The sequence below is a fragment of the Lepus europaeus genome, chromosome 7, assembly GCF_033115175.1.
Source record: "Lepus europaeus isolate LE1 chromosome 7, mLepTim1.pri, whole genome shotgun sequence".
NCBI classification, from domain to species: Eukaryota; Metazoa; Chordata; class Mammalia; order Lagomorpha; family Leporidae; genus Lepus; species Lepus europaeus.
The window spans coordinates 64,879,446-65,020,359 of NC_084833.1; the positions used below are offsets into that span (position 1 = coordinate 64,879,446).

At 53.3% G+C, this 140,914-nt stretch overlaps 3 protein-coding genes across 4 annotated transcripts in view; 2 read left to right on the forward strand and 1 right to left on the reverse strand.

Annotated features, from left to right (window-relative positions):
• The first annotated feature begins 14,878 nt into the window (after positions 1–14,878).
• SERPINH1 (serpin family H member 1) lies at positions 14,879–22,736 on the forward strand. Of its 2 annotated transcripts, XM_062196728.1 has the most exons (6): positions 14,900–14,933; positions 16,006–16,049; positions 18,442–19,109; positions 19,301–19,399; positions 19,491–19,723; positions 21,810–22,736. In XM_062196728.1, the coding sequence occupies exons 3-6, from the start codon at positions 18,491–18,493 to the stop codon at positions 22,110–22,112; spliced, it is 1,254 nt and encodes a 417-aa protein (XP_062052712.1). In that variant the 5' UTR covers positions 14,900–14,933; positions 16,006–16,049; positions 18,442–18,490; the 3' UTR covers positions 22,113–22,736. The 2 variants fall into 2 exon arrangements, with proteins under 2 accessions (XP_062052713.1, XP_062052712.1); XM_062196729.1 differs by lacking the exon at positions 16,006–16,049 and having other exon boundaries at positions 14,879–14,933.
• A 9,140-nt stretch (positions 22,737–31,876) lies between these two features.
• On the reverse strand, positions 31,877–99,753 carry MAP6 (microtubule associated protein 6). The gene is made up of 4 exons (XM_062196730.1): positions 98,261–99,753; positions 50,033–50,246; positions 48,028–48,224; positions 31,877–33,584 (listed from the first exon to the last, which is right to left on the reverse strand). Exons 1-4 carry the CDS (start codon positions 99,736–99,738, stop codon positions 32,018–32,020), a joined length of 3,456 nt encoding a protein of 1,151 aa, XP_062052714.1. The 5' UTR covers positions 99,739–99,753; the 3' UTR covers positions 31,877–32,017.
• Positions 99,754–133,905: 34,152 nt separating this feature from the next.
• The window catches only part of MOGAT2 (monoacylglycerol O-acyltransferase 2), a 13,539-nt gene continuing 6,530 nt past the window's right edge, over positions 133,906–140,914 (forward strand). Inside the window, exons 1-2 of the mRNA XM_062198263.1 lie at positions 133,906–133,996; positions 137,534–137,712. Coding sequence (XP_062054247.1) covers positions 133,906–133,996; positions 137,534–137,712 — 270 coding nt within the window. The remainder of the gene's footprint in view (positions 133,997–137,533; positions 137,713–140,914) is intronic.

Sequence of the window (140,914 nt, forward strand, 5' to 3'; positions counted from 1 at the left end):
GCTGCCTCTGTGCTCGGGTCCTGCAGGTGCCTGGCCGGGCTCTGGAAGGCTCCTTCCCAGGGCCAGCTACGTGGTTTTGTTTTTGTTTTTTGTTTTTTTTGACAGGCAGAGTGGACAGTGAGAGAGAAAGACAGAGAGAAAGATCTTCCTTTCCCGTTGGTTCACCCTCCAATGGCCGCCGCGGCCAGCGCACCACGCTGATCCGAAGGCAGGAGCCAGGTGCTTCTCCTGGTCTCCCATGGGGTGCAGGGCCCAAGGACCTGGGCCATCCTCCTCTGCACTCCTGGGCCACAGCAGAGAGCTGGCCTGGAAGAGGGGCAACCAGGACAGAATCTGGTGCCCCAACCGGGACTAGAACCCGGTGTGCCGGTGCCGCAGGCGGAGGGTTAGCCTATTGAGCCGCGGCGCTGGCCTGGCCAGCTACGTTTTTATGGGACTTAGTGCAAAATGAAAATTCAGGGCTCCTTGTTAAAAACGGTTATGGAGGGTTCGATGCTGTGACACAGGTAAAGCCTCGGCCTGTGGCGCCGGCATCCCATATGGACACCAGTTCATGTCCCAGCTGCTCCATTTCCAATCCAGCTTTCTGCTATGGCCTGGGAAAGCAGTAGAAGATGTCCCAAGTGCTTGGGCCCCTGCACCCACGTGGGAGACCCGGAAGAAGCTCCTGGCTCCTGACTGGCCTGGCCCAGCTCCGGCTGTTGCAGCCATCTGGGGAGTGAACCAGCAGATGGAAGTCCTCTCTCTCTGTCTCGCCCTCTCTCTCTGCAACTCTGCCTCTCAGATAAACAAATATTTTTTTTTAAAGGTTAAGGAGTCCCCAACAGTGACATCAGAGTGTTAGACCGAGAGCTGGGGACTTTGCTCAGCATTTCCAGATTTAGAAAGAAAAGCAGTGGACAGTTGCTGGAAGCTGAATTTCAGGTACACAACAAATTGCCTTGTTAGTTTGAGTGTCTTGGGCAATACGACTTTGTGGCTGCTTATCTGAAGTTCAGCCTTCGCGGCACATCCTGTCTGCTCTGTGGCGACCCTAAGGTGCGCTTGTCTCCTCCATCACTGGGGACCCCTGGGGCTGGCTCAGGCTCGAGGTCTTTGGGAGAATGGGTCTCAAACTACAGCCTGCGTCAGAATGTCCCAGAAGGCTTGTAAAAACTTGCTGGACGCAGTCCTAGAGCCCGAGAATGTTCATCTCCAGCAAGTTCCCAGGTGAAGCTGATGCCCTTGGCCATCTGAGATTCACTGTGGAAGGGTTCATAGTCCCCGTGAGCCCGTGAGATGCAGAAAAGCATCGTGACCCAGAATGGCCAGCAGAGGGCAGAAGCATCAGTACTTGGACCCCAGGACCGGTCCACTGTCTTGGTTAGCTCTGCGCCTGACCATGCCCCGGCCCTGCGAATGACAAAGACGTGAGTCACACTCAGTTCCTGGTCTGCAAGGGCTCAGACTATGGAGAGGGAGACAGAGGTGTTGCCGGTGATTGCAATCAGTGCTGGGACGAGGGAAGTCTGGGCCGTGGAAGCCAGAGGAGGCTGTCGGTAGTTTGGGTGGGCTTCCTGGAAGAACTGGCCACCTGAACCACTGCTAGGTGTCATCCCCATGGTGGGGAAGAGGAGGAAGGGCATTCTGAGTGTGGGAATACACAATTGCAAGGGCAAACAGGCTAGAAAATGCCAGGTGTGCACAAGGAGTGGTGGAGGGCTGGAGGAGGGCATGGGCCAGTCTCAGGGGGACAGCCTGGCAGGGTGCCGACCCCAGGCTGTGTGTGTGCCTGGCTGGGTCTCGGGCCTCAGGAGGATTTTAGCCCATGGCGTGTTAGAATGCCCCCCTGGCCGCAGCGTGGAGGAGGAGAGTCCAGAGGCCAGGAGGCTGCTGGGCAGACAGGACCATGGTTAAGGGCAAGGTGACCGAGTGAAGCAAGAGAGATGGCAGTGACTTCTTCATCCGATCAGTTACTCATCACACGCGTCCATGGACAGCTTCCCTGAGCCAGGCCCGGTGCTGGGTGATCAGGAGACACAGCCCCTGGCTTCCTCAAGACCACCATCCAACACCCACCAACAGCACAAGGAGCCAGCCAGCTACAGCGGTGGGCCCTGAGGGGTGGGGACAAGAGATGCCCACAGAGCTAGTGGCAGGGTCTACACAGAGCTGGAGGTAGAGGGAGGAGGTGGGAGGCGTCTCCCGGGAGAGCCTCTGACCTGGGTATCCTGACCTGGCGCACACAGACGGCTCATTCAGTAGCCCCTGGCGCCCTCCCCACCGCAGCTCAGAGCTAACAATATGGCCATTGAAGGCTCCTGCCAGGGCCCGAGGCCCAGCTTTCCTGCCACCCCCCTCCCTTGACCACACACCCCTGGCTGCAGGGGGGAAGAAAGGGCAGGATTATGCCCGGGGCCCCTGGCAGGGCCCTCTCCCCCTCCAGAGTCAGCCTCGGCCCAGGGCCTGGGGGCGCCCAAGCAGGCGCCTCGTTCAACTTCCAGGACTCTCGCTGTGAAAGGCCTGCAGCTGGAAGCAGGGGGAAGGAGAAGGTCTTCAAGGCCAAGGGCCTGCCCTGTAGGGGTTGGCCTGGGCTGCAGGTCCCTGGGGCACAGCACAGCCATCTGCAGAGGTGGAGTTGGTCACACCGAAGAAGTTGATTAAAAATGAAGTGAACTAGACCATGACTTTCTCTGAAAACTTATTTATTTATTTTCATCTTACTTGGAAAGTGGAGAGGCTTGGGGGGAGGAGAGAAAGAGAGCGAGAGTGAGAGCAAGAGAGAGAGAGAGAGAGAGGAAGATAGGGAGAAAAAAGAGGTCTTCCATGTGCTGGTTCACTCCCCAAATGCTTGCAACAGCCAGGGCTGGGCCAAGAAGCAGCCTTCGGCCTCCCAGAACAAGCCGGCAGGCGGGCTGCAGGGAGAAGCCATTGCTCTCACTGCACACACAGCCCCCGAGGCCCTGGGCACCGACTGGAGGGGAGTGTGCACCCAGCCGCCCTTCTGGCAAGGGTCAGAGGGCCCGGGCACTGCCTGATGTCCCTGCCTTGCCAAGCCCTCTCCTGTCACTTCTCCCTGCCGCTCAGGCCCTCCCTCGGGACACCTTCCTCTCCTTGCCTTCCCTCGGGGCTGGGACTAGGGAGGCATTCACTGCAGGGGCACCCAGAACCTCAGTAATCAAGCAAAGTAGTATTTTTACCCAGTATTTAAGAAAATCAGAGTTAATGCAAAAAAAACCATGATGTATAACATGCCAAAAAATTTTAAAAAATATTTATTCGGGGCTGGCGCTGTGGTATAGTGGATAAAGCCACCACCTGCAGTGCTGGCATCCCATATGGACGCCGGTTCAAGTCCTGGCTGCTCCACTTCTGATCCAGCTCTCTTCTGTGGCCTGGGAAAGCAGTAGAGGATGGCCCAAGTGCTTGGGCCCCTGTACCTCTGCGGGAGACTCGGAAGAAGATTCCGGCTCCTGGCTTCGCATCAGCTCAGCTCCAGCCATAACAGCCAATTGGGGAGCGAACCAGCAAATGGAAGACCTCTCTCTCTCTCTCTCTCTCTCTCTCTCTCTCTCTCTCTCTCTCTGCCTCTCCTTCTCTTTCTGTGTAACTCTGACTTTCAAATGAATAAATAAATCTCTTAAAAAAGATTTATTCATGGCCGGCGCCGTGGCTCAATAAGCTAATCCTCTGCCTTGTGGCACCGGCACACCGGGTTCTAGTCCCAGTCGGGGTGTCGGATTCTGTCCCGGTTGCCCCTCTTCCAGGCCAGCTCTCTGCTGTGGCCCGGGAGTACAGTGGAGGATGGCCCAAGTGCTTGGGCCCTGCACCCCATGGGAGACCAGGAGAAGCACCTGGCTCCTGGCTTCGGATCAGCGCGGTGCGCCGGCCGCAGCGCACCGGCCACGGCGGCCACTGGAGGGTGAACCAATGGCAAAGGAAGACCTTTCTCTCTGTCTCTCTCTCTCTCTCACTGTCCACTCTGCCTGTCAAAAAAAAAAAAAAAAAAGAGAGAGAGAGAGACAGAGATAGACCAGAGACAGAGACAGAGAGAACCATTCATTGGTTCATTCCCCCACATGGCCAAAACAACCAGGGCTGGGTCAGGCTAAAGACAAGAGCCACGAGCTCCATTCATGTCTCTCCATGGGTAGCAGGGGCCCAGGTCATCACCAGCTGCCTTCCCTGGCACAGTAGCTGGGAGATGCATCAGAAGCAGAGTAGCTGGGACTTGAACCAGAACTCCGATGTGGGATGCCACAGATGTTGTAAGCAGTGGCTTAACCCATGCCACCACAGTGCTGGCCCATAAATGTTTTTAAATTTCTAAAAGATTTCATTTATTTATTTGAGAGGCAGAGTTATAGACAGTGAGAGGGAGAGACAGAGAGAAAGGTCTTCCATCCGCTGGTTCACTCCCCAAATGGCTGCAACAGCCGGAGCTATGCTGATCTGAAGGCAGGAGCCTGGAGCTTCTTCCAGTCCTCCCATGCAGGTTCAGGGGCCCAAGTGCTTGGGCCATCTTCTACTGCTTTGCCAGGCCATAGCAGAGAGCTGGATTGGAAGAGGAGCAGCCGGGACTAGAACCGGCGCCCATATGGGATACCAGCGCCACAAGCAGAGATTAACTTACCTTGCCACAGCGCCAGCCCCCCATAAATATTTTTAAATATTTATTTATTTATTTGAAAGTCAGAGTTACATAGAGAGAGAAGGAGAGGCAGAGAGAGAGAGAGAGAGAGAGAGAGAGAGAGAGAGAGGTCTTCCATCCGCTGACTCCCCAGCTGGCCACAATGGCTGGAGCTGTGCTGATCTGAAGCCAGGAGGCAGGAGCCTCCTCCAGGTCTCCCATGCAGGTGCAGCGGCTCAAGGACTTGGGCCATCTTCTACTGCTTTCCCAGTCCATAGCAGAGAGCTGGATTGGAAGTGGAGCACCTGGGACTCGAACTGGTGCCCATATAGGATGCTGGTGCTGCAGGCGCTGGCCTTACCTGCTATGCCACAGCGCTGCCCCATCATAATTTTTTTAAAATTATGACTTTTTTCAAGAAGCAACGGTGACACAGGCTGTTCTCTGATTAATCCCGTCAGACCCCCCCCCCCCCCCCCCAGTCCTGGGGCTGCATCACACCTGCCACTGCTTGTCCGGCTCCCTCTCCTGTATGGCCCTAGTGGCTGGCCAGGCTAACAAAGTAACCAAATTGTAGGCAGTGACTCCCAGAGCCCTGGCAACACGGGTGCCAGCGTGAGCGCCTTTGACCTCTCTGGCGCAGCCCCCGACAGCAGCAGTGGACAGAACCCTGGAACCCAAGCAGCCCTGGAGTCAAGCCAACTCCATCGCTCCCAGGCTCTTTGGGGCTGTTTGCTCCTCTGCCCATGGGGGATTTAAACGCCCTGCTTACGCAGGGTGGGGACTTTGTGGAGAGGGTAAGCTCGGGACACAGTGGGCATCAGAAAACACCATCCCTTCTCCTCTGCTTGCTGTGAGGGAGGGGGTCAGCCTGGTCAGCTGGGTGACCCCCTTCCTGCTGTCGTCGCTGCTGACTTCCCATCTCAGCCAAAGCAATGGGGAAACTGAGGCTCAGCGGGGTCCGAGCTTCACCCAGAGGCATGTGCAGTCAGAGGCTGACACAGCCAGGCACCCAGGAGTGACTCCGCCAGAAGCCAGGCTTGGTGGGGTGGGGGGGTGGGGGGCTGGCCCTCCCCTCCCCTGTCTCCTAGCTGGTCCTGAGCATGCCGGGCCTGCCAGGCACAGCTGGACACACAGCCCTGGCCCCACAGCACAGACACGCAGACACACACAACTGAGGGCGCCGGGCGCTTCCATGAAAGGCGTGCTTCCCTCCTGAGTCACCGGAGATCTGGAGCAGAAGGCCTTCGGGCGGGGCTGGGCTGCAGTCCTGGCGCTCCAGGCTGCCCCCTCCCTGCTGGAACCACTGGGCAGCGGCCAGCACAGCTGCATCCCCTCAGCGCGGCCACGATAGGCCCACGTTGCATCAGCCCGGCCTGTCCCTGCACGGCTGGGCCCCGACAGCCAATGGCGCCCGGCCGAGTGTACAGACCCCAGCGCCGGCCCACCCCTTCTCGGCCAGCATCACACATACACTCCCAGCCAGGGGAGGGGAGGGAGTGGCCCTGCTCCGCGGCATCCAGCATGGCCTCCCTGTCTGCCCCGCCCCCACAAGCAGCCAGCCGTCTCCACCTGGTGTGGCCGGGGGCTTCCCCGCTGTCGGACACGGGGCTGCTTCTCCACAGCCTCTAATCTCCCCACCGTCTGTTCTCGCGCTGATCCGCGTCTTCCACCCGGGACGTCCATGGGTCTCCTGTTCTGTGGATCCCGAACCATCACCTCCAGCCAGGCTCATCCGCTGCGTGCCAGGCCCCCAGATGCCACAGCCTCCTGGACGTCCCTGGCCACAGACAAGGGAGTCCAGCATCTTCCCCGGAAGTTCCGTGCTGGGCCCAAGGGTCCACCTCAGGAAAGGGGCCACGTGCCACCTGTTCACCCAGGCCGGAGAGGCCTCCCCAGCCCGCCAGACCCCTGCCAGCCCCATAGTCCCTGCTTGGGGCCAGGCACCACCAGCCTCTCGCTCTGGGTGATCCTGACATTCTCTCTGGCCTCCCTCCTCTCTTCAGAACACCCATGTGACCTGTCCCCTGCTAAGTTGCTTTCGGGAGGAATCCCAAGCACCCTGGCCCCCAGGCTCCTGGGCAGCCTGCCCCTCACGCTGTCACCCCTGTGGCCACTCTGTCCTGCCCTGCCCTGGCTGTGTCCCATGACATACAGCTAGAACTGGCTCTGTTTGGCCTGGGCTCTAAAGCCAACAGGCCCGGGCTGGTGGGGAAGGCCTTGCCTGGCCAGAGGGACCCCCAGCGCCAGCCTCCCACCTTCCCTAGGGCTGCAGTGAGGGGGGCCCAGGCCCCAGTGCCTCAGCCACGGCCTCCTGCTGGCGGCTTCTTTTCTACTCACCCATTGGATGGTTTTTACCAATTATAATATAGTAATATACAGTATACATATTATTAAATATAGGCTATGCCACTGAAAAAATTCAGAGAAGCAGAGAAAATAGAGATGATAGGATTTCCAGTTCCAAAGATAAACAATGTTATCAAACCATGGAAGGATATTTCCTTCTAACCTTTATCTATGAATATTACACAAGTCTGTATATATTCTATCATTTATAATACTACAGCCTCATTAAAACAAAACACAGAAAAGCAAACTCCAAACCTTCAAGCAGCACAACTGTTTGTAAAACTTGGTGGGGAGAGGGGAGAGTGGGTATGGGGGAAAGAACAGGTGTATTCCTAAAGTTGTATCTATGAAAAAATGCATTCATTAAATAAAAAATTAAAAAAAAAAAAACTTAGTGGGATTCATCCCAAAGCCAGCAGTGACTTTTTGGTAAAATGTGAACCCACTGGGGCCGGCACTGTGGTGCAGTAGGTTAAAGCACTGGCCTGCAGCGCCGGCTTTCCATATGGGCACTGGTTCGAGTCCTGGCTGCTCCACTTCCAATCCAGCTCCCTGCTAATGCGCTTGGGAAAGCAACAGAGGATGGTCTAGGTTCCTGGGCCCCTGCACCCACATGGAAGACCCGGAAGAAGCTCCTGGCTCCTGGCTTTGGATTGGCTCAGCTCCTACCATTGCAGCCATTAAGAGAGTGAACCAGCAGATGGAAGATCTCTCTGTCTGTACCTCTCTCTGCAACTCTTTCAAATAAAAAAAAAAAAATTAAAAAAAATGTGAACATACTTGCAGATATCTGTAGCTCTGTGAATAGAAATCTGATAAACTTGCCATTTTATATATTTTTTCTTTTTTTAAATATATATTTTACAGAGATTTATTTATTTTATTTGAAAGGCAGAATTACAAAGACAGTGGGAGAGAGAGAGAGAGGAAGAGAGAGAGGGAGAGGGAGGGAGGGAGAGAGGGAGGGAGGGAGAGAGAGAGAGAGAGATCTTCCATTTGCTGGTCCACTCCCCAGATGGCCAGGGATGAGATAGGCCAAAGCCAGGAGTCTAGAACTATCTGGGTCTCCCATGTGGGTGCAGGAGCACAAGCACTTGGGCCATTCTCCACTGCTTTCCCAGGCCATAAGCAGGGAACTGGGTCAGAGTGAAGCACCTGGGACTCTAGCTGGCACTCACGAGGATGCCGGCATCACAGATGGCGGCTTAAACCGCTGCTCCACAGCGCTGGCCCCACACTTCTATTTTTCTCAACCCAGCAACCCATCAAGCTATCTTTCTCTGCCTGAGGATTACAACAGTAGTCCCACTCCATGTTTTTGGGAAAAATTTATTTATTTAGAAAGCAGAGCGGCTGGCGCCGTGGCTCAACAGGCTAATCCTCTGCCTAGCGGTGCCGGCACACCGGGTTCTAGTCCTGGTCGGGGCACCGGATTCCAGGCCAGCTCTCTGCTATGGCCCGGGAGTGCAGAGGAGGATGGCCCAAGTCCTTGGGCCCTGTACCCCATGGGAGACCAGGAGAAGCACCTGGCTCCTGCCTGCGGATCAGCGCAGTGCGCCAGCTGCGGCGGCCATTGGAGAGTGAACCAACGGAAAAGGAAGACCTTTCTCTCTGTCTCTCTCTCTCTCTCTCACTGTCCACTCTGCCTGTCAAAAATTAAAAAAAGAGAGAGAGAGAGAGAGAGAGAAAGCAGAGCAAGACCGAGAGAGAGAGAGAGAGAGAGAGAGAGAGAGAGAGAGAGAGAAAGGGGGACAGCTAGAGGCAGACAGAGAGAGAACCTTCCATCATATGGTTCCCTCCCCAGATGGCCACATTTGGGGCCAGGTTTGGGCCAGGCTGAAGCCAGGAGCCAGGAACACTGTTGGGGTCTCCCACATGCATGGCAGAGGCCCAAGTACATAGGACATCTTCCACTGCTTTCCCAGGCCATAGCAGGGAGCTGAATCGGTGTCCACATGGGATGCTGGCACTGCAGGTAACACCCACCACGCCACAGCATCAGCCCCTAAAAAATAATTTTCTTAAGCCAAACTCCCCCAAGTTGATTTTTTTCCTCAAAGACATGCGAATCATTTTTAATTTTAGAACTGTGTGGATGGGGCAGGCATTGTAGCACAGCGGGTTAAGCCACCACTGAAGATGCTGGCTGTTAAGAAAATGGCGTAGTAGTCTTATCTATGGCACGATCTAAGGATCTTACATCCTAGCCCCCACCGCCATTGCTGGAAGCCAGGTGGCCACATGGCCCAACCACCAGTGTCAAGCTCCACCCCCATCCTAATGGGATTCGCTGCTCTTGCTTCCCTGCCCGCCCTCCGGCAAAGTTTAAAAGGGCCTGTTCCTGAACACGTGGCTCTTTTGGCTCTTCTCTCCAGCTCTCTTGGCTCCTCTTGTCTGCTCTCCTCTCCTCCTCTTGTCTCTCTTCTCTCTGCTCTCCCTTCTCGCCTCACTAGCTCCTCTCTGTCTCTCTCTTATACTCTCCTCTCTCTTTTCCCTCTTCGCCCCTTCCCTCCAGCCTGTTAGTTTTCCCCAATAAACCCTTTCCCTTACTCCGGTGTTTGGCGTGCTTTGTGATGGCTAACACTGGCATCCCCTCTCAGAGTGCTGTCTCAGTCCTGGCTGCTCTGCTTCCAATGCAGCTTCCTGCTGGTGCGCCTGGAAGGCTAGGAAAGATGGCCTGAGTGCTCGGGCCCCTGTGCTCGGGTGGGAGACCTAGATGGAGATCTGGGCTCCTGACTTTGACCTGGCCCAGTCCCAGCTGTTGTGGGCATTTGGGGAGTGAACCAGTGAAGGGAGATCTCTCTCTGTCACTTTCTCTTTCCAAAAAATCTTACAACAACAACAAGTGATGTCTGGATAGGTAAGGGCATTCCTGCAGTCCAAACACTCGCAAGGGATGACAAACCAGTCTCCTGCTTCCCCTCTCTTCCTCCCAGTAACGTCAGTTTCTTACTCAACTTCTGGGGCCCTGTGCAAGGCACAGGCTGAGCAGTGACAGCCAAGGCTCACCTCTCTGCGAGCCACTGCAGATCAAATCAGCACCAGGAGGTCAAGCACTTCCTCACTTCCTGTTTTTCCTTCCAACAGGTTGTTTCCAATTTTTGCTGTTACCAAGGACCTGGGCCACCCTCCTCTGCACTCCCAGGCCATAGCAGAGAGCTGGCCTGGAAGAGGGGCAACCGGGACAGAATCCGGTGCCCCGACCGGGACTAGAACCTGGTGTGCCGGCGCCACAAGGCGGAGGATTAGCCTGTTAAGCCACGGCGCCAGCTCCTTTTTTAAAGCTTGCCCTGCAAAAGGTGTGTCTGCTTCCCCTCCTGCCAGGATCTGCATGAATCTGTCTTCCTGCTGAAAATGAAATCCCTCAGAGTCTCCCAGATGCTGCTCATATGTATCCCCATGTTACAGATAAGGAGACCCGGGTACAGAAGTACGGTGACCTCCCCAGGTCACTCAGTGAGAGCTGGCAGGGACAGAGCCCCATCCAGACCTCCTGACTCCCAGGCTGGGGTCATCTCCTTGGCCAGGCCGCTGTTCTCTGCTTGTGCCTCCCCTGGGAAAGTCCTCACTCCAGCCACAGCCCTTTGTTTGCGTGTGGACATGTGCAAGGCCAGGTGTGAGTGGCACCGACAAGACCGCACTCAGGGCAGAGCAGGAATGGCCAGGGTGGCTTCCTCGGGCGAGACAGAGTTTGAGCAGCTGACAAGAGCTGAGCAGTGGTGTGGAGTGGAGATCCTGATGTCTCGTCCACAGCGCTGCTGTTCTTGCTTCCATTTGTGCGTCTGACCAGCGGTGAAACCACCCTTCCTTCTTCATTCCTATAGATAAGACGTGCCAGAGCTGGGGCAGGCTCCCAGGCCTCTTGAGCCCCAAGGCAGAGCTTTCCGGATGGGGGAGGATGGGGGTGCCTAAAGCGGATTAGAACGGGGGGGATGAGGGGTGGGAGCTCAGGAGCCCCTTTTCTGAGGGTCAGAGATGCTAAGGCAGGGAGGACAGCCCCACGGGTGTCAACAGCTCAGGGGGACCGGGTGGACACGAAGGAGGGGAGAGACCCAGCTTTGCAGGCAGCTGGAGCCATTTTCATGGGGGGCCAGAGGAGACCTGGGGAAGCTGGGAGGAGCCAGGCAGCGTGTGCCTGTGTCCTTAGTAAGTTCAGACACACAGGAGTTCTGCTGCGTGGGGTGCACTGGGTATCAGAGGATCACAGAGCTGGTGTCCACGGATAGCCTGAAGGGGCTGTCCCTGAGTGCATGCGTGCATCGCAGCCCACGTGGACACGCGCGAGCATGCGTGTGCGTGTGCATGCAGCATGTGGGTGGACAGGCGTGTGATGAAGGCACTACAGTCCCCGGGTGGGTGGTTTCCCTCGGGCACAGGGGGATGCAGAGGGGCGGGTGGGGGCGGGCCTGCCGAGGGAGGAGGGCAGGAGGAGCGGCGGCCCCGCCCACTCCGCACAGGCCGGCCTCCCCCCCCCCTCCAACGTGGCAGCGCGCAGGACGGCCCTGTTGGGACGGAGGCCCTGGGCTCCCCGGGGCAGAGTCAGAGATGACAGCAATCGCATTTTCCTGACTCATCGCCTGGGCTGAGAGCCCGTGCGTGGCTTCTGGGCAGCATCTCCAAGAAGAGCTGCCTGCAGCAGCCCAGCTCGGGGGCCCGTTTTACCCCACATGGAAAGGAGACGGGGATTCAACTTCTATCCCACGAACGTCCTCTGATGAGAAGTGAGATGCAGGAGTGCGCCCAGCCCCAGCCCACATGCCCCGAATCGCCTTCTTGTCTCCCCCAGGCCCTCCCTCAGATGTGGCACAAACACTCCGGGTTCAAGCCCCTGTTCTGACCCCCATTGCTGTGTGCCCTGAACTGCAGCCTTTTCCCTGCTCCTGTTTCTTTACCTTTAAACTGGAAACATTCTAACTTAGCTAGGCTCAAACATGCTGGGGAGTGTGAGCTGGTTTTGATCCCGGGATTGTGCAAGCTGAGAGCTGCAGTGCCTGGTGGAGGGGGCCTGCCTCCTCCCTGGGTGGGTGCGGGGGAGGGGGGTCGCCTAGGGATGGATTCCAGCCTGGCTCCAACTCTGATTTGCTGTGTGACCATGGGCCAACCCTGCCCTTTTCTGGGCCTCCGGTTTTCCTCTGCAGTTGGACTTGATGCTCTGCTTCCTGCTGCCCACACTGCTTGGCAGCTAGAAGGTTCCCAACTGGGTGCCCCAGTGCTCCTGCAGGGAGAGAGGCTCTGGGGGAACCTGGACACAGGTTTGGGAGCTCCTCTGCACCTCAGCCGCTTCCCCTGCCTCTTTCAAATCCAGTGCTTTTTCCACAAAGTGCAGCCTGGAATGTGGGGGAAGGGCCACCGCCTGGGTTGGGCTCAGAGCTAAGAATAATGTGGCAAAGGCTCTTGACATTTTTTTGCTGATCCTGGGAATTTAAAGGAGCCCTTGCCTTTCTCTCCTTAGGCAGGCCTGCTTGGAGCGCAGTAGACTGAGGCAGCCACTCCCCACGAAGAGCCTCTGTGTGCAGGGCTGTGTGTCCTGGGGAGCAGCACAGGCACAGCAGGAGGAGGAGCTAGCCCTGCCCTTCCAAAGTCTGCAGGGGGCCTCCATGGACAATGAAGGGAGGAGGTCACATTAGGCCGACCAGCAGGCTTCAGGCTTCAGACTATCAGCTGCTTAAGGGTTTGGTGGGGCTGGCAGGGGGTCTGCAAACTCAGCCCCACCCACACCTTGGCCTCAGCTTCTCTGTAGACACTGCTCTGACCTGCTGGGATCCTGGGTTTCTCTGACATCACAAGCCCCTCTGCAAAACAGGACAGTCACAGCCTGCTCAGCTCCCCCTCAAGCCTGGGTGGGGCTAAGGGAGGAGGTGTGGCGTGTTGGTATCCGAACCTGCTGGAAGCCAAGGTGATGTTCTCCCCGACAGCTTTGACGGGCCCTAGTCACCCACAGACCAAGCCACAAGAAACGCCTAGGATGCGGGGAGCCGGGTCTGGCCTGGAACCAGGCAGTGTCTTTGGATCTCAAGGAATTAGTCTCAAAAGCAATACATCATTGAGGCAGGAGGAAGCACACAGCATCCCAAAGAGATGGACACGACCCCCAAGGCTAGCAGGTTTCCTGTCTTTAAAAAGGGAACTGGGCCACCTCCGGAGGAGGGCTCCCCTTTCTTGGTGGTGCCTGGTGCTTGCTGTTTTGGGGACACAAACAGGACTTCTGTTGGAGACACCTGTCCAGCAGCCTGGAGGCTTGTTCTAGGATCCTTTGATCCTTCCAGGCTGGGGCTGTAACATGCTAAAACTCCTCAGCGGGATCCAAAGACACCAGGGTGGCAAGCATAAGATGACCATACTCCACCAAGATCACCCAGGGCTCAAGTGGTCTCGGGTTCTTGGGCCCTGACTCAGGGTCCCAATCTGTAGTCCCTGAGTAGCAGGGTAAACCAAGACTGAGAAGTTAGTCACTGCCACCAGACCCGGTGGCCAGAGAGCCCCTTCCCAGCCTCCCCACTCACCGAGCCGGGGACTCAGATGGTTCACTGGCTGGGTGCTGGGGTTGACTCACTCCTCCGAGCAGGTGTGCACCTGGAAGAAAGAAGACAGCTCAGTTTGTTGATTGAATGAATGAGTGAGTAGTTGGGTCTCTCCACCCTTTCTGTCCTCTCCATCTGCCCCTCTGCTGTCTCTCACTGCACTACTGAAGAAGAGGGGGGATGTGAGGGTGTCCTGCGCAGCTTGCTGAGCTCCTTGGTAACACACACCCACCCCCGGAGTGCAAATCCTTGAGGGCAGGCGCTCTGTCCAGTTAGCACCTGGAACAGCAATGGACACCCGGCTTAATTCAGGGCTCACGGCATTGACAGTGGCGGGAGGGTGGGGTAGGAAGAGTTTATGGTGAGACCTGGAGTCTGTGGGAGGGGACCCAGACATGGAGGGGGCAGGGATGACCAAGGAGAGAGAGAGGGGACAGAAGGGAGGAATGACAGCATCGCACTCCTTTTTTATTTTTTAGAAGATTTATTAATTTATGTGAAAGAGAGAGAGAGAGAGAGAGAGAGAGAGAGATCTTCCATCTGCTGGTTCATTCCTCAAATGGGTACAATGGCCAGGGCTGGGCCAGGATGAAACCAGGAGCCAGGAGCTTCACCTGAGTGACAGGGGCCTAAATACTTGGGCCGGCTCCTGCTTCTTTTCCCAGGTCATTAGCAGGGGACCTGGATGGTAATTGGAGCAGCTGAGACACAAACCCATGCCCATATTAGTAATTCACTTTTCACAATCAGGGTAACTGAGGCCCAGAAAAGGCAGGCAACTTGCTTCGCGTCACACAGCACAGCACCAAAGGGCCAGGGTTGCCCTTTCTGTTCTGCTCTCCAAGCCCAGCCCCCGGCGTGTCATCTCCACCCCAACGGACCTGCACTTCCACGGGCAAGGTTGGGTACTGGACCCGCACGGAGAGAGCGCCCTCTCCCCTCGGGGCGGGCACTGAGGGTCCTCCGAGGTTGAGGGTTTTAGGGTGAACCCTGAATGGGGAAAGCATCCTGACAGCGGGGGCGCTTGAGGGCACGTAGGAAGGGGATGGGTCCTCTGGGGGGGGGGGCAGAGCAGCTGCAGGGGGCGGGGGCGGGGAGAAAGGTGCGGCCTAGGGGAGAGCGTGGGCTGGGTCCGAGGCCCGCTGTCTTGTCGGTCCGCAGGATCCCGGGGGTTCCGAGGCTCCGCCGGTAGCCCCGCAGCGCAGGATGAGGGGGGCAGTAGGACCCAGGGCTGGAGGGGCGGGAGCCGGGGCGGTTTGGGGGAGGTCTTTGCCATTTTTTTTGGCGGAGCGGGGCGCCCTCCGGAAGCGTTTCCAACTTTCCAGAAGTTTCTCGGGACGGGCCGGAGGGGGAGGGGAGCTCCATAAATAGGCCGGGCGCTGGGGGCGGGCGGAGAGCAGGCTCGGCCGCGGCGCGACAGCGGCTTCGTCCCGAGCAGCCCAGCCCGCCAGGTGAGCGGCGGCGCCGCCGGGGCGCGGGGCCCCCGGGGGCCCTGGCACCGTGGGGGCGGCAGGGAGTGCGGGCGAGCCGGTGATGGAGCGAGCTTTCGGGCCAGGGCAGCGGTGTGCCACCCCGCGAGGTGGGGGCGGAGGTGGTGGTGACCGGCGGGGCCGCGGCAGACGCGAGGGCGGAGCCGCTGGGTCTGGGGCTTCCGCTTCGATGGGGGCAGGCCAGCGGCGCGGCTGGAGAAGCCGGCAGCTTTGGGGTGAACCCCCTAAAGGGAAGGTGGCAGGCAAGGAGGGGATGTCAGGGCCTTGGCTTTTCCTGGGCTGGGGGGTGCTGCCTCTTGGGTCCGAGTCACCGAGGGTGTAGATGATGGCAACTAAAGGAGGCCCTTGGCGCCCACCCCTCAACCAAAGAGGGTGCGGAGGCTGGCAGGACAGGTTTCCGTGCCCACCCTCCACTGCACTGGCGCCGGGTCCCCGGAGGCCATGCAGGGTCCAGGCACTAGCGGGGCTCCCTGCCCCCAGCTTAGCATCCGAAGGCGTCTGGGGCAGCGGAGGAGGGGGTTGACGTCGCTTCCAGCCTGGCTGGCCGCCTGGCCCCTCCTCTTCCCCGGTTTCCTGTGGGTCCCTCTGAGCTGCAGGGCCCGGATGGAGGCCTGGGGGAAGTCAGGGGGCTTCGGCGTCCTGGAAGTCTGGCTGGGGCCACACCCAGCAGTCCTCAGTGGTCAGGGACCCTTCCCCCCTTCCTGTGCCCTCTTTGTCTCTGGTCACCGGGATTCCCAGAGCTGTCCCTGCTGCCCTGTAACCCGACACCACGGGATGGCCTGGGAGGGCGGAGGGCTCTGTGTGCTTCTGACAGGAAGGCTCCCTGAGCCACCCGACCCCCCTCACCCCTGGGGACCTGGGCCCCCTGGGCACGTGGGCAGCTCCCTGCCCTGGCCTCAGTGAGGTGGCAGGCCTGCAGGGTCCCTGTGGACCTGGGACCAGTGTGTCCCGCCGTGCCAGCGGCAGTGGCGTGCCCTCTGGGACAGTCCCCTCTGCCCGATCCCACCCTCTTCATTCTTCTGTTTTCTTTCAGAATGAAAAAGGCAGGCATTGACCTCCCTCTGGGGCAGTTTCCAGGTACTTTAGACCCTCTGGTGGTTCCCCAGTGGCTCCTCCCTTTCCCCCTTATGAAGTCCCTGAATCCGGTCCCAACCCGGTCCCACCAGCTGTGGACGGACTTGTGGGCCTCGTGAGCTCCCGTGCTTCTCCGTGGGTCTGTACGAGGTCTGCCCTGGGCCGCCGGGCCGGGCCGTGCCGGGCCGGGCCGGGCTGGCTGGCCTGCAGTAATTTGCCTTCCTCCATTCCTGCTGCCCAGTGGAACAGGGCAGTCCCTCGCCCAGCCAGCCACGCATTGCCTTAGGGAGATCCATATGCAGGTGCCAAACTGGGACGGAAACCCAGACCTCCTGCCTCCCTGGCTGGAAACCCCCCTCTGCCGGCCGCGGGAGATAATTCAGCCTCCTGCCTGCCACGTCACCATCACTGCTGTGGCCGCCTGAGGAATCCCAAACCACTCATTTGGAGCTTTTCTTGAGAAGCCCCTCCCAGCCTTTGAGGTTCTGGTTGGCTGGGGGTGGGGGCGGTCGAGATGCTGCCTGCCACGTGGCAGGGCTGGGAGCTGGGCTCCTGGCCGCCGCGGACGAGGGGGATGCTGGTGCTGTTTGGATGAGCCGTGGCCTTTGAGTAGGGTGACCACGTGCCTGTGATCCTGGCATAATAATCAGCAGTGCTCCCTGTTCTGCAGCTGAGTCCTCGCTTGTGCATTGAGCGATGGGGTCACTCTGCCTTGGAGGCTGCCGGCCTGGTGGGCAAGGCCAGGGCTGGCAGGGAGGAGGCCTGGGGCCTCTGTGGGCCCTGCCTGAGATCTCTGCTGGCTGCCACTTGTCCTTCTCTCGGGCCCCTGTGGGTCTCAGCAGCCCGCTCCTCTGCTCTCTTCTCTCCCCTGTGACCCTTCGCTTTTCCTCTCCTTTGCACACTCAAGGCCCCAAGGACAGTGGCAGCCAGGGAGGTGGGGGGACCTGCCTGGGTGTCAAGATGGGCAGCGATAGAATCTTCCAGAAATCTAGGACTGCAAAATGTCCCTGTTCCTTGAGGAGAACCCCAGGGTGGCATCTGCCAGGGCGGGTGCTGGGCTCCTTCTCACTGTTCTCGCTGCCTCTCCTCTTCCTGCCCCATGCAGCAGAGGGGCAGCGGCCTGCCAGGGGGAGGTGTGTGGAGACTGACTGGGGGCCCCAGAGGGCACTGTTTCTTGTCCTGGGGGCTCTGGGGAGGCTGGCCAAGGGCAGCCCTGGAGCCTCGGAGCGGATGGCCTGTGGTGGCACTGGCTGTCAGGTGGGCGGGTGGGCAGAGTGGGGCCTCCGGCTTCTCCGCTGAGCTGTGACTCACCCCCTCCCCAGGGTCCTGTCCTTGCTGCCTCATTTCCCTCTGGTCCAGGCACTGTGTGCAGACGGGGGTGGGCGGGCAAGTCTTTTTTTTTTTTTTTTTTTTTGACAGGCAGAGTGGATAGTGAGAGAGAGAGAGAGACAGAGAGAAAGGTCTTCCTTTTTGCCGTTGGTTCACCCTCCAATGGCCGCTGTGGCCGGCGCATCTCGCTGATCCGAAGCCAGGAGCCAGGTGCTTCTCCTTGTCTCCCATGCGGGTGCAGGGCCCAAGCACTTGGGCCATCCTCCACTGCCTTCCCAGGCCATAGCAGAGAGCTGGCCTGGAAGAGGGGCAACCGGGATAGAATCCGGCACCCGAACCGGGACTAGAACCTGGTGTGCCAGCACCACAAGGTGGAGGATTAGCCTGTTAAGCCACGGCGCCGGCCGCAAGTCTTTGTCAAGATAGAAGCCCTGGACCCTTGCAGCTTGGACAAGGGAGACAGAGGCTGGGTGAACAACCCCACCCCCACCCCCAAGGCCACCCTGGGGCAGCGGAGTAGGGCATCTGGGCTCCCACATTTAATGAGTGAACCAGCCAGTGACTCATTAACATCCCGGGGAGGAATGAAAGACCCGCACCTGGGCGGGGCCGCCCTTTGTCCAGACCCCTGGGTTTCCTGCAGACCCCCGCCTGGCTGCTGCTGCTTACTGGTTAGTCCCCTAGGACTGGGTGAGGGCAGAGCTGACCTGTAGCCAAACGGACGAGCACCCGCCGGTCTAGCCAAGTGGTCCTGTGTCACCTTCTTGTCGTGCGTGGGGGTGGTCCTGTGGGGCGCTGGGGATGGAGCCGGTTTTTACCCCCCACGGCGGGGGCACAACCCACTCAGGTGTCAGGCTTGAATGCTGAGTCCAGGCAGAGAATCGGTAGGGACCTCTGGTGGTGACTTTGGATAAGGAGGTCAAAGACAACCTCCCAGGTGCCGGCAGCCCTGAGTGAGGTCTGGGTGCACTCCCTTCCATCTCTAAGGGACTTGGTGGCAGGACCACGGCTGGGGGTGGTTGCTGGGGAGGAGAGCCCAGGGCCTCAGGGCGCCCTCTCTCTGCAGGTCCCCCGCAGCCCACGCAGCACACTCAGTGCACGCCCGCCTCCCAGCCATGCGCTCCATCCAACTCCTCAGCGCCTTCTGCCTCCTGGCGGTGGCCCTGGCGGCCGAGGTGAAGAAGCCCGCGGCGGCGGCACCCGGCACCGCGGAGAAGCTGAGCCCCAAGGCGACCACGCTGGCCGAGCGCAGCGCCAACCTGGCCTTCAGCCTGTACCAGGCCATGGCCAAGGACCAGGCGGTGGAGAACATCCTGCTGTCGCCCGTGGTGGTGGCCTCGTCGCTGGGGCTCGTGTCGCTGGGCGGCAAGGCGGCCACGGCGTCGCAGGCCAAGGCGGTGCTGAGCGCCGAGCAGCTGCGCGATGAGGAGGTGCATGCGGGCCTGGGCGAGCTGCTGCGCTCCCTGAGCAACTCCACGGCGCGCAACGTGACCTGGAAGCTGGGCAGCCGCCTGTACGGGCCCAGCTCGGTGAGCTTCGCCGACGACTTCGTGCGCAGCAGCAAGCAACACTACAACTGCGAGCACTCCAAGATCAACTTCCGCGACAAGCGCAGCGCCCTGCAGTCCATCAATGAGTGGGCGGCGCAGACCACCGACGGCAAGCTGCCCGAGGTCACCAAGGACGTGGAGCGCACGGACGGCGCGCTGCTCGTCAATGCCATGTTCTTCAAGCGTGAGTCGGGGGCGGGGCGGCAAGCTTCATCGCAGCCTGCGCCAAACCCACCCCCCAGTTAGATTCGGGGGGCGTGGCCTCGCCCTTAAAGGAATGGCGCAGGAACCACCCTCGGAGGGAGGCTGGAGGGGCGTGGGCTGCAGGGGCTGGGGGCTGTGGCCCTCTGACCCTGTGTTCTGCTCCCTGCACAGCGCACTGGGATGAGAAGTTCCACCACAAGATGGTGGACAACCGCGGCTTCATGGTGACCCGTTCCTACACCGTGGGTGTCACGATGATGCACCGGACAGGTGAGTGCCCTGTGGAGCAGGGCTCAGGGCGCTTGGCGGCCGGCTGTGCCCGCCCGCAGTGTGCCCAGGCTCCCCTCCACTCCCCTCCTAGGTCTCTACAACTACTACGACGACGAGAAGGAGAAGCTGCAGATGGTGGAGATGCCCTTGGCCCACAAGCTGTCCAGCCTCATCATCATCATGCCCCACCATGTGGAGCCGCTCGAGCGCCTGGAGAAGCTGCTGACCAAAGAGCAGCTGAAGACCTGGATGGGGAAGATGCAGAAGAAGGCAGTGGCCATCTCCCTGCCCAAGGGCGTGGTGGAGGTGACCCATGACCTGCAGGTGAGGGCTGGCCCGGCTCCCAGGCCTTCCAGGGCGCCCATTGCACAGCTGAGCAGGTGTCTCCTGAGTCCCTTGTCATGTCCAGGCAGCACTGCGCTGGGCTGTGGGGAAAGCTCTGCCCACCGCCCTCCCTAGGAAGGCGATGCTGGCTGCTAAGTGTGGCCAAACAGTGGCCGGACGTCAGGCACTCTGCTCAGCACTTTATGCGCGCATTGAACTCTCAGTCCTCAAGATGGCTTTACGGGCAGGAGCTTTATCTTACAGGCGAGGAAACAGGCTCAGAAAGGTTTAGTAACCCGTCCAAAGGCACACAGCCAGCAGTTGGCACGTCCTGCAGCAGGCCAGCCCTTAAGTTCCTGTGCTTCCTCTCTGGCTGTGAAAGGCTCCCAGGCCCAGACCAGCCGAGCTGGAGGCTTCTGCACGGTGCAGGGATGAGGCTGGTGACGTGGTCGCTCAGCAAGGCCCCAAGGGTGACACACGAGCTCGCAGGTGTGGGCAGGGGCTGCAGAGGTCCCCCGGCGCATGAGACCGCACTTAGACCACACGGTGAAGACCGAGGTGGCCTTTGTGCGTGGAGGGAGAGAGAAATTTCTGACCTACTCTAAAGAAGAAACGTCCTTCTTGCTCTGCCTCGGGTGCCAGAAACGGTTCCATGGTGGGCTTCTGTCTGCCGCTGATTTGGACTTGATTCAGATTTGCCGTTGAGAGAACTTGGAGAGATGAGACGAAGCGGGGGTAGCTCCAAGCCTGGAGCTGGCACTGGTGCTGGCTCAGGGCACACAGCTTGTGGGGAGAAGCCTTGTCTCCTACCCCGGCCTGGCCCCGGCTCCTCACCCCCACCTCTGCCCTTCCACCTGCCAATCTGGGGGGTGGACTGAGCTGGAAGCTCAAAGTGGGCTTGTCAGGTCGCCGGGTGGAACATTGGGGCCCACTTGGAACGCCTGTTGCAGGACTCCCAGGGTCTCAGCACCCCATGTCTAGCACCTGCCTGGCCGAGTCTCCTGCAGAGACCCTGGGGACTGCAGTCACCCAGGCGACTTTCCCTGATGTCCCTTCTGCACTGAGAGCCAGGGAGAGGCCTGGCTGTGGGCCCTGAGCTCGGAAAGTGCAGAGCCAGGCGAGTGGGGCACACTGGACAGAACCGAGTCCAGGGGCGCTGAGACCAGGGGAGGCAGCCTCGTGTGTGCGACCCTCAGCGGGGCGCCTCTGTTCTGCTGCTCTGGTCTAAAGAAAGGCACAAGTGACAGGCCTTGCTGTGTGGGCTTTTGCTTTTTATTTTTATTTTTTTTAACATAGCTATAAAGTTTATTTATTTGAAAGGCAAAGAGAGAAATCTCCCATTCACTGATTTAGTTTTCAAATGTCTGCAACAGCCGGGGCTGAGCCAGACTGAAGCCAGGAGCCTGGGTCTCCATTCCGGTCTCTGGGCAGGTTTTAAGCCCCGAGAGAGACGTGGACATAGCTGTCCTGGGACCAGTCCTTCTCCCACTGCAGTGTGCCAAGAATCACCTGGGGAGTGCTTTTTTCTCTCTCTCTCTCTTTTTTTTTTTTTTTAGCTTGATTTATTTATTTGAAAGTCAAAGTTACAGAGGGAGGGAGAGAGAGCTAGGCCAATCTGAAGCCAGGAGCCAGGAGCTTCTTCCAAGTCTCCCATGTGTGTGCAGGGGCCCGAGCACCTGGGCCATCTTCCGCTTTCCCAGGCGCATTAGCAGGGAGCTGAATTGGAAGTAGAGCCCCTGGGACTTGAACTGGCGCCCATATGGGACGCCGGCGCTGCAGGCAGTAGCTTAACCCACTGCGTCACAGCATCGGCCCCTGGGCAGTGTTTTAGGAAGGCTCTAGGCTCACCCCGGAGATTCTGACCCAGTGGGTCCCGGGCAGGTGTCAGGCAGCTGGCATTTCAGATAAGCCATGGGAGGCGCACGCTGGGGAATGCTCCGGTCAAGGCTGCCGGGCAGTGCCGGGGATAAATGCCAACTTTTTCTGAGTTTCCATCTCCTCTCTGTGTGGGCCGGGGAGCTCAGGGTGGTGAGGGAGTGGCAGTTGCCTGCAGCGTGGCCTCACCAACACTCGCTTGGTCCCCCAGAAACACCTGGCCGGGCTGGGCCTGACCGAGGCCATGGATAAGAACAAGGCGGACCTGTCGCGCATGTCGGGCAAGAAGGACCTGTACCTGGCCAGTGTGTTCCATGCCACCGCCTTCGAGTGGGACACGGACGGCAACCCCTTCGACCAGGACATCTACGGGCGTGAGGAGCTGCGCAGCCCCAAGCTCTTCTACGCCGACCACCCCTTCATCTTCCTGGTGCGCGACGCCCAGAGCGGCTCCCTGCTCTTCATCGGGCGCCTGGTCCGGCCCAAAGGCGACAAGATGCGAGACGAGTTGTAGGGCCCCAGGGTGGGCACGGGGTGGCAGGAGACGGCCACAGGCTCCTGAGACACATGGGTGCTACTGGGGGAGGGGTGGGGAGGGCCCAGCCTTGGGTGGTCCACGGGGTGGGGGTGGGAAGACAGAGACCTGAGTTCCTTGCGGGAATTCCCTCCGCTTGGCCATGGGCCTCCAGATGCCACGGTGCAGAGCCCTCACGCCCTGCCCCCTGAGTCGTGGCTAAACCTGCCTCCATCAGTGTTCATATTTATGGCAATGAACCTCCTCACCTGTGAGGGCACACAGAGCCACGGTCCAGCCGGGCCCTTGCCCCTGCCACCCCACCACCTCCAGCCCCTCCCTGGCTCCCCTCACTTCTCCCACTGTCCTCAACTCAACAGTAGGTGCTGCAGCTGCCAGCAGTAGCCCTGGCCCCAGGGAGGGGATGGGGACACAGCCCATAGGAGGGGCCCCGGGCAGGCTCTGGCTTCATGGGGAATGAACTTTTGGGGTCATTTTGTGTGTGTGTTTTTTTTTTTTTTTTTTAAGTGTTTCAAAGAGGGGGAGGGAAGGGGGGACACAAGCCTTTCTTGCTGTCAGACCAAGAACTTATTTGTACAATTGTTTTTCAATAAAACTTTTCCAAGGAGATTTTGTTGGTGCGTGGGAGACTGGGGCAGATGCATCAGTCGGCCCTGAGGCCAGGGTCTCCAGAGCTGGCAGAAACCGGCCCCGGGGCACGACTGGCTGGGACGCTGCTCTGGAGAGGTGGCTGCAGGCCCTGACCTGCAGTGCTGGCCCCGGGGGGCCCAGGGCCCGGGTGTCTGTGTCCTTGCTCACTGCAAGCTGGCTCACTGCAAGTCCGTATCCAGGGCCGGGGTGCTGGCCCAGGCACACACTGAGCAGCAGCCGGAGCGTGGGCTGGGCTCTAAGGAAGTCCTTGGGCCCCCATGGGCGTCCTTGCTCTTGTGTGGCCCACATGTTGGGTTTGGAGCAGGGGAAGAGGAGGCACCCGATGGAGCTCCTCATGACACAATTCTTGAGCCAGCTGCCTCTCACGGTGCCTAGGGCTCCTCAGGGCGGGAGAGGACAAGCAGGACAGGGCACCAGTGGCCAGGGAGGCAGAGGAAAGGGTCGAGCCCCGGCTCTCTTGCTGGCTGTGTGGCCTCAGGCAGGTCGCTCCCTCTCCCTGGGTGCCTCCCTAGCTCTCTGCCATGGGGGTTATTGGTCTGGGGGGGGGGGGGCAGGCAGGTTGGGAGGAGTCCACTTAGTTGTGAACAGGAAAGCAGAAGGGCCAGTGGATTCACTCCCATGGAGCATTAATTAAATTGTGCAGAGCCGCAGGCCTGGCCTTTATTGTGGGCTCAGTAAAGCAGCTCCATGCCCTCGGGCTTTATCTAGCGGTGGAGATGGTGAGGGAGGGTGTGCCCTGGGCTCGTGGGGTGCCAGTCACCTGGATCGTCCTAGTCCTAGCTGGCCGGGTTTGCTCCCTTGCCTTCGGGCCTTTGTACCAGCTGTGCGTTCTGTCCAGCAGGTGGTTCTGCTAGACCTGCAGCGCCGCTTTCGGTCAGCCAGAGCTCAGTGCAGCTGTTGCCTGCTCAGCGAGGCCTCCTTGACCAGTCCCTCTCACCCCAGCTTCTATCCCAGCTCGTCTTGTTCTCCTTAGTGCTACAAAGTCACCCGTGCACCGTACCCCACCTAGAATGGGAGCTGTGCGGGAAGGGGGGCCGTGTTTGTCAGCGCTCTAGGTCCTGCACCCAGATTCAGCCTCACACGTGTGGGAGCTGAGTCAGAGGAAGAGCTGAGGGCCCCCGGGGCTTTGGGACTGCAGAGGAGGAAGTCATGACTGCAGGCTTCCAGGAGGAGGCGGTGCGGGCTGCCTTGAAGGGAAAGCAGGCACTTCCTGATGAAGGCGATTGTTTTAGTGATACCATACGGCACTTCTGTGTTTTGCTTCTCCCATGTGCCAAATACATAAAATTTTATCCAAGCCATCTAACAGCTTGGCTAGTGTGGGGTTATCCCATTTTACAGGTGAAATGGCTGAGGCTGGGTTTTTTGTTTTTTAAAGATGTTTATTTATTCTCATCTACTTGAAAGCTGAGAGTGCATTTCCAACCACTGGTTCACTCCCCAGATGCTTTCAAGCCAGGAACCTGGAATTCCATCCAGGCAGGTCTCCCATGTGGATAACAGGGCCCGAAGCCCTTGGGCCCTCACCTGCTACCTCCCAGGATGCATCAGCAGGGAGCTGGATTAGAAGCAGAGAAGCTGGAACTCTAATGAGCACTCTGATAGGAGAAGCAGGCGTCCCAGGTGACGGCTTCACCTGTGCCACAATGCCCATGCCTGACACTGGGACTTGCTGCTCCTCCACACCCCACAGGAAGGCAGGCAGGAACTGAGCAGATTCCGGTAATAAAGGCTTGTAGCCTGCGTACACTCTACATTCATCCCATTCAGTCCCTACAACAGCCTGGTTGGTGGGAAGTCGTCCTACTCACAGGCGCAGCTAGGACACAGAGACTGGACTAGAACCCAGGCCTTCTGACCTTGAAGTTCTCTTGCAACAGCTCCCCCTACCAGTGGGAATGAGGAGTGAACTATGCCAGGTCAGAGTGGGGACAAGGGGCTCTGAGGCCACGCCTCTCCAGCCGGGCACAGGTGGTGAGAGAGGTGAGCGCCCTGAGCCCCCATCCCGCATCCCGGGCACCCTGCAGTGGGGTCTGGAGTTGCTGGTGTGAGGGTGGCGGAGGAGAGTAGACTAGAGGTGGTGTGGAGCCAGAGATTGGGCCAGCCACAGTCAACACCCCCAGGCACATCAGCACCCTGCTTGGATCTTTCCTGCCACCTAGTGGCCATTGCGGGGATCACCCTGTTATTCCCACACCGGTGCTTTTGAGGGTCTGAGAGAAAGGAGGAACCTGCTGAATTCTGAGGGCCCCAAGTTGCGGGTGCAGGTTGGGGCGCAGTGGTGCTCAGTAGCACAGGCGCTGGAGCCTGGTGCACCTGCTGGGAGTCCCGGATCAGTTACGGCCTGACTCTGTGGCCGTGGGCCAGGGACAGCCACTCTGAGCTTCAGCAGTGAGATGGAAATGACGCTGGTACTCCCCTCATAAGGTTGTGTGATGTTACGTGTGGTCACCTGTGGGAAAAGGCAAATAGGCAGCCTTAAATATTAGCAACTAATACGAGAAGGCCGTAACTCGAAACCGTACAGCAGGGCTGGGACTTGAGCCCATGGCTCTGTGATGCAAGGTCACAGGGCCTCAGTGGCAGGCTGGGCTGCAGTGGCCAGGAGACTCCTGGCAGCAGGGGGAAAGGGGAAAGATGGGTCCAGAGCACAGGGGCAGCTGGGCGGATGTGGCAGCTGGGATGGGCAGAGGGAGCTGGGGCGGCCTGCCCTAGGGAGGGGTGAACCGCTCTGAGGAGAGCAGGGCCTGATGGGGAGACCCCAGGATGGGACCCAGGGCAGGTGGTCATGGCCCCTCAGCCCCTCCAATGTCCCCAACCTGCTTTCCTGCCACTGCCCGCCCCTGCAACCCCCCTGGGAGTCCCCTCCTCCCTGCTTTGCTCTGCCCCGTGTCTCCCCTGCCTGTCTCACAGGTCATGACCTCCCCAGGGAGTCTCTGGGCCCCTGGGCCCAGCACTCTGCCAAGGGGGCTCTGAGTGCTGTGGGTGCGAAAGCCTCGTGCTGGGAGGACGCTCCGGCCTTCACCCCTCCTGCCGCCATCCTCCTTCCTTCTTGGCGAGGCCTGAGTGCGTCTGCCAGCTCCAGCGAACTTCAGCATTTGCTGAGCTGGTTGACTGGAACCTGGGTTTAATCCAGGCCTACGGTGATTGACGTCAAAATGCTGGGATTCTTGACTTTGCTTTGGAAGGAATCCAAAGGAGGGGCACAGGGGATGCCGCACAGATCCACTCCTGCACCCCCTCCCCTTCCTCCCCTCCTCCTCCGCTTCCACCTCTTCTTCAAGATATTTATTTGAAAGATAGAGTTAGTGAAAAGGGAGGGAGGGAGAGAAAGAGAGAAAGAGAGAGCGAGAGCGAGAGAGAGAGAGAGAGAGAGAGACTGATTTTCCATACATTAATTCATTCCCCAAACGGCCATAACAGCCAGGCCTGCGCCAGGCTGCAGCCAGGAGCCAAGAGCTTCCTCCAGGTCTCCCCTGTGGGTGCAGGGGTGCAAGCACTTGGGCCATCTTCTGCTTTCCCAGTGCATTGGCAGAGAGCTGGACTGGAAGTAGAGAAGCTGAGACTCAAACCGGCACCCATATAGGACACTGGCATTGCAGGTGGCGGCTTTATCCACTACGCCACAGCGACGGCCCTGTGGATAGCTCCCTCTTTTTTTTAAAATTAATTAATTAATTAATTAATTTGACAGACTTACAGACAGTGAGAGAGACAGAGAGAAATGTCATCCTTCCGTTAGTTCACTCCCCAAATGGCCCCAACGGCCAGAGCTACGCCGATCTGAAGCCAGGAGCCAGGTGCTTCTTCCTGGTCTTCCATGCGGGTGCAGGGCCCAAGCACTTGGGCCATCCTCCACTGCACTCCCTGGCCACAGCAGAGAGCTGGCCTGGAAGAGGAGCAACCAGACTAGAACCCGGTGCCCATATGGGATGCCGGCACCACAGGCAGAGGATTAACCTAGTGTGCCACCGCATAGCTCCCTCTTATAGAGCCTGCAAGACCTTCTGTTCACAGAGGCACCCAGAAGTAAGCGAGTACCAGAGGAGCAGAGCAAGTCAGGGCACTGGACTACCCTGGAGGCAGGCTTCAAGTGGGAGGCAGCGTGGCCTGGCCCATGGGGTCCTTAGCACAGGTTTGACTGAGTGGGGGCCAGCGGGAGCAGTGGACCCCAGCTCGGGCAGCTCCGTCTCTGCAACTGGCACAGCAAGGAAGAGCCGAACACAAAGCAAACCCTTAGGACTGGCAATGAGAGGCCTGACTTCAGCCACCGTGGGAGGGATGTCGATCTCTCACCCAAAGTCCCTGGAAGGACCAGGAGGCCAGGACCTGCACAGATACACACTCTGGTCTTCCACTGAGGTTTCCCCACCGACGGCCTGGGCCACACGCCCGAGTACCCTGGCCTGGGGCTGGGCACCCCATGAGTCCACCCCAGCCAGCTGCCAGGGACACAGGTGCCATGGGGTGGAGGCGTGGCTGGTCAGATGGTGATGGGACTTCTGTCCCAAGCCCAGGTGCCGGGAGCTCACTGGGACTCTGGTTCATCCTGTGACTAGGGTCTTAGTTTCCAAGTACCTGACCGGGATTTATGGGCAGAACCCCCACGTTAGCTCTGGGTCTTGCCTTTTGTACCAGAATAATAACCAACAGGAAAGCCGTGACTCTGAGCCGGTGGAGGTGTGCTGCCATCAAGGACTTGAAAGATGCAGGTGCGGCTTTTACCGGTGTGCCTGCGCATGGGAACAAAATCCCTAAGGAAACTGCTCCCTCAGCGCCCGCCTGGGTGTTCAGCGCCCCAAAGGACCCTAGAGTTCGCGACACTGTGCTGTGCTCTCTGTGCCTTGCTGGTGAGAAGACCAAGCACGACATTTGTTGGGCTTGGGAAGGTTTTGGGGGCCGCATACGTGGTATTTTGGGGTGCTGTTTGGGCACATCTGCAGACTGGCAGCTCTCAGCGGGGCCCAGAGCACAAAAAGCTTCCAGGCGGCCCAGGCTGAAGGCAAGCAGTTCTGCCTGTTGCCGGCCCTGAGGGCCCAATGAGCCCAAAGGCAACTCAGGTGTGCACAGCAGGTGGGAGGCTGGGCTTGGGCCCATGGCAACCCCTGACGGGAGGTGCAACGTGGACAGGTGCCTAGGATGTGCGAGCAAGGCAGGGCGCTCCCTGGCCAGCACTTTTCCTCCTTTTAAGGAAGGGCTGTTAGCTCTGGGCTGGGCCAAGCTGAGAACGGGCCCTGTGTGGGAGGCACCAGGGACCAAGAATGTAATTAGCGGAGCCACAGTTCATTCTCCATTCTCAGTGGACTTGCTCCAGGATTGCTGGTTGGGCCGGCGTGAGTCACTCCCAGGCTATGAAAACACGAATCTCTCCCCTTCCTAGGCCCCCTTTGCTGGAATCGGAGCTGGAGGTCACCCCTATCACTCTTGTTCTCTTTATGACTACTGCAATGAGGATTTTAAAACATTGACTTTAGAAATACAAAAAAAAAAAAAAAAAAATCTCCAGCCGACATGGACGCTGGGAAAGTGCTGTGGTGAACTTCCTCACAGCCCTCACTTGGCTTCAGCGGGCAGCCGCGTGCGTCCACTTGGCTCCAGGACAGCTCTAAACCATCTCATCGGAAAGCACTTCCGGCTGTTCTCCTCAGACTCCCCTGCTGCTTTGTGGTGGTTCCACTGGGACCTCCTTCCTCCGCCTGTCCCCCCAGGGTTGGGCTCTGCCCGGGTCCTCCGCCTGTCACTCTCCACACCCTCTCTGGGGAAGCTCACCCTTGCTCCTGGCCTCTCGCACCCTCTAGGCTGGTGAGGTCCAGATGCCTCGCCCAGGCTCAGCCCACCGCGTCCCACAGCCTGTCCCTGCTGCCACATGGCCGTGTCCTGCTCACCACGCACAAAACCGACCTCATCCTCCTGCCCAAACCAGTCGTTTCCTGCATGCCCATTCACCCTCAGCAGCTACGTTTTAGCCCCCTGTTGGGTGGGTGAGAAAAAAATTCTGTGCTGTAGAACAAGCAGAAGAAATGGCTGCTGTCATGACAAAGCCCATCACAAAGCCCATCCCCTGCGGGGATGTGCGTGCTGCAGCCCTGGCCACCCAAATCCAGGACCAAGCCAGGGCCAGTGCTGAACCGGACGGCCCCAAGGTGCAGGCCGAGGGGAGGGCAAGGGCCAGGAGCTGGGTTGTAGGGCTTCTGAGGGAATGGCCAGGTGAGGATGGCCGCGGGGGTGTCTGGGGAAAGCTGGCATAAATATGGCAACCTAAGCGGGCTCCTGGGCTCCCAGCCAAGCCTCTGGGGTACAGGGAGTGGTACCCAAGGCGCCACCCTGGTTGGGCCCGGGAGAACCACAGCGATGACCTGTGTGTGTCTTATGAGGATGGCCGAGGCCTCCTGGAGTTGTGACCCACTCGAAGCAGGGTGAGGCCCTGGGAACATGACTAACGCCAGATTTCCTGCCAACCTGGCAAGGAGAAGCCAAGGGCTTCTTTTTTTTTTTTTTGACAGGCAGAGTGGATAGTGAGAGAGAGAGAGAGACAGAGAGAAAGGTCTTCCTTTTTGCCGTTGGTTCACCCTCCAATGGCCGCTGTGGCTGGCGCATCTCACTGATCCGAAGCCAGGAGCCAGGTGCTTCTCCTGGTCTCCCATGCGGGTGCAGGGCCCAAGGACTTGGGCCATCCTCCACTGCCTTCCCAGGCCATAGCAGAGAGCTGGCCTGGAAGAGGGGCAACCGGGATAGAATCCGGCGCCCCAACCGGGACTAGAACCCGGTGTGCTGGCGCCGCAAGGTGGAGGATTAGCCTGTTAAGCCATGGCGCCAGCCTGCTAAGGGCTTCTTACCAGAGTAAAGAAACGTGCCATTCCTTACCTCCTGGGTGCTGCGGTTTGTGCACTGATTTACCAGTTGGGCCATGTGTGAGGCGGAGAGGCTGGGGCGAGGTGGAGAGAGAGAGAGAGAGAGAGAGAGAGAGAGAGAGAGAGAGAGAGAGAGAAAGTGGGCAGATTCACAGGTCTTGTGGGTGGAGGGCGCCCCCACCCATTGCTCTGCGACGGACCCCACTCTCCCCCACCCACAGGGGCCCAGGTGGCCAGGAGGGCCTCGCGGGATGAGGAAGGGAGTAACCCGGCGCCTTTGCCCAGCCCTCCCCGGGGTCTCCAGGGGCCCACCTTTCTGCGGGCAATGGACAGTGAGTGTCCCCGCCCGCCTCCGAGGAGATGGGGGAGCCCACAGGAAGTGTGGGGACGCCGGTGCCCCTGAGAGGCTGGGGAATGGCAGCACTGGGGAGAACCAGGCACCCAGGACAGAGGGCCAAGGGCCCTGCTCGCTGCCCGCCTTAATCTGCGCAGCACCTGGCAGCCCCTGGCCGCCCTGTGGGGCCTGTGTTCCCAGCAGCCGAGAGCCGAGCCGGGCCTGGCCGAGGCTGGAGGCTTCCCACCCTAGGATCTCCTCCAACCTGGGGACCATGGTGCGATGGAAGATGTGGAGGAGGCGGAGGCTGCCTGCTCTACCCGCACCCTCGGGCTGCGGCTCTCGGTAGCTCTTGCCGCTGCGGTGGGCAGCACTCCTGGCCCCACAGGCTTCCCTTGACAGTGCCTGGGCATTGAACGGGCCAGCTGTCACCAGAGGGCCTCCAGGCCGTCCATCTGCCCCATCAGGGAGGCTCGCTGGCATCTCAGAGAGGCCTGGCCCTGGGTGTGTGCATCCTGAGACCCCTGGGGGAGCAGAGGTTGAGCTGAAAGTAGGACAGGGCACCCCAACAGCACAGAGCCCCCCGGAGGCGGCCTCTGCTTGTCTCAGGTCCCTGACATTTTAGGGGTCCTTGACAGTAGGCTCTGATGGCTACTTCTGTGTTGGGCGGGAAGAAACCTTGTAGTGTGTGCGCTTGCTAGGTGGGTGGCTTCTGGCCACAGAAAACCCTAGAGCTATTGGGAATGGGGTAAGGAGGCAGCTCCAGTCCAGTTGCACGTGGGAGGTTTGCTCAGAAAAGTGGACAATGTGGGAGTCACCAATACTTCCTGTGATGATGAAACTGAGCTGAGTGCCTTTAAAAAAGACCACTGGGGCTGGCGCTGTGGTGTAGTGGGTTAAGCCACTGCCTATGATGCTGGCATCCCACGTGGGCACTGGTTTGAGCCCGGGCTGCTCCACTTCCAATCCAGCTGCTGGCCAATGTGCCTGAGAAAGCAGTGGAAGATGGCTCAAGTGCTTGGGCCCCTGCACCCACGTGGGAGACCTGGCTGGAGCTCCAGGCTCCTGGCTTTGGCCTGGCCCAGCCCCAGCTGTTGTGGCCATTTGGGGAGTAAACCAGTGGATGGGCGATCTCGCCCCCTCAAAAAACTCTTTCAAATAAATACAAGTAAATATTTTTTAAAAATTAAAAAGACCTTTGCAAGAAGCAGGAGTCTGTTTTGGGAGTTCCCACCCCCCAGCCCCCAATGGCAAGCCTTTACGTGTCCCAAGACCTCACTCTCACCACATTTTATGGTCACAAGACCAGGATTCTCGACCCAGTGCTCAGCACGGAGCCTGGCTTACAGCAGGTGCCCAGAAGTCTGCTGTGTGTGAATGAGACGTGTCTCACGTTCTGCCATGCTTGGTGTCCTGCCACCTGTGACCAGGCCTGCTTTCTTTCTTTTTCTTTTCTTTTTTTTTTTTTTTTTTTGACAGGCAGAGTGGATAGTGAGAGAGAGAGAGAGACAGAGAGAAAGGTCTTCCTTTTTGCCGTTGGTTCACCCTCCAATGGCCGCTGCGGCCGGCGCATCTCGCTGATCCGAAGCCAGGAGCCAGGTGCTTCTCCTGGTCTCCCATGCGGGTGCAGGGCCCAAGGACTTGGGTCATCCTCCACTGCCTTCCTGGGCCATAGCAGAGAGCTGGCCTGGAAGAGGGGCAACCGGGACAGAATCCGGCACCCCGACCGGGACTAGAACCCAGTGTGCTGGCGCCGCAAGGCGGAGGATTAGCCTGTTGAGCCACGGCGCCGGCCAAGAGGCCTAGCCTTCTCAAGAAGCCTGGCCCTTGGATGAGACTGAGCCCTTGGCAAACAAGCATCACGCCGAGCTGTACAGACACCCAGACAGACAGACGCAGGGACACCACTGAGCCAGGGGGCCAGTTTTATTAGCTTCCAGCAGGACAGTAGGGCACGTTTCATGCAGAGTAAATGTGTGTCTTCCCTGCCACCGGCAGGGGAGCACTTCCACTGCCAGCGCCTTCATGGGCACACCGAGGCGTGAGCATCAAGGGGAACCCTCGAGATATTCTGCGTGGGGGACAGTTGGGATCACGACTGGGGGTGGAGGTGAGACAGTGGGCAGCTGAGGGCCCCTGGGCCCTTGAGTCTTCAGAGGTTCAGGGACCACAGGACCTGGGTCCTTTGCAGGTGCTGGCACCAGAGGATCTTGATCCTGCAGAGGCACTGGGATGACAGGAGCTGGCATCTTCATGGGCTCAGGGACCAGGGGACCCGGGTCCTTGGCCGTGACAGTGGGGGCCTGCATCTTCACAGGCTCGGGGAGCAGGGGACCCGGGTCCTTGGCCGTGACAGTGGGGGCCGGCGTCTTCACGGGCTCTGGGACTAGGGGACCCAGGTCCTTGGCTGTGACAGTGGGGGCCTGCATCTTCACAGGCTCGGAGACCAGGGGACCTGGGTCTTTGGCTGTAAAAATGGGGGCCTGTGTCTTCACAGGCTCGGGGACCAGGGGACCTGGATCCTTGGCCGTGACAGTGGGGGCCTGTGTCTTCACAGGCTCGGGGACCAGGGGGCCCGGGTCCTTGGCCGTGACAGTGGGGGCCTGTGTCTTCACAGGCTCGGGGACCAGGGGGCCCGGGTCCTTGGCCGTGACAGTGGGGGCCTGTGTTTTCACAGGCTCGGGGACCAGGGGACCCAGGTCCTTGGCCATGACAGTGGGGGCCGGTGTCTTCATGGGCTCAGAGACCAGGGGGCCCGGGTCCTTGGCTGTGACAGTGGGGGCCGGTGTCTTCATGGGCTCAGGGACCATGGGACCTGGGTCCTTGGCCGTGACAGTGGGGGCCGGCGTCTTCGCAGGCTCGGGGACCAGGGGGCCCAGGTCCTTGGCCGTGACAGTGGGGGCCGGTGTCTTCATGGGCTCAGGGACCATGGGACCCGGGTCCTTGGCCATGACAGTGGGGACCTGTGTCTTCATGGGCTCAGGGACCATAGGACCCGGGTCCTTGGCCGTGACAGTGGGGGCTGGCGTCTTCCCAGGCTCGGGGACCAGGGGACCCTGCTTTTCCGCAGGTGCCGCCGCCACAGCATCGTGACCCTTCAGAAGCTCTGAGATGCCTACTCCCTGGTCCTTGGCTGGCTCGGGTGCCACTACACCTCGCTCCTTCACAGGCTCAGAGACCACGGGGTCTTCCTTCTTCACAGGTGCTGGGACCACGGCACCTGGAGCCTGCAGGTTCCCTGGGACCGGGGGCTCTTGGTCCTTGAGAGGTGCTGAGCCCCTGGGACCCTGATCTTTAGCAGGTGCTGGAACCACGGGGCCCTGATTCTTCACGGGCTCAGGGCCTGCAGGCCGGTGATCCTGGGACGTGCTGGAACCTTGCTCTGTAACTCCTGCCGCGGCCACTGGACTTTGATTCTTTGGAGGCACCGGGCCCGGGGAAGCTTGGTCCTTGACTGGTGTTGAGATCACAGGGCCCTCCTTCTTTAGGGGCCCAGGGACTGCACGACCTTGATCCTTGCCTGGTGCTGGGACCACAGGACCTTGATCCTTGCATGGCTCTGTGGCTCCAGGACCTTGATTCTTGCTTGAGTCACTGGCAGGTTGGCCCAGGCTCCTGCAAAGGAGAGAGAGGCGGTCACTGTGAGGGCAGAGCTCAGGCCAGGGACAGGGCAGAGCACAGATTGCCCGGTGGAGCCCAGGCAGCGCAGCTCTGGCCGCAGAGCCAGAAGGAGCATCTGATTTCTGTCTTCTTGGTACAGAACGTGGGATGGGGGTGGGGGCAGGCTCAGGGATGGGTCATTCAATGTGCTTGCCAATTGATTATAACCTGCACGGTGGCACAGGGTGTGTGGGTGACGCCCTGGTGAGGACGGCAGGACTGCAGCTGGCCTCAGAGGCGTCCAGGGGGCACTCCACCCCGGCCCCCACACCTTCCCGCAGGGTCGTTGGGCCCTCGTCTCAGCTGTTCGCTCAGGCTGCTCCTTCCTAGTCCGTCTGTAGTTCCAAGTCACCTTCCCCTCCTCCACCCCTTGTTAAGGGCGAGGGTCCACCACATCCTAGGACTCGAGGAAGGTCCCTCTGCTCCCTTTCCCCAGCAGAGGGGAAAAGTGCTTCATCGCTGATGTCGTATGGAAGAGCTGGCACACACTCAAAACCAGCCTGGCCTTCCCTTGTTTCCTGATTATAATAATGCACCCCGTTACTGCCAGCAGCACCCCTACTGCCCCTCCCCGCCAGTTGGCTGGGCTCGCCCTCAGGCAGTGGCAAGGCCCTGGCCCCTCACTCCCTCCCCACTTCCTGTTCCCTCTCCTCAGACCCTTGCCCCCACAAGCTCCTGGGCTCTTGGGCTGACTTTGCTGCAGTCACAAGTTCAAGCCTCTTACCAGCTCCTCCCCGTCTGTTCTACCTCCCCTGCTACAGCCACACAGCCTGGTCCTCGGCCCATCCACATTATGGAGAGCTTGTGACAGCCCTGACACCCACAGGCAAACACTGGTGCGCCCCCTGGCTGACGGCTACACCCTCACCGGCAGGCCACTGAAAGTCACCACTGAGGAATGGCCTGGCTCAGCCAGCGTCACGAGCCCTTGACACCCTTGGCACACCCCGCTTTCCACACCCTTCTCTTCGTAGCTCACGTCAGCCACACAGCGCCCCGCAAAGCATGCAGGGAGCACGCCACGACCCCTTGCCGCCAGATGAAGAACCGGAGGTGCAGTCCGGGGCCAGGGCTCTTCCCCGAGGAGCTGTGACTACTGCTCCCTTTACACCTGCTAGCAATGCAATCCACATGCCAAAAACCGCCTGAGCAGTCTTCCCGGTCCTGTCAGGCTTCTGAGTAGGAGCTGCTTGGTGACACTCTCTTAGCTCATCACGGTTTCATCCCCTGGGCCTCGAGTTTGCCATCTGTCCACTGGGTACAGGGATATCTGCTCAGAGGTTTAGGATGACTACAGGCTGTGCACATCAGGCACCTTGTCCCGAGAACTTGTTAGGGGTTATTATGGCTGTGTACTCAGAGTAAAACGACACAGATTTAGCTTTTTCTTTTCCTGCCCAAGAGCTTTTCCCTGTGGTCAGTGTCCTGAGCCAGCTGGGCCCAGTGGCACGGGCAGCCTGTGCTCTCGGCTTCCTCACAGGGACCACGACGCGGGAGCAAGGCTGGCTGCCATCACTAGGACTTCGTGTTGGAGGAGCAAGCCGGGCAGGGCCAGCAGGAGCACGCAGTCCAAGGATGGCATTAGCACCTCTCCAGGCCGGAGCAGCAAAGTGAAAACCGAATCAGAACAGAATCAAGCAGAAAATCGATGGGCTGTGTCCTCTGGGGTTGGCAGCTGAGCTGGCAGAGGTCATCCTGCCGGGCGAGGGAGCTGAGATGGGACAAGAGAAGGTGACCGGGGCTCAGCTCGGTCTCAGGGGCTTACGCTGCAGACCCCACCCCACCAGCAGGATTTGGGACCAGAGCCCCCTGCGGGCACGCAAAGCATGAAGAAGGCCAGCCCGTGGCCTGAGGCAGAATACACACATTTCCCTGAGTATGCGCAGCACCATCTCCCGTGCCAGGCCCTAAATTTCTACTGAATGAGCCAGCTGTGAGCACAGCCCGAACATGTGTGGAAACGTGATCCCACATTGCTGTGTTTAGTAAACTTTCTTCCTTGGCAGGTAAATGTCTTCAGTCATGGGAGGGCTTAGAATTAAGATAGAAATGGTGAATAAAAGCAAACCTCAAATACTACTTTTTTTGTATTAAGTTTAGGAACAATATGTATAGATGTAGTTCAGAAGTATTTAAAATGTTTAACATAACTGGGCATATTAGACTGTCTAACAGATTAGCTTTGTGATTCAATATAAAATGAGTAAGGGGGGGCAGCATTGTGGCAGAGTGGGTTAAGCTGTTGCCTAGATGCCAGCATCCCCTATGAGCACCAGTTCTCGTCCCGGTGGTTCCACTTCTGATCCAGCTCCCTGCAAATATGCCTGGGAAGGCAGCAGAACATGGCACAGATACTTGGGCCCCTGCCATCCACATGGGAGACCTTGTGGCAGTCACACAGACGCCAGCCTCTCAGGCTCTCAGGCTCTCAGGTGGGGAGGGGAGACTGGCAGAGCCCTGAGGGACCGAGGGAGGGACAGTCAGAGAGGTCTTTTCCTCGGGCACAGAGAAACTCGTGGGGGCTGCTTCAGTTTTAGAAGTGAATGGTTAATCTATAAAAGTTTCAAAACAAAAAAACACCTGGTAACATGTAAATCTCTTTTGAGGAGCATTGTATAATGTCCCCATTCCCCTAAATGCCTTCAATTATAAGTCACTGAAAATAAGCAGGGAAGTATAGTGACAGGGCCGCCCCTCAGAGGGGAAGCTGGCGCATGAGGCCAGCTGCTCTTGGGCTCGGCCCACCTGCACAGCCTGGGCCAGCTGTGAGTCCTCTCTGGCACAGGACACAGCCCCTTCCACTCCCAGCCTGAGTGCCTGAAAGCCCTAACCCCTCAGAAACTGGAAGGATCTATCAGGCCTGCCTGAGAGGCTTTGGGCAGCTGGTCAACCACAAGGACCTCTGTTTCCCCATCTGCAAAATGGGGATAACAAATTCTGGTTCTTGCTATCTGTGGAGCACCTGGGGGTGTTCTGGTGAGCAAACTACAGTCCTAGCTGCAGTACTGGTTTGCCTCAGGGTGCCTGGAGACAGGCAGGCTTCCTGCAGCCCCTCCTCCCATCATCCTCTCTTGATGTTTTGTGTTCTCCTGGGACTGCGGCTCTCTTTCTGTTTCCTGGACTGCCCCCTTTCACCGCTTTTCCCTGTGGAAGCCGGCTTTGTGCTGGGAGGCTCGGCTCAGGCCTCACTGCCGCCTCCCAGGGTCTCTCCACACCGTTTGGATCTCATTTCCCCGGCAGCACGATTTCACAGTCTCTCTCGCCACATCGGAGAGCTCCCCGATGCTTGATGAGCCGAGACGTGAGCTGCCCGAGGGCAGGCTGCCCTGCTCCCACGAGGCCCGATGCCATCCGCAGCACAGCGGGCCCAGAGGAAAGAAATGATTGCTGCTGAAACTTGACTCACAGTCCCTCCATGCCCCCTCGCCCTCAAAACCCTCAGTCTGTCCTTCAAGCCATGGCTATTTCTGCTCAGAACATTCGCTTCTTGACAATCCCTCGGCCCCTGCTTCCCTCCCTTCCTCCACAGCCCCACCTCTCTAGGCTACTGTCACAGCCTCCCAGCGGGGGTCCCCGCACCGGCTCTCTCCTGTCCACCCTCTCACAGAAATCAGAACAGCTGTCTAAGACGGCAAACCCGATCCTGTCCCATCCCTGCTGACACCGTGGCTGCTCCTTGCATTCGGAATAAAGAGTAAGGCCCCTTATACCACCTAACTCACTGCCACATGCGGCAAGCCCAGCCCTCAGCCCCTGGGCCTCAGCTCGCCCCGCTCCTTCCCATGCACGGCTTTCCCGCACGCTGTCCTCTGCCTGGAAGACTCCCTGGCTCCCTGTGCACCTGACCTGCTCACCCCGCAGGCCTCTTCCAAGAGCGCGGCCCCACAGTGCGGCCAAGGCCCCTGCTGCGAGCTCTCCCTTAGCCCAGCTACCTGCTTGGGTTCTTCTGGACTAAGGGTCCCCCGCTAGACTGAGCGGTTCAGAGCGCACAGACCTTGACTTGCACAGCATGGCACACTCTGGGCCCAACCCTCAGACACTTCACGTTCTGCCGGCTCCCTGTTTCCAAGGAGACAGTCCACGCCTGCTGAGCACGCGCTGACAGTCTGGAAGCAGATGACGGAGCCCTGCCCAGACCAGCGGGAGACAAGACTTCCTTCCCTCCCCCATCCTGCCCCGGCCCACAATTCTGGTCTTACAATCGCCCTACATGCTATTTCGCCTTCCCACATCGTCTCCCCTTGCACCATGGAACTTGGGCAGTGCGCCCCGCTTGGGGCCCCGTCCTTGCAGCCCTGCCTTCTGGAGCGGGAAGCCCGGATGGAGACAGCAAGCCGCATTCCGCAAGCAGCGACTCTGGGAAAGGCGGGGGTTCTCTAACCTACAAGATTTCACGCAGCGTGGAAACAGCCTGATAGGAAGCAAGTCCTGGCTGTCGCCCTGGCATGCTCCTGGTATACAGGTGACGTTTAGTCAGTGTCAGTTCCGGGCAGGTGATGTTCCCATAGCCACACCACGAACAGGCCCCGGTCCAGGACTGAACCCTGGGCCTCTTGACATCCCCGGGGCAGGTGGCAGGCACGGAGCCTGGGGGGCAGGAAGGGTGACAGCGAAGAGCGTGAGCTCATGGCTTTGTTTCTGCCCAGGTTTCTCAGAGTCCTAACCCCATGCCGGGAGGGCAGCCCCCCGGGGGATCGCCACAGAAACCACGTTGCAGAGGCTCAGTTCTGTAGGAACTGTAGGTGACAAGAAGTTCTCAAAACAAGGACTCGGGCTCTGCCTCTCCCCACCTTCCCCAGGACTCTGGCAGCCCCTGGATTGGCAGCGACCGTGTCATTTGATGATCGTCTGCGTCTCCCACTAGCCCCTGGGCAGTCCTGGTCATCTGTGTGGCACAATGTCTGGCACCCGGCAGGGACCGGTGGGAGTCCTGTAGGGCAGCTGTGTGGCTTTCTCTCCCTATCCTCTTTGCTCCTTTATTCTTCTTCAGACAAAACCAAAGGAGCCCCTGCTGTGTGCTGGGCTCATAGCCAAGGATGCCTGGGGGGCCCCGCACCTGTCCACACACTGCACAAACACAGTGCCACCAGCTGGGCCAGCACCTCCACCAACTCGGGCCCAGCGCCCTCAGCAGCCTGGGTCTCTCCTAAGAAGAAGGGGCTCCAGGCTCCCTTCAGAAAGGAGCAGAGACACCCCTTGGCTGGACAAGTCCTCCCTCCCTGTTTCACAAACCCACAGCTCCACAGAGCCCAACAGAACCTGACTTTGAGCCGGTGGCTCCTCTCCACTCCCCACAATGATGGGATTTGTGCTCTGGGGCTACCTTTTCGGGAAGTGTCACACACTGCCAGCTCCTCCCACCTCCTCCCCGTGGCCTTTCAGGTACCTGCAGGGGGCAGAGACGTGTGCCCTCACCTGGCTTCTCTGGGGGACACCCGCCCCCACCGCACTTGGTTTCCAGATTGCTCCGCTCAGCACACCTCCGTGGGCCCATCCCTCGGGAGGTGTCAGCCTCAGAAGAAAGCCGTGCTGCTGGCCTGCTCTCCACACTGGGCACACCTCCACCTGGCGTCTATACCTTCACTGAGCAGCCCTCGGCGGCCCTGGCTGTCACCCTGGTATGTCACCACGGCCACCCCAACACCATCCCTCCCTGACTGCCCAGGAGCCTGCTCCTCAGCCACTGCAGATTCCATTCTAGGGCCACTGCCTCCTCCTTCTACGTCCCTACAGCGCCCACCGCCGCACCCCTGCAGCAGCAGGTGAGTTTGTAGCTGTCTCTCTCTCACCCAGCCTTCACCTCTTTCCTCCCTCTCCCTCTTCCTCCCCCTCTCTCCCTTGCCCCTCTTGCTTGCTTCCTTCCACAATCACTTAATAAATGCTTACTCTGTGCCAGGCCACTAACTGTGCGGGAGAATCAGAGAGCTCTAGCGCGGCCGGCACACAGTAGGGTACGTACATCCCAGATAAGGCGCTTTAGAAAGCATCACGTGAAACCCAATTCTGGCCAGCGCATCGACACGCCGTGCAAAGCCTTTCCTATTTGTGACTGCCCTAGCACCTTTTCCAGTCTCCCCAGTTAACAACATCTCTTCAAGGTTTCCTGGAAGGACTTTCTAGAAGATGCCATTTGGTTCTCATGGCAACCAGACCCTGTAGGATAGGGGTCTTTCTCACTTTCATTTGCTGGAAGTAGAAATGGCTCAGGAAGGGAAAGTGAGTTGCCTGAGGTTACACAGCAAGCGAGTGGCACTGTCTGAGGCTCAGCGGAGGAGCGCTGACTTCTCTAAGATCGTCCCCATGGCTGTGGCTTCTGAGACATTCCAAGTTTGCCCACAGATGTCTGAATGAGGTCTGGCTTGAGCCAGCCCTGACTGGTTCTGGCTGGAGCCAGTGACTTCTGCAGATCCCAACTCAGAGTTCCACCCTGCATCTCCTGTCCAGGACCAGTTTGTTTTAGCCTTTCTTGCACCCATTACATACCGCACCCCTCACCCACCCCGACTCCAGCACAGACGACAGCCCCGCCCCCGGCCATGGCATCCTGGCCCAAGAGTGCTCTTCCACACTCACACCTGTCAGGCCTACCTGTGTGGCTGCCAATCTGCCTGCCAGCCCAGGGCACCCAGAGCCCCCCAGCTGGGGCTCGTCACCACGGCAAGTGCAGCCGGGACCACAGCGAGGAAGTATGTTGCCACCACAAGGCTCAGTTCTGGGCAGGGGAAGGCGGATCGTGCTGCTCCAGCTCAGCCCTGTGACCTGCACGTGACTCGCTTTCCAGATGCTTCCGAGCGAGTGAGGCTCGGCAGGAGGAGAGTGTGTCTTCAGGAAGACGCACATCTGCACAAGAGGAGTCCCAGAGATGGCCCCCAAACCTGGACCAGGAGCGGGTTCCACAGCCATGCGCCCCTGGGCTCATACCCGGCTCGCCACCTGCAAGCCGCGTGGCTTTGTTACTCAATCGCCACATTTTGAGTTCCTTATCTGTAGATGAGGTTGACAGCCACAGACTCTCTAAACTTATTTGAGACCAAGCCGTGAAGGCCAAATAAGAGCTCATTCCTTTCTCATGAGCTGTGGCCACTCTGCATGCAGAACCGGCCAATCCAGTGCTGGGGACAGAGTCCTCGTTCTGACCTTTCTCGCCGCTCTGGGGCCCTACAAGCTGGGGTGTTCTGAAGGAGAGGGAGACCCCTGCCCCAGGGGTCTGCGTGCAGTGGGGTGGGTATGTTTTATTTTTGCTGTTGTGACACACTTTTTCTGGATTTGACTTGCTAAGGAGAAGTAAAGAAATTCCCAGTTGTGTCAGAAATTTTGTAAGAAGAATCCTGGGTGGTTTTAACAACAAGAAGGCAAAGCCAAGGGCGTGCCTGATTGTCTCCCTGGGCTGCTGGCAATCTGGCAATCTGAGATTCCTGCTAACGACCCTTTTAAAAATGGAAAGTGCGGGGCCATGGCGCCAACAGAAAGGGCTCAGTTCTTGCCTAACCAAATCCTGGGAAACTGCTAATCAACGTTTGTCCTCCTCCAACCCCATCTGAAGCAGAGGATGGGGTCTCGGTCAGCTCATCAAAGCCAGTTTCGTGTGCCAGAGGGCATCGATTCGATGGGTGTGTACCTGCAGAGGTGTGCTCAGCCAGAAGGGGCCAGGGGCGGGGCTGGGGGGATGGGAGACAGGGCCTCAACAGCCAGCGCCAGGTGGCATCGATCTCGGCTGTGGTGACCCAGAGGGACTGGGTTTGTCTCACGTAACTCCAGCTACCAAACTGGGACCAAGGGTAAGAAACTGGGCAGCAATGGCCAGCAACATGGCCCATGAAGTGGACCGCTGACCGGGAGCTCCACTGCCCAGCACATCTGCATGTATCCCTGTGGGACCATCACAGCTGTCCCCTGCATCACAAACAGGCGTCACCTGCTGGCAGTACTCCCACTGCCCCAAACTCTGGAAACAAACAGATTGGCAGTCCCTCGCTGGCTACACTCTTACTCCTTTGACTTTGGGAACCAAATCCTTTTGGAGAGGGATGGGTATTTGTATTAGTGCTATCTAAAGACAGCAAGACTCAGGGGAGGTCACACAGCCAAGGTCACACACAGGCGAGCTTGGGCTTAGAAGCAGGCCTGGGAGGAGAGCTGACCAGGTACAGGCAGGTGGCATCTCTAAGAGGAAATGTATAGTTCTGCCTGCAATGTCACTGACCCTACTTGGCCTGCTGGCTCTAATTGCGAGCCCTTGCCTCTCTGCCATTCTGGTTAAGAGCTCTGTGCCAAGCAGGAGGGAGGATTAGTCAGTCTCTTAAGATCACCCTATAACCAAAAGTCCAAGGTTTTAGGAAGTCAAGACGGTTTAGAAACACTGGCTCCCCAAAGTACAGACGCCTGAGGTTCGCTGGCCCTCACAGAGGCTGCCATTGTAAAACCGGCCGCTGCCTGCTCCCGCTCTGCTCTCGCACTGACCTCCCCTGCTCTCCCGTGGGCAGGGACACTGGTTGGGCAGAACAAAGCCTTGTGGCAGCACCATATTGGATGAGGAGGCAGACGGTGAAGATGGATCGCCATTCATTCGCTCACTCGTTCACCCAACAAACACTTTGGAAGACATTCCGTGTGGTAGGCATGGGGTTGGGGGCTCGGGCTATGGAGGGGAGCACGGTGTAGCGGGGGCTGCACACATGAGCAGATGACACGAGACATGTGATAGGTTCCAGGACGGAGACACACACGGGGAGCGTCTTACCCAGCCTGGGCGGTGCGGGAAAGGCTTCCTGGCGCGGTCCCCTGAGCCGAGTCCTGGAGGATGAGTTAGCCGGGTGAGAAGCAGGACTGAAGGCATTCCGGGCGGGTGGGGAAAGGCATGGAGGTGAGAAGCAGCATGGCGCACTGGGGAACAAGCTTCTGCAGGCCACAGGGAGCCCGCGGATGGCTTAAAGCAGGGTGTGACATGGTCAGGTTTGCACAATGTAAAGATCCCTCCAGCAGCTGAACCCAGCGGCAGTGGCAGTGACTGGCGCGTGTCAGCGCGCGACGCTCCCGCGGCCCCAGCCGAGACGTCTGGGGCCATCTGTTGAGATAGTTACATATGATGCCACGTTAGCAAGGGACCGGGGGCCACGCGCATGAGAATGAGGCATGGAACTTAAGCTCAATTCCACTGTTCGAAATCCAAGGCCCAGGAGCCAGTGCTCCAGGCAACGGATACTACGAGTTTCCCTTTGGCAGCTCTGGTGCCCAGTGCGTTGCCTATGACTGAAGACCCTGCGGGACCACTGTCTGTAATAACCACACATTGCAGTCACCCACCCAGGGAGCAGCATTCGATGCAGCTCAGGCACACGTTTGAGCCAGGTGTGTGCCAGACCCGATCCAATTCTTCCTTTCCCTCGGTGTGTAAGTGGGTCCCAGGATGGAACGAGGATCCTAGGTGAGCCTGGGGTTGGGGGGAAGCCTGCAGTGGCCCACCCAGAGCGTGGCACTGTGGGGCAGGGCTTCCTGGCTGGCCCACTTCCTTCACATGACACAGAAAGACAGCCTCAGCCTTCCACGCACAACAAGCTGGCCAGGGTGCTCCCTGCCTGTGAGCCCCCTTTCTTATTTGCTGCCTGGGGCCAACAGCTGCCCCACAGCGTGAGAGGGGTTCAGTGGGGGCAACACGGACAGAAGGGCCTTGTAAGCAATGAGCAGGTGCACACAGAGCAGTCCTGGCAGGGTCTGTGGACTACAGGGACTTTGATGGTTGGAATTCTTGAAAAGCGATCTTTCTAGGATGTTTGCCTCAATCAAGTTCACGTTCTACTCCTAGTTAACTGTGTGCCCATCTGTCAGAAACAGGGTGAACACAACCCTTTCAAGTGGACAGAGGGAGGGGAGGGGGCTGCAAGGAGGGTTTCGGGCCCGCAGTGAGGTCCCTACGACCGCAATCATTCCCTCCCCACTCTGCGCCTCCAAGGTAGATAAAGGTCCCGGATCTCAGAAGAGGACTCCGAGGCTCAGAGTTTGTGAAGGGCTTGCCCAGGGCACTGGTAGCTGCTTGAAGCGCACTGGCACTGTTTGCCAGTGGTGGCACCACAGACATCAAAACCCACAGTGAGGGTCATCCCCCCCCCCCCCAAGGAATGGGCATCAGAGGGCAGAGAGTTGGGGGTTGGGCCTCACACGTGGTTCTGCAAGGGTGAAGTCTAAGGAGGGTGGGCTCGCTTCCTTTGAGACCGCGGCCTCTCCCCTTGGGCGCTTTACCTGCAGATGGGCCACAGGCTACCCCGTGATGGGAATGTTAAAGGCACTGCAGCAGTAAAAGGACCTTGAAACCCCAGGGCATGCCAAAGGCCGGGCACTCTCCAAATACGGGAGTAGCAGGGGACAAACTTTTAAACCCTAGTGAAAAAGGGAGAGGGAAGGATTTTTATTACAACAAACTCTAAGGAAGAATTAAGATGCATTTAATTTAGCAACGATTTGGAAAGCAGAAGGCTGGCTTTCGTTTGGTTTCTTACAGATGCACCGCCTGGGGTTCTGGGCATCCCTAGGGAGCAGGTGTGCGTGGCCGCAGGTGAGCCCGGAGCAGGAGGGGGCAGCGCGGGCCTGGCTGCCGAGGCTTCCCAGCGCGGCACCATGCGCGGCCCCGGTGCACTCTGGGCAGAGGGAGGGGGGATCCCGCGAGCGGCCGCCCACTCCCGCAGCGCCGCCGGGCCCTGGTTCTGCGAGCCCTGCCACTCCCCAGCCTTTGCCTAGAACCTCTTGGTGCCGTGTCCCCCACCCGGAACCTGGGCGCACCCGGGCGGGCGCTGACCCCTGCACACCTTTGCACTCGCAGCTCCCTCTCCCTGGTGTGCCATGGCCACCCCCAGTTCTGTCACCTGGTCACCACCTGTCCGCTGAGGTCCTTCCTGTTCCACGGAACCAGCTAGAAGGGACTCCTCCACTGGGATCAGAGACAGCCCTCAGTCATCCTGGCTTCCCCAGTGCCCAGCACGAGGCCTGGCACGTAACAGGTATTCAGTCAGGAGGTGTTGGAGAAATGCAGAGTCTGTTTCATCCCCAGTCCGCAGCCCCTGCCCCTGCGTGCCCTGCGCATCCACACCCCACCACGGTCCAGGGTGCCTGCCCTCTGCCATGCAGCCTTCCACGACTCCCCGCCCTGGGTAGGCAGAAACCTGCCCTTCTCCTGAGCGTGCTACTGCCAGAGCCACTGTTAGGCATCCGGGCCTGTCTAGCGGCTAGTCCAGCACCCTCATGGAGGCACACAGCTGACTGCCGCCCCGGTAACCCACGCTGAGAGCCAAGCTCCTGAGGGGGACCTTCCAGAGTAACCACAGGTTAAACGAGCAATCGAAGGCGTCAGGTCCTACCAGCAGACAGGAAGGGCGTGGGGAGCGAGAGCCTGCCTCCCCAGCGGCAGGGCGGCACCGGGCGCAGGTGCTCGCTCCTCGCGGCCGCGTGGGATCGCAACGTTACACTACCTTGTCGGCCAGTGCGTGTCCCGGTCCGTCTTCGCCTTTCCCAACACATAGCTCTGAGTGCTTGCACTTAGTATCTGAGAGGCGCTCTACAGGGGTCGAGCTGCATTACGGAGGAGCCCGGAAAACGGCGGGGCACAGCTCATCCTGGGGAGCGGGGCTCAAGTGGCAAAGGCGGCTTCCTTCGCCTACTCGGCGGGGCCTCGCCAAGGAAATAAGATCAAGAAAGGAGCGTTCGTCTTCAGCATTTATTGGTAATCGGAAAAACGGTTTGTTGGTTGGTTTGTTTTTCTGAGCAAGCACAGACCACAAGCACGTCACAATCAATTGGCTATACATGAATATTTTTGTGATTCTCTCACTAACAGCAGGAATGAAATAGCACCAAGAGAGGTGTGCGCTACACATTAACATAGACAATCTGTGGTATACAACAAAACCCAGGCCACAAAATCGTAATTAGACACTTCCTGTCTGCCTCCAGGAGGTGAAGCTGCGTGGTGTGGACTGGGTGTCAGCACAGGTAGGGACCCCAGAGCTGGGCCGGGGCGGGGGGTGTGCGTGCAGCCTTGGGGTGTTTGCCAGTAGGTGAGGCGGCCCAGGGGAGTATGGGAAAGGGAAAGGGATGGTCATGGGAGGTGTGGTCACCTGCAGAAAGGTGACACTGAAACACTGCCTGGGGAACCAAGATCCCCAGTGTGTCTGAGGGCCAGCAAGCTGGCTGAGTTTTCTTTGTGACCAGCAGAAGCTGGAGGAAGTCTCTGGCCTGTGCTGCGACACATTCCCAAGTCAAGTGAGCTACAAACAGGGTTTTTTTTTGCTGGGGGTGCTAAAAAGAAGGGGGCACGCACAGGTGGGAAAAGGCATCATGCAGCTCACTGAAAGCCTCAGGCTGGACAAGGCAGGACACTCAGGCCCTGGGGCTGCGGGTGGGAGCAAAGCCCGAAGGCCCTGGAGGCAAACCAGACTTTGGGCAACTCCAGCTCTACCTGGTGACAGGGCTCAAGTCCCGCACAGCCTCCGGGGCAGCAGCTGTGCCTCGGGTAAGTGAACGCCCAGTGAGCCATCTCCTACATACTGTCAATTCGGGTTGACCTGAAGTACAGAGCACACATAATTATCCTAGGGAGAAGTCCCAACTGTGCCAGCGTTGACCTATCTGTCTGACTGATGCCAAACCTTGTGAGAAGGAACCTACGCGGGCGAACACTCCAGGTCTGGCTGGGGTGGTCAGAGACTGCACCCAGGGTCACTCCTGTCCTTTCCGGGTGGGCGTGCGGAGCTTGGGATGCTGACATGCCTGCCTTCCTCAGCGCCTCCCCTGCCTCGCGGTGCTGTCCCCTGAGGTAGAAGGGAAGGTGGCAGTGGCCAGCCAAGCCCCTCGCTTCGAGGAGTCCCGTTCCACAGGCACATGCTGACTTGATTTGCCAAAGATTTTGCAACCAGCCCCAAGAGGACAAACCGAATGGTGGAAGCAGAGACTTTGCTGCTCACAGGAGGAATCAGAGGGAGCTGAGGGGGCAGGGTTCTGTTTCCCTTAAACACAGGGGCGGGGCAGAAAGGACTTCTGTGGCCAGGGGCTGAGGCCTCCGCTCCCCATCACTCTTATGACAAAAGCAAAGCAAGCCTGGCGAGAGGCTTGATGTCACACCATGGCCCGGCGTTTCAGAACGCTGGGGACCACGAGGACTTCGGGGACACGAGAGAGAACGTGAGCTGAGCAATATGTACACATCACGTTTGCACAGACAATTGTTCCAGTAGATATTCTGGGTTCTCCTCACAAGCACTGGGGTGCTAAAACTCTTCACAACAACTCCCTAAAATTCCTACAGCACAATTCTAGCACAGCTAAGGTGGCACCTGCCACTCCCAGGGCTGCGGCCGTGTGCGCGTGCACACACACACACACACGCACACATGCACCCACACTTGACACAGAATACACTGAGAACCGCTTTTCTATTCATTACTAAGATCCCCAGGGCTCCCCTAGGCTGCAGCCTGGTCACAGGGGACCCTCTGACCTGAGGCTCTGAGGAGCAGGCCAGGAGCTGCTGGGGAAGGGAGAGCAGACGTCACTACACCTGCTACTACGTTCACATCCCACCTGGGTTTTGAGGAGACAGAAGGCCACGCCCTAAGTACACAGCCCTACACCTGCAGCTCCGTCCCTCAGTCACCTGCGCTTTGCAGAGTGGGCCGCACCGGCGAGCCAGTGTGCAGGGCTGAGCAGAGGAAAACTGCTCTTCCTGCAACATCTGGAATGGACCCTGGCCTTGCTGTGGTCACCTGTGGCCAACTGATGGGACACTGAACACAGACACATGTTTCTAACAGAAGCGTCTAGGAGAAGGTTACTTCACACACACACACAACTCCATTTCACTGACATTAAGGCCAAGGTGGTTTTACCGCTTTTTCATCTTTCCATCATTTGTTCTTTCCCATTGCTGAAGCCCAAGCTGAGCTTCAGTGGCACAGGATGATTCTCTGAACCTCAGAGAGGAACACATGCACCCAGATTTCAGAATCGAGCAGGGACACAGACCGTGCGGAAGAGAGGACGAGAGCCTCAGCCACCTGCCCGCACTACCAGGAAATGTGCTGGGCAGCCAGCTCAGGGGCCTCCCGCCTGCCTTCCGCACGAGCATGCGGTCTCCGGGGCTGGGGGCCCGCAGGACACAGGCAGACAGCGCTGCTTCCTGGTGTTCCAGGGGCCTGGTGGCCTGGCCGCCTGGGCGGCCCTGGGAGGAGGCGTGGCCCTCAGTGTTAGAATCTGCGGCTGAAGAAAGCCACGCCCAGGAGCCCCTGCAACACTCAGGACCAAGGCAGATGAGAAGCCTCTAATTAATTTTGTGGCCTTTTTTTGTTTGTTGGTTAAGGAGAGAGGAGAGAGAGAGAGAGAGAGAGAGAGAGAGAGAAAGTGCAGTGAAATTTACTCTTTCGCCTCAGCCAGTTTATTGTTCATCTCTTTGCTTTGCTCCTTGTCGTCGGGTTTGGCGGCGCCGGGGCCCTCTGCGCTCTTTTTCTTGGCGGCCTGGCCCGACACCACCTGCTTGTCTTTGGCCTTCCTCGGAGGCTTATGGCTCGCTGAGGTCTTTTTTGGTTTGGAACTCTGAACACTAGGTTTCTCCACCTGCACGGAGAGATACAGACAGACGGCAAATACAGAAACAGAAGGGGAGGGAGCGGGAGAGAGAATTGAGAGAGAAGACATTCCAGTGTTAATTGCAGGATGACAGGAGAGATGGGGTTCGGCCCTGACGGAGCCCAGTGTCTGCTGCCGGTGACCTCCTACCCAAACTCCCCGGCCAGTCGGCTCAGCATCACCGCCACCGGCCTCCTGGGCTGCCTCGTCCTGCCAGCCCTCCCCCAGGGGCGAGGTCCTCATTCGGCAGTATCTCCTGCCCCTCCCGGTGGGAAAATCGTATGCCTTCACCTTGTTCAACTCGGGCCCGGGTGTGTGACTTGCTTTCGGCAGTGACATGTGAGGAGCGACGTGGGTCACCTCCGGCAGAGGCCTTGGGAGCCAGCCTGCACTTGCCGGCGTGCTCTTCCCTGCTGCACAGACAGACGGAGGAGGGCAAGGCCAGGGCTGCAGGGCGCACTGATGCCGTGTCCCAGGCAGGGCAGCCGGGAGCCCGTGATCCTGCAGCCTGTGCTAGCTCCCTGGTTCCGAGGGCAGAGGGGCAGTGTGCTCCCCGGGATGCGTTATTTAGGCTGGGCGTGTCCGGTGGCAGCCCAGCCACCAGCGCAGAGAGCGGAGAGTGGCCGGCCGTCCCAGGCCTGCTCCACTCCCCGGAGCTCCCTCCTCCAGCTGGGCCCTTGCTCTCAGCACGCAGCCTTGCCTTTTCTTTCTCAGAGCACTCCAGGGCCTCTGGCACGAGCCCTTAACATGGTATCCACCCCCCAACACACACCCCAATCCATCTCAGGATTTAATTTCCCCAGTGTTCCCCTTGAATCTTCTTTTGCCCCAAGCCAAGCCCATGTTCTGGGTGCCACCTCATCTGCGTGTGGACAGAGCTGCCCTTAGGCCCCATGGGCTGGGTCATTCTCTCGCTGAGGTCCAGTGGCTTTGTCAGCCCTGCCCTGTGACTGATGAGGTAAACCAGTTGTCCTTGCCTGCCTGGGCCTCAGAGCTTTCCATCTGCAACCTGGAAGAGTCCCAGGCAAATGGGGTTGGTGAGTGACCTCACCTAGGAAGTGGCCCCAGGCCAAACGTAGTTCCACTGACTGTGAGACTAAAGCAGAGGGAAGCCCATCTCTTTAGGGTCGCGGGCAAGAGGAGCAGCCACAGAGCGAGCCAAGCTGCTTGGCGAGCGGGCGTGACTCCCGTCCCTCTGGCTGCGTCTCAGCCCTGCTTCTCCAGCTCGGCTCGTGAGCCAAGTGACATGCCACTAAGGCAGGGAAGCGTCATGACAGAAAACGACGGAATCCACGCTCCCAACCTGCTCCTTTTGGTTAACAAGTTACTGGGAAAACGCCTTGCAGCTGGCGTGACAGGTGTGTTGAGAACGGCAGGCAGATGACGTTTGCAAGGGAGGAATGAGAGGGCAGGCGGTCTTCAGGGCCTGGGGAGGAAGGAGGGGCCAGTGGCTGAAGCCGGCCAGAGGAGGAGGCAGGGCCAGGGCGGGCGGGGAGGGGCCTCGACCCCGGGCCAGCCCCGCGGCGGGCAGAAGCACAGCTACTTCAAGCCACGGGGATTTGGAGCTCGGGGGATATGGTTTCTGCCAGGTTCTGTCTGGATTTCTCAGACTCAGAGGCTGGGTCTCGGGAACTCTGCCAGCCACTCAGCTGCTTGGGTTTTAGGCACTCTTCCTTATTAACCTTTGCTTTCGGAACAACAGTTCCTGGGGAAATGCCATGCGCCTCAGTGTGCTGAAGAGACAGCCCCTCGGGGCTCAGGCCCCCGCCCCCTGCAGTGAGCAAGCTGGGTCTCACCTTCGGGGGTTCCTTGAAGGGCTCGCTGTAGAGGCTGCGTATCCGCCTGCGCTCCGTGCCCTTGGCGTCGGCCGCAGTCGGCTTGTTCGCCTCCCCCTTGAACTGGGCACTGTAGCTGGTCTCGTGAGCCATCTTATCGTCCGGGGGCTTGTACTGAGACTTGGCTTTTATCGGCTTCACAGGCTTGATGTCCGTCCAGGCTCTGAATTCATTCCTGTCCGTAAAGAAAGTGACAGGAAACGTCATCTGCCTGGAAGCAGTGATCCCCACCCAGGGCTGCAAGCCCGCGGGCTCCCGGGCAATGCTCCCAGCACCCCGGGGAACACGGCCGGCTTGTTGGCCTCACGCTTTCATCACGAAAAGTGCAACCCTCCCTCCTGCAGAGTGGATCCACGCAGTGGCAACAGCAGGAGAGCCTGGACGAAGGCCAGCCCCTCTGACCCACGCCGCGTGAGGCCAGACAGGCAGTTCTAACTTTGGGGCCTCGGTCTCCCACCCTGTGACGTGAGACTGAGAAAACTCCAGCCATTCAGTCACTCCTGAGTTCATGACCCGAGTACCTGCTCCAGCCAGGGCTACAGAGCTGTAAGATTCAGTGAGACAGTGTGTGAGGCCTGCTGCCTGTCCACTGTGGTCCACCAGCAAATGGCAGTCCCCTCTCTGCCTGTCCTAGAAGGCAGATCCTTGGATGTCCACAGTCCTGAGGGCCAGTCTCCCCTGAGTAGCAGAAGGGTCCCTTCCTACAGTGCCAGCACTCCGACCATCTTAATCATCAGATGCCAGTCCTCAGGCAGGAGAGTCTTCCTGTTCTCCGTGGCGAGTGGCTAGAGGTGCTGGCCCTAGTGGCCCTTGGTCTTTGCTTTTTTGGGTCAACATCAATTTTCCTCTTCCCAGCAAACCGTCTCCTGGTTTCTCATCAGCTGTTTCTGGTCTGGGCTGAGCTGGAGGGAAGATGGCTGACAAGGTTCACAATAGGGAAAGATAAACGCCGCTGTTGATGGAGTCCACAAGGAGCCACTCTATGTGCTACACCCGTGGGGTTGGATGCAAAAGCTCTGTGGCTCCGGAGAATCTTCCCTGAGTCTGCTTTCTCCTGGGGCCAGGAGAAGGAGGGGTGGGGTGGGGTGGGGAGTGGTGTATGAATGGTGGTAGAGTTGGGTGCTGCCAAGACCTGCCTGCACCCTCACCCATCACTCCCTTCCAGGGGACTCAGAAATGAGTGCCTCGAACAAGGAGGCAGGAGGAAAGGCTTAGGGGTTCAAGCTCCAGCAGTCTCAGGAGCTGCACAACAGCCCCCCCTTCCTCACCCCTCAGCTATAAAATCGAAGAATTAGGTCCTTCCAATGTCCTTCTCACTGTGTGATCCACTTAGCTGATAACAGCAGTTTGGCAACGCTGAGCCACTTATGGGTCATTTGATCACTCTTTTATTCATAAAAAGATCTATCTATTTATTTGAAAGGCAGAGACAGGGAGAGACAGAGAGATAGAGAGAGAGAGATCTTCCATATTCTGCTTCACTCCCCAAATGGCAGCAATGGCCAGAGCTGGGTCAGGCTGAAGCCAGGAGCCAAGAGCTTCCTCCAGGTCTCCCATGTGGGGGCAGGGGCCCAAGGACTTGGGCCATCTTCCACTGCTTTCCCAGATGCATTAACAGGGAGCTGGACTGGAAGTAGGGCAGCCGGGACTCCAACCATTGCCCAATGTGATGCCAGCATTGCAGGTGGCAACTTAAACTTACGCCACAACACCGGCCCCCATTTGATCTCTAGCTCTCTGGATTTTCTCTGGGGGAACTGGCTTCCATGTGAAGACAGAGACCACTTTCTCTTAAGACATTGTCCCTTAAACTTCAAACTCACATCTGCAGTGAAGTCTAGGCATCCACGCAGATGCCTCACCAACAGCTCTGACTCAGTTTCCCCAGACCCAAATCTGTCTGCCCTTCCCTGTCAGTGGGTGTTCTGTCTGCCTCCTCGTTCATCTTCAGCCGTTCATTCATTCACAAAATATTCACAGACTTTCCTGAGGGCTCACAGGTTACTGAACACCTTGGGACTCAAACAAGTCAGCACTGGCCCTGAACCCAAGGAGTGGGAGGCGGGATATGAGGTTACTCCAGGGCAAGTCAGTGGGAGCTATGGAGGAGGAAGGACTGAACAGCACGGCCTGGGAGCCAGGGCAGGGTTTCTGGAGTGGAGTCAGAGATGGGAGCAGGTTTCAGGCTGACTGGGGCTCGAATACAGAGGCCCACGGGTAGCGTGGCCCCCAGGGGACCTGCAGGTAGTGTGGGTGGTGGGGAAGGGCACAAGGGGCTACGGACAGATCATGGAGGTCCTGCCAGCCAGCTCAGGACATGGGCTGCTCTGGCAGGAAGTGCCAGATGACCCTGGGCCAAGGATGCGTGTGGCCAGATTTGTTTTGGGAAGAGAAGTTTGGCAGCAGTGGGGATGGTGGACAGAGGGGAGGCTGGAGACCAAAGGCCAAGCAGGAGACCGCCAGGAGCCCTGCAGGAGCCCGAGGCAGGATGGTGGCAGTGGGTACAGAGGAGAGGGCATGGAGCCACGTGGGAGATGGAGCTTAGGGAGGTGAGGGCCAGGCAGGAGTCTGGGGAGATGCAAGGCCTTGGGCCTGTGGCTGGGGAGCCTGGGAGGGGAATGGGATGGGGCGCAGGGGCTGAGACCCTCCTGCCCCCGTAAGGCACCTCGCCCACCCCTGCATGGAGGCTGAGCTGGGTCATGTCCTCACCGCGCCTCCTCTCCTGTCTACCTTCCCCAGGTTCAAGCTGGCGTCAGGACTCGACTTCTGAACCACCGTGGCCCCACACAGGCCAGAGGCTGGCCAGCGTCCATGTGGGGCTCTGGCCACCATAACCTGCCAAACACACCAGGCTCTCCCTCCTGCTGTGGCCCTTTCGAGCCCAAGCCCTGCCTGTCAGGTGGACTCCTAGTACTGGGGCCTGGACCTCCCAGTGCCAGCCCAGTAGCAACCTGGCTCCTGAATTTACGAGCATAATGGTGGAAACCTCGGCTCTCTGCTCCCACCATGCCAACTTCCAGAATTAGGACTGAGACAGGTGCACACTGGTCCTGAGAACTGTGTGGGTCACCTCTTGCAAGCAGTGTCTACAGTGGGCTGGTGTGGGTCTCCCTTGTGAGCGCTGCTTTCCTTGTCATTGTGATGTGTGGAAGTCACAGGGGCAGGGTGGTCTGCACCTGCCAACGGCCCTCTCTCCCCTCCACCACGGGGCCATCGGTGGACGCTGTCATTCCAGGCTACAGTTTCTGTAGGGGCAGAGATCTGGGACTGTGGGTAGGCACAGTGCAGATAAGTGGGCTCAATCTCTATGCTGAGGTCTGGCTCCTTGGTTCATCATTTGTGCTGGGAAAATCAAGGGGAGAAGTGGGGCTGGCCCCCAGTCCTCTAAGGAAAGGCAGAGCCAGGTCCAGGCGGAGCCGTCTCGTGGAGACGTGGAGGGCACAGGTGTTGAACAGCTGTGACATCACATTCAGAGTGGCTGCTGAGCGGGACTTTGGGACCCTGCTGGAGCAGGCGAAGTTTTCAGAGAAGTCAGCTCCTCCTGTCTAACCCCTCTGCCCCTGCCTCTCTCAGGCCCCCACGCCTCGCGTCCTGGGACCATGGTGGGCATCTCCTTGCTTCTGGCTCACCTGGCATATGCTGCCTCCCTACAGGTTCCGGATGCCCACAGGATGACGCCCAGACTCTGGTCCCTGCTAGTGTCCCCTTAGGGTGACAGGCAGGGCCCTGTAACTTGGCCCCATGCTACCTTTGCAGCCTTGGCTTCTTTATCATCACCGCCGTTTAGTGAGCACTCCCTGCATGCCAGGCCCCTCTGAGCTGCCCCTCCCATGCACGGGCTGCACTTGTCACTTCCTGTGCAGCCTCCCACCTGCCATACTCTTTTCTCCTCACCTCCAGCCACTGGCATACCGCTGAAGCGGGGGCTAGTGCTCTCCCCTCCTGGCTGCTGCCCCAGCCCCACAGTGAGATAGAGCCTGTGGATGGTCTGTGGTGAGACAAAGCAGGGCAGAGAACAGAACAGCCTGGAGCCATCATGAGAAGGCTGCAGAACTGAGAATGTACCTGCCCTGTCTGGGTCGCAGGACACAGAAAGACATGGGCTATCAGAGGAGAAAATGAGGCCTTGGAGCACACGACCCACGGGAGGCTGGGGGGTGCCATGCAGGTGAGAAGAAGCCCAGCGCTCGGGCCAGATCAGAGATGGTGGGTCACAGGGCAGAGTACGGGCTCGGGGCTCGGGGTGGAAACCCAGGCTCCATCCCAGCTGGAAGCCCTGGGCCAGCCCCTCATCTGCTCCGAACACTTAAATGGGCTGAGCACCGGCCCAACCCCAGGACTGATGTGGAGGCTGAATGAGAAGGTGTTCAGGCAGACCTTTGGTTGAAGAGGAACTGGACATGTGTACCAGAATTCCAAGCCCATGGTGGGGAACCACATAATGCACACATTGGGTTTTCATCACAGAATTGCTTATTTGAGAGAAACTATTGTTATCGTGTACACTCAGGCGTGGAACCAGCGATGCTGTGCCCATGAGAAGATGCAGCTCCTGCCTGCGGTCATCATGCCGTGCTGTCGCATGGGGAGGCAATCAAAGACCTGTGCAGCTCCTGCTATGTTCTGACCATTGCGGTCAGCACTCTGGTGCCCAGAGTGGGCCAAATGTGGGCCGCATCTGCCAGCGCCAGGATTATTGCTGAGTGCATTTCAAGTTACATTCAAACAAGGCAGCATTCAGTGAGCGCCTGGATAATCGAATCTCCAAGCCCGAGGACCCACCGTAAACAGATGTTGGCCTTTGAAGGCCTTGTCCCACTTCAGCACATTTGCTGGCAGGGATTCAACGGAGAGACTGAATGGGCCAATTATAGAGGGGGAGACCGGAGCCAGCCCAGGGCGTGGGGCATTCATGAAGCCAGGTCCCAGGAGAAGGAGTGGGGGGCAGCGTGGGAGCGTGGGGAGAGGGTTTGGCCCTGGAAAGAAAGTGTGGGGGAAGAACAGAATGCAGGCTGCTCTTGCATTCCCGACACTGCGTGGAACAATGAAAGGAGACCCGTGCAAGGAGCAGGACTTTCCACTGTGAGGAGAACCTGCACATGGCGATGGGGACGGGTCGGTTCTCGACGCAAGTGGGGACTCACTGGGCTACTGCCGTGTGAAATTCCCATTTCACACCCCGTGAGCCCCGGGTTTATTTATCGTGTGTTGAAATCCTCGGGAAATACCATTCTTTCCTCGTCCTTCTCACAACAAAATCTTCACGATTCTCCCACCGTTTTATGCAGAAGGCGGCGCTTGTCAGGCTTAATGGTCTAAGATCTGCCCGTGGATTTCTACAGGTGATTTATGTCGCTTAGAAACGCACTAAGCATTGTCTACGCTTGTTATACCACAATGGTCTCCAAGAAGGGAAGCCGGCTCCCCCAGAGCGTGATGGAGGCAGGCAGTGAACAAAAGCCGGCAGCCGCTGCAGCACTGTGCTGCGGGGAGGTGGTTAAGGGAGGTAGGAGCTGTAGGCTAAACAGAAAGGCTCTGTGTGCCTAGAAGGGTGCGAGTGGCTTAGGGAGCCTCCTCGCTTCCTTCCGAGGGAAGTGGAAGATTGCTTTCTCCTGACCAGAACCGACTGGGTCAGGACAGGGCTTGCACGGTCTGTTTGGGTGTGGCTCTCAGCTGCTTTTGTGTGGAAAGGAGAAAAGAGAATTGGGCCAGGGTGGGGAAGCTTTTTTCTGCCAAGGGCCATTTGGATGTTTATAACATCATCTGCAGGCCACACGCCATCATCAACTTAAAAAGTAACCTGCAATCGGTTCCTTGAATTTGACTCCTGCCCGCAGCTGCCTCGGCTGGGCCAGACCAGCGTTTCTGTGCGTCCTGACGGCCGGTGGCCAGGGCGCTCCCCGCCCCTGAGAGAAGGCCAGTACTTAGTCACTCTGGATTGCCCGTCTCACCCAGCGATGCCCGACGGACGTGGGTACACGGTGTACAATGGTTTTCTAAAATGAGGAAGGCGCATACTTGGCCTCCAGAAAAGATATATTAACAAAAATGAGAAGTGAATCTAATAGGAATAGAAAGCAAGGGGAAGAGAGCCCTCCCTGTGTCTTACATAGAAAGTCCCTGACATGGTGCTTAGTGGGCAATGGCAGGTGTCAAGGCTCAGGTCCTCTCATTAGGAGGATGGCTCATTCTCGTGCGGCTGCCACCAAGACTAGTCCTACGCTGCGTGCAGCTCACAGGCCCCTGGGCTGCCTCACACAAAGGAAGCCCACGTGCCCCATACCAATAGCATCACGAGGATGAGAAGCTAAAAATCAAAACTGCTCAAAATACAGGAGTCGGTCCGATTCTGCGTGGGTTATTGTACACTGCAGGATTTATTAGGAACTCTGGGAAGAAAAGAGGGGAACTTAGAGAGCCCCAGCTGGCAGTGGAGGACAGGACAGGGGAGTGTGGCGGTGAAGACCAGCGCACGCACACACACATCCCACGTACAAAACAGCAAGAAACTTGACGGGCTACAATGTCATGCAGAAGTGATCCCTCCAGCCTCCTTCGTTGCCCCAACTCTGGGTTTATCAGCCCCAGGAATGCTAGGGCAGCTGTGCCCCAGACCACAGAGTTCTCCAGGTGGCACTGGGAAGGAAGGTTGCACTCTTCCCGTTGCTTGGGTTCCCAAGAATCTGCATCTGTTCCTTATAGAAAGAGGGCTCCTTAGGCAGGAAATCAGAATGTTGAGGGCGTGCCATGAGAAGGGGGAGGGAATGCTCTGTGCTTCCGGGGAGCAACTGAGGATTCTGGGAGTCCAATCCTGTGATATGCTCTATAAAACGTCCCGGGGCGGGTGTGCAGCACAGGGGCTGGACTGCTGCCGAGGACGCCTGCATCCCATATCCTAGTGCTAGGGAGTGAGCTCCGCCTCTGTTTCCAATCCAGCTTCCTGCTAACGCACACCCTTGGGGGCAGCAGATGATGGCTAAGGTGCTTGGGTCCCTGCCACCCACGTGAGAGATTTGGATGGAGTACTGGGCTCTGGCTTTGGCCTGGCCCTGCCCCGGTGTTTGCAAGCATTTGGGGAATGAACCAGCAGATGGAAGATGTCTTTCTTTGTCTCTCTGCCTTTCAAATAAAACTTTATAAAAACAAGCCAAGCACACTGTATTGTGCATTTAGTGAAATACTCATTAAGTCTAAGTTGCCTCAAATCTTTTGTTTTCTCTGTATGGAAAGTAATTAGTTATTTCTTAAAAAGATTTATTTATTTGAAAGGCAGAGTTACAGAAAGAAACCCAGAGAGAGATCTACCATCCACTGGTTCACTCCCCAGATGGCGGCAACAGCTTTACCCACTATACCACAACACTAGCCCTGTAGTTAGTTATTTTAGGCCTTCTTGAGAGTCATGCTAACATATTCTTTAAAATGTAGCTCTATTATAAGGGAGTGCCAGAAACAACTTTATGTTAGCAAATATAAATAACATGGGGAAATTCTTAGAAAGATACAAATTACAAAACCTGACTCAAGAAGAAACACAGGAAATCTGGATAGACCTACATCAAGCAAAGAAACTGAATTAGTAATTTAAACATCTTCACACAAGGCAAGTCCAGTTCTATGTGGCTTCACTTGTGACTTATATCAAACATCGAAATAAGAAACATCAATCTTTTTTTTTTTGACAGGCAGAGTGGATAGTGAGAAAGAGAGACAGAGAGAAAGGTCTTCCTTTTTGCCGTTGGTTCACCCTCCAATGGCCGCTGTGGCCGGCGCATCTCGCTGATCCGAAGCCAGGAGCCAGGTGCTTCTCCTGGTCTCCCATGCGGGTGCAGGGCCCAAGGACCTGGGCCATCCTCCACTGCCTTCCCGGGCCATAGCAGAGAGCTGGCCTGGAAGAGGGGCAACCGGGACAGAATCCGGCACCCCGACCGGGACTAGAACCCGGTGTGCCGGCGCCGCAAGGCGGAGTATTAGCCTGTTAAACCACGGCGCCGGCCAGAAACACCAATCTTAACAACCACTTCAAAAAACAGAGAAAGAGGAAACATTTCCCTACTCATTTTAAGAGACCAATTTTACCCCGATACCCTAATACATTACAAGGAAAGAAAAGTATAAGCCAGTATGCCTCATGATTATAAATGTGAATGCTCTCAACAAAGTATTAATAAATCAAACCAAATAACACATAACAAGATTTCAACACCATTAGCAAGTTTATACCAGGAGTACAAGGTAGCTTAATATCCCACAACACTAATGCAATCTATCATATTGATAAAAATAAAAACAGAAACTGGGCTGGGCATCTGCTCCTGTGGTTGACACTGGTTGGGAACGCTCACATCCTATATTGGAGTACTTACATTTGAGTCCTGCCTCTACGCTTGATTCCAGCTTCCTGCTCACGTGCGCCCTGGGAGGCAGCAGTGAGGGCTCAGGTATCTGGGTCCCTGCCACCCACGTGGGAGACCTGGGCTGGGCTGGGTTCCCAGCTCTTGGCTTCAGACTAGCCCAACCCTGGCTGCTGTGGGCATTTAGGCAATGAATCAGTAGATGGGAATGCTCTCTCGCTCTCTCCCTCCCCTCTCAAACAAGTTAAGTAAATAATTCCAAAAAATTTAAAAAGACATAACCATTTACATAGGGAAACCATGTCATAGACATAGAGAAGTTATGTGATGAAATCAAACATTTTTTTCATGATTAAAATGATTTTATTAATCTAGAACTAGGAGGGAAGCTTCTCCATTTAATAGAGGGTGTCTACAAAAATCTTCTGACTGACACAGTACTCAAAGGTAGAAGAAGCTAAGTCCACTCTCATCACTTCCACTCAGTATTGTACAGGAGGTCATGGCCCATGTAAAAAAGGAAAGAAAAGGAATTAAAAACATGTAGAAAAGAAGTAAAACTCATTATTTGCATAGAACAGGATCTTGGATTTAAGAAATCCTCAGGAATCTAAAGGAAAAAAAAAGAAAAAAGCTTTTGGGCCGGGCATTTGGCTCTTACACACTGGTTAGGGTTGGCAGTGCGGCGTACTGCAGTGCCTGGGTTCAGCTTGTGGCTCTGACTCCTGATTCCAGCTTCCTGGACCATGGGGGCAGCACTGATGGCTCTGGTAATGGTCCCTGCTGTGGGGTAACCCGGACTGAGTTCCCAGCCTCTAGCCATTGAGGGCATTTAGGGAGTGAATCAGCAGATGGGAGCTCTTTCTGTCTGGCTGGCTCCAACTTAAAAAAAAAAAAAAAGCTACAAAAACAAATGGGTGGGTTTAGCAAGGTTGTTGCACTGGTAACAGGGGGAAAATAGAACTTTCAAAAATCCACTCACAGTAACATCAAAGTCAATGAAATACTCAGGGATACATTTAACAAAAGAAGTGCGATGCCCATACATTGAAAATGACACAACACCACGCCACCGTGCTAGACACTGTGGGGCTGTTACAAGTAAAGAGAGATCAGATTCATACTTTGGGGCATTCAATACTGCTAAACTGATAGTTCTCCAGGAATCAATCTATAAATGGAAAGCGACCCCTACCAAAATCCCAGCAGGACTCTGTAGAAAATGACAAGCTGATCTAAGATTCACATGGAAATGCAAAAGGTCTAGAACTGCCCAGCCAATTGTGAGAAAGCAACACAGTCTGAGGCTTCACACCAGCTGGTTTTAGGCGTGTGGAAAGCCACAGGAAATGAAGCGTGTTACTGATGTAAACACAGACACAGACATCCATGACCAGAGTCCAGAAATACTCGTATGTACAGTAGTGCGAGGGCCGGCTCACACCGGCTCACAGAGCTGATCCTTAAATGTTCAGGAATTGGGTGAACTGTGTGTTCAACCACTGATAACTAGGAATCAGCCAGTAGAGGGCGCTCTCAGCAGATGAGCCAACACCACACAGGAGGCTCTTGGTTTTTTTCCAGGTAGTAGCTGTGAAACAGTTACCCTCATAGCACTGGCTCACATATCCAGTCAACATTCAGACCAATATGTTAAGGCAATTCAACAGATCAAAGGATAGCCTTTTCAATAAGCGGTTCTGGGAAAACTGGATATCCATACCCAAAGAAAATGAACTTCTACTATTACCTTATCCCATACATAAAAACTCATTAGAAATGGACTGAATCATAAACTTTCTAGAAGAAAACTTAAGAGAACATCTTTTTGGTGTTCATGAGTTGGTAGTCATGAGTTCTTAGATATGACACAAACTCCCAAAATAATAAAGGAAAAAATGATATATTGAAGTTAATGAAAATCAAAAAATTTTTACTTTTAAAAAGTGACCATTATGACAATGAAAAGATAACCCTTAGTCTGAGAGAAAATGTTTGCAAAGCATCCATCTCATAAAGGGTTTCTATCTGGAGTGTATAAAGACTTCCTAAAACTCAATGTAAGATAATACAATTTTAAAATGTGAAAAACATTAATAGACATTTCACCAAAGAAAATATACAAGTGGCAAATAAGCATAGAAAAAAGATGCCCAACACTATTGCTAATTAGGAAAGTATATGAATTAAAGCCCCAGAGAAATCCCAGTGCACAGTCACTAAGATAAAGTGGCTGAAGGACACTGATAATCCTACATGTTGCCAAGGATGGGAAACGCAAGGTTTCTCACAGATCACAATGGGAATATAGCACAGCACAGCCACTTCAGGAAAAAAAAAACACGTTTTCAAAATTAACTGCATATCTAATTTATGAGCTAGCAATTCTACCAAGTACCAAAGAGAAATGAAACACCCATCTACAAACACTTGTACATGAAAACAGTATTATTCATGGTAGCCAAAAAGCTAGAAGCACCTCAAATGTCTATCACCTAACACAAGTGGACAAAGTGGGTACAGAGCCACCTACATGGGATAGCTCTCTGCAATGAAGAGCAACGCACCAATGTGAGTCTTAGAAAGATCCTACTAAAAAGGAGCCCGACATAAAATACAACATAGTTCATTAGCACGAAAAGGGCAAACTGTTGGAACAGGCCTGGGAGCCAGAGGGAGGAGCCTGGAAGTGTCTCTCAGGGGTGGTCTAAATTTACTAAATCTCATCTAATTATACACTTTTTTCCTTTTTTAAATTTGTATGTACTCATAAATACAACATTAGATATGTGGTGATTCTTCCTACTATACCCGCCCTCCCACCCACTCTCCCACCCCTCTTCCTCCTCTCTTTCCTGTTTAGTCCAAGAAAGAAAAAGAAAATAAAAACACCAAGAGAACTGTTGCTCAGCAGCCTGGACAAGGGCTGTTTTGCGTTGGCTGCTGCTTCTCGAAGGCGGTTTTGCCCCCCTTCCTCTGTTCCTTTCCTCCCTCCCCCTTCTTTCCTCTTGGAAACTTAATTATCTTTAAAGAACCCAAGGATGATACATCTTTAGTGAGTTCTTGGACATAATTATAACTTAGGAGACATCATAATATCCTCCATTTAATACCCTAAAAGGAAGTGATTCTTTTTTTTTTTTTTTTGACAGGCAGAGTTAGACAGTGAGAGAGAGACAAAGAAAGGTCTTCTTTCCGTTGGTTCACCCCCCCAAATGGCCGCCACAGCCGGCGCGCTGTGCTGATCTGAAGCCAGGAGCCAGGTGCTTCCTCCTGGTTTCCCATGCGGGTTCAGGGCCCAAGCACTTGGGCCATCCTCCACTGCACTCCCAGGCCACAGCAGAGAGCTGGACTGGAAGAGGAGCAACTGGGACAGAATCCAGCGCCCCAACCAGGACTAGAACTGGGGGTGCTGGCGCCGCAGGTGGAGGATTAGCCAAGTGAGCTGTGGCGCTGGCCCAGAAAGTGATTCTTGAGAACAAGTTTTACTGTTAAGTTTCATGATACAACTCTTTGGGGACAGAGGTCCTGCATGGGAAGTTAGTGCACAGTGATTCTTGTTGTTTATTTAACAAATAACACTCATGTATGATGTCAGTGATCACCCAAGGCTCTTGACATGAGCTGCCTGGGCTGTGGAAGCCTTTTGGATCTACCAGCTCGACAAGGCCATAAGCACATCCTTCTCTAGTGTAGCCACTCCTTTCCACTGGATCTCACCCACAGAGGTTAAAAATGTACCTTCAAAAGGAAAGTTTTTAATTTTGTAAATATATATTTCTAGATTTTTACTTATTTATTTTCATTTGATTTGAAAGGCAGGGAGCAAGAAAGAGAGGTTGATTTTCCATCTTCTGACTCACTCTCTGAATGTCCACAACAGCCAGGGCTGGGCCAGATGGATGCTGGGACCTGGAACTCCATCGGGGTCTCCCACGTGGTGGCAGGGACTCAAGCAGTTGAGCCATCGTTTGCTGCCTCCCAGGATGCGCACTGGCAGGAAGCTGGATCTGCAGCAGAGCTGCGAGGACTCGGCCCAGGCACTCCGGTATGGGATGTGGGATCCCAGGCAGCAAACGCCTCTCCAAAGGGGGAGAGTTTGATGTGTAAGTTACACCTTGGGAAAGCTGCTTCAAAGTCCAGCTGGAACATCCCTTCCAAAGAGCGCTCCACACCTCCTCCGGCGCCCTGGGCCTTCTGTGTGCTGGCCTGGCCGAGCCCTCAGGCTGTGCCCCCAGGTCTCTGTTTCCAAGCCAGCTGCGGGGCCCAGGAGGCCTCAGTGGCTTCGGGTTCCTCTGTGTCCAGAGCCTGGTACATTCCAGCAGGAACGCACATGAACTGACACCTATTTGTTTGCATTTTTAATTGTAAATGTAACATATAACGACTACTCTTTTGTTCCATTTGCTTTTTCTTACTATTTTGTAGGAATTCTCAGTATCAGAGATAGAAATAAAAGATAATTCTGTGTGCCTATGTTTCCCAGTTTGCTTTTTGCCTGTGTCTCTGTGTGAGGATGAAGTTTGTATGTGGCCTAACCTGTGTTTTCCCTGACTGTATCTGCTCTTACGGTTCTGCTTTACAAGTCCTTCCCCACTCCCTAATCGTATAGAAGCTTATCTGTAATTTCTTCTTTGCATATTGTGTGTAGCTCACACTTAAATCCTTAGCTGCTGGGGAGCATGGCTATTTCCACGTAGACTGACAAAATGGAAGAAGCAGGATGCCCGTGGGCAGGGATGTGGGGAAAGCAGCGGGGCCCTAGCCCAGCGGGTTCCCCACGAGCCCTGGCCTGCAGAGTCTGGCCCACTGCAGCCGCTCAGGGACTACCTGTGGAACATGTGAACCCATGAGCGACGCCTTTCCCACTGCTATCTGCTGGTCTGGCAAGTCCACTTGTGGGACGTCGTCCGGAAGACATCCCGCGGGAAGGCTGCACACCGCTCCTTTGTGTGGAAGTACGGATGAACTCTAAGTCTGATCCTCTGGGGCATGGACTGAACCTCAGCAATTATTAAACAGTATCGAGTCTGAAAACACAAACCAGTGAGCGCCACGAGGCCGTTTTTGCTCCCTTGGATGTCACTTTTGTTACCTGGTGCTGATGAGCCCCAGGGAGCGATACCTGTGGCGCTCCTGCCTCTGGCACCCTCGTCTGGGAAGTGGGGGCTCTGGGCGCCCTGAGAAGTGCGGGTGCGGCCTGGGAGTGAATCCCCCAGGCGCGGCTAACCTCCCCTGTTTTCTCTGCACTCCTGCCAGGTTGCCAGCTCCGAGAGAAGGAAGAGACGGTCTCGGCGGACTCGGGAGACTGGCTTCCAGGCCGTGAAATCCACAGGGGTTTCCTCCAAAGTGGGATCCAGAAGCTCACGGTGAAGCTGGAGCAGGAAACCCGGGTGGCAGGATCGGTGTGGCTGACACCTTCACAAAAGGTCAGCTGCTCAGGGGCGACAGGCGACGGGCGACGGTGGGCTGCAGCTGCGTGGCTTCTGCATCCCCTCTCTCTGTGGGGTGGGTGGAGGTGGGTGGAGCTCCCACGTGCACGCGCTCTTCCCCTTCTGCACCGTGCCGTGAGGTGGCTCCTGGGTCCCAGGGAGGTGCAAGATGCCAGGCCTTCCATGAGGTGTCACGGTTAGTCCAGGCTAGACCGGAGCCCAGGCCTGCCCAATTCACAGCTCGAGACTACAGGCTGCCTGCAGACACTGGAAGCGCTTTCATTCATCTGGGTCCCATGGCCTGACCTTGCCTTGGGTTGTTTCTCCTCCCTTTTCTGGTGGGGAAATCACTGCTTCAACATGGGACTCAAATGTAGGCAAGGACAGCAGAAGAGAGAAAGAGGTAAAGGCAGCAGCCAGCCTGGTGTATGGGCCCATCCGGAGGAGGGCCACAGTGCCCACCAGGCCCTGGGCGGCCAGCACGCACACCATGCCTGTGGCAGGTGCTTGGCTGACTTTTTTTTTTTTTTTTTTGACAGGCAGAGTGGACAGTGAGAGAGAGACAGAGAGAAAGGTCTTCCTTTGCCATTGGTTCACCCTCCAATGGCCGCCGCGGCTGGTGCGCTGCGGCCGGCGCACTGCGCTGATCCGAAGCCAGGAGCCAGGTGCTTCTCCTGGTCTCCCATGGGGTGCAGGGCCCAAGCACTTGGGCCATCCTCCACTGCACTCCTGGGCCACAGCAGAGAGCTGGACTGGAAGAGGGGCAACCGGGACAGAATCCGGCACCCCAACCAGGACTAGAACCCGGTGTGGCTTGGCTGACATTTTAAGCACTGTCTGATGGCCTGAGCCCCTGCCAGCACAAGCAGGCACTTTGAGGTGGAGAAGGGAGGCACTGGGGTTCCTGTGATGCTTCTCTTCGCCAAGCTTTGCAGAGCTGATCACCCCACAAACTCCTGAGCTCGGCCCCTCACTTGCTGTATTCCTGTGTTGTGGGAGGAATGTTCAGCTGGGCCAACAAAGCCCTGGAAAACACCTCTCATCATGAGCCAGAAGCAATTAAAACTTCAAAGAGCCCCTCCCCCGCAGGGCCCCTACTTTCCCGCTCAGCTGTGCAGTCCTCAGGTGGCAGCCTGTGACTGAGGGGACAAGAAGGGGACACGGGGACCTGAACTTGCCAGATGCTTCACAAAGATAGACTCTTACTTTTTTTTTTTTTTTTTTAATTAAAAAAAAAAAACCTTCATTTTGGGCCGGTGCCATGGCTCAACAGGCTAATCCTCCGCCTTGCGGTGCCAGCACACTGGGTTCTAGTCCCAGTCGGGGCGCCGGATTTTGTCCCGGTTGCCCCTCTTCCAGGCCAGCTCTCTGCTGTGGCCCGGGAGTGCAGTGGAGGATGGCCCAGGTGCTTGGGCCCTGCACCCCATGGGAGACCAGGAGAAGCACCTGGCTCCTGCCTTCGGATCAGCGCGGTGTGCCGGCCACAGCGCGCCGGCCACGGCGGCCATTGGAGGGTGAACCAACGGCAAAGGAAGACCTTTCTCTCTGTCTCTCTGTCTCACTGTCCACTCTGCCTGTCAAAAAACAAAACAAAACACCTTCATTTTGATATTTTTTTAAAAAAAGATTTTTAATTTGAAAGGCACAATGACAGAGAGAGATTGAGAGGAAGAGGAGAGAGAGCTCTTCCCCAAACAGCCACAGCAGCCGGGCCAGGCCAGAGCCCCAGGAGTCCAGAACTCCATCCAGGTCTCTCCTATGGGCAGCAGGAACCCTTGTGCCATCATGTGCTGCCTCCAGGGGCGCTTCAGCAGGAAGCTGGATTGGAAATGGGGCAGCCAGGACTTGAACTGGCGCTGATAGGGCACACCGGCATTGCAAGCAGTGTCTTAACCTGCCGTGCCACAACATCCACCCCGCACCCTCAGTTTTAATCTCCAGGATAATGTCGTAAGTCAGGGCTTTCCTCCACTTAAACATAGTTATGTATTTTATTTGACAGAGATAGCAAGAGATAGAGATCTCCCACCTGCTGCTTTACTCCCCCAAAACCCGCAATGGCCTGGGCTAGACCCGGCCAAAGCCAGGATCCTGGAACTTAATCCAGGTCTCCTGTATGGGGGGCAGGGACCCAACTACTCCAGCCATCACCTGCAACCACCCAGGGTGTGCTCCCCTATTTTAATAAAAGAGAAAAAACAAGGTTCTGAGAATGGAGTAATTTGCTCAAGGGCGCACAGCTAGCAAACAAAAGGAGCAGAAATCAAATTTAGGAGTGAACAACTCATTATAGAGCTGATATTTTCCCATTAATTTACATTAGTCAGTTTCTGTGTGGAAAGCAACCCCACAAATTGTGTCTCTCATTTAAATACCAAAAGTAGATTTGGCACTAAATCTCCTGGGCAGCCTGCACTCCCAGAAGGGAGGTCTACTTGGCCTGGCCGCAGAGATGCTTGGCCTGGCTAACCGGCCTCTGCCCTCTGCCTCTAGGGGATGAAGCCAAGCTCCTCACCGGACATGCGTCCAGCCCAGCACGGGCCCTCGGGTGCACCTGTTGCTTCCCACGCTCCTCCCTGAGCAGCTCGTCCACACCACACAGGTATTTGGTCTCTGCTGATGTTGTCCCCTCCTTCTAGGATGCTCCCCCAGTTCTCACGCTCATGCTTGACTCCACTGAAATGTCATCTCTGAGAGCCCTCGCTGGCCCTTAGGCAGGTCGGGGACTCCCACCCAGTGCTCAGAGTGCATCATCCCTTGCCAAGGCCACACTCCCCTCTGGGTTGCCACCCTTGAGGACGGGAATGCTATCTGAGCCCCCAGAGCCCAGCCCAGGGCCAGCACACAGCAGGCACCCAGAACGGCTCGCTGAGCCATCGCGATTAGTGAGAATTGCAGGGTGGCAGAACTGGACAGCCCCTGAAGGCGCCCACCTCATCTTACAGCAGAGAATGAGTACATGGAAGACAGGAGGGACAGGGATGGGGCCAGCCAGGAGCTCAGACTCTGGAAGTAGCAGGAGCCCCTCAGGGAGAGACATGACATTGAGCTACTTTGTTTAGGTGACTCGGGCCACTTAGGGACAATGAGAGGCTGGGCTGATGAGACAAGGTTGCTGCCTCATGCCTTCATTATGTAAATGATCTGACTTACGGACTAAGAAATCATTTAATTCACCTGTTGAGTTCCGGCAGCACTTATGAGACGGTTACTCTTCACGAGTGCCTGCCGTGTATCAGGTGTTTTGCATTCATTATTTAATCCTCAGAGTTGCCTTTTGAGATGGACACAGTTTCCATTTTATTGATGAAGAAAGGAAGCTCGGAGAGGTGAAGTGACATGACTTACGCCTCGAAACAACTAAGATCCAGGCAAGACAAGGGTGTCCCAGCAGGTGAAGCTGCCACATGCAACATCACCATCCCACATGGGTGCCAGTTTGAGTCCCAGCTGTTCTAATTCTTCTTTTTTAAAGGTTTTATCTATTTGAGAGGTAGAGTTACAGACACAGAGAGGGAGAGACAGAGAGAAAGGTCTTCCATCTGCTGGTTCACTCCCCAAATGGCTGCGAAGGAGCTTCTTTTGGGTCTCCCATGCGGGTGCAGGTGCCCAAGCACTTGGGCCATCTTCTACTGCTTTCCTGGCCATAAGCAGAGAGCTGGATCGGAAGAGGAGCAGCGGGGACATGAGCCAGTGCCCATGTGGGATGCCAGTGCCATTGGTGGAGGTTTAGCCTCCTACAGCCATAGCACCAGCCACCACTTCCTCATCCCCCTCCCTCCTGCCCCAGGCCCCAGCTGCTCTGCTTCTGATCCAGCTCCCTGCTAATGTGCCTGGGAAACCAGCAGAGGGTGGCCCAAGTACTTGGACCCCTGCCACCCATATAGTGGGTGTTCCTGGCTGGAGTTCTTGGCTCCTGGCTTTGGCCTGGACCAGGCTTGTGGCAGCTAGTTGGGGAGTAACCCAGCAGATGGAAGATTTATTTCTCCCCCACCCATCTCTCCTTCCCTCTCTCTTACCCGCCTTTCAAATAAATAAATAAATCTTAAAAAAAAAAAAAAAAGACAAGGGGATGATAGTCTGAGAGAGGGCCAGAGGAGAAAAATAAATGATTTGAGTCCCTGGCCTGAACAGTGCTATGGCCCAGACACACAGGGAGCCCAGAGGCCCAGAGCAGGGCTGTAGCCACCAGCACAGGGCAATGGGTGAAGTCTTACTGTGCTGGGTGACTAGAAATTGAACACAGGCCTGCCGTCCTATGCTTAGCTGTTCTCTTTCTGAAGCAAAGCTAGACTGTGCGAACCCTAAGAAGAAATGATGGAGAGCAGAGAGGAAACAGGCCAACTGCAGCTGCCGAATGCGAACCACACCCATCTTCCCACTTGCTATGGTTTCACACAGAAGCTCTGTGCATCGCCCCCAACAATAGCATTGCTCCAATCTTTCCGCCTCGGGGAGCACCGTGCCATTAGGGGAGCCCCAGGGGGACTGGCAGAGCCCTGGTGGCCAGTCCAGCAGCAGCTGGTCCCACATAGCCCTGGCTCTGCACTAGATGTCTGTGAGGGACAGTGGAGAGAGATCAACAAATTAGCGATGGATGGGGACCAGGGCCAGGCTGGCCCCTGGATGGTGCCACTCCGTGCGTGCAGCTGTGCTCGGGTGCACACCGTGTGTGGGGCCCTCTGTGTGCGCTCTGGGCCCGCAGTAAGAGCAGGGGGTGCAAACAAAAGGACAGGAAGATAAGAGGTCCTTCCCAGTTAGAAACATGGGCTTTGCGACACATCGCGGTAATGATGGTGACAGTGAGAGTAGCTGACGTGGAGAGAGCCCTCTCAGGGCCAGGAGCTGTAGGAAGCCCTGTCTCATCCGGGTCATCACACACATGCTGTCAGGCGGGTTCTATTATTATTCCCAACAGGAGCTGAGGCGGGTAAGGGTCTTGACATAGACAGCAATAAGTGGAGATGCTGGCAGTAAGCAATCGTACTTTATAACTGCTCCAGGAAGATTCTCCAGGAAGATCATAGGGCAGGATTTTCAAGGGAGAGACTGAGTATTGTGGAGCGAGAGAGTATTGGCATCGGATCTGTGTACCCTGAAGGAACCGCTTCCTCCTTCAAATGAAATCAAGACAGGGTCAAGGACACCTGGCTATTTGGGGCTGTGCTGAACCGACAGCTTAGCCATCTGAGAAACCCAAGGGTCGAGAGATGCCTGGTCGGCTGGCCCGGGAGCAGCGTGAAGGGGAGACGGCTGCGCTGGGGGGATGGAAACTGTTTGTTAGGACAGAGGGTGCACCGTGCCATCTTCCTGGGTCACAGGGACCGGAGGGCCAGCTCCAGGGGAAGTCAGATCTCACCAGAAAGAAGCTGAGGCGTCTGCAGCGTGCTCAGGGCGTGAGGAGGGACTATGGGACCAGAGGGCTTCACACGTACCAAGGGTCCCATGGGGTGAGAAGCACAGCAGTGCTTGGGGGATTCTGAAGAGCCCAGCAAAGCACCCACAGAGAAGGAGCCCCCGAAACACCTGCTGGTGTGGAGGCCACCACCCTCGCTCCAAAGGGAGCTCTCATGCCTCCCTGAACGCCGACCTCGGAGAGGCTGCAGGCTGGGGGAGGGCTCCAGGGTGGGGTGGGAGCCTCGCTGTGGGCTTTCCTCTGCCACAGGCCAGAGCAGCGGAGAGAGACAAGGATGGGCTGTAAGCGGCCTGAGGTTGGGATTACAACACAGGACTGGACTTTTAACAGCAGACGATTTACTGATATTTGCCAAGTTAGACGTGCCCAGACATTGTGCAGGTTAGAACACTTGCCCAGAATTCCATGCAATATGAGAAGAACTTGTCCCACAGGATAATTTTAAAGGGATAGTGGAAGGCGAAAATAAGGTCACTTTACAGTTAGTTTCTATTTAGTTGTATTTGTTCAATGGAAAATTCACACTGGCAGTTAGTGACAACTTACTATGTGCCCGAAGCTTTAATAATGGGTTTTAAAACTTGATCTTCAAGATAGAAGTTACTATTCCTGTTTTGCAGATTGGAACACAGAGGTTTGGGGAAATAAAATGATTTGCCCAAAGTCATCATGGAAGGTGGCAGTGCTGAGATGGAGTCTTCCTGTTGAGCCTTTGCTTCAGACTCCAGGAAGTCAACCCAAGCCGATGAGAGGTGTGGGAAGGTGGGCGCGGTTATGGCCCCTGCACTGGAAGCACAGGTGCTCCTCCACCTCCCAACAAACCCATTGCACGCTGAGACTACATTTCATAACCTAACCTACTGAACCTCATAGCTTAGCCTAGCCTACCTTAAATGTGCTAGAACATTCACTTAGCCTACGGGGGCGGGGGGAGGAGCAAAAACCATCTAACACAAAGCCTGTTTTATAGATGGTAACCACATGATCATGCGGCTGACTGGGAGCTGTGACTTGCTGACACTGCCCCTTGCAAGAGTAACCTAATCACATCTCTAGCCTGGAAAAAGAGAAAAGTTCAAAATTCAGAGTGCAGTTCCTTCTGAGTGCATATCACTTTCACAAAGTCATATGGCTGGAAAACCCTAAGTTGAATCAACGTGAGGCCAGGGACTGTCTGCACGTTTATTCTGAGTTAATTCTACTCTCATGCAGCTAATAAAGATTTCACTACACAGGGTAAAGGGCTCTGCTCGAAAGATTGACATGAAATGTATGCCTTTATGTTGAGGTCAAAGGGATGGGAAAGAAAAAGTTTATTCCATAGCTGTCATCACTTGGTCACTTATCAAAGCATGACTAGAAACTGCAGCAGATAGCCAAATAGCTAGGTCTAGATCTGAATGCAGGTTTAGAAAGCAAGGCTGTAGACACGCTGGCGGGAGGTGACGGAGTGTTATTTTTGGGAGCTGTTTTTCAAGGACAGCGAGGGAGTAATGAGGGAGGAGTGTCACCTGAGAGGCAGAAGGGAGGGGAGAAGAGAAAAGACGGAGGCAATGAGGGCAAATCCTGCTGACGCAGGAGCAAAAGTCTCAGTCTTGTGCCTGAGCTGTACCGATTTGTGTAATTTTATAATTCACATAGTATTAGAAAGGTAATTATAACATCGTCCTAAGATCCACAGCTAGGAGATGTCTGGGGCAAGAAGAAGACCAGCACCTACCTTGGGGAAGGGTGCTTGGCGAAAGCGTCCCGCGGGTGTTGATGTGTGCGTGCGTGAGTGTGGGCTGTGCTGCTCCGCTTCTCCCCACCTCCACCGCCACTGGTGTCCTCATGGCGGTCTTCAGACTGGCTCCCACCTGCTCCCTGAAGCCCGCCTGCCAGACTCAGAATCAGAACGTGTGGCCTCAAACACCTCCCACCTTCTCTGGGGAATTCTCCTGTCTTTCTCTGACTCTGTACTTGGGTGGTGAGAGAGTGAGTTGTAAAGTGTTCTCTCCTCTTATTTCTTGGGGAGAGTTTGCGTGCCTCTTTTTTGAGTGGGTAGTAGCATGCACAGGCCTGTTTGTTTTTGTAATCCATTGTACCTACTGCACAGCTGATGTTCATGGGATAATACTGAGTTGAAATGAGCCTGTTTGTATAATTTTGAATCTCATCTGATATGATTATGGATATTTTAGTTCAGTATTTAAAAGAGGCTTTTACTTGATGTGATAGAATATTATACAAGTCCAGACTGAAGGCCAATTTCAGACTATTTATACCAAGATTTGAATTTTATAGATGTGACCTACTACTCAGTCCTAAAAATACACCCCTCGGATTCCTCTGGGTGCCACGTAAAATTCATCTACCCAAGCTCTGCACTGGTTTCCAGTCTCCTGTTTGTATTCTCCCTATACTCACTACTCAGTACGAGAACCCTTAACCGTATCTTAAATACAAAACGTTCAACCTACTAAGGCAAAAGAGATAGTGTTTGTGTTTCCTTAATAACAACAGTTTATTATCTGTTAAGAACAGCTGTTATCAGACTTTGAATGCTGAACATGTTGTAGAATTTAATAATGAAACTTCCACTGTCCGCACCCCTGGATCCTGGCAGGCCCCTCAGGTGATGCTAAGGCAGCGGATCAGGGGAACGCACTTTGGGAAACAGCACTTGAGAGTCACCAGGACCATGGCGCCAGAAAGTGATGCATCAAGTGCCTGGCACAGTGCTATGGTGCCAGTGTGGTCAGTCACGTGGTGTAATTTAAGTCACCTTGAAGAGGCTACAAATTTAACTGCCAGTAGGATTGCAGGCACATTTAGACATTTATTTTTTTAAGTAACTTTTTACTTTAAAACATTTTTATTTCTTTGAGAGGAAGAGAAAGACAGAGTGAGCTCCCATCTGTTGGTTCAATACCCAATTGAGGCCAAAGCCAAAAAATAAAATGAAGTCTCCTCCATAGGTGGCAGGAACCACATCACTTGAGCCATCACCGGTCTGCCCTGGCAGGAAGCTGGAGTCAGAAGCCAGGAGCCGGAGTTGGGAATCGAACCCAGGTACTCCAAGGCAGGACATGAGCATCTTAGCCTGTAGGCACATCTTACCTGGGTTTTTCTGGTCCCTCTCCCCCAATCTCCATTCATTCTCAACAATAAGAAGTATAGCCTATCAGAAGGAGCGTGGGTTTGGAACCCCAATGATGCCACCTTCCCGTTGTGTGATTGCAAGAACGGCCCTTTCTAAGCCTCAGCTTCCTTGCCATCTACCTTGCTGTGGCCGTGTACAGATCGAATGAAATAGAGTAGTTTTATCTTTAACTGCCCTTTGCCTAACCCCTTCCATGCCCCTCCTCCAGACGGGATCGGTTAACACAGCCAAGCCAGAAGTGGCACAAATGCACGTCCCCAACTACAACCACAGGGATCTATCAAGGGGCCATCTTAGTTGGCAAAACTCAAACAGGCAGCTTCGAAGGCTGGCGAATAGGTGATCACACTTGCTCTGAACACAGACTTCTACATGAGACCCGTGCATCTGATTTTGAAAAGAGTACCCTGGCCGGCGCCATGGCTCACTAGGACAATCCTCTGCCTGCGGCGCCGGCACCCCGGGTTCTAGTCCCGGTTGGGGCGCCAGATTCTGTCCCGGTTGCTCCTCTTCCAGTCCAGCTCTCTGCTGTGGCCCGGGAGGGCAGTGGAGGATGGCCCAAGTGCTTGAGCCCTGCACCCACATGGGAGATCAGGAGGAAGCACCTGGCTCCTGGCTTTGGATCAACACAGTGTGCCGGCCGTAGCGGCCATTTGGGGGGTGAACCAACGGAAGGAAGACCTTTCTCTGTCTCTCTCTCTCTCTCTCTCTCACTGTATAACTCTGCCTGTCAAAAAAATATATATAAAAAAAAATAAGAACACCCTGACTGTCCTCCACAGCTTTGACACACGAGGGGGAGACGGAGGGAATGCCAAGGTCAGGTCTAAAAGGAGGTCAATGGAAAGTGGTCATTGCTGCTGTCCCAGGAGACAGGCACTGGGGATCCAGTTGTGTGACTTATATGGAATGATCCAAATATCACCAGCAAAGGCACTCCAGATATATTTTATCAAGTATGTGACTGAGTGAATTCCTAGTACTGGTGAAGTTACCTCTATGAGCACCACACAGACCTTCTAACTTGAAATCTATTAATTTTTTTAAAAAGATTTATTTATTTATTTATTCGAAAGTCAAAGTTACACAGAGAGAGGAGAGGCAGAGAGAGAGAGAGGTCTTCCATCCGATGGTTCACTCCCCAGATGGCCACATTGCCGGAGCTGAGCCCCTCAAGCCAAAAGCCGGGAGCTTCTTCTGGGTCTCCTACACAGGTGCAGGGACCCAAGGACTTGGGTCATCTTCTACTGCTTTCCCAGCCACAAGCAAGGAGCTGGATCAGAAGTGGAGCAGCCGGGACTCAAACCAGAGCTCATATGGGAGTCTGGCACTACAAGCAGAAGCTTAACCTACTATGACACAGCGCCAGCCCCACAATAGACTTTTAAAGTTACTAATAGTATATTGTTATTTTAAAAAATAATAGTTAATATCTCCATAAAATCTAACAGTTTGTAGTGAACCTTTACGTGAGAATTTTATTTCAGTTACCATGTAGAAATTATTCCATTAAGGGCATTCCCCAGGTTCCTTGGGTTTGCTCATAAATCCTCATCCCGTAAGATCTATGAAGGCAAATGGGTTTCCATGACCTCTGTGCTCTGGGCAAAGACTCAGAGATGAGACTCAAAAAATCAAGTCTCACTCGTTTGGCAGATTCTCTGAGCAAACTCATGATTTTCCACCAGCGGGTATTTACTGATGGATCACTAAATGAGCGGTACTCAACAGTCCACTCGTGCATTTGTGCGGTGTACGGTAACCTGGGTGTTGTGGAGAAGAGATTAGGATGAATATGGACAGAAGAGACACTGGCCTGCTCTCTTGGTCCATTCCAGTGAAGTGAGATGGACAGTAGACCAGACAGCACCTGTGGTCAGGGGATGACACAGAGCCGCACGTGTGCGGGGTTGCCTGCGTGGGCTCTGCTTCCTCAGGTCAAGGAGCACCTCTGATCAGGTGATATCTGCAGACTCCTGAAGGAAGTAAGCCTGCTGGACACCTTGGGGAGGAGGGCTGCGGGCAGAGTGCAGAGGCCCTGATGCAGCAGGCGTATTTGGGGAGTGCTAGGAGGCTGGACTGGGGCTGCTGGGGGCCGACACGTGGGGCAGAGGCTTCCTTGCCAGGCCAGCCCTGCCCACGTCTCCTCCCCAGCCACCTGTGACCAGGGAAGCTGGGGGTGGGGTGGGGTGGGTGAAGTTGCTGCTGGTGGCTTACTGCCACTTTCAGAGCACCTTCCTGAGTGGGAACCGGCTTCTCAGACAAATATAACTCAGCCTCCTTAGGGAGAACCTGCTTAGGAGAGGCTCTGACCCTTTTCACAATATTAGGCAGGAAAATGTCTTTTTTCAGTGAGTGTTCAAGGGCTGTATTTGTTCCTACCGATCTGCCCTTTGTTATCTTCTTCTCACGGAGCTTCCTCCGTGAAGTGCTACTGTGTCACTTCCAGGCCACCAGATCGAATCCGGATCCGGGATGTTCCATTCGGGTTACCTGAGTGCCAGGAAGCCCAGCTTTGGTCGGCTTATGAAGCCGGAGCTGTGCCAGCAGGGGATTGTAGTGGTCAGCAGCCAGGAGGTGAGGGAGCCGCCTTCCAGCTCCCCCTGGGGACAGAGCAGCCCTGAGCGCCTCCCCGCACCTGGCTTCCTGCGCGCCCCGGGCGGTGGCTGAAGGGGGCAGGGCGAGAAAAGCGCAGCAGAGCAGAGAGGACGAGATAATGGAGCGGTGGCCACGCTCACCGCCTGCCAGTTGCCCGGACCTCTTGCCACCCCCCACCCCAACCCCCGCACGCCAGCCAGTCCGGGTGGAGGCCCCATCACGCGGCGCTGAAGCGCTGAGCCATTAGCCAGGATTTTCCCTGGAAACGCCCAAAATCACTAAATCACTCCCAGTGAGCCTGTCAGTTCCAGCTTTTAAAAATCTGAGCTAAAAATAGGAACTCGTGGGGATAAATACGGAGTCTGACCTGCCACAGCTGCGCCGGCCGCCGCGCCGGGGCCCCAGGCCTCCCTGCACGGCCTCCCGCGGGCTGGGAGCAAGGAGCGCGTGGGTGACAGCAGCCCCGCCCAGCAGCTGCACCAGGCAGGGCTGAGCGCCGCCGTTTCATTCCCAGCTCGGCAGCTGCGGCGTGGGGCAAGCACCCAAACAGAATTCCTGTCTAAGGAGCCGATGTGTGTAGGCACAGAGCGCAGTACATAACCATCTCCTCCCGGCTGGGTAGGATTTCACACTTGAAGTGTGTGAAATGCCTGCGCCCAGCACCGTTTTCTTTAAGCTTGTCACCAACTTTCATGGTCCTTGGAATCACGCAGGGTGGGAGTGAGGGGCTTGTTAAAACGCAGACTCCCTGGCCCTGCCCTCAGAGCCTGATCCTGGGTCCCAGGAAACTTTTAAATAAGCCTGCCACAGGGCTATGCCGCCAGGCCATGGACGCGCACGCCGGCCTTGGCATAAAGCGGAATGGACGTTGGTGGGAGGGTTTAAGCTCCCCGCCCCATGTGCGCTCCTGCCCCTCTCCCACGCTGCTGGAAAGCCATTTCTCCCACTACGCCCGTGCCAGAACAAGTCTTACTGAAATACGCTTCCTCTCAGTGCCCAAGCGTGCTTCTTTGTGGTGACTCACAGCGTTCCACCTGACACAGCGCAGCGGTGAGCGCTGCCTTGCCCGTTGTGGTCTCCGGGGCATCACTGACCCGGGAACACTACACGCCCCTCCCCTGTCCCCCACCTCTGGGGGAGCCAGCTGCCCAGGAGCCTAGATGGCTTGCCTGCCCAGTGCCCATTCTCCCTCCTTACCAGGCTCTCACGCTGGGCCACCGTCCCCCGTCCTGGCACCCGAGGGTCAGAGATCAGACACCTATGACAGAAACCACTGGAACTGCTCAAACCAGCCCGTCCTAAGCCTGCTTAGCCTGCTGCCCATTTCTTCCTGAGAAAACCACAGTGGAGGCTCCTGCTCACTTTCCCCTCACTCCTTGCGCCGCCTGGTCAACCCTGCTTGACCCGGGGTGGTCCCGTGTGCTGCTCCTTTTGGCCACAAACTGTCTCTTCAGAGGCAGTTCTCTCCCGCCCCGTGGCCCTTGCCATACTGGACTAATAAGAAAACCTGCATCTAGAACAGCTAAGCTGGAAGCCAGTGGAGCACGGGTTCTTTGGAACAGCTGTTAGATTAACTCAGTGTCTCGTTCACTGTGGGTGTTCCAAATATTTGTTAGATTTACTTGAAAAACTGGTCAATAAGCTTAAATTAAGCCTTCTACCAGTGAGTTTGGGAGTTAGAATTTTAACACAATTTTCTTGTTACTCCCAAACTTATGTTGCTTTTCTCAAGCAAAAGCATAAAAGTCAACGGCAGACCGCAGGGAATGGTGGAGCTAATATGGCCTCTTTCTGGTCCTGCACGAGAAGTATCGCTGAAGCTGAGTTGAAAAAGATGTGATTCCTGCTCTCCAGTTTGTCCTGAAAGCAGACAGCTCTGACTCACAGGTAAGCACTCACCAAGACGGAACTATGGAAATCCAGCTATTCCCAGTGTCTCCAACGGCCACCCTTGAGTGCGTCTGTGTGACGGGAGGTGAGAAACATGAGCAGGCCAAACACAACGATGGAGCGAGGGTGCTGGGTGACAGAGAAGGCACTGGGACGTAAGTGCCAAAAACCTCGGATCCAGCTCTCTGCTCTACAACCCACCTGCGTGCTGTGGACAAATCATGAACCCAGCTGTCAGCCTTAACTGTCACATCTGAAAAATGGGAGGGCAGGACAGATTACTTATAAAACTCCTCCTGGTCACCAAGCTGCCAGTAGGTCAAAATTACAGCTTTGAAAGGGAGCTGTGAGGCTGAGCTGTGGTAGAGTAGGCTGAGCGCCTGCGGCGCCAGCATCCCATGTGGGCGCCAGTTCATGTCTTGGCTGCTCCTCTTCCACTCCAGCTCTCTGCTAATGGCCTGGGGAAGCAGTAGAAGATGGCCCAAGTGCTTGGGCCCCTGCACCCACGTGGGCGACCTGGCAGAAGCTCCCGGCTCCTGGCTTGGGATCAGCCCAGCTCTGGCCATTGCTGCCAATTGGGGAGTAAACCAGCAGACGAAAGACCTCTCTCTCTGTCTGTAACTCTACCTCTCAAATAAATAAATAAAATCTTTAAAAAAAGATAATAAAGAAGTGGAGCTGTTTCAGACCAGAAGGGAGCGAGAGGAAAATGACATTTAGCCTGACCTCTTGAACCAACAGTGGCAAAACCAGAAAGCAAGTGGACTGTTCAGAGACGGGGGGGGCCTTCGACAAAACTGTGCGGTGTGCGCAGGACAGACGGCATGCAGCACTTATGCTGCCTCGGGAGAGAGCCACAACTACCCCAGGGGCGCTCCGTGAGCCCTAATTTGCCCGGCACTCGCCAGGCCCCCTGCACACGTGACCTCAAGCCGTCCCCCAGCTCCCGTGGTGGCTGTCGTCATCCCCATGGAGTGTCCTGTTCCAGATCCCACAACTGGGTGACGTGACCGGAAGAAGAACTAGTGTAAACAGTGAGCCCCTCTGAGGAACATTCTCACTGAAGGAGCATCTTATGCCGCTTGCCCACAGAGAAGACGGAGCCCCCGACGTCCCCGACTTCTGCCCACAGTGCTCTGAGCCAGCAATGAGGTCTCTGTTCACTGTGCCGCTACGAAAGACAAATTTTGCACACACATATATTTCCTACCCCATTATGAGGATGCCACCTTCTAGGGTCAACATGGCATTGTTAATCTTAAGGCTCTTTTGACAGAACAACTCCTCATTCCTTTATGCCTGTTGCAAGCGTATTTCTCTTTATGCACAAAGCTCTTTATCAAAGCTGCTTAAATACACAAAAGACATAGCCAATTCAAAAACCAGTGAAATGATTAAAATGGGTGCCATGGCTAAAATGCACCATGGAGTTCATGTAGGAATACCCACGTGGGGCAGGTTTGTCTTCCCAGCCTCAGCCGTTGACTGAGGCGGCCCTGGGGAATGAAGGCAGGAGCCGACTCGCTCGATTCCATGACTTCTTTTTCTCAGAGCTAAATGCCTAACTTGGAAAGAAGAATGCAGAACTGGAAATGTGTAAGTTCAATCTTACAAAAAAAAAAAAAAAAGACAAACCAATACCAAAATCAAAACATCTGCTCGTGTGTGGTAGGATTTAAGGTGATTAAAATTTTGCTTTTTAAAATTACCTCTTGGTACTGTTCTTGCCATGCTTCATTTTGAAGGAGGGAGGAAAAGATGGCAGGAGGGGAGAGACTGGAGAGACAGAGGCAGAGCCGGAGACAGAAGATACTGCTCAGAGTGCCCCAGGGGACTCTCCTGAGCACAGCTGTGGAGGCTTCCTCTGGGTGCTCATACCCCACCCCTGCTCTCGAAGCTGCCTGCCTCCCGGACCACTGAGCACACACGAGCCTGTCTCTTTCAGTCCCACTTTCCCCTTGGGCTGGTGGCCGCAGAGTCCTCTTGGCAACATCCACACTGGTTCCCATGGATACCCCCGACTCCCAGACAGTCGGCTGCTCAGAGCAGATGGTCGCCGGCACTGGGTGGGGAACAGGCTGAGGGGACATCTGAGGTACCCGGCATCCTGTATGTTTCTGTTCACCTGCTCCACACCACAACGCGCGCGCACACACACACACACAATTTTTAACTAGATTGTGCTTCTTCTGGTCTTCACAAGGGACTCATGGCATTTCAAATATCACAAATACCACAACAATTGCTAACATTTGCAGAGCATCTGCAATGACCTATATGCTTTGGGCTTTTGGATGGTTGGTGTCTACAAAAACAATCTCAGAAGCATATTTAAGTTTCACTTTTCAGGGTTGATGTTACGGTGCTGGCATCCCAGATTGGAGTGGTTGTTCAAGTCCTGGCTGTTCCAATTCTGATTCAGCTTCCTGCTAATGTGCCTGGGAAGGCAGCAGATAATGGCCCAAGGGCTTGGGGTCCTGCACCCAGACCCAGGTGGAATTCCAGGCTCCTGGCTTTGTCCTGGCCCAGCCCTGGCCATTGTAGCCATTTGGGGAGTGAACCAGAAGATGGAAGACCTCTCTCTCTCTTCCCCTCCCCCCTTCTCTTTCCCTCTCTTCCTCTACCTCTATCATGTTGCCTTTCAAATAAATAAATAAATAAATATTTTGGTCCCTGGAGGAGGAAATTGAGGCTCAGAGACACGATATACCTTGAGCAATGTCACACAGACAGTAAACAGGAGGCTGCAAATGGGAGCTGAATTTTGTGGTCCAAGACCTCCGGTTACTCCACTGCGCGGCAGTCACCAGGTCAGTAGCTGCGATGACTAACTTCCTTGTGTTGCTCCCTTCTGCATCACCCGGCTCTAAGGGTATTCCTGCTGCTGCTGCTGCTTCGTCCTCTCCCTCCCCTCCTTCCCCATCACCGCCACCATCAACACCATCGTCTTCATGCTCATCATCATGTTTCTCCCTAATTATGAAGCAGGAGCCGAGAGAGTAAATTAGGGCTTCCCATATGCAGGACCTCACAGTCAAAACCCCAGAGCACAGCTCAGTGTCTTGTTCACAGGAAGAACTCAACAAGTATGAATGACCAAATGACTAATGTAATACTACCAAAATCCTTCCGACAAGACAGGGGTTACGACAGCACTTGTAAAGTATCACCGCTGCACGACTGCAGCTTGGACCAGGCCTGTTCTGACAGGCTGAAAGGCTCCCGGGAACGGCATTGCTCCATTAGGTCCTCAGGGGCTGCAATCACCGGGCCCCTCTCCAGTTCGCAGCTGGCTTTGGCCGATGGTGGAGAAACACTGGGTTGGAGCTTCTATGAGGGGTCCTAATATCCACACGGTGGCGCTCTCGCTGTGCTACTCTCGGGTGCTGGATTCTGGGATCTCCCTGTGCATCTTTGAATACAATTTATTCCCTGTCTATTCTTTAAAAAGCCTTGTTCCGGCTCCCAGGCAACACCACACATCATGGTCATAGCAGCCAGCCACTGGTAGTATTTCACAATGGTGACTCCTGTATCTGTGTCCTTGGTTGCTGTGAGAGATGCGTTGGTTACCCATTATGTATGAAGACAAAGAGATTCTAACATGTGCATCAGCTTCCTGCTGCTTCTCAGTTGTTAAGGAGACAGCGATGTCCCTTGGGGAGAGTAAGTGATGTGCTATAATAAGGCACAGTCAAGCCAAGTAGTCACGGGCACTCTGTTCAGGCAATTATTTGCTACTTAAATACAGAATCTGAAACTCTGTCCTCAGAAATATAGACCAGAGACTGGCAAACTATGGCCTATAAGCCACATCCAGCCCTCTACATGGTTTTGGTCAGCTATGAGCTAAGAACTTTTAAAAAAGATTTCTTTATTTATTATTTGAGGGAGAGAGAGAGAGAGAGAGAGAGAGAGAGAGAATGTTTTCCATCTGTTGGTTTACCTCCCAAATGCCTGCAACAGCTGGGGCTGGGGCAAGCCAAGGCCAAGAGCCAGGTCGCTCACATGGGTGGAAAGAACCCAACCACTGAGCCGTCCGTCCTCTGCTGCCTCCCAGGTGCATTGACAGGAAGCTGGACTGGAAGAGCAGCAGTCAAGACTCCAGTGGCCCTCTGACAGGGGATGCTAGTGTCCCAAATGCTGACAGAACCTGCTGCACCATGATGCTTGCCCCCTAAGAATGGTTTTTGTAGATGAATATTTTCAATCAATTTGATAAAAGAGGACACTAACTTTGAACCTCAATTTAGCAAATGTTACTTCCCTAAAAACTAACCCATTCTTCCATTAAGAGATTTGTATTACAAAAGATTGTATTCAATCATTTTAATATTGTGTTTTGAATTTTGGTAATAGAATTTTTGGGAGATTTTGTTTTCTCTCTTATTATAAAAGTACCTGTATAATATCCCTACTTTTACTTCTTGGCCCACGAAGTCTAGGCTGTTTAGGGTCTGTCCCTTTACAGAACGTTTTCCGACTGCTGTTTTAGACCGGAGTGATTGTCCAGTTTTGTCCCCCGCCGTGTCAGTGCTCACACTTGGAGCACCCGTCATATCGAAAGTCAGGTGCCCCATCTGCATGTCCAGCTCTCTGTGCCCTAGCTGCCCCTTCTTCCAGGAACTCGCCACCCCCTTGCCTGCCTGATGGTTCTGTCTGCTCAAGTCAGACTGGTCCTTCAAGTGCCCCTGGAACCTCCAAGTCAGGATTGATGATGTTCCTCTGCTCAAAAATTGCGTGACCTCCAGTCGAGGGCTGACCTCCCCCCAGACTACAAGTGTCCTGGGGGCAGGAAGCTCCATAGATCAGAAAGGAGACTGACAGGGGTCTGCTCGCAGGCGTGGGGAACACCCAGCCCACGGGCCATATAAGACCTGTGAAATCACTGGGTCAGACCCTGCCAAGGCACCACAGGCGGGACTTGAACTTCAATCCATGGTGGGCTAGTTTTTAACATGATAATTTTGTATGGCCTGCAAATGGAGGTATAAATACGCGAATGGCCCTTGGAAGGAAAGAGGTTTCCACCGGTGTGTGATGTGGGCATAACTGACCGACACACTGATAGGGAAGGAGGGGTAGCTGACGGAAAGCGAGCCTGACTTCTGTTGGAAGGGTGATCTGATCCGACTGTCTGGCTTCTATTACTACCCGTGACTCCTGTGTCGTCTGCCCTCAGGAAGGAGTATCCCTTGCACAGCAAGGCTGTGGTAAGTTAAAAGGCTAGAGAGCTGTATATTGGGAAATAATAGTGTGGCTCCTCCCTTAGGAACGCTGACACTAGCATGTTCTCAAGACAGCAGGCTGCTGGGCAAAGTAGGGCTGTGAGCAGTCACACTCCCACTGCTCTCTGCACTCCTTGTTCTTCACTGGCATTCCTCTCCCACGGGACTGACATCTGTGACGCCCCACTTTCCCTCCCGCTCTAAACCGTCTCAGTGTGTGAACTGTGCATGCAAGCCAATAGCTCACTAAACGTTTGCACAAGACAGAAACTGAGCATCAAATGGTAATGGATCTATTCACTCACAGAGTCATTCTACAAACATTGGTTGAGCTCTGTTCTTCACCAGGCCCAGGGAAAAAGAAAATGACAAGGTTCCGACCACAAGACACTCAGACTAAATGGGCTTCTTGTAGAGCCCTGTGAAACTGCGGGACATTTACCAAACCCTTGGGAGGAGAGCTGGGGCTCCTGGGCTTTTGGCCTAATGTAGTCAGAGAGGCACGGACGCATCCAGGGAGCCCCTACAGCCCAAAGGGGAAAAGTCTGTCCAGATTTTGTATACCGTCAACCCACAGACTCTGCCTTGTGGCATGTGGGTAATTAAACATCAGATGTTGGTAAAAATTAGACGATATTACTTTCCTCAACACAGCAGTACCTCTGAGTTCATTTTTAGAGCAAATTTGAACTTGCTAACAATCACTCTTTGCTTATTACAGTCATTGTTTTTTTTAAAAAGATCTATTTATTTAAAAGTCAGAGTTGCAGAGAGAGATGGGGAGATCTTCCATCTGTAGGTTCACTTCCCAAATGGCTGCAATGACCAGGCTAGGCCAGGCCAAAGCCAGGAGCCAGGATTTTTATCCAGGTCTCCCACGTGGATGCAAAGGCCCAAACACTTGGGCCATCTTCCACTGCTTTCCCAGGCATGTTAGCAGGGAGCTAGATTGGAGATGGAGCAGCCAGGACTCGAATTGGTGCCCATACGGGATGCTGGTGCTGCAGATGGCAGGTTAACCCTCTATGCCACAGCGCTGGCCCCTATTCATTAGATTTTAATTTTATGTTTCTTGTTTTAAACATGCAATGTTTAAGGCAAGGGTCTAGTCTCTCCATTTAACTCATATCTGTACAGATAGATTATAAAACAGTGATTCAGAGACATTTGCTGGACTAAGAAATGTTTATAGAAAGTTTGAGCTCAGCACTTAATGTTTCTCAGTCCAGAAATTCAGAATTTGTGGAAACAGAAGGGGAAAAGGAGCTTTTTAGATTAGCCAGGTGGCTCTCAACCCATGAGAGATATGATGTGAACAGATTCCATTTACTGAGTGCATTTTACAGGCTAGGCAGTGTGTTACATACTGTATACACCTCATTCATATAATTGTTCAATTAAAATCTTTCAAGCATCTACTAAATAAATACCTTGCACTAAGCTTAGTGCTGGTAGAAAAATGCTGAGTAAGACAGGTCAGAGAGTCGTGGACTTTATGGAATGTTATTTTTTACCAGGGAGAAAATCAAATCAGAGAAGAGAGGTGAAGTGGTGAGCAGGGTTTGAACCCAGACCCTCAAATAATGTTAGCCATTTGAGATGGGGCGGAATTACAAGTAGGCATTGTACCCTCCATTGGTCTTCCGCATTCCTCTCATTGTTCAGGGCCTGGGGAGGGAAGATCGAGTTTCCATCCTTTCCCTGCCCAGTGAGGCTCATGTCTGTGCTTCTGACACACTGCAGGAACACCCCTCCAGACCCCGCCCCCTACTCCAGGTCCCTGAATACCTTGTGTACGTGTGTGCTGCCCTTACTAACATGACCACAACGACTTCGTGTGTGCTTCTCTCACCAGGCCAGGAACTGGTGTAGGACCCCAGGGCCTAGTCTTGGGGCTGCCCTCGGAGAGGTGCTAGGTATTTTCTGGAGGAAGAAATGATTTCCCTCGGTAGCCTACTCTACCGTATTCTCCCAGTAGTAAATGATTTCCCTCGGTAGCCTACTCTACCGTATTCTCCCAGTAGTAAATGATTTCCCTTGGTAGCCTACTCTACCGTATTCTCCCAGTAGTAAATGATTTCCCTTGGTAGCCTACTCTACCGTATTCTCCCAGTAGTAAATGATTTCCCTTGGTAGCCTACTCTACCGTATTCTCCCAGTAGTAAATGATTTCCCTCGGTAGCCTACTCTACCGTATTCTCCCAGTAGTAAATGATTTCCCTTGGTAGCCTACTCTACCGTATTCTCCCAGTAGTAAAAGAATCCGGTGCTTAACTGGCACGCACTGCGCACATCTCCATCCTGACTCGGTCACTTTCTGCTGCGTAGTTATGCCCATTTGGCTGATGAGAAACCCGCAGGCTTCCCCAGGATCACAGACTTTGAGTTAAAGAGACAGTTTCAGTGGTCACCAAGTTCTTCACAGGACACCTCCCAGGACTTAAACAACCATCCCTGCTGTGAGCCTTCCAACATTAACCAGCCTCTGCTGTGTCCCTAACTCTGGCCCCCAGTTTGACCTCGCTAGGGCCTGCCTGCACTTTAAATACTTATATCTGTGTTCTCTCCCGCATAAGACTGCAGTCTCTCGCTAGCTCTTCATGTTGAATCCTCATAGCTCATTGTCCCAGTCTTTGCATGCTCTTAAGAACTTGGAATAAAAATATTAAGTCCACCGCACTATTACAGAATTAGAATCAATAAATCCAGCCTAATTCCCTGCTTTTATAATATAAGCCTCTTTCACAATGGACTAAAATCCCTAAAGCATAGGAAGGATTTAGAAAGATGGGAGGAGAGCAGGAGGGGAATTGTGAGCAAAATCTGGCAGTCGTTGAGTGTGGGGCTTGTGAAAGCCCAGCGCAGGCCGTGATTTGGCCAGAGCACCTGCATGATCCTAACGTGCAACCAGGGCTGAGAACCCCCAGGAAAAAGCATCAGGTGTGTGCAGGGAGAAGGGGCCATCAAGGCTGGAAGCACCAGATGGGTCTGATCCCAGAAGACTGACTGCAGGCCAGGGGGCCCGGGAGGCCCTGCTGTGGAGCAGAGGGGGATCCCTGGAGAGTTTAAGACAGGCGTGGTGAGACTACTCACCCCTCCCCACTGCAGAAACGAGGCTGGTGGAGGACAGCACACAAAGACAGCACAAAGTCTAAGGTGGTGGCAGCAATCCTGTGAAGGGTGTGTTGAACTGGGGCCACTTGGGTCTTTGCTGAATAAGAAAGACCACAGCTGTGGTCTGGAATGAGGAAAACCAGGTTCCCGAGTTGGCTTGCCCATTCAAGTTGGCTTGGCCATTCATGGGTTGTGTGATCTCAGTCTTTAACGATAGAGATATTTACCTTAAAAGGCTATTAAGAGTCTAAATAAAAATCATATTAAAGCAATTGGCACATAGTAAGCACTCAGCAAATAAGGAGGAAAATCAATTATGTCCTTGTTCTAATATTCTGCTCTTTTGTGTTCTGCCATGGTTGACTTTTCTCCTAGTTGTTGTGGTTTAATAATGAACAGCCCTTAAGTGCACAGGCCTACAAAAAAGCACTCTAGGAGATCCCACAATGTGGGCCAAGTGTGTGAAGTCCCTGCGTGAAATGGATAGGAGTCACAAAAGAACAGCAATGGAGGAGGCACTGCTCCGGGGAGGCCCTGTGGGTTCTGTGGTTGGAGGCCTGGGTACAAAGTGTTCACCAGAAGACGATACACAGGCTTGGTCCTGCAAAAGCCTCTTCATTCAGCTTGAAGTCAGTTACACAGGATGGGCATCTGGACAGCATTTTAGGGTGTGCATCACAGGTCAGAGGGTCTGGGTTCAAGTCCTGGCTCCACTCCCAACTCCAGCTTCCTGCTAGTGCACACCTGGGAGGCAGCAGATGATGGCTCTAACTGTTGAGTGCCTGCCATCCTCGTGGGAGACCCAGATGGAACGCACTGTTCCTGGCTTTGGCCTGGCCAAGCCTCTGCTGTTGAGGACATTTGGGGAGTGAAACAGCAGAGGTGAGATCTCTCTCTGCTTGTCAAATAAACAAAATAAGTCATTAGTAAAAATAAGTCAATCAATTATACACTGACACAGGACTGTGCTAGACTAGGGAGGGATACTGAGGGGTGCCATAATTTAATAGGTATGGTGGTGGGGGGGTTGGGGGAGCCTGCTATTTAATACACAAGACCAGTGGCAGTGGGGAGAGATGGGTGGGGCTTGGGGAAGAAGGTGCAGGCATCAACAGCCGAGCTCTGGGGAATCTTCTCCTGGCCGGACGAGCTGAGGCGGTGACACGGCTCTGACCTCAGCATTCGCTTCCCCTCACTCTTCATCCCCCTCCTGCTCTAACATCTATGTTCAGTTCCTGCCACCAGGCTGACGAAGTCCACGTCCTTCTTGTCTGTTCACGCTGTCCCCTGAGCAGCCCACTCTGTCACCACCTAGTCAGTCTGCACTTTGCTTTGTCGCTTCACTGGGGTGTGATGTAGAGAATAAAGTCCATATGTCTCAGTTGTTCATGTACAACCTCCACCCAGATCAAGACGGGAAAATCCCCAGCACCTCTGGAGGTTCCTTGTGCTCCTTCCCAGCCCATGACCCGCCTTTGTCTCCAGAGATAGCCACTATTCTGACTTCAGTCACCATCAATGACGTTTGACCTTCACATGAACGCAGTCATTTAGTGTGTGCATGTGTGTCTAGTTCTTTCACTCGTCATTATGTCTGTGAGACTCCCGCATTATCGGGTGTCACAGCGATTTGTTCTTTTCCACTGCTATACAACATCGATTCTCAGTTGGGAGCAATTTCGTCCCCCCCAGCAAGGGCCTTTGGGGACTGTCCGGAGACAGTTTTGATTGGCACAATTCAGGACAAGGACGGAAGGAAAACACTAGCATAGAGTGGGTGGAGGCCAGGGTTGCTGTCACATATCTTAGGATGCACAGGAGAGCCCTTACAACAAAGAATCATCTGGTCCATGGGGGAGTGTTTGGCCTGCCAATTAAGGTGCCTGCATCCCATATCAGAGTTGCTGGGTTCAAGTCCCGGCTCTGCTGCCTACTCCAGCTTCCTGCAATGCAGATCCCAGGATGCAATGGGTGTTTGGGTCCCTACACCCACAGAGGAGACCTGGAATGAGTTCTAGGCTCCCAGCTTCAGTCCAGCTTAGAGCTGGCAGTAACTGTGGGCAATTGAGGATAGACACTTTGTCTTTCTTTCTCTTCTATGTAGCTCTGCCTCTCAAATGAATAACTAATTTTTAAAAAATATTTACTTATATATTTGAAAGGCAGAGTTAGAGAGAGGCAGAGGCAGAGAGAGGTCTTCCATCCACTGGTTCACTCCCCAAATGGTGCAATGGCCAGAGCTGGACTGATCTGAAGCCAGGAGCCTGGAACTTCTTCTGGGTCTCCTACATGGGTGCAGTGTCCCAAGGACTTGGGCTGCTTTGCCAGGCACATTTGCAGGGAGCTGGATCAGAAGTGGAGCAGCCGGGACTTGAACTGGTGCCCATATGGAATGCTGGCACTGCAGGCGGCAGCTTTACCTGCCAAGTCACAGCACCGGCCCCCTGAATAACTAATTTTTGAAAAAGATTTTGTTTATTTGAAAGTCAGAGTTACAGAGAGAGGGAGACACACAGAGAGATCTCCCATCTGCTGGTTCACTCCCCAGATGGCCACGATGGCCAGCACTGGGTCAGGCTGAAGCCAGGACCCAGGAGCTTCTTCCAGGTCTCCCACATGGGTGCAGGAGCCCAAGTACTCAATCCATCTTTCACTGCTTTTCCCAGACCCTTAGTAGGGAACTGAATCAGAAGTGGAGCAGATGGGACATGAACCCGGGTCCATGTGGGATGCTGGTGTTGCAGGCAGCGGTTTTACCTGCTAGGACACAGCACCAGCCAAATGAATAACAATTTTTTTTAAATATCTGGTCCAAAATGTTGATAATAATATTTGGAATCCCCTCCTGTAACTACTAAAATCAATTATCACAAACTGAATGGTTTAAACTAAAGAAATTCCTGATCTTAGTTCTGAAGTTCAAAGTCCATTCCCTTGCGGTCTCAGTCTCAGAGGCTACTGCACTCCTTGGCACGTGGTCCCCTTCCATCTTCACAGCCAGCGATGGCCAGCCACGTCTTTATCACACTAAATCACTCTAACGCCGGTTCTCTTCCTCTTTCACTTCTAGAAGGACTCTTGTGATTACACTGGGCCATCTGTATAATCCCAGGCTATTCTGCCTGCCTCAAGATTCTTAACCAAATAACATCTGCAGAATCCCTTCTGTCATTTAAGATAACATATTCATGGGTCTCAGGAACTAGGAGGTGGACCGATTAGGCTGTGGCATCATTCTGTTTCTACCACATCTTGCTATTCAGTATTCTGTGGTATGAATATGCCAGTTTCTGTATCCTATTGTTTGCAGATCTTGGAGTTGCTTTAGCTTTTAGCTGTTACTAAATAATGTGGCTGCAAACATTCTTGTACAAATCTGCACTCAGTTTTGCTGGGTATAGACTCAGAATGGAACTGCGGGGTCACCAGAGGAACACGCTTAGCTTGAACAGATAATACCAAAGAGTTTTACAGAGTGATTGTAACGATTCACATTCTCACCAGAGGTGTTTCCACTTTCATCCTGTACTGAGCACTCCACATAGACCACCTAAGATACTTCAAACTCGGCTTGTCTAAAACTAGCCCAGTGTTACCCAGCTCAGGGCATCATTCCGACAGAGATCCAGAGCTTGACACCCAGGACACATCCGGGGCTCCTCCCTCTCCCTGCCTGCCGACTGTCAGCTAGCCACTCCAGCCTTTTACTCTGCACCAGCTGCTCTTGTCTGCACTCTTCCTGTGCCGGAGGTCTTCATCACCTTACCCCTAGACTACAGCTCCTCCCTGCCTCACCCCTCCCATCCACCCTTCCCATTGCCCTCAAAGCAAAACCTCGTCCTGATGCTTCCCTTTGCTCTATGATAAAGCAGCTGGTCCCAGCCTACCTCCCTGATCCACCCCTCAGCATTCTGGCCTAAGGCGATGATGCCTCTGAGTTCCACCTGCACAGAATTGTTTACAGTTTCTCTTCTCAAATGATCCCTTCTCCATTTAATGGCACCCCACCTTTGAACACTTGGCGCACCAGCCACACTTTTCACTGACACCTTTCCCAGGGACCCTCTACTCAGGAGACTTCACCCTTCTGTGCCGTGCCCCAACGCATCCTGCACCTACAACTTCCAGCCCATTTGTCGCTGCCTTAATGAACATAAGCTGCTGGAGAGAAAACGCCTCCTTGTCATCCCAGGGCTTAGCTCAGGGCCTAACACAATGCTCACCAGGCTGCCACGGGGTTGGGATCGGACAAGTGAAATGATGTACAGGAAGCACCTAGTGTAGACAACCATCCTGAAACCTAAAGGCAAACGAGAGGCTTATGGGCCCTGAGCTCTCACAGGGAAGTAACAGTTCTGTTTTTGCTGGGCTACTAAACGGATGATAGGAGAAAGCATTTCCAAGATTTTAGCCTGCTAAGCACACTCAGAGCTACCATTACTGTTTCTACCAGTGAGAGTAGCATCTCCAGTGACCAGCAAGAGAGCTTTTAGTTTGCTGGTTCAGGCCCATCGTGAAGTGATATTTGTTCAGCAGCAAATTAGAAGCCTACCTGTCTGCATTTATACCACGGACACCACATGTAAAGCCACAGCTACACCTCAGAGCTGCGGTATGGCCCCCAATCCTACTGGAATTTGCTGCACTGTTTTAGTTTTGTGTATGGGCCATGGAGTCTTTTTAGTGATTGCAGGTTTGGATGTATCACTGGCTTGATAACTTGTTAAAGTTAAATGCGTTTGATGCCATTTTTCTCTCAGAGCGCAACCCAGACTTAATTGAGGGTATCTTGTCTCGCTTGTGTGCTAATCCTAGTCGATAAGAATCTTACTGTATCTCTGAGGGTAGCTGGCTAACTGCACAGGGTCAGCCAATGAGCTAACAAAATGCTCTGCATACAGGAGGTCCTCAACCAAATTTCCTAAGGAGGCATGGAGCACCTCGACGTGGTTTCCATGACAAGTCTCTCCTGGTGTTCTTCCCTCCTCGGTCACTCCTTCATCTTACGGAGGGCCCGTCCGCTGTCAGTAACCCCCGAGACTTGTACCTCTGGGATTCCGTCTGCTGTCAGTAACCCCCGAGACTTGTACCTCTGGGATTCCGTTCTTCGATGGCTAAATTTCTCTACTCCCTCTAGAGGCGTGATTTCACCTCCTCTCGTGCCTTGAAGTACATCCACAGCAGATGGTTTTCAAACCTATATTTAGTCAAACCTCCCCTAAGCTTCAGGTCCATTTACTCATCCGACCTTTGAACAACTTGTCAGGCGTCCCACAGATAGCAGAAATCCTACACGCTAAATAGTAAGCTCAGCTTCCACTTCTGACTTGTTAATCTGTTCCAGTGACTAGTACTACTACCAGTTACCCAACCCGAAATACAAATACGAGTCACTCTGAATTGCATTCTCTTTCCTGCACCTCCACTGGTCATAAAGATCCTTTGTTTTGGAGCTGCCATGTGGCAGCTGGTAAAGCCACCACCTGAGGAGCTGGCACCCCACACAGGTCACTGGTTCAAGTCCCGGATGCTCCACTTCCCATCCAGCTCCCTGTTAATGACCTGGGAAAAGCAGCACAAGATGGCCTAAGTGTTTGGGCCCCTGCCACTCATATGGGAGACCCGAATGAAGCTCTTGGCTAGGGCCTGGCTTAGCCCTGGCCGTTGTGGCCATCTGGGAGTGAACCAGCAGATGGAAGAACTCTCTCTCTGTCTCTCTCTCTCTGTCTGTCTAACTTTGCCTTTCAAGTAAATCAGTCTTTGAGGGGACAGAAAGATCTGCTTTTTCGACCTGTTCCACCCTGTGACTCCACCCACAGCCGTGGCGCAGACTTGCCAGTCTCTCTGCAGTCTCTCAGGAGCCTGCTTACCTGCCGCCCTCCCTCTCACTTCCCAGCCAGCCAGCCAGCTGGAAATTTATTAAAGTCAAATCAAGTTATGCTGTTCTGCTTACACTGCCCCAGTGATGGACACTGTCTACAGAAGCAAGTCCGAACCCCTTAGAGGTGCATGGCTATTTAAACTTGGCCTATCCCTATCTCTCAGAGAATAAGAAAGGAAATGGTAAAAAACACGAGCAATGTTCACTGAAAAAAGAGATATGCCACAAACCAAAATTTGATACTTTTAGAAGAACAAAAAATAAATAAACAAGATTAACTCTGAAAAAAAGAGCCAAGGTATAAACTAGTACATTATGAAAAAGGGAAAATAACTATGGATCAGTAGAAATTATTTTTGATTCACAAGATAATGCTGTGATTCACTTGATGTCAATGAGTTTAAAAAGTAGAATGTGAAATTTTCCAGAAAAAATTGATTACCAAAACTGACTCAAGAAAAAATATAAAAGCTGAAAAAAAATGAATAACTATTGAAGATGTGAAATTAGTAGTTTTTTTTAAACTTCATGGAAAAGACACCTAGCCCAGAAGTTTTACAGGAGAATCTTAACAGATATTTAAGGAGCAACCATTGTGTAAATTATTCCAAACAGTAGAAAAGGAGGGGAAACTATCCATTTGATTTTATAGGAATAATCTCGATCCTAATATTATACAAGATAACATAAAAAAGGAGAAAATTGTAGGCCAGTTTCACTTATGCATATGTATGCAAACATTTGAAACAAAAAAATAGCAAACCAAATTCAGCATTGTAAAATATATCTTTACCCAAGCAAGATGCACCCCAGGAATGTAAAGATAATTCAGTATTAACGGAAAAAGGTATTAACATGTTAAAAAAGAAAAACCATCTCAGTTGATGTAGAAAACCATTCAATAAAATTCAATATCCACTCACATTTAAAAAAAAAAAAACTTAGAAAACTAGGATTAAAAAAAGTTTTTTAACCTGAACTCATAAAAACAAGAACAAGGCCGGCGCCGTGGCTTAACAGGCTAATCCTCCGCTTTGCGGCGCCGGCACACCGGGTTCTAGTCCTGGTCGGGGCGCCGGATTCTGTTCCGGTTGCCCCTCTTCCAGGCCAGCTCTCTACTATGGCCCGGGAAGGCAGTGGAGGATGGCCCAAGTCCTTGGGCCCTGCACCCCATGGGAGACCAGGAGAAGCACCTGGCTCCTGGCTTCGGATCAGCACGGTGCGCCAGCCGCGGTGGCCATTGGAGGGTGAACCAATGGCAAAAAGGAAGACCTTTCTCTCTGTCTCTCTCTCTCACTATCCACTCTGCCTGTCAAAAAAAAAAAAAAAAAAAAAAACAAACAAAACAAAACAAAAAAAACAAGAACAAACCTCCCGCTTAAGGGTGAAGCTTCAGAAGCATCCCCGTGTCCCGGGACTAAGATGTGTGCTGCTACCACCTATTTGAAGCTACACCGGGTGTCCAGAGCAATGCAGCAAAGCAAGATACTTAACACTGGAAAGGAAGGCAATCAGTTGCTCTTTGCTAAAAACGCATTTTCTTCACAGAGTCCCAGGGAGCCTGCAGACTGGCTATTAGAAGATGTGGAAAAATAAATGTATGGGAGCAAACATGTAAAAATAATGTGTATGGACAAAAATAAGTTAGAAAATGTATAAACTCTTCACCACAGGAACAATAATTAAAAGATAACTTAGAAAAAAAAAGAAAGTGTGACATTGTGCAGACTAATGGAATGTAATGGAGGCTCCAGAAATAATATCCAAGTATATCTGTGTGATAGATCTTATGTGACAGAGGATCAATGACTTTCTATATGGCAGAAAAAACTCAATTCCTACCTCTCTATATACAAAAACACAGGACCCATTTAGATTAAGAAATATCTAGACAGAAAAAAATACAATTTAAAATGATGTGTATATGATTAGGTATATATGATTTTTGTGGGAAAAGATCATAAAATATGTGAAAACTTAAAAGACTTAAATAATACATGCCAAGCTTTATCATGTCTCTATGTGGGAAAATTCATGGCCAATTTGTGTGAACAGTGTTTTCCCAAGTACAGCCCAAGTGCATTTGCATCAAAATTATCTAGAGTGCTTGTTAAAACACCAGATTCTTAGGCTTCATTTTATATTTATTTATTTGAAAGGCAGAGAAGCAGAGAGAGCAAGATCTCCCATCTGCTGGTTCACTCCCCTAATGCCTGTAACAACTAGGAGTGAGCCAGGCTGAAGCCAGGAGCCTGGGGCACAGTCTGAGTCTCCCATGGCAGTTGGCAGGGACCCAATTATTTGAGCCACTGCCTGCTGCCCGCCAGGATAGATATTAGCAGGGAGCTGGAGTGGAGGGCGTGGGCTTAACAGCTCTGCCAGATGCTACTCCCTCAGGTTTCATCATTTTTTTAAAATTTACTGAACAGAAAATTATGAAGTAGTACAAAGAATTCTCATGTACCTTACACCCAGTTTCCCTTATTAATATTTCATATTAGTGTATTTGTCACAATTAATGAACCACACCCAGCTTCCCTTTTTTTTTTTTTTTTTTTAATCCAAACTCCCTCTGTCCCCTCACCCTTCCCAGATTCTAGTAATCACCATTTTGTGTTCAGATTAGGCTTTATTTTCAGTTCCCACATAGAGGGGAGAACATGCAGTATTTTTCTTTCTGTGTTTGGCTTATTTCATTCAACATGATATGATGTTCTCCAGCTCCATCCATTTTGCTGCAAATGACAGGATTTCTTTCTTTATGGCTGAATAGCATTCCATTGTGTATATATGCCACATTTTCTTTATCCATTCATCTGTTGATGGACAGCATTGGTTGATTCCACATCTTGGCTATTGTCAACAGTGCTGCAATAAACATAGTGGAGCAGGTATCTCTTTAATACAATGATCTCATGTTTTGGATATATGCCCATTTTAAACTTACTGAGTCTGAGGGTGTGACCCAGGAATCTGCATTTTGGAAAGCTCTCCAGGTGACTTGTGTTTCACTATTTGAGGCCCTTGCCTTGGGGAAGTAGGTTATAACTGGAGTTGCACATTAGAATCACTTGAGACAACTGCAGAAAATTCAGATGGCTGGGCCATACCCCAGACCAATTAAATCAGGTTTTCTGGGTGAGGCCCGTCCGCAGGGGCATTCTCAAAGGTCTCCAGCAATTGCAATGTGCAGCCGGGGTCGAGGACCACCAGCTTTGGTGAAGGCGCATTTGGAGCCAATTTCCCCATGTGAACATTTACTTCTAGTGCTGACCTACAAGGATTTGGATTTTATCTTGATTAATGCAGACACAGTCCCTTAAATAAGGACTGTAACGGATTCCTTTCCTACCCCAGCATCCTGTCTGGTATGTAACAGGGGCATGGTGGTCATTTTTTAAAATAAATTCAACTGAAGGAAATGAAGTAGTATATAGGTGAATAAAATCTTCACTAAGCCCTAAAAATTCCACAGGACTTCTAAGTCTATATAGCAACTTGGCACAGTGTTGGGCTGTGCAAAGTACAGAAATGAACAAAACACAGCCCTTCTCTCAAGTGCTCGCTGTCTGGTGAGCCAGGCAGATGTAGACAAAAGCATTTTACAGCTAAGCAGACAATGCTAAGAGCTCAGAAAGAAACAGGAGGACAGAAGAAAAATTAATTCTGAGTAGCAGGACCTAGGAAGGCATCACAGAAGATTAAGCACCCCAGATCAGCCATGAGGTATTGCTGGGATTCACCTTGGAGAAGATGAGGGCGATGGGCAGTGGGGCACAGGGCAGTTCTACAAAGAGAAGGTCAACACACGGGCTTTTTTGTAACCTTCACGCAAGGCTGCGGGACAGACTGTAAAGGGTCCTTTCCTTTCTGACTGCCCTGTTATTGCTCTCATTTTTCAAGAATTTCGCCTTGGTTTATTAATTCTACCTCATAATGTCTCTGCTGATTTCTTCCAGGGAAAAGTCTCATTAGCATTTCTATAAGGACCACCTGCTACCCCGTCTATCCCTCCTAACTGATGGCCAGGGCCAGGAGGTTGACCGGGAGGGGAATTTTAATCCTTGTGACTCATCTGTTTTCTAATTGAGAATGCCAGGCCTATAGTCACAAACGGCTTCTTAGAGAAATCCATCCTTAACATTAATAAAGTAATAAAGACATGTGTAAATTTTATAATATCACCTATGCAAAATGATTGTATTAAAAATTCATCAACTTCATGACTGTGAATAATTCTAAAGATATCTTAGATACCACTTGAATGCAAAAAATCCCAGACCAGTATGAATGGGTTATGAATTAGAGGAACTACTGAACAGGGAAGGTTTCTTAAAACCACAATGGCAAAGGATAACGAATATTATTTATGAATTAGCACGTGATGTTGAATACTTACATACCAGTGTATTAAGCCGATGAATTACGTACGCTTTATTTAAACAAACTGCTCACACTGATGCCATGTGACAGCTGTCACTTGTAAAGCCCAGGAGAGGAACCAGCCACTGAGGTGTAAACACCATGATTGATGTGGCCCGGCACAAGAAAAGGCCATAGGAATCAAATTATCATGGAAATGGAGTCTGGCTTGGCTTTGAAGGTGGGGGAAGGCCCATTTACAGTGGACATGGGACATACTGAAATCCAGGATCCAGAATCCCAGCAAGGAAAAGAATGCGAGACAATAGGCAAGGATAAGCAAGGTTGCAGATAAGCCTACAATTTCCAACATTTTTTCTTTACAGTGGATTTAACTTATTGAGTATCTAATTTCTTCACAGCTACCTCCACCCAAAGTACCTTTCTATAGTACTGGTTCATTTCTTTTCTGGAACAAGAAAATTATGTTAAATTTTGCATCCACTTTAAGTCATGCATTTAAATTGTCCATTGAAGAAACTGATGCCTCTTAGCAACACTCATTCTTTTAAAATGAGTTTCATTTTGATATTCAAAATCGTTGTGATTATCCAGCAAAAGGACGCTGCTGGCCCCAAAGTTATATGTTTAATCACATTTAACAAAAGACCTCAAGGCAGAAATTTGTTTTTCAGGGGTGCAGTGATTTTTTCTTGAAGGCTGGTCGAGTTCTGATAGCCGCTAGAAATCATTCTCACTAGCTGCCAAGAGCAGAGCCCCCCCTCCCCTCCCCCCTCCCCCCGCCCGGTCTAATCAACCTATTTGGGTGTAATTTGAACTGCGAAGCACATCACGCTCAGTGCAGAATGAGGGGCTGTTTCAGGGGACAAGGCCATACAGAGCCAGGGCACAGCCCCAGCCTGGGTGTGGTCATTCCTGGCCGTCCGGCCAATCACCACCGAACAAAGCAAGTTCTGTCAATGTGGAGACAGAACCTGAGCCGCAGCGCCCGAGGAGGGGTGAGAATCTGGGATCCACCCCCCCCCCTGGCACTGGCTATCTGGGGGGGGGGGGGGGGCGGAGAGGCGGCTCCCGCCTGGCGGTGGAGTGGGGATAGGAACGTGAAGAGGATTGTCGGAAAATGAAGATCAGGGAATGAAGTGGGGTCTTGTAAACAAGAAAGCCACGGCGGAGACAGAGAACCACGCCTTGGCTTTGTTTATATGTCCTTTGCTTGTTTGCTTCATTTTCTTTTGATCCTTAGCAGCATAAAAATACTGTGAAAATCCTACCTCTTCACGGTTATTCAAAGAAAGGGATGTGTAGCTTAGCCTGGCCCAGAGGTTTCAAAGGCAGCAGTGTGGTCCTGGGGACCAGCGAGGCTGTGGGAGGGGAACTCAGCTGCATGGGAAAGCCTGGGGCAGCAGGTGTGACGCGGTAGGTAGTCAGGTTTTGTCTTAACAGGAGGTGTGCACAGACCAGTGTTTCCCAGCATACAGGGAGTGTCTGTCACATTCAGAGGACCAGGACATCCATGTGGCATGAGGCTACCTATGGGGTCTTGGCAGAAGACACCAGCTATGCCGTCCTCCCCACCCTCTCCTGCAGGCCCAAGGCGGCTAACTGGCTGTGGCCTGGATGAAGGGCCCCACGGACCCCATTTTGAACACCTGCAACTCAATTACTCACCACACCCGTGTGCTTCCCGAGAGACCCCCAAACCCACCGTCACACGTCCAGAGTCCACCGGGATGTTAGCTACTCGGTGTTGGTTGGTAAGAGCAAGACTGAAAGCCACACATTCAGAAATACAAACTGGAAGGATGAAGGGCAAGAGCGAGAGCGAGAGAGTTCTAGAAGGGAATGGCCGGGGTGGGGGTGGGTGTTTCCATGCTTCACCTACAAAGCATCTGAAATGAGTGACAGGGAGGGTACTGGGTGGTGACAGAAACGCACAGGGAGAACAGGAAGTGGTGGGGAGAGAAGGGAGCTTCCTCAACATGGAGGCACGTGGGAAGTGGACATCAGAATAATGGGGCATTGTGTAGAAGATGGGCCTGGAAACAAGCCCAGGTACCCCCGTGGCGGCCGTCCTGACCCTCACCGTCTCTAGCACGGGGCCTGGCCTGCCGCAGGCCCTAAAAACATACTGAATATGTAACACTAAACCAGCGAGCGAGGGAATGACCCTAACAGCTAGCTATTCTTAGTGGCATCTCACGAATAGGAAGCTGAGGCCCAGAAAGGTTCACAAACTTGCCCGCAGGGTTCCGGCTAGTAAGGCGCCCAAGTGCCAGCGCGGGCGGAAGTCTGGGACAGGGCGGGTGTGCGGGGAGGGCGTGGTCTGGGAGTGTCTCCAGGAGAGTGAAATGCCAAGTGCCGTGGGCGCGTGGGCGCGTGGGCGCGGGGGGTGGGGTGGGGTTCTCTTGGAGAGAATTCTTCTAGAAGGGCAGGACCTGAGGAGGGCAGCGAGGCAAGCGGCCAACCGCAGCACAGCCGGGGGAGCTGGGTGGGGCGGGACCGCAGCGCTGTCCAGCGCGCGAAGAGAAGAAACGGCGGGCAGGCGGGGCTGTGGGGCGGGGCGGGCGTGGCCGACGTGGGCAGTGACAGCGCGGGGACGGCCGGGAGGGGAGAGGCTAACGGCTTCCGCACCGGCCAGGGCACGGACACGTGCGCGGTGGTGGGGGGCGCCCTGCGACCCAGGGGCCCGCCGACCTGGGAGCATGCGCCCTGGACAGTCCTGGGCACTGGGCAGCCGCTGCGCCGGCTCACCTGTAGGAGCTGCTCACTACGCTCGTCACCTCCTCGCGGATTTGCCGGTTGAGGGCGTCCGCAGCCGCGCGTCCCTTGCCACCCTCCGGGCCTCCGGCCTGGGCTGTGGGCAGCGGCGTCTGCTCGGGCCCCAGCCCCTCAGCGCGGCGCACCATCCAGGCGGGCCCGGCCTTCCTGCGGGTGTCGCGCTCATCCGAACCCGACGCCTTTCCGGCCGCGGGGCGACCGTCTTCGGCCGGGGCCTGGGCCTGGGCAGTGGGCACCGGCGTCTGCTCGGGCCCCAGCCCCTCGGCGCGAGTCACCATCCAGGCGGGCCCGGCCTTCCTGCGGGTGTCGCGCTCATCCGAACCCGACGCCTTTCCGGCCGCGGGGCGACCCTCTTCGGCCGGGGCCTGGGCCTGGGCAGTGGGCACCGGCGTCTGCTCGGGCCCCAGCCCCTCGGCGCGAGTCACCATCCAGGCGGGCCCGGCCTTCCTGCGGGTGTCGCGCTCATCCGAACCCGACGCCTTTCCGGCCGCGGGGCGACCCTCTTCGGCCGGGGCCTGGGCTTGGGCAGTGGGCACCGGCGTCTGCTCGGGCCCCAGCCCCTCGGCGCGAGTCACCATCCAGGCGGGCCCGGCCTTCCTGCGGGTGTCGCGCTCATCCGAACCCGACGCCTTTCCGGCCGCGGGACGACCCTCTTCGGCCGGGGCCTGGGCCTGGGCAGTGGGCACCGGCATCTGCTCCTGCCCATGCCCCTCGTCGCGGCGCACCATCCAGGCCGGCCCGGCCTTCCTGCGGGTGTCGTGCTCGTCCGCACCCGATGCCTTTCCGGCCGCCGGGCGACCGGCTCCGCCAGCGGCTTCCTGCTCCCGGGCGTCGGCAGCAGCCTGCATGGGCCAGCGCTCCTGGCTCTGCGGCCGGCGCTTGGGCGCCCCGAGAACAGGCGCGGAGGACGCGGGGATCTGCATGGGCTTGGGGATCCACGGGTGGTCTCCGCGGCGCGGCAGCGGCCAGGCCCGGAAGTCCTTCTGGTACTGGGTCTCGCGCTCGAAGGGCGCGTCGGACGGCTGGTACTCGCTGCGCGGCCGGCAGCTGGGCTCTGGCCGCTGCACTTTCCAGGCGCGGTAGTCCTGACGCATCACAGAGTCCGCGGGCCCTGTGCTGGAGGCGGAGCCTGAGCTGGGGCCGGGGCCTGACCCGCCCCGGCCGGGGGCGGCGGCCGCCTCGCGTTCGCCACTAGGCCCTGGCGCCGGCCCTGTTGCCCGGGCAACTGCATCCAACTCGCCCTGGGCGGGCTGCGTCTCTATGGCGACCGCGCGCGCCGAGGGGGGCTGCGCCGGCGGCAGCTGAGGCGGCGGCAGCTGCTGTGGGGCGCCCGGGTGCTCGGTGGCCTCCGAGTATTTGGTGAAAACCAGAGGCACGGCGATGTCCGCCTTGTCTAGCTGGTTCCAGAAGCGGGCGATGCAGCAGGCCCGCGTGATGCACGGCCACGCCATGATGCTAGCTGCAAGGGCAAGGCTGGCCGCTCTCTTTCTTACTGTGGTTCTGAAGCAAGTCTCGAAGCTTCTTCCTTCAGCCCCCGACCGGCCAATGCGGTTCCCACCAATTTCTGACCCAGATCAGCCGGAGCGACCTCGCCCTCCTCCCTCAGAAAGCACCCGGCGAGAGCTACTGCTGAGACAAAGTCCGAAAAGGCCCTCGGTTTACCGGCTGCGAACGCTCCGGGAGTGCAGTCTGCCGCGGCGCCAGAGGCTGAGAGTCCCGGAGTCCCCTTCTAGGGCGTCTGGGACGCGCCCCTCCCTGCGGCTGCGGCGGCGGCGCGCAGACCCCGGCCGAGCCCGGCTTCGCGAGGCAAGGTGGCTGCGGGCTTAAGCCATGGCGCAGAGGAAGGGCTGGGTGGCGAGGATCCGGCAAGATGCTGCTTTCCGCCGGCGTCCGGAAGCAGCCGGCCCTCTGGCAGGGTCTGGGGGGTCGATCGCCTCCCGCAGAGACCAAGCGCGGCCGCCTGGGCCGCAGTCTCCGATGGTACTGCAGCCGCTGTCGCTGCCGCCGGTGCTGCAGAGAAGCGGCCCCACCCTTCAATGCCGCTCAGCAAGGAAAAAAAAAAAAAAAAAAAATCCAGGAAAGATGCTGGGAGAAAGCGCGCTGCAGAAAAAAATCACCTGCTGTCGTCAGCGCGCGCCGCTGGGAGCTTGCCCTGCCCTCCCTCCCCTCCCTCGACTGCAGCTCCGCCCTCCTCGGCTCCCCGGCAACCGCAGAATCAGGGCCTCGGTGGGGTCGCGTCCCACGCTCCTGACCACGGCTGTTCTCGGTGCTGGTCTCCCGCAGCTCCAGGCCTTTCTTTTGTAAAACGCGGCCAATTACTGGGGGGGGGGGGGGCAACGATATTTTATATAAATATATCCCATACACACACGGGGGGGGGGGGGGAGAGAACATCTAGTGAAATGTCTGCCCCAGAACAGATGCTTTATAAAAGGCAGTGGCTTTATTGATCAAAGCCGCCAAGCTGTATTTGAACCTAGTCTGGCCGGCAAAGCACTTGCCAGTGTTATGTATAGACCTTGCTCAGCTCTGTGGCAATGGGAGCCACAGGGCTGGTGGTGCCATGACAGTCCCCCCCCCCACCCCCGTCCTTCTTTTCTTTAAGGTATATTTATTTATTTCAAAGGCTGAGTGAGAGAGAGAGAGATGGAGAGAGAGAGAGAGAGAGAGAGATCTTCCATCTTCTGTTCATTCCCCAAATGGCCACAATGGCGAGGGCTGGGCAAGGCCAAAGCCAGGAACCAGGAGCTTCCTCCAGGTCTCCCACGTGGGTGCCAGAGCCCAAGCACTTGGTCCATCTTTCATTGCTTTCCCAGGCGCATTAGCAGGGAGGTAGATGGGAAGCAGAGCAGCTGAGACTCCAACCTTTGGCACCATACGGGATGCCGGCACTGCAGGCAGCGGCTTTACCTGCTGTGCCACAGTGCTGGTCCTGATTTCTTTCTTAAGGGAGTCCTTGGGAATAGGTGTCTTAGACCCTCCCAGGGACCACACAGACAGACCCTATTCAGCACCCAGGCTGCTCTAGGGCAGATCAGGTAAAAAGAAGATCGCTGAAAGGGGCCCAAGGGGAAGAGATTGAGGGGTGGTTACTTAGGAAAGTAACCCCACACCCACCCCTCTGCTCTTCCGCCTTGAAGGCAGAGTAGATTTTGGAGTGGGACAGACCTGGTTTGGCCTTGACCCTTACTGTCTGTATCACTTGGTCTCCTCATCTGTGGAATGGAGGAAATAATTGCTGACTCAGAGTGGGTTCACGCAAAGAGTTGAGGACTCAGAGCAGAAGCTGTCAGCCAAATCAAATCTGTAGGGATCCAAATCCTGGCATTTGAAGTCCTTGCTATATGGCCAGGGGCAAATCACTGCACATTCTGACCCTTACTTTCATCTATGAGCAGGGGACCTAGTCTGAATTCACAGGGTTTTTCTGGGAATCAGAATGGGATGATGCCCTAAACGTGCTGACCATAGCACCCAGCGTATCGTAGTGGCTCAAGAAGTGGCAGCTGTTAGAATTCCCAAGGCCCATCTGCAAGATCCATATGTTTGGAGCGTTCCAAGCAGGCAACTAGGACACCTTGTCCAGGAGACCGCCTGTTCCTACAAATGCCTTTGGTTCTCTCCACCTATGGCTCCCGCACAGTCCTGTTCTCTACCCCTAGCTGTATCCACTGGCCGCCAGCTCTTTTCCCTTCCAATGCAGGTAGAGTTTTCAGCATCAGTTGATCTGGGAGAGGAAGGGGGAGGTCGTTTGTTTTTAGATTGATTTGATTGCAAGACACAAGATTTTATTTTAACCGTAAACTCAAACAGGATGATAAGACAGCTGTGATTAGCCAGTTATCTGATGAACTTCTCCGTACTTGGGTCTTTGCTTCTTTGTGATTAGATTTGAGTTCCATAAATTAAATGATGCCTGGTGCTGCTTTCCAGTCATTAGGAGAGACATTTTTATAAGCAACACAATCTGCACTGACACTTTCTCCTCCTCCCAGCCCCAGTCCTGCAGAACTCCCTGAGATTTGGCTGATGTTTTTCCAGTAATTATTTCCAAAGGGAAAATGCCTAGGAATTCAAGGGGGGAGGCGTGTCTATGCTGCAAGTCACTGAGACTTCTCCTTTTTTCATTTAGCATTGGGCCCTGTGGGACACAGGTAGATTCCAGCTCTTGAAGAGCCCTCAGTTGTAGGAGTGTATATTGGGAGGACAGGGAGGCAAGCACATAAGTAAATAATTGGCAAACACTGTGGTCAGTAGAAAGAGGTTAACACAGGTGCTATTCAGAGAGATGGGGAGAGGTATAAATAAAGTTCTAGCAACTTGACCAACATCGTCTTCCATCTTTATTCACTTAGAATTTATCTGATTTATTTATTTTTTTAAATTTATTTATTTATTTTTTTTGACAGGCAGAGTGGACAGTGAGAGAGAGAGACAGATAGAAAGGTCTTCCTTTGCCGTTGGTTCACCCTCCAATGGCCGCTGTGGCCGGCGCGCTGCGGCCGGTGCACCGCACTGATCCGGTGGCAGGAGCCAGGTGCTTCTCCTGGTCTCCAATGCGGTGCAGGGCCCAAGCACTTGAGCCATCCTCCATTGCACTCCCTGCCACAGCAGAGAGCTGGCCTGGAAGAGGGGCAACTGGGACAGAATCCGGTGCCCTGACCGGGACTAGAACCTGGTGTTCCGGCGCCGCAAGGCGGAGGATTAGCCTAGTGAGCCGCGGCGCCGGCTTATCTGATTTATTTTTTAAAGATTACTTTAATTACTTTGAAAGAGCAAATAGAAAGAGAGGAGAGATAGATCTTCCATCCACTGGTTCTCTCCCCAAGTGGCTGTAAGGGCCAGTGCTTGCCCAGGCCAAGACCAGGAGCCAGGAACTTCCTCTGGATCTCCCACGTGGGTGGCACTGCTTTCCTGGGCACATTAGCAGGGAGCCATATCAGAGCAGAGAATCCAGGACTCAAACCAAGCCCTCTGATATGGGATGCTGGCGTCACAGGAAGTGGCTTAAACCTGCTGCACCACAATGCCAGCCCTTGCTTAGATTTTAAGAATACATTCACTTGAACAACCTCCTTGGATCATCCAGTGGCCCCAAGGAATAGGTAAGTCTCATGGTCAGCTGTTACATGGCTTGCTCATGTAACATTTAATAAATATTCCATTCTGGTTGCACTGGCGCCTCATTATCTGACTTTTGAGGACCACTGCTCTCCACTTTCAGGCCGTGTTATTTCCGTGGGGTTCCTCCTACTCTACCCACTTCCCAGGGGTGACCATGTGACTCCCACCTGATTACATCAGGGGGACTGATGCTCCCTTGCCAAAGTAGCTAGTGTAGTGGTGGACATGTGGGCCACACCAAAACATTCAGAAGAAACTTCAGACTTTAGCAAGAAAGAGCCTCTCTCCCTACTGTCCTTTACTGAAATCTTGCTGAATTGCTAAAAGGGGGAAATATAAGGCTGTTGTAGTGTCCTTCTTTGCCATAACAAGGAACCTGTTGCTTCCGGTTGTTGCAAACAAAACAAAATCAGAGGACATGGAATTCTGATGATGTATTCACCCCGAAGCCCAGGGTCCCCCAAACCCTGTAATAATAAAAGCCCCCAAGTTTTAGTTGTGCTCTTGGTCAGAAACTACATTTCCCGAACTCCCTTGCAGCAATCAACCAATGAACCATATGTACTTCCCGGTCACTTCCTTAAAAGAAGTTGCCTTTGTTAAACTGTCTTCCTCCTCATAGGGAAGAGGTAAGTTATCATTCACATGGGAGGTTGAGACATTTCTGGAGGGTACTGTGTAGGGGTAAAGAAGGCCCAAGTGCCAGGATTTAGCCCTGGAGAGGGGAACGTGGAGGAGCAGGATAGAAGAAACCTTTCCTGGATGACCCATGAGGCAGAGCTGCCTAGCAGCCTTGGACCGGCTGTGTACTTCTGGGCTGTGGTGTGAGAAAGAAAGAGCCTCTCTCTTGTTTGAGCAACTGCTTTGGAGACTCTGCCTGAGTGTTTCCAGCATTTGAGCCTGGGAGTCTGACCATGCCTGCAAATTTTGAGGTGTATGAAGACAGTGTAGAACTAAAATCTGGGAAAAAAACAATACTATGTTAAGCTGGGAGGAAGAGGTCAGGCTTATTTGAGGAGAGTAGAGATATTAATTTATTTTTTAAGACTTATTTTTATTTATTTGAAAGGCAGAGTTACAGAGAGGCAGAGACAGAAAAACCAAAGAGATTTTCCATCTGCTGGTTCACTCCCCAAATGGCCACAATGGCCAGAGCTGAGCTGATCGAAAACCAGGAGCCAGGAGCTTCTTCCGGGTCTCCCATGCAGGTACAGGGGCCCAAGTGTTTGGTCCATCCTCTACTGCCTTCCCAGGCCATAGCAGAGAGCTGGATCAGAAGTGGAGCAGCCGGGACTCAAACCGGTGCCCAAATGGGCCCACAGTTCCGGCCCCCAGATCTTAACTTATTAACCTAAAATGTTACATGGAAATATAAGTGGTGTTACAAATTATATATATATATATATATATATGTATATATAAAATTTATAAAAATAGTTATTGAGGCTAGAAGTCAGCAAAGAAAAAATATGATCAGACTGGCATTGTGGCACAGCAGGTTAAGTGGCTGCCTGCAATACCGCATCCCATACCAGAGTACTGGCTGGAATCCTGACTGCTCTGCTTCCAATCCAGTTCCCTGCTAATCCACCTGGGAAGGCAGCAGAGGATGGCCCATGAACCTGGGCCCCTGCCACCCATGTGGGAGACACGGATGGAGTTCCAGCCTCCTGGCTTTGGCCTGGACCTTTGCAGCATTTGGGGAGTGAACCAGTGGATAGAAGATTCCTTTCTCTCTCTCTGTCACTCTGCCTTTCAAATAAACAGATTAAATCTTTTTTTTTTTTTAAAGCCCTGGCAAATCACAAATACATAAAAAGATTGTGGAACTATTTCCACAATTATTAGCATTTGGGGTAAATGTAAATTACCCAAACTTTCCAACTAGAAGACAATGAGGGGTAGGCATTTAGCCTAACAGCTAAGACCCTGCATCCCACATCAGATTGCCTGGGCTCCATATCCCGTTCCAACTCTGCACTCTAGCTCCCTGCTGATGCAGACTCTGGGAGGCAGCAGCTGTGAGAGCTCAGGTACTTGGGCTCCTGCCATCTGTGTGGGAGACCCGGATTGACTCCCTAGCTTCCAGCATCAGCCTGGCCCAGTGCCAGCTGCTGTAGTCTTTTGGGAAGCAAACCAGCTGGTGGGAGTCCTTGTATCTCTCTCTCTACCTCTGCAATAAATATGTTTTCATAAAAATTTAATGATTGAAAAGACAAAGAATTTCAGATTGGAGAAAAGTACAAAACAGAGCAAAATACAACTATATTATTCACAGGAGACATTTAAAACCTAATGCCACATAAATACTGGAAAAAGAGTGATAAATACTAATCAAAAGATAGGAGATATACTATATTATTATCACATAAAATTGGCTTTCAAACAAAAAGTATTCTAAGGGATAAAAGGAATCATATAAAAACAGAAGAAACAAGTTAAAGAAATATATTGCATGGTTTGCATCTAACGATATATCTTCAAAATATACACAGAATAGTTCGGTAGAATTTTAAGAAGAAACACACAGTTCCATCATTATCATCATCACCACCAGCACCATCACAGAATTTTTTTTAAAGTCAGAATTACACACAGAGAGAAGGAGAGGCAGAGAGAGAGAGAGAGAGGTCTTCCATCCGCTGGTTCATTGGCTGCAATGGCTGGAGCTCGTCGATCTGAAGCCAGGAGCTTCTTCGGGGTCTCCCATGTGGGTGCAGGGGCCCAAGGACTTGTGACATCTTCTACTGCTTTTCCAGGCATAGCAGAGAGCTGGATTGGAAGTGGAGCAGCCAGGTCTTGAACTTGCACCCTTAGGAGATGCCGGCACTGCAATTGGCAGCTTAACTTGCATGCGCCACAGTGCCAGCACCCACAGAGAGTTTTAAAAACACATCTAAGTAACTGACAAAGCAAACTTATAAAGTATTAGAGATGTAGAAGAGTTAAAGAATAAATAAGCCTACTTGCAATAGTAAAGAAAACACATTGTTTTTCAATTTACATGAAATATATAAAAATTGACCATCTACTGTGCCAAGAAGTGAACATAAACAGGAACCAAGGACTCTTGAAGAGCACACTTGTGGCAGTACAATGATATTCAACAGCAAGGGGCCGGTGCTGTGGTGCAGTGGTGGGTTAACACCCTGGCCTGAAGTGCCAGTTAGAGACCTGGCTGCTCCACTTCCTGTCCAGCTCTCTGCTATGGCCCAGGAAAGCAGTAGAGGATGGCCCAACTCCTTGGACCCCTGCACCATGTGGGAGGCCGGGAAGAACTCCTGGCTTCGGATCGGCACAGCTCCGGCCGTTGCGGCCATCTGGGGAGTGAACTATCGGATGGAAGACCTCTCTCTCTCTCTGCCTCTCCTCTCTCTGTGTAACTCTGACTTTCAAACAAATAAATAAATCTTAAAAAAAAAAAAAAAAGAAAAAGAAATCAACAGCAAGATAATCACAAACCTACACATATTTAGCAATTAAGGAAAAAATACTTAAAATATTATTAACTCATGGTTTAAAAATAAAATATAGGGGCTGGTGCTTTCTCTCCCTGCCTCTCCTCTCTCTGTGTAAATCTGACTTTCAAATAAATAAATAAATAAATAAATAAAATATAGGAGGCCAGCGCTGTGGCGTGGTGGGTAAAACTTCTGCCTGTGACACCAGCATCCCACATGGGCACCAGTTTGAGCACCTGGGAAAGCAGTGGAAGATGGCCCAGGTTACTTGGGCCCTTGCACCTATGTGGGAGACCTGAATGAAGCTCCTGGCTCCTGGCTCCAGCCTGGTGCAGCCCAGGCCATTGAGGCCATTTGGGGAATGAACCAGTGGATGGAAGATTCTCTCTCTCTCTCTCTCTCTCTCTCTCTCTTCCCCTCTCCCTTTCGCTCTTTATCTGTAACTCTAACTTTCAAGTCAATTAGTAGATCTTAAAAAAATAGTGTGGAGCTACAGTTAAAAAGAAATAAGGTATAATGGAAATTAGGAAATATTTATAACTGAAAGAAAATAAAAAATAGTCCATATCAAAGTCTACAGAACACAGCTAAAGATAGTATTAACAGAGAAATTGGTAGTCTAAATACATACTTTAGGAACAAAGAAAAGTTAAAAATACTCTAGTGAGGCTGGCGCCGCGGCTCACTAGGCTAATCCTCCGCCTTGCGGCGCTGGCACACTGGGTTCTAGTCCCGGTCGGGGCGCCGGATTCTATCCCGGTTGCCCCTCTTCCAGGCCAGCTCTCTGCTGTGGCCAGGGAGTGCAGTGGAAGATGGCCCAGGTGCTTGGGCCCTGCACCCGCATGGGAGACCAGGAGAAGCACCTGGCTCCTGCCTTCGGATCAGCGCAGTGCACTGTCCGCAGCGCGCCGGCCGCGGCGGCCATTGGAGGGTGAACCAATGGCAAAGGAAGACTCTCTCTGTCTCTCTCTCTCACTGTCCATTCTGCCTGTCTAAAAAATAAAAAAATTTTAAAAAAATGCTCTAGTGAGTAGGCTCAGGAAGTTAGACATAGCACAGAACAAGGCCAAAGTAAATAATAGGGGAAAAAATAAACAGCAAGATGATTAAATATAAAACAACCACATTTTAGATGTGGTCAAAAAATGGCAAATACTAAGAATAACTTGCTGCCAATACATTTGGAAAACCCTTGTGTGCTAGCCAGCCTGCGAGGAGGCCCTCCATGACCCTGGCCTCCCATCCTGGGTCATCCTGGCCGTGGGGACTAGTGCTGCCTCTGTAACCAGGAGGGTACCCCAACGCCGGGGCTCGTGACTTGTGGACCTAGGTCAGAAAAGACACTGTAGCTTCTGCTCTCTGTCTTGGAGCTCTCACACTGGCGGAAGCCAGACACTACATTAGAGGACTTCCCTCCCCAAAGCAGCTCCATGGAGAGACCCATCCACGTGGTGAAAAACTGAGGCTGCCTCCTATCAGCCGTGAGAGGGAAGCGATTAAGAAGCAGCTCCTCCAGCCCTAGCCCAGCCTTCGCACGATTGCAATGCTCACCAGCATCTTGATCACAACGTAATTTGAGACCTTCAGCCAGAAGCAGCCTGCTAAGTCACCCATAGAAACTGTGTATCATATGTATTATTATTTGCACTGTTAAATTTGGTGGTAATTCAATTTTAAAATAGACTTCATTGTATATTTTTAGTAGATTTTATTTTGTTAGAGCAGTTTTAGGTTCACAGCAAAGTTGGGCAGAAAGTGGAGTCCACGAATATCCCCATCCCCTTCCCAGCCCCAGCGTGGGGCCTCTGCTGTGATCCGTGAGTCTGCACTGACATCATTGTCACCCAAAGGCCAGGGTTTCCAGTAGGACTTACTCTTGGTGCTGTACATTCTTTGGGTTTTGAAAATGTGTCCTGACACATACCCATCATTATAGCATCCTGGAGAACAGTTGCACTGCCCTAACAGCCCTCTGAGCTCTGCCTGTTCACCTCTTCCTCCCTCCAATCCCTGGCAACCATTGGTCATTCCACTAGCTCTATTGTATTGCCTGTTACAGAATGTTGTGTAAGTGTGAGATCAAACAGCGGGTAGCCTTTTCTCTTTGGCTTCTTTCATTTAATAATATGCTTTAAAAATTCCTCCATGGGGGCTGGCATTGTAGTGTAGGGGTGAAACTGCCACCTGTGATACTGGCATCCCCTATGGGTGCCGGTTCACGTCCCAGCTGCTCCACTTCCAATCTGGCTCCCCCTGCTAATGGCTTTGGAAAAGCATCAAAATATGGCCGAAGTGCTTGGACCCCTGCGATCCACTTGGGACACACAGATGAAGCTCCTGGCTTTAGTTTGGCCCAGCCAGGGCCATCGTGGCCACTTGGTGACACTTCGGGTGGAAGTTCTCTCTTGTCTGTAACTGTGCCTTTCAGTGAATGAATATATATATATATATATATATATATTTTTTTGGACAGGCAGAGTGGACAGTGAGAGAGAGAGACACAGAGAAAGGTCTTCCTTTGCCGTTGGTTCACCCTCCAATGGCCGCTGTGGCTGGCGCACCGTGCTGATCCGAAGCCAGGAGCCAGGCGCTTCTCCTGGTCTCCCATGGGGTGCAGGGCCCAAGCACTTGGGCCATCCTCCACTGCACTCCCTGGCCACAGCAGAGAGCTGGCCTGGATGAGGGGCAACCGGGATAGAATCCGGCGCCCCAACCGGGACTAGAACCCGGTGTGCCGGCGCCGCAAGGCGGAGGATTAGCCTATTGAGCCGCGGCGCTGGCCTCTTCCATGTCTTTTCACAACTCAGTAGCTCGTATCTTGTTGGTACTGAATAATGTTCCGCTATCTGGATTAACCCAATTTATTCATTTACCCACTTAAAGATGTCTTAATTTCATCCAAGTTGTTGATTAACCATACAGCTGCTAAAAACACCTGTGTGCAGTTTTTTCTGGGACAAAAGCTTTCCTTCCCTATGGGTAAATCTCAAAGGATTCGTGGCCCAACCACACAGTAAGAGTACCTTTTGTTTTGTAGGGAACTGCCCAACCGTCCTGCACTGCTCGGCGCCCACCCATTGTTGCCACTCAAACACCTGTGTAGCGGCGTCTCACTGTTTTCCCCCACGAGCCCCTAACGACACCATGTTGACCATCTCGCAGGTGGTTTTTTTTTTTTTTTTTTTTTTCCTTATCAGCGCGTCTTCTGTAGTGAGCTGTCCATTCAGGTTTTCTGTCCATTTTTGAGAATCCAGTTTGTTTTCTTGTTGAGTTTTAAGATAAGTTTTTGGATAATAACCCTTTATCATGTCTTTTGCAAATCTTTTCTCCCAGTCTGTAGTTTGTCCTCTAATTCCCTTCACAGAGTCTTTTGAAGAGCAGAAGTATTAAATTAATGGAGTCGCAGTTTATCAGTTCTCTCTGTATGGATTGTGACTTTGGTGTTACATCTAAAAAGTCATTACCCTCCCCAAGGTCACGTTGGAGTTTCGCCTTTGATATCCTCAAGGAGTTTTATAATTTTGCATTTTACATTATCCATTTTTGTGAAGAATGGAAGGTCGGCCAGTGCTGCAGCTCACTAGGCTAATCTTCCACCTGGGCAGCCATATTGGCCACTTGGGGGGTGAACCAAAGGAAAAAGGAAGACCTTTCTCTCTGTCTCTCTCTCTCTCATTGTCTAATTCTGCCTGTCAAAAAAAAAAATAATAATAATAATAAAAGAATGGAAGGTCTGTATCTGGATTCTCTTTGTTTCACTGTATTGTCTCTCTCTTTTTTTTTTCTCTCTCTCTCTTTTAAGATTTTATTTATTTATTTGAGAGGTAGAGTTACAGACAGAGAGAGGGGAGACAGAAAAAGGTCTTCCATCCACTGGTTCACTCCTCATTGGCTGCAGCGGCCAGAGCTGGGCTGATCTGAAGCCTGGAGCCAGGAGTTTCTTCAGGGTCTCCCACGTGGGTGCAGGGGCCCAAGGACTTGGGCCATCCTCTACTGTTTTCCCAGGCCACAGCAGAGAGCTGGACTGGAAGTGGAGCAGCCACGACTAGAACCAACACCCATGTAGGATGCCTGCACAGTGCGCAGTGGAGGATTAACCCACTGCACCACAGAGCTGGCCCCACCTTTCTCTCTTGCTAAGCGCCAGTTGACTATACTTACCTGGGTCTAATTCTGGATTATCTAAACTGTTCCAGATTCAGCAACATCACAGCGGGTTGATTACCATAGCTTTACAGTGAGTCTCCAAGTTGGATAGTGTCAATCCTCCCGCTTTTTCATTTTTTAAGATTTATGTATTTTGCTTCAAGGCAGAGTTACAGAGAGGTAGAAACAGAGAGAGAGGTCTTCCATCTGCTGGTTCACTCCCCAGATGGCCACAACCGCCAGAGCTGCTCTGATCCGAAGCCAGGAGCCAGGACCACTGTGGCCGGCGGCTTTACCAGCTATGTGCCAACCTCCGGCATTTTTCCTTCAATGTTATGTTGACTATTTGGGTCTTTTGCTTCTCCATATACACTTTAGAATCAGTTTGCTGATATGCACAAAATAACTTGCTAAGGGGGTAGGCGTTTAGCCAAGTGGTTTAGAGTCTGGTTAAGACGCCCACGTCTGTGGCCAGCGTGGCTTAGCAGACAAAACCACCACCTGTGACACCAGCATCTGTTATGGGCACTGGTTCAAATCTTGGCTGCTCTACTTCTGTTTCAGCTCTCTGCTAATGTGGGAGACCTAGAAGAAGCTCCTAGCTTTGGCCTGGCTCCATGCTGGCTGGCCACCTGAGGAGTGAACCAGCAGAGACAGGTTTCTGTCTCTCCCTCTCTCTGTAACTCTGACTTTCAGATCTCTCTCTTTCTCCCTTTTTTTTTTTTTTTTTTTTTAAAGATGCCCATGTCCTAAATCAGAGTATCTGTGTTCAATTCCTGGCTCTGGCTCCTGACTCCAGCCTTCTATTAATGCAGGCCCTGAGAGGCATTGGTGATGGCCCAAGTGATGGGGTTCTTGCCACACGCACACGAAACCTGTGTTGAGTTCCTAGCTCCTGTTGCATTTTGAGTGTGAACCAATGGGTGGATTCTTTTCCTCTCTCCCTGTCAAATAAATAAAAATTTGAAAAAACTTTAAATAACTTGCTAGGTTTTTGAGTCAGATGGCATTGTAGTTTTAGGGTAATTTTCTTTTTAAACCTTTATTTAATTAAAAGGCTGAGGGAGTGAAGAGAGAGAGAGAAAGAGAGATCTTCCATCTGCTGGCTCACTCTCCAAATGCCTGCAACAGCTAGAGCGAGGCCAGGTGGCAGCCAGGAGCCAGGAACTCCATCCGGTTCTCCCACATGGGTGGCAGGCACTCGAGTACTTGGCCATCATTTGTTTCCTCTTAGATGCATTAGCAGGAAGCTGAATCAGACGTGGAGGTGCTGGGACTTGGACCAGGCAGTCCAATATAGGATGCAGGCATCCCAAACAGTGGCTCAGCAAGCATTGTGCCATAAATGCCAGCCCCATCTAGGACAATTTTCTATGCAGCAGTAAGGAGCTAATTAATATGCCCGGGGGAAATAGACAATCTTGTAGGAAAAAATATATCTTACCAAAACTGATTTAGAATGAACAGAAAAGCTGAATAGTTCAATAACTCAAATCAATAGTTTAAAATCTACCCTCAATGAAGGATCTCAGCGAGTGAGATCCCAGTGGAAAGAACGGGGCCATCAAGGTAGGCGGTACCTTTCTCTGAAGGGAGGAGAGAACTTCCACTTTGACTATGACCCTGTCGGAATAAGATCGAAGTCGGCGAACCCTAAACGCTTCCATAGCCTCGGCAACTCATGACTAGAGCCTAGGGAGATTACTGACGCCATGAACAAGAGTGTCCAATTGTTAAATCAACATCAAGAGTCACTGTGTACTTACATCCCATGTGGGATCTGTCCTTAATGTGTTGTCTAATGTGAAGTGGTGCTATAACTAGTACTGAAACAGTATTTTGACACTTTGTGTTTATGTGTGGGTGCAAACTGATGAAATCTTTACTTATTATATACTGAATCGATCTTCTGTATATAAAGATAATTGAAAATGAAAAAAAAAATAAAAAACCTTGGTGTTAAATTGGAAATTACATAGAAAATTAATCAATTTTTTTAAAAAAAATATCATGCAGGATCTCTGTCATTAATGTGCTGTACACTGTTATTTAATGCTATAACTAGTACTCCAACAGTATTTTTTCACTTTGTGTTGCTATGTGAGGGCAAACTGTTGAAATCTTTATATATACTAAACTGATTTTCTGTATATAAAGAGAATTGAAAATGAATCTTGATGTAAATGGAAGGGGAGAGAGAGTGGGAAAGGGGAGGGTTGCAGGTGAGACGGAAGTTATGGGGGGGGGGGAAGCCATTGTAATCCATAAGCTGTACTTTGGAAATTTATATTCATTAAATAAAAGATTAAAAAAATTAAAAATAAAATCTACCCGCAGATGAATATAAAACAAAATACAATTCCCGACTTCCTAGGGATATCCCACAAAATGGGTACTTTTTTTTTTTATAATTCTAAGATTCAATCATTACTTTATTCTGAAACCAGAATTCAAAGACTTTGTGATTTGGGTGCAATTCCTATTGCTGTGGTCACAGCAGTCACAGCAAGAACACTGAGGCCTTTCACTGTGATACTCACATAGTTTCCAAACTGAAAAGGCAAACCCACACACAAAACTCTGATGGAACACATAATTTCTATGTTATGTTAATCATTCCTAGAATGGAAACAAACAAAGACAAAAATAAAAAAACTTCCTCTTTCAATCTAGGAAGCAGATGTGATGGTTGCTCCAAAACTAGACAAGAATAATATGGGGGAGAAAAATTATAGGCCAATCATTGCTATAAAATTTCTAAATAAAATGTCAGCTAACAATTCAGAACTGTATGTGAAAATAATAATTTATCAACATTTGGCAGTGTTTCTACTAGGAAAAAACACTGGATTATTAACAGATGTAACTCCACTCATTAACAGATTAAAGAGAAACATATAATTACCTCAAATAGATACCTTTGAAAAACAAGATAAAAGTTGGCATCCATTAATTATTTAAAAATCATAGCAAACCGGAACTTGCCTAATACAAGTTAAAGGGCATCTACCAAAACCCCCTCAGAAATGGCATCTTTAATGGTGAAATGCTGGGAGCCTTCCCTCAATCTGGTCAGGGACACAGCCAGAAGAAAGTGGACCCCAGCCTTGGTTGAGGAGGGGCCTTGGGTTTGCCTTTTCAGTTTGGGAACTCTGAGTATTAAAGTGAAATGCCTTGGTGTTCTTGCTGTGACTGCTGTACCCAAATCACAAAGTCTTTGAATTCTGGTTTCAGAATAAAATAATGATTAGATCTTAGAATTATAAAATATTTTAAATCCTAGAGTATCATGATAATAGAAAGATAAATCCCTGAATCCAGAATAAATGAATATTAAGAATCCTAGATTAGGGGCAGGTGCTGTGGCATGGTGGGTTAAGCCTCTGCCTGTGGTACAAGCATCCCATATGGGCGCCGTTTCACGTCCCAGCTGGTCCTCTCTTCCGACCCAGCTCTCTGCTAATGGTTTGGGAAGGCAGTGGAAGATGGCCCAAGTGTTTGAGCCCCAGCACCCACAGGGGAGATCCAGGGGAAACTCCTGGTTCTTGGCTTTGGATTGGCCCAGCTCCAGCTATTGTGGCCGTTTAGTGAGTGAATCAGTGGATGGAAGACCTCTCTTTCTGTCTCTCCCTCTGTCTGTAACTCTGCATCTCAAATAAATAAATAGATAAAAAAAAATCTGAGAATCTTGGAATCCTAGAATAGCTTATTAAAAAGATATATTTATTTATTCGAAAGTCAGAGAGAGAAGGAGTGGCAGAGAGAGAGAGAGAGAGAGAGAGAGGTCTTCTAACTGCTGGTTCATTCCCCAATTGGTTGCAAAGACTGGAGCTGGGCCAATCTGAAACCAGGAGCCAGGAGCTTTTTCTGGATCTTTCACGTGAGTGCAGAGGCCCAAGAACTTGGGCCACCTTTCACTGCTTTTCCAGGGCACAGCATAGAGCTAGATTGGAAATGGAGCAGTGGGGTCTCGAACTGGTGCCCATATGGGATGCTGGTACTGCAGGCAGTAGCTTTATCTGCTATTCCCTCAAAATTAATGTATTGGAACCCTAGTCCCCTGTGGGATTGTATCAGGAAGCAAGGCTTTGGGGAGGTCATTGGCTATAGATGAAGTCACGAGGGGAAAGCTTGTGTGATGGGATTAGCATCCTTATATGAAGAGAAAGACATTGGGGTTGGCGCTGTGGCATAGTGGACTAAGCCTCCACTTGCAGCACTGGCATTCTATATGGGCACCTGTTCGAGTCCCAGCTGCTCCACTTCAGATTCATCTCTCTGCTATGGCCTGGGGAAGCAGTAGAAGTGCTTGAGCCCCTGCACCCGCGTGGGAGACCTGGAAGAAGCTCTAGGCTCCTGGCTTCGGATTGGCCCAGCTCTGCCATTGCAGCCATTTGAGGAGTGAAACAGCAGATGGAAGACTTCTCTCTCTCTCTGCCTCTGCCTCTGCCTCTCTGTAACTCTGACTTTCAAATAAATAAATAAACATTTTTAAAAAAGCAGAAGAAGAGAAAGACACTGGAGCTCACTCTTTCTGCCTTGTGAAGACAGAATGGAAACCAGGAAGCAGGCAATCACCAAATACTAGACCTTCCAGTGCCATGAAATTGGACTTCCAGGCTGTGAGAAATAAGAAAGCAACCTGAACCAAGACACAGGCTAAAAAAGTCTTCCTTTTATTGGGCCAAAATAAGAATCCTTGCATTTCCATTTCTATCTTTCCTTGAGGCTACCATATGACAGCATTTTAACGATTTATTTGAAAATAACCATTCTATCCCCTGATCTCTTCTTAAGCTAAATATTCTAATTTTTTCTTTGAGTATAATATTCAAATGTTAAACTAAAGGCAGATACCCTGAGACTCTGTAGGTCTCCTGTTACTCATCAAACTTTCATCCACCAGTTTTAACAACCAGTGGAGGCTATTGCCCAAAACAATTATCATTATATTATTTGCCAAATAGTGATTTTCTACCTCCATCATGCCTTCTATATTTACTAGTTGGCATCTTTGTTTGTTTATAACAGTATGGATTCATTAATTCTTAATTTTTTCAAAGGGTTTCATCCATTACTCTCACTTTTTGTTTTGATGTTCAAAGTGTTCCAGATTTTCCCAGCGGGAGCCCCTGGGTGATGGCTGTGCAGCTCCCTGAATAAAATGACACAGATATACTATAAGTTCCATGCTAAACACACTTGCTTCTCTCCTTCCTCCAGCTCACCACCATGTGGAAGAAGGCATGGATGCACATTGCAGATCCACGTGTGTGGAACACCTGTGTGGTCTCTGTGGTGCAGCTCTTTGTGACTGGCGTCATGCTTTATGAAGCCCCTAGAATGTGCCCTTTTCACTCGTCAGTAGGAATTAAGATTTATCTACCTGACACATCAATGTCTGAATAGGCCATTCTGCTCTCTAGTAGCCTATTGTATCAGAAACTACCTTTTGTATACAAACCACACACCTATCCGCGCATAAATGTATGAGTGTGTCTGTGTGTGTGTGCGTGCGGTCCCTTGTCACTTAGTGATGGGAACATATCCTGAGAACTGTGCAAACATCACAGAGGGCACTCACACAAACCTACATGGTATGGTCTGCCATCCCACCCGAGCTGTATGGGACAGACACGGCCACACACACACAGGCTGTCATTGACTGAAGTGGCAGTAGGTGGCATGGGACTCAGGGAGTGTGTTACTCCACTGAGTCACAGTTAGGTTGTTCCTTCCCTTCCTTCCTTCCTTCCTTCCTTCCTTCCTTCCTTCCTTCCTTCCTTCCTTCCTTCCTTCCTTCCTTCCTTCTTTTGAAAGTCAGAGTTACACAGAGAAAGGAGAGGTAGACGGAGAGAGAGGTCTTCTATCTGCTGGTTCACTCTCCAGTTGGCTTCAATGGTCGGAGCTGAGCTGACTGAAGCCAGGAGCCAGGAGCTTCTTCTGGGTCTTCCATGCAGGTGCAGGAGCCAAGCCCTTGAGCCATCTTCTACTGCTTTCCCATAGCAGAGAGCTGGAAGTGGAGCAGCCAGGTCTCCATATAGGATACTGGTACTACAGGTGGCGGCTTTACCTGCCTCTCCACAGCGCCAGCCCCTAAGTTGTTTCTTTAAAAGATATATATATATATAATATATATATATATATTATATATATATATTTGAGAAGTAGGCAGAGACAGACAGAATTTCCATCTGCTGGCTTGCTGGGACACAAAGCACATGCCTCTTCAAATATACAAAAAACAAATTCCCTCTAAAGTGGTTATACCAACTAATATTCCCACTTAGAGGAAGTTTTTATTTTGCAATATCCTCATAGGTATATGTTATTACCTGACTTTTTAAGTCTTGCCAATCTGATGAGTAAAATGTTGCATCACAGGTGTATGAATTTGAATACTTGTAGAAGCTGCACAGTATTTCATGTGCTTAATTTCTATTGGAGTTTGTTTTGCCTCTTCACATCCTTGGCTTATTTATCTAGTAGATTGTTTAACTTTTAAAAATTATTTCATGGGACCAGCGCTGTGGTGTAGTAGCTTAAGCCTCTGCTTGCGGTACCAGCATCCCATATGGGTGCTGGTTTCAGTCCTGGATTCTCCTCTTCTGATCCAGCTCCTCGCTAACATTCTGGGAAAGCAGTGGAGGATGGCCCAAGTGCTGGGGCCCCTGCATCCATGTGGGAGACCCAGAGGAAGCTCCTGGATCCTGGCTTCTGCCTAGCTCAGCCTAGCCATTGCAGCCACCTGGAGAGTGAACCAGCAGATGGAGGATCTCTGTCTGTAACTCTGCCTCTCAAATAAATAAATAAATATTTTTAAAAATATTTGTTTTATTTGAAAGTCAGTGAGAGAGAGAGAGAGAGAGAGAGAGAGAGAGAGAGAGAGAGAGAGATCCTCTATCTGCTGGTTCACTTCCCAGAGGGCTGCAATGACTAGGCTGAGCTAGGCAGAAGCCAGGAGCTTCCTCTGGGTCTCTGATGTGAGTGCAGGGACCGCAGCACTTGGCCCATCTTCCACTGCTTTCCCAGGCTCATCAGCAGGGAGCTGTTTTGGAAGTAGAGCAGCTGGGACTCGAACTGGTGCCCACATGGAATGCTGGCATCACAGCAGTGGCTTTACCTGCTAGGCCAACACTGCCCCCCCCCCCCCGATATATTTTGAGTACCTATTAGGTACCAGGCACTCCCAGCTATAAAATTATACAAAATAAGCATCATTGTTCTCATGGTGCTTAAATGGCATTGGAAGTCTTGCCTTTAATGCTTCCGTATTAATTTTCGAATCAGCTAAATATTTATGGTAAAACATTTTATGGAATTGCACTGAATTTTCTGGACACTTAAAAAATTCCATTTTATGATTTTTGAGATTTTCTGCTCATAAAATGGCAAAACTCTGTTAACTTCTTCTGCATTCTTCTGTAATGATTATGGTTTATTTAGAAATGGCATATCTTGTTAACTTGTTGGTTTTCAATAATTCGAGATGCGCAAGTTGCAAAAACAGCACAGTTCCCAATGGTGCCATCTAAATTATGGCACATTATCAAAGCAAGAAAATTGATAGTAGCACCACACAGTTAACTGGACTACACACTTCACTTGTATTCCATGCACTCATATTGTTGGTACCTCTTTGTGTATGGTTCTGGGACATTTTAGGCCATCTCCAGATCTATGCAGCCAACACTACACTCGAGATACAGAACCGGTTCTGGCACCCCAAAGGAATGCCTAGTTGTTAAAGATCTGGATCACTCCTGTCGCATCTTTGTGTCAGGGTGGCCGACATTTGAGAATGTCATCTGGATGCTTTCCGTCCCTGTGCTCTGTGAGAGTGGAATGGGAGGTAGCTGCTCCCCAGCAACCCGATGCCAGTCACCTGTGAACCAGCTCGCCTGGGGCTTTGCAGGGTAGCTCCTTGTCTACCTTGCCAAATGGATCACGTCATTCCTTCTTCAAGGTTCTTCAGTGGCTCCCCTGCTCCTGGGAGAAAACGTGGACTCCTTTCCACGGCCTTCAAGGCCCTGCACGAACTTGCTCAGGTCGGTGAGCAGCATCCTGCCCGCAGGGCACTGCCCGCCACCTGCTGCCCACCGCCCACCGCCTCTGCTGCTTAAAGACACAGGTTCTTGCGGGCCGTGGCCTTCACACATGCTGCTGTTCCCCATCCCAGGATGTTCTTCAGTTCCTTCCTTCTGGCTCCTTCTTAGCCTTCAGCTTGCTCTTCACCTCCCACCCTCAAGCCAGCCCTCCCGGAGACCTCGTCGGGTGTGAGGAGCCCTACTCCCCTTCCGTCACAGTGTGTCCTCGCGGATCACTCATCGGGCTGTGGAATCCTCATTTTCCATTTTAAAAAGTTGGTGCCGGCACCGTGGCTCACTTGGCTAATCCTCTGCCTGCGGTGCTGGCATCCCATATGGGCACCGGGTTCTAGCCTCAGTCGCTCCTCTTCCAGGCCAGCTCTCTGCTGTGGCCCGGGAAGGCAGTGGAGGATGGCCCAAGTGCTTGGGCCCTGTACCCGCATGAGAGACCAGGAGGAAGCGCCTGGCTCCTGGCTTCAGATTGGCTTAGTTCTGGCTGCAGCGGCCATTTTGGGGGTGAACCAATGGAAGAAAGACCTTTCTCTCTGTCTCTCTCTCACTAACTCTGTCAAACAAACAAAAAAAAAAAGTTGATGTGTTTACTTAGAGAGCCAGAGAGAGAGACAGAGAGACAGAGCAAGCTTCCATCCACGGTTTCACTCCCCAAACGCCTGCAGCAGGGACACCGGTGGCGGCAGGGCCCCAGTGCAGGTCTCCTACGTTTCCTGAGCCATCATGGCTACTATTTAGGGCCTGCATGGCAGGTAGCTCGACCTGGGAATGAAAGCCAGGGGCTCTGATACAGGATACAAGCTTCTTAGCCAGTGCCTTAGCCACTAGGCTAAATGCCCAACCCCTTGTGTTCCTTTTTTTTCTTTTTTTGTACTGGAGTGATAAATCTTTTATTTTCCAAATTACTTTCACAATGACTGTTACATTAATATTTGGGGAAATATTTCTTTTAAAAACTATCCTAAGAAAAACTTTATTTCCTAGATAATATGTAAATACATATTTCCAGGATATGGTGGTAGTTAGTGAAACAAAAAAAAAAAACAAAAACAAAACAAAAAAAACCCACACTTATACTCCCATCCTTTCCTATTAGTTGAAATTTGTTGGAAATTCCATTTATTAAGACGGTGACATCATTTGGTTTTGTAACTATCTTAGCAGAGTGGCACTGAAGCCACAGGCTCGCGAACAGAGTTTAGTGCTACCCCTTCGGAGCTGCTTTTGCTGTGGCTAACTTACTGCGTGCCTGCAGATAATCAGTGCCCCCTGCACTGCTGGGATCAGAGGTGAAGCAAGGATCGGACGTTTATATGAAAACTAAAACTAAAAGGGCCTGGCTACACGTTAGAACTCTTTCATTAAAGCATTCTTCTTACTAGGCTATGTTTTGAAAGATAAAATGTTTTAGAAAAACAGCCCAATGGGCCTTATGATTTTGTAAAACATTCTGTTCAGAGGGGGACGTGCAGAGGAAGGATGTTTGGATTTAAGGTACTGGAGGAGAAGTGACTGCACCCAGCCAAGAAGGAGCCGATCCTGATGTATCCCTCCTGGAAGGCCTCACGCGTCTCGAGGCCCAGTGACACATCTGCCTGATTTTTAACGCAACAAGGAGATCTGACCGTTTATCAGGTTTTTCTCATTTCCAAGATTTTGCAATACTACAGAATTATTTTAGAAAGGCAGAATTCAATAAATTTGAAGCTCTCTCTATTAAGTGAGAAACACCTTTAAAAACATAATAAAACTGCATCTAATCAGTAATTAAAGGCTAAACCATTGTAATCTCTTGTTGGACTTATTGTAAATTGACCTAAATACATATTTAGATTTTTTTCATTTCCTTTCTAAAATGTGTAGTTTTTCACAGATTCAATACAGGTTCTAGACACCATTGAGAGCATATCCCCCCCCCCCCCATTCCCTCCCATCCCCCTTCCTTCTCCCTCTCTCGTCTGTCCATCTGTCCGTCCTTCCTCTCTTCTCTTTTTATCCTCCCTCTTTTCTTCTCTCTCTCATTCATTTTTAGCTTACTTATTGTTTGGTTCCCACCTTGCATCTACCAAGTTCCCCAAGACCTGCCCTGGACTCTTCGCTCTGCTTCTGTTCCCTAGGGCTGTGTTTGGCCCGTTGTAGATACCCCGCCCCGCCCCCGCCCCCCAAAACAACAAAACGTTGCACCTGAATGAATGCGGGGATCAGTACAGTGGAGGCTGGGAGGAATAGCAGCACCATTGCAGAAAAGACAGAAGATGGAATCAGGTAGGGTGGCGATCAGGTTTGTGTAGGCTTACTTTCATTAAAAAATTGCTTATTTTTACATTTTGTTTATTTGGGAGACCAAGAGGCAGAGAGACAGAAATGTCCCGTCTGTAGTTCATTCCCCAAAGGCCCACCCCAGCCAGAGCTGGGCCATGCTCGAGCCATGAGTCAGGAACTCAACGCAGGTCTGCCGTGTGGGTGGGCAGGGACCTAACGACTTGGGCCGCCACTGCCCCCAAAAGTGCCTCGGCTGGAAGCTGGAGTCAGGAGGTGAGACTGAAATGCAGACTCTCTCAAGTAGGGTGTGGCATCCTCTGCTATGCCAAACGCCTGCCCCAGGTCTAATTTTAGGTGACAGCAAAGGAGTGAAGTGGACGAGGGAGAGAGATGGAGAGGGTTGAGAACGTAGGTGTCAGCGTTATCCTTAACTTCCTACTAGCACTTATTCGCCGCCCGCTCCTCCACGGATCCACCGTCTCTCCGTCTATCTGCGCACCATGCGTTCTGTTCATTCAGCGATCCATCCCACCACCGTCTGAGGAAGGTGTGAGCCCTTCCCTGGAAACTGAGGAGGCAGCGACAGCCTCTGCCCTCAGCTGCGGCCGGCGGCAGGGATGTGAATTTACAACAGCCCATGGTGAGTGCTGCTCTGAGGGAGTCCCGCGGGCAGGAGACGCGTCCTACGAGAAGACAGGTGCGCGATGGCGGAAGGTTCCATCGGGAGGGCGCGCCAGAAGTCAGCGAGCGCTGCAAAGGAGCAGCTGACAGGCGCTGACAAGAGAGGGAGAAGAGGGTCAGACGATGAATGGGAAAACGGGAGAGAAACGATACCCACGGAAAACCCCGAGCTTTGGAGTCAGTGAACGTGAATCCTGCTTCTCACCCGTGGGAGCTCGAGACCCCTCTGAGCCTCAGCTGTCTGCCCTGGAAAACAGGGATCCGAGTGCCAAGTGCTGGCTAGGGGCGGGCTCTCTCCTGGTGCATGGAGGGCGCTGGCAGGTGGTGGTGGTGGTGACGGTGGTGATGGTGCTGCCGCTGGTGGGCGGGGTGATCATGATCGTGGTCAGTGTGCTGGGGACTGGAGGGTCCTTTAGGGATCGTGCTCCCGCTTGTTGAACTCTATTCAACCCCGGGCCCTCCAGAGCCACTGTCCCTGGATGTGGGAATGTCGCAGGAAGTTTTGCTGGAGAGGAGAGGGGTGAACCAAGCTTGTGCTGCCATCTCTTGCAGGATGACTACGTTTGAGCGGGAACTGGACTCCGAGCATCCCTTTCAGTAGGGAGAACACATTAGCTGCAATGCGTTACACTGCTTGCTGACTCAGAATCGCTGATGGTGAGTACTCAAATTAAGTGATTACACTTTTTTTTTTTCTATTTTAAAAGATAAGCCTTCCCTCTGGGCTTTAGCAGCAGGGTCAAGTGCAGTGGTCAGGGGAGGGAGTTTTTTGTTAGGATCACTTTGCTCTGATGACTACGGGGACTGCAGTTTGGAACCTAGCCAAGAGGAGCCGCGTTCTGTCTCTGGCACCTCTGCAGAGTCCCAGGACGCTACAGACACCGGGGGCTGGGGAGGGGGGCAGGGCCCATTGGCAAAAGAGAAACACCTGTGCCAGGAAGGCCGCGAGCGAAACTACCACCTGCTTAAAGCGCGCAGCGCTGGGCCTGGCTCCCACCAGCTACGCGGCACACTTCCCTCCCCTCTTCCTCTCATAGGATTGCCATCCCGGGCGCCCGGGTGACAAGGACCACTGAGAAAGCGAAGAAAGCCAGGGCAAGGCTGGCCAAACACGGCGAGTGCGGAGACTGTGGGCCAGAAGTATCTGGGTGGGAGGAAAGACCTTTTCCTGCAGCGCATGCGCAGACCGGCAAGCCTTGTGCGAGGGGTTGCATGGCTTAAAAATCCTTCCGCGACCGCGATCGCGACCGGCAAGCCGCTGTGCTTTATCTCACTTTGCAGGTGAAGGCGTCAGGCTCAGGCGGGGCCATGACTTGCCCTGGATGATGGCACTGGCTTGTGGCTGAGCCTGCGCGTGCCTCCAGGCTTTCCGACTCCCAGACCTCGGCCCGTTCCACCATCAGGTCCTGTGAGAAGGGGACGACGGAGAGACTGGGTGGTGGAAGCGAGCTTGCGAGGTGGGTCTGCACTCTCTGCACTTGGCTCCGGGCTTACGTCCTTGCAGGAGTCGGACTACAGCCGAGCTGAGCCAGCACCCCATAGTGGTGGTGGGGGGTGGGGTGGAGGGGTAGACAGCAGATGTACAAGCTGGGGTCAGGAGCGCTCAGAACTTGCTGGACCCCCTGGAGCAAGGATCTTCCTCCCCAGCCCAAGTCTCTTCCCCATGCCCTCTGTGGCTCAGCTGATGTGGCCCCGAGGCCCTCAGATACGAGGAGCTTGGACCCCTCCCACCCCAGCCACCCAGCTCTGGTGTGACTCGGCCCCAAGCTCTCTGCAGAGACCCAGGGACCCACAACAGTCTTCTGGCTTAGGGCCCCCGAGTTTCTGAAGGGCTTCCACAAACACTGAAGACGGGGGAGGAAAAGTGTATGTGTTGGCCGACTGGAAAACATGACAAAGAGCGGCGCCAGATGCCCGCCCCTGATTAATGACCCACCACGAGGGCCGCGTGTGTCATTGGTGGAGGGCGGCCCAGGTCACCTCCCGGTTCTTGTAAATCCAAGTTCAAGTACTGAAACGATGAATAATTTACCCTTCTCAAAGCTGGAAATGATAACAATCCTTTTAAAACAGTTTACTGCAGTAAATGGCATTGAATGCGGGAGCCGGTGGCATTTTGTGCTTGTCATGATGACTGTGGATTTCAGGCCTACCAAGGCCTCAGAGGGACTCTGCCAGCCTTCAAGTGCCAGGTCCCTTAAGGTCACAGCGCGGCTGTGAAGGAAGGAGGCTGCAGCTCGTTTGCTGGTGGAGCTGTGTGGCGCTGCTCGGCAGGCAGCACTGGCCAGGGGCCCCTGGGCAGCGGGGCCGGGGCCTCTTGGGCAGTAATGGAGACAGGCAGTCGGCAAGGCAGCCGCGTTGGCTACACCCAGCCATCTCCTGGTCTTCCTGGGCAAGGCAGCCAGGAGGTGTTCAGACGTGGGTTCTACAGACTCCTCCTGGCTGTTGTCTTGTGGGTCTTGGCGGGGTCTGCTGAAGAGGTGCCCGTTCATTTGCTGTCACTGCTGTAGGGGCCGCAAACTGAACAGCTTACAGCACCAACTTATTTTCTTGCAGCTCTGGCGGGCAGAGGCCTGAAACCTGTCTCCCTGGACTCAGGTCAAGGTTCGGCAACTCTGGTGCCTTCCGGAAGCCCTGAGGGGAGAATGAATTATTTTGCCGTTTTTAGCTTGTGGGGACTGCGCGTAATCCTTGGTGCGTGACTTCTCCCTGCGCTGCCCTTCAGTCTCTGCTTCCGCCCCACACGGCCTCCCTCTGTGACTGCGCCCTCTTAGGAGGACCCCTGTGATCACATTGGGCACACCAGGGACAGCACAGGGTAATCCACCATTGTCCCACTGCGGAATCCCTCCCGCTGCACAGTGCCATTCATGGGTCTTTGTACTTTTATTTTTTATTTTTATTTGAAAGTCAGATCCAGAGATGAAGAGGCAAAGAGAGAGCTTCCATCCGCTGGTGCACACTCCCCAGGTGGCCGCCGTGGCCAGGGCTGACCAGGCCCTGGGAATGAAGCCCGCCTTGCCTACAGCTTCTCACAGTGCCCGCCAGGGGGAGCAGCTCCTGGTCCGGGCGCTGCAGGCTCCTGGCTGCCTCGCTCCTGGCTCCCATCACCTCCACCCACGATCCCCTCCCGGATCAGCTCCTATGTCCTAGGGTCGCTCTTGAGAATTGAAGGAAGCAGTGCGTATGGATTGCCTACTTAACAGTAGACACCCAGAAGTGCAAGCTCGTTAGTAACTCGTTAATAGAAAGAGCAACTCGGGGAAGCTGCTTTAGCAGGGTGGTGCGGGAGTGGCGCGCTGAGGAGCAAATACAAGCAGCAGGATCCCCTCAGCTTGCTAGAAGGAAGCTCAGAGGTGCAGCAGCAGGGAGGCGATCAGTAAGAAGCACCCACGTGGAAACCGAGCAAAGAATGCGTGTACCATCACACCCCGAGGGAGGAGAGCCATCAGCGGCTCTGCACCTTCCGGAAACAGTGAAAGACCTGAAACCCAGGTCCAAGTGTGCCCAGCACCTCGGCAGGGCGCCTCTTAAAAATGCACGCTCACATCGCTCCTGGGTGCTGAAAACCAAAGGGAAGAGGCACGTTACACGCGGAGGAACAAGGATAGGACTTACATGCTTAAAGGGCCGGATAAATAAAGTAAAACCCTGTCAACCCAAAACCTGCATTGTGGAAATCTCTCTCACATTTGAAGGCAAAATATGGATGTTTTCAGGCAAACAAGAGCCAGCAGACTTGTGTGTATGAAACATACAGAAAGAATGATATCCAATAACAATGCCACACAAATGCATTAGAACTCCAGAAATGGTCAAAGTAAAGGCTTTTACTTAGATACTTAGTTATATTAAGATACTAATATACTTAGATACTAAGATACTTAGTTTTATTCATTTCAATGATTACAAAAGTTGCTAAACAAAAATAGTAACAAAGACACTATTATATACTGTTGTAAGGTTCTTGATGATACATGGCAAAATATAGTATTTAATAACATGCTGTTAAAAATTAAAGATTAATATTGTAAACCCCAGGGGGATCATTACAATTTTTTGAAAGAGGAATATAACATCAGTATTGGGACACAATTGGGATCATAAAAAAATTCAATCCAAAGACAAGCAGAAGAAAAGAAAAAGAAACAAAGTTAGAATACAACTAAGAAAATTAGATTTAAGTCCAATTCTATCAATGATTACACTAAATGGTCTAGACACACAAATTAAATAATATTCAGACTGGACTAAAAGAAATATGACAACAACATTCTGTATTCAAGTTCACCTTAAAGATAAGATCTCTTAACTTGGCTAAAAAGGGAAAAGATGGAAAGAGATAAACTGTGCCAACACTAATGAAAAGAGAGCTTGATAGGCTATGTTAATGTTGAACAAAGTAGAATTCAGTTAAAATATTACCAGCATAATGTCAAAGGAGAAAATTCACCAAGAAAACAAAGCAATCTAAAATATGTATGCAACTAATAATAGAACTTCAAAATACATAAGGCAAAAATGGATAGAACTAGGACTGAAAGAACAAATAGATACATTCACAATTATAATTGGGGACATCAACACTTTCCTCTCATTGACTGTTAGAACAAGCAGAAAGAGGATTAGTATCTGCATGGAGACCAGAGCAAAGCTCTCAATTCAGTTGACCCTACTGGCATATGTAGAACATCCCACCCAGAGTTCGCATCATTTTCAAGTGCACATGGAAGAGTCACCAAACTTATTCTGCATCGTAAAACAAGCCTCAACAAATCAAAAAGAATTACACTCATACATAACACATAGAGGCTACAAATAGCAAAAAGATGCCTGAAAAACCCATAACTATCTGGGAATTAACAAGCATCTAAATAACTCATGGTCAAAGAGAAGTAACAGAAAATTAAAGTTATTTTGAATTGAATGAAAAGGAAATCACACAAATCAAAATGTATAGGATTCAACTAGAACAGAACTTTTAATAATAAGAATGTTTTAATAAAAATTGTTTATAATAGAAAAGGAGTCCCATATGAACTAACTTAACCTTCTACCTAGTAGAAAAAGGAGAAGAAACTAAATTTGAAGCAAGTAGAAATCAAGGAAATTGAAAGCAGGAAAACAATAGAGGAAACACAAAGAAATAAAAATCTGGTTCCTAGAAAAGATCAAAATAGCAAAAAGAATATGCATGGAGCAGGCACGTAACCTAGCGGTTAAGACACCCATATCCCACATCAGAGTATCTAGGTTCTATTTCTAGCTCTGGCTCTGACTCCAGCTAGTGCAGACCCTGGGATGCAGTAGTGATGGTTCAAGTAATTGGGTTCCTGTGACTCATGTGGGAGACACAGACTGAGTAGGGCTTCTGCCTTTGGCACTGGTCTAGCTCCAACTGTTGCTGGCATTTGGGGAATGAATCAGCAGATGTGAGCTCTGTCCTTGTCTACCTCTCAAAGTCTTTAAAAAATGAAATAAAAGCGTATCCTTTTTTCTTACTCACATGAGAGTACACTGCGAACACGATGGAACATCATTCCCCGATACTTGGGTGGGTAATTCCTGCAGACAAGAATGTAGATCCCTAATCATCATAAAGCCATCAATTAGAAAATTAACATGGATGCATTATTATTAGCTGGTCTACAAAGTTTATTCAAATTTTGCCAATGGACTCAATCAGGTCCCTATGTAAAAAAGGAACTCGGGTATCCAAGTTGCATTCAGTTTTCATGTTTATTTAGTCATCTTTCATATGAAACACTCCCTCCATTTCTTCTTGTCTTTCAGGACTCAGATGCACATGGAGCAGCCACTTTGTGTAGTAGTCTCCGTCTTGGGTTTGTCTGGTGCTTCCTTGTGGTTACAGTCAGGATATGCAGTGTTGTTGAGAGAATATCACAGAAGTGAAGTTCTGTCCTTCCTATCGCGCCCTGTCAGGTGCTATATAACTTTGATGGGTTACTGGTGATGTTAAGTCTATTTGGATAAAGTCATTGTCTACCAGTTCTCTCCAAGCAAAGTTACTCTTCCCCAATACATGATAATGAAACATGAGACCTTGAAAGGTTGCTGCCATATAATTCCATTTCCATAACGTTCTTGAAATGACAAAACTATACAAATGGAGAGCAGCTGATTGGCAGAGTGTAAGGAAGGGAGAGGGCAGAGGAGGCCGTGGGTGGGCGCAGCCCCGCATACAGCACAGGGGCTCTGGTGGTGACGGGACAGCATCGAGTCAGTGTCCTGCTCAGGACGTCATACCACAGTGGTTCACCCTGCAGGAACCCGAATAAACCACACATGGGCCAAAGACATCAGTAGGAAGGATAAATAAGTCTCCAAAATGTGGGGGCAGGCTTAGCAGGTAAAGCTGCCGCCTGCAGTGCTGGCATCCCATATGGGCGCTGGTTTGAGTGACAGTTGCTCCACTTCCGATCTAGCTCTCTGCTATGGCCTGGGAAATCAGTGAAGATGGCCCAAGTGCTTGAGCCCCTGTACCCATGTGGGAGACCCGGAAGAAGCTCCTGGCTCCTGGCTTCACCCCAGTTCTGGTCGTTGTGGCCATTTGAGGATTGAACTAGAGGATGAAAGACTCTCTCTCTCTCTCTCTCTCTCTCTCTCTCTCTCTCTCTCTCTCTCTTTGCCTCTGCCTCTCTGTAACTCTGCCTTTCAAATAAATAAATAAATAAATCTTTTAAAAAGAAGAGCCTTCAATACATTGAACAAACAGTGATGGGCGTTTGGCACAGCAGTAACAACACCTATTGGGACGCCTGCATTCCATGTCAGAGTGCCCGGATTCAAGTCCCAGCTTCACTCCTGATTCCAGCTTCCTGCTCATGTGCGACCTGGGAAAGATCGTGAAGGCTCAAGTGCTTGGGTCTCTGACACCCTTGTGGGAGACCCAAATGGAGTTCTGGCTTCCATGGATTTGGGGAGTGAACCAGCAGATGGGAGGTCTCTCTTTCTCTCTCTGAAATAAACTATTTAAAAAAAAAAAGATAAAATTATTTTAAAAATTAGTGAATGAAGTCCAGCGATGTTCAGAAAGAAGTAAACATGTGTGCAAGGTGGGGTCAACGTTCAGAAATCAATCCACCCTGTCAGTAAGCTAAAGAAGAAGAATCACATGATCTTATCAATTGATGCTGAAAAGCACTGGACGGGCTGGCGTGTCGCAGAGTTAAGCTGCTGCCTGCTTTGTCAGAATCCCATATCGGAGTGCTGGTTTGGGGCCCAGCTGCTCCTCTTCTGACTCAACTCTCTGCCGATGTGCCTGTGAAGCAGTGGAGCAAGTGCTTAGGCCCCTGCCACTGCTCTGGGGAGCCTGGGATAGAGTTCCTGGTTCCTGGCTTCAGCTTGGTCCAGCCCCAGCTGTGGGACCATTTGAAGATGAATTTTGACATCAGCAGATGGAAGATTCTCTCTCTGTCTCAAGCTACTTCCAAATAAATAAATATTTTTGAAAAGGAAATGCACTTGAAAAAATTCAACTCCCATTTGTGATAAAAAAAAAAACTATTAAAAAACTGGAAATGGTGAGTAACTTCCTCAGTTATGATAAATAACATCTATGGATAACCTAGAGCTGACATCACACTTAATGGTGAGAGACTGGATACTTTCTCCTTAAGGCTGGGAATTTGGCAAGGATGTCCTCCTTAGCAGCTAGGGCAAGAAAACAAGAAAATTAAATAGAAGGTATGTAGGTAGGGAAGGAAGAAGGGAAACAGCTTTATTCACAGGCGATGAGATTGTCTACAAAGCTGCGGATTCCGTGAAATTATAACATTCTAAGAGAAGGTTTAATTTATTTTTTTGAAAGAGAGAGAGAGGGGCCACCTATTTACCGCTTTACTTCTCAAATGCCTGCAACACCGAGAACTGGGCCAGGCTAAAGCCACGGTCCTGGAACTCAATCTGTGTCTCCCACATGGGTGGGAGGGGCTCAAGTGCTCGATCCATCACCTGCTGCCTTATTTGCAGGAAGGCAGAATAGGAAGCAGAGTCAGGACTTGGGATGCAGGCACCCCAGGCTGTGGCCTCCCCACACTGGGGGAAGTACCCAACCCCATGAGAATAGCTTTTGCAGATGATTCTAAAACATACAAGAGTGATTAAAGATTATTTATAGCCTAAGATAGGAGAGAGCTGCCTGCCCCAGATATTAGAACTAAATAATTCAGAGGGCGTAGCACCATTAGAGACAGAGAGATTGACTAAGGGGAGAGAATGCAAGCCCACACACAGGCCACACGTGTGGAGAGCATTGCCATGTGACTGGTGGGGAAGGAGGGCAGGCTCAGCAAGCGGTCTTCTAACGAACGGTTATCCGTGTGTCACAAGATAAAACTGGACAATAACTCATACTTCGTAAAAACCCAGTGAATTAAGAGCTCACACATTGAAAACAAAACTTTAAAATTCTAAATGGAAAATATAAGAAAAGATTTCCTAAGGCAGACCAAACAACAGCTATTAAATAAAAGGCTGATAAATATGAATATATTAAAATTTAAAATATTTATCAGGGACTGATGCCAAGCCCCTCATCCTCAACTTCCAATCCAGCTCCTTGCTAATGAGCCTGGGAAAGCAGCAGAAGATGATCCAAGTGCATGGGCTCCTGCACCCACGTGGGAGACCAGGATGGAGTCCAGGCTCCTGGCCCAGCACTGGCCGTTGTGATATTTGGGGAATGAACCAGTGGATCAAAGATCTCTCTCTCTCTCTTTCCCTACCCCCCCTTCTCTTGGTAACTCTACCTTTCAACTTAGTAAATAAATCTTAAATAGGATTTGTTCATCAAATGACACCTTAAATGACAAGCTAAGTTTTGAGAGAAGAAATTTATATTATTTGCCACCATGAGTCTATAAAAAGCATCTTCAAGTGCATATGAAAAGCACAAAAATGCTGTAGAGAAATGGGCAAAAATTAAGACCTAGTTTTTCACGGGTGAGGAGATGCCTGTGAGTAGAGATGTTGGACGTTAGTGATCAAGACTGGAACAAGGCAGCTTTTTTTTTTTTTTTGACAGGTAGAGTGGACAGTGAGAGAGAGACAGAGAGAAAGGTCCTCCTTTTGCCATTGGTTCACCCTCCAATGGCCACCGTGGCTGGCACGCTGCGGCTAGCACATAGCACTGATCCGAAGGCAGGAGCCAGGTGCTTCTCCTGGTCTCCCATGGGGTGCAGGGCCCAAGCACTTGGGCCATCCTCCACTGCACTCCCGGGCCATAGCAGAGAGCTGGCCTGGAAGAGGGGCAACCGGGATAGAATCCGGCGCCCCAACCGGGACTAAAACCTGGTGTGTCGGCGCTGCTAGGCAGAGGATTAGCCTGTTGAGCCACGGCGCCGGCAAGGCAGCATTTTACCACCTGGCAAAGGATAAGAAGTGTAACCACCCCCAGTGTCAGGGGATGAGGACCCATGGGGGTGCCCCCTGTGTTCCTGGGGGGAGTGCAGATTGGTGTGATTGCTCTGGAAAAAGTTCACATAGTCTGAGCCCCAGGGGCCCCTCTGGCTGTGCTGAGACTGTGGGAAAGAGAGTGGGGGTAGAGAATGACAGAGAACCCAGAAAGGGAGTGGGAGCCCCGGGCCATCCAACGGGCTGGCTGTGGCCGTGGAAAGTAGCTGCTCCGTTCAGGAGGTGTCTGGTCAAGAAAAGACTAGAACAAGACCTCTGTGTAAGTGGTATCCAATGGCCAACAGACCCAATAAACAGCTCAACCCACAAAGTCATTAGGAAAACCCTGGAGCCAGCAGGAAGTACCACTGTACACACAATAAAACAGCTACAATGTGGAAGACACATAGACCAGACTTCTCAAAGGGCCTTGTGAGCATACAAATGCACATGACCACTTTGGAAGATGACATGGTTTCCTCCTGTGGGCCCCAGCCATCCCATTCCCAGGTGTGCACCCAGCGGAGGTGCCCTGAGAGACGCACACGAGAATGTTCTCAGCACCACACTTCAGAGTAGCCAGGAGCACTGGGCAGCCTGCATGCTGCATTCACACAGCGAGAACAAAGGCCATGGCAGGCTCGCGGCGGGGACGGCTCTCACACACACGGCCTTGAGCCCAACGAGGCAGTCCCAAAAGAGCACAGACTGCCCGATTCACTTTTTAATTATTATTTTGAAAAAGATTTATTTATTTATTTGAAAGTCAGAGTTACACAGAGAGAGGAGAGGCAGATAAAGAGAGGAGAGAGAGAGAGAGAGAGAGAGAGAGAGAGGTCTTACACCCACTGGTTCACTCCCCAATTGGCTGCAACAGCTGGAGCTGCACTGATCCAAAGCCAGGAGCCAGGAGCTTCCTCTGGGTCTTCCATGTGGGCTCAGGGACCCTAGGGCTTGGGCCATCTTCTACTACTTTCCCACGCCATAGTAGAGAGCTGGATTGGAAGTGGAGTAACCGGGACTCAAACTGGCGCCTTTCTGGGATGCTGGCACTGGCTTTACCTACCACCCCACAGCGCTGGCCCCCACAATTCACTTCGTATATAGATCAGGACCAGCTGGGAAGGGTGTGGACCTACTGGGGGGATCTTGGTGATTGGCAAGGAGCCAGGGGCTGCTGGCAATGTTCTGTTCGTTGATTCATGTGGTGACAACACGGGGTGGCCCCTGTGTGAAAATGCACCCCTGTGTTTGATACACCGCAGCCCAAAGTGTGCATGCAAAAGCTGAGAATTTAGAAGAGCCAGTGGGACATGGTGACCGACTGATGGGCGTGGATGGAGAGGACCAGAGCCAGCAAGTGGGCCAGGGTTTTGGCCTGAGCAACCTGGTAAACAGTTACCTTTGCTGAGATGGGGAAGAGCAGAGAAAGAACCAGAAAGGGGAAATGAGATTCCGTTTTGAACATGCTATGAGGGGTGGCCATCAGCATTCAAGTGCGGAAGTCAAGTAGCCACCTGGACGTTCAAGTTCAGAGCTCCAGGGAGAAGGCTGAGCTGGCCACACAGACCGGGAGTCCTGACTGTGCAGACAGCATACAGGGCCATGAGCCTGGACACGATCAGCAGGGGAGTGAATGCAGAGGGCAGAGGTACTGAGGGGTGGGGGTGGCGGTGGGCTCAGACAGTCTGAGCATGAAGGAGACCATGAAGGAGCCCCTGGGCAGCTGGGGAGAAAGCCAGGAGAATGTGGTGCCTGGTGGGCCAGAAGGAGCTGCTAAGAACTGACCCCTGGACCTAGCGACACCCACGTCACTGGTGAACTCGTTGAGGGCAGTTTTGTGGAGTGGTGGTGTCTGCAGTGTGCGGGCGGGGAGGACCCACGGCGGGTGAAGACAGGAGGGTGTGCAACATAGCCGGCTCGTTGAGTTTGGCTGTGCAGCTGGACAGAGAAATGGGGCAGGAGCTGGAGGAGGGGGTGCGGCCGGGATTTTTAGATGAGAGCCACGACAGCGTATTTGTGGGGAGGGAAGAGTAGACGTGGCCGGAGAGAGAAAGGGGGAACAAGAGCTGGAGCCAGGTCCTGGAGTAGGTGGAAGGGGGTGGGATTGCGGAGCCCCACCTGTCGAGAGAGCAAGTGGTTGGTCGGAAGGGCAGCTGCAAGCAATCAGAGAGAGGCAGCCTGGCCGATAAGGAGCTGCCGGGAAAGCTGATAAATGCCGGAGGGAGCTCTTTCTCCTCCTCCTACCTTCGGCCAGCCCCAGCACCAACTCAAAGGTTCCTTCTGGGAAGTAGGGCCCTGCCTGGGTGGGGGCAGGGAGGCCTTGGCACCAGGCTGGGCAGAGTTTGGCCCCCTCCCAGGCAGCTTCAAGCAGACACAAAGCCCGGTGGGGGCCTGGCCACACAGCGGGGGCGCTGGGAAGACGGGCACCATGGTGGAGCTGGCACCCTTGTCTGTGCCGTGGGAGCGCAGGCTGCAGACCTTCGCGGTCCTCCAGTGGGTCTTCTCCTTCCTGGCCTTGGGTAAGGCAGGCTGCGGGCAGGCGGGAGGCCCCAGGCACGGGGTGCGGGGAGGGCCTGAGCAGCCTGGCCAGGTGCACGCCGCATGCTGATGGTGAATGGCTGTGTGCTGACCGGACTCTGCTGCAGTCACAGAGCTCTCAGTCACCCTGGAGGTCTCTTGGGCCTGCGCAGAAGCCTTCTGGGCGGGAGGTGGGCATCGTGTGGCCTTGGGCAGGTCCTTAACTTTCCACCCATGCCTGACCTTTCTGGGCCTCTACTTGAGCATCTGCAGAATGGGGACAGCAGGGTTGTTGTGGGTGAAATGAGGCAGTGTGATCACTTCTGCCCAGCCCAGACCTGGCCTGGCCCTGGGCAAGGCTCACACAGGAGGGCACGGTCTCTCCCTCACGCCGTCTGTAGATCTGTGCCCAGGGAGGAGGTCGCCTTTGCCCAAACTCCAGCTCCCCTCGAGGTGACATTTTGGAGGAGAGCTATGGACTGGGGCAGGGAGGGTGATGGGGAGTCTGAGAGTCTTCTGTGCCCTTGCACCGCTGCCCCCAGGGCTGGTGCCCAGCCTGTGCACAGGGACCACGTTCCTGTTTGTTATAACGTTGACTCACTATGTGTGCATTGATCAGTAGCTCTCTCTCTTCTCTCTCTCTCTCCTTCTCTCTCTCTCTCTCTCTCTCACACACACACACACGCACACTCTCCCCCATGGCTCTGCAGCTGAAGAATCCATCCCAGCTCCTCCAGGACCCAGCCCAAGCTCCCTCTTGACTGATCTGCACCTCTGTTCTAAGGATTGTCAAGCATTTTAAATATCCCTGGCTCACCCCATGACACAGATGAGCAGAGAAAAGGAGCACGTTAAATGCCCACAGTGGCAAATCTGGAGTCCAGGGTGCCTCCCCCTGTCAAAAGGAGAGGGGCTAGGGGGGCGGAGGAGGGGGATGGGTAGGGGGCCAAGGTGTTGGGAGGAGGTGTGGGCCACAGCTGGCAGACGGACGGAGGTCTCAGCCCAGGGTGCGCTGTGGGTCAGCTGGCTCCCGACTCTCAGCACAAAGGGCCTGAGAGGCCCACAGCCAAGAGGGCCATGGCCAACAGACCCCAGGGGCTGAGGGCTGCCGTCCTCAGCCTGCCCCCTGTCATCTCTGATTGGGTGGGCATACCCCACCCTGCAGGCCCGGAGGCTGGCAAGGTCAAGAACAGCACTCAGAAGTCAAAGCTGGCCTGGGTCAGCAGGGCCACAGGGAGGGTAGGGCAGCTGCAGGTCGAGATCTGGGCCCGCTCCTGCCAGGAGTAGCAGGTTCCTTATTCTGAGGGTGATGGGAGCTGCGGGAGGCCCTAGGTAGGGGAGGGACAAGGTCCATCTGTATATGAAAGGTCCCTGGGCCTGAAGTCCAGGTGGAATGACAGACGGATGGTGGGAAGGAGTCACAGCTCGGGATGGGGCCAGCAGATTGCAGCTCGTGCCCGCGTCCAGCCCACCGCTGGAGTTTGTATAACTCAGGAGCTGAGCATGGCTTTTGCATTTTTAAAGATTTGTTTATTTATTTACTTGAAAGTCAGAGTTACACAGTGAGAGGAGGAGAGGCAGAGAGGTCTTCTATCCGCTGGTTCACTCCCCAGATGGCTACAACGGCCGAAGCCAGGAGCTTCTTCTGGGTCTCCCATGCAGGTGCAGGGGCCCCAGGACTTGGGCCATCTTCTACTGCTTTCTCAGGCCATAGCAGAGAGCTGGATCGGAAGAGGAGCTGCTGGGACTAGAACCAGTACCCACATGGGATGCCAGGGCTATAACCCGCTGCACCACAGCGTTGGTCCCAAAAGGTTACATTCTAACTGGCCCTCTAACTCATGTGATATCTTCCCACTTGTCTCCTGAACTATAAAGTTTAAAATATTTGCCATCTGGCCCTTTAAGAAAAATGTTGCCACCCTCTGCTAGCAAGGCTGCTGCTGGGGTACAGAGAAGGCCTGGGCTCAGGAGGTTTCAGGAGATAGGATGGGCAGGGGCAGCAGGTACAGTGGAGACAGGGAGAAGGCAGGGTGGTGCCTGGCTCAGCCACAGCCGCACTTCCTGTCCCCGCTGAACGCAAGCCCTCCAAAGCGGGCCCGGGGCGTCAGTGGGAGGAGCTCAGGCTGAGCTTGTCGGGATTTCTGGAAGCTAATAACTTGCTATTTCTGTTATTCTTTTACTTTTTATACCTTTAAAGGATTTATTTATTTGAAAATCAGAGTTACAGAGAGAGAGAGAGAGAGGGAGAGAGCGAGGTTTTCCATTGCTGTCCAGGTCTCCCACGTGGGAAGCAGGGCCCGAGCGGTTGGGCCACCAGTGCTGCCTCCCAGGATGAGCCTTAGCAGGAGGCTGGGTTGGAAGCAGGGGCGGGACTTGATCCCAGGCACTTCAACAGGGAGGCGAGCACCCCAGGTATCGGCGTAGCCCGCTGAGCTGCACTGCCTGTACCAGGAAGGAAATTCTGACGCATGCAATAGCATGGCTGAACCAGGACCCTTGTGCTGAGTGAAAAAAGCCAGTCACAAAAGGAGGGACACTGTACAGTCTACTTCCGGGAGGCACCTGGAGCGGGGAGCTCCACAGACAGGGCAGAACAGTGGGCACCACGGCTGCGGGGAGTAGGTGCCGTGTCTGTTTAGATTGGGGAAGGGCTTCTGGTGCCGGTGGCAGGGACGGCTGCACAGCGTGAGTGTCCTTCACGCTGCAGCACCGCGCTTACAACCGGGGACCGCAGTGACTTCCATGGTGTGGCTACTTTACCTGGACACACGTTTGAAAACAGAGCACAGCGTTCTGGGGAGGTGTTTGGCACAGCCATTAAGATCCTGCTTCAGGTACCTACACCCCAGGTGCCTGGGTTCCAGCTCCCTGCTAATGCACACCCCGGGAGGCAGGAGATGATGGCTCAAGTGCTTGGGCCCCTGCCACCCACGTGGAAGACCCGGATGGAGCTCCTGTCTCCTGGCTTCAGCCTGGCCCAGCCCCAGCTATTGTGGGCATTTGGGAAGTAAACCTGCTAATGGGAACTCTGTGTGTGTGTGTGTTTCTCTGTCTCTCTTTCAAATGCATTTTTAAAAAATTGTTAAAAAAAAAAAAAAAACACAAAGTGCCCTCAGCACAACCCTGGGCAGTTGGCTCTGGGTGGCAGGGATTGTCTGTTCACCGCTGAACCACCAGCGCCTGGCACGCTGCGGGTGCTATTTGTAAACTGTGGGCAGAAAAGGGTCTCCCTTTTCCCTGAGATCCCAAGACACAGAAACTAGGACAGTGACTCAGTCTGCTGTCACCATTTATGGAGCACCTGCTGAATGCAGACTGCTGCACGGTTTGCGGGGTGGGCGTGGGGAGGGCCACGTGACCTGGTGCGGTGGATTTAGTGAGCTGGGGCTCATGCCCATGCTGTCTCCCCCTCATCGCCCCCAGCTCCTCCGTGAGGGCGCAGGAAGCCAATCTCCTCCTCCCAGGGTCGGGGGCTGGGCAGGACGGGGCTGCCCTCAGTCCCCCCCCTTCTCTGACGGCTCCGCTGCCCTCCCCAGCCCAGATCTGCTTTGCGGCGTTCATCGGCCTCCTGTTCACGAGATTCTGGGTCTTCGCTGTCCTGTACGCGACCTGGTGGTACCTGGACCGGGACAAGCCGCGGCAGGGCGGCAGGCGCAGCGAGGCCTTCCGCCGCGGGGTGATATGGAAGTACATGAAGGACTATTTCCCCGTCTCCGTGAGTGTCGCTGGTTGGGCTACGGGGCGGGGCTGGCTGGCGCGTGCAAAACCCTGGGCGGTGTTCCTTCGTGGCCTGGGATAGACCAGCTTCTCTCTGTCCTGGGCTTACCGTCTACAGGGATGTGGAGGGAATGAGGACCAAGGCATATGCAGGCTTTGCAGGGGCTCTGGGGCACAGATAGGTGTTTAAATTTTTTTTTTAATGTGTTTATCTGAAAAGCGGAGAAACAGAGACAGGCAGATAGAGAGCGAGCTTCCACGCAATGGTTCACTCCCCTAAATGCCCACAGCAGCCAGGGCTGAGACGGGTGGAAGCCAGGAGCCCAGAACTCCATCCGGGTCTCCCAAGTACTTGAGCCATCAGAGCAGCCTCCCAGGGTGCATCAGCGGGCAGCTGGATCGGAAGCTCGGAGGTGGCACTCAGACCCGGAACTCTGGTATGGGATGCAAGTGTCTCAGACGGTGACTCAACTGCTGTGCCAGGTGCCCGCTCCCCCGACATGTTTCTTAAAGACGCAAACCCATCTGTGTTTGAGGCTCCGAGTGCAGGCATTGAATTCACAAGTCCTCCGCTTACATTCATCCCACGATAAGATTGAACGTGCAGAGAAGGACAAGGGTGCGGTCCCACCCTGCCCGCGGCAAGTTCTTTTACCAATTTTAAAGTGAGTGCATTAGCGTGGCTGAAGGGACAGGGGAGAGAGCCTGAGCCGGCCTTGATTTCTCTGCTGTGTGTCCTCACACAAGGCTTTATCCCATTCAGAGCCTCGGTTTCCCCATGGCCCTGGAAGCAGATGGGTCCCCCCAAGTCTTGGTGCCGCCTACCATCCGGCTCCCTGGCTCAGGACATCATGTGGTCCTCATTGGCCACTGGCCCTAGGCCTGAAGGCCAGGCCTGGATCCGAGCAAGCGGACCATTCGGCTCCTTCACCTGCCCCAGCTTCCCCCAGCAGACCGAAGGCCTGGACCAAGCCGCCAGGTGGCCAGAAGGGAGGGGATGGAGCGAGCAGGGTCTGCTCGGGGAAGAGGAGAGAGGGAGGGCATGGAGCAGGGTGGCCTCCAGAGCCACACAGGTTGGATTCTCATGTGTGGCACGCGCCAGCTGTGTGATCTTGGGGGAGCCCTCAGTCCATTGAAGCCTCAGTTTCCTGATATGCAAAGTGGCAATGAAGCCACTTATCCCTGGGCTGTGTGGATTCAAGGAGATGCCGCAGGTCAAGCGCCTTTCTCAGTGCTGCTTCATGGAGTCAGCACGTGAGAGCCAGGAGCCCTGCCATGCTGACTGTCTCCCTCCCCGGCCCCCAGGAGCCCCACCTCCTCCTGCCCCCCCCCCCCCGGAAGCCCGTCAGCTGCTTAGAGGGATGAAAAAAACGGAAAACCGGGCCCACTGCTGTGAAACAGCCAGCCCCAAGCCCAGAGCTGGGCTCCTGCCTGGCCCCTCCTGAGTGTCTTAGGGCCCCACGAGAACTAGCAAGGCTGGGCACCCCAGGGAGCAGGGCCTCCCGGGCAAAGGGCAAGAGTTGGCTGGAGGAGGCGTGCGCTCACCAGCAAGGTAGGTGTTGAAGGGCAGAGTTCGCAGCCACCTGGGGCTTCCAACGGAGGCTGCCCAGCCCTCCCCCAGGCTCTTGTCAGTAGCCGTGGGGGTGTCGTGGGCACAGACCCTGTCTTCTCACTGGGACCTTTGGGCTTGGAGATTCCAAACTCCTTTTCCTGCCTCTTCTCTCTCCAGCCTGGGGCTCCCTCTTTTTTCCCCCCTAAAGATATATTTCATTTATTTGAAAGGCAGAGAGAGAGAAAGACCCATCTCCCATCTACTGGCATACTCCCCAATGCCTGCAAAAGCTGGAGCTGGGCCAGGCTGAAGCCAGGAGCCTGGAGCTCCATTTAGGCCTCCCCTGTGGGGGGCAGGGGCCCGAGCACTTGGGCCATCCTCCACTGCCTCCCCAGGCGCATTAGCAGGGAGCTGAATTGGGAATGGAGCAGCCAGAACTTGAATCTGCACCTGTATGGGATGCTGGCATCACAGGCAGTGGCTTAGCCCACTGTGCCTATGGCTCCTTCTTTGGTGCCAGGAAGGTCAGCGTTACCTTGGAAAGTGTGGCTGGTTTTCTGGGGAGTGAGTGACACGAGGGACTGAGGGTATAGTAAGAAAGGCGACCTGCAGAGGAAACGGAGACAGCACAGGCAGGGGTGGCATGCAGGGTGCTAAGGCAGAAGGCACACTGGCGGGCGCACGGGGCTGGACAGTGGGGGTCAGCTAGCAGTGGCCATTCCACGGAACCTCACCAGGAAAAGTCTTCCAGGCAGCTCTGAGGCCTCGGCAGCACCCACCCTCTTCATACCTGGGAGGTGTTCAGCTCCAGGTCTGGCATAAATGGTGTTGGGACAGCTCTGTGCCTACCAGACCTACTGCCTTTGCAGTGGCTCAGAAAGAGGGTCTTCTTGGTGCTGACACCATTGACATTGGTGATTAATGGACTTAACTGGCACAGGTGGTTTTTTTCTTTTCTTTTCTTTTCTTTTATTTGAAAGGCAGACACATACAGAGAGAGAGAGATCTTCCCTCTATTGATTCAATCCCCAGATGGCTGGGCCAGGCTCAATTCAGGAGCTAGGAACTCCACCTGGGTCTCCCACATAATGGTAGGGGCCCAAGTTCTTGAGCTATCATCTGCTTCCCAAGATGTGCATTAGCAGGAAGCTGGATCAGTAACAGAGCAGCTGGAACTAGAACTCAAGCACTCCAATAGAGGATGCAGGTGTCACAAGTGGCTCCTGTTTGCAGAAGTTGGATGTGCCTGGTTTGTTAGGATTATCATGGCACAGAGCCATTGCCACACCACCTATCAAAGGTAGGCAGTACCACCGAGTGGCCAGCAGAGGGCGAGATGACGCGCAAAGTTGGCTTTGCTGGTCCTGGACTGGGAGCCTGCAGGAGGGCGGCATGGCCTGCAGACTCCATTCCCAGCAGGAATCTTGGGTGAGCAAAAGGCTGCAAGTCCCAGCTCCATCAAGCTCCCCTGCCTTCACACGCCCGCTCACTCCACTGCCAGGTGCCTGCGCTCCTCTGGTGATTCCCGAGCATCTGTGAGTCCTCTTGTGATTCTGTGAACTAGCTCCTAGTGGTGGAATTCAAGCAAAATCAGGAAACTTTCTGGGCCCTGGCACTTCCCGAAGTCACCCTGTGGGCTTCCTAAAGA

Bases quoted from the DNA above. Each gene is read 5' to 3' on its own strand.
- SERPINH1 (XM_062196729.1), top strand. From the start codon at position 18,491: ATGCGCTCCATCCAACTCCTCAGCGCCTTCTGCCTCCTGGCGGTGGCC. The intron at 19,110-19,300 runs GTGAGTCGGGGG...CTCCCTGCACAG, and splicing joins CAATGCCATGTTCTTCAAGC to CGCACTGGGATGAGAAGTTC. The intron at 19,400-19,490 runs GTGAGTGCCCTG...CTCCCCTCCTAG, and splicing joins CACGATGATGCACCGGACAG to GTCTCTACAACTACTACGAC.
- MAP6 (XM_062196730.1), bottom strand. From the start codon at position 99,738: ATGGCGTGGCCGTGCATCACGCGGGCCTGCTGCATCGCCCGCTTCTGG. The intron at 50,247-98,260 runs GTGAGCCGGCGC...CTTTACGGACAG, and splicing joins GTAGTGAGCAGCTCCTACAG to GAATGAATTCAGAGCCTGGA. The intron at 48,225-50,032 runs GTGAGACCCAGC...CTCTCCGTGCAG, and splicing joins CCTTCAAGGAACCCCCGAAG to GTGGAGAAACCTAGTGTTCA.